The sequence below is a fragment of the Tachypleus tridentatus genome, chromosome 4 (genome assembly GCF_004210375.1).
Source record: "Tachypleus tridentatus isolate NWPU-2018 chromosome 4, ASM421037v1, whole genome shotgun sequence".
Classification (NCBI taxonomy): Eukaryota; Metazoa; Arthropoda; class Merostomata; order Xiphosura; family Limulidae; genus Tachypleus; species Tachypleus tridentatus.
Window position 1 is genome coordinate 103,344,500 of NC_134828.1, and position 104,824 is coordinate 103,449,323.

Below are 104,824 nucleotides of genomic sequence, written 5' to 3' on the forward strand. Positions count from 1 at the left end.
AAATCATTAGTTTCAATATCTTTTGAAACTAACTGCAAAAGTTCGGTGTTGAAGTTGAAACACGTGCACAAAGAAATATTAACTGAAAGATTTCATTATTGTAATGAAGAGAAAACATAAGGATGATAGCATAATGTCTGGTATAAGTGAACTTAGGTAAACCTGACTAAATAAATTTTTGTTTGTTTGTTTGTTTTGAATTTCGCACAAAGCTACTCGAGGGCTGTCTGTGCTAGCCGTCCCTAATTTAGCAGTGTAAGACTAGAGGGAAGGCAGCTAGTCATCACCAACTCTTAGGCTACTCTTTTACCAACGAATAGTGGGATTGACCGTCACATTATACACCCCACGGCTGGGAGGGCGAGCATGTTTAGCGCGACGCGGGCGCGAACACGCGACCCTCGGATTACGAGTCGCACGCCTTACGCGCTAGGCCATGCCGGGCCAACTAAATAAATACAGATATAATAATACATATATGTTATTTTAATACATAATAAAATTACTTCCGTTTTTCAAATATTTAAATATTAGCAAGAGTTGGTAGCTAGGTAAGAAATAAATATTTTTGCTAAGCATGCAACATATGAAAGGACGTTAGGTCTTATGGTACCTTTTTTAGAATTTCAATGAGAAACAGTAGAAAATACAGTCCATAAGCGAAACAAAGGAAATATGATATTCACTCACTGTGTTGTCTTCAGTAACACAGCAAGCTCACAACATAGAACAAAACTCAATAGAACAATTTAAGTTGCAGAATTATGCAAATAAAGGAGCTGATAATCCTTTAGACGTCAAACAAAATATTCAAATGTTTAATATTTGAATCTGAAATCAAAGCTACGTTAACTAAACGAGACAAAAACATTTTCCACAAGGAGGAAAACGAAACGTATGGTAAGATATCTTCGGTGTAAGTCTCCTATACGTGACTGATTTGTTGACTGTGTACGACAGAGTGCTGTAGTTACCAGTTTCCTCTTGCATCTAGCTGCGTAACTTTTCTCTAAAGTGGTTTTACCCACAATGCTCTTTATCCACTTAATTCATGTTGCTATCGGCTTTATGAGTATCAGTTCTCACTGTTACAAGAGATATTTTGTTTCATCGTTTGTTAGTTTATGAATAATATTTTATATGATTTATTCCTTATTTTTGTTTTCATTTAAATGTTTTGTTTCACTCTATTGGTTAATTAAATTATAAAGAATCAACTCGTTCTATAATCCCATCTAATCGTTTTGTTTCCATGTTTTCCAATATTTATTTTCTTATAATTGCTCTTCTGTTTAAAACTGAACTTTTTTCCGTGTATATTCTGCTTTGTGACAGTAGAATATCACACATTTGGTTAATAAAATTTCCACCCACAGCTTAGTCAATTTCGAACGTTGATGATTAAGAAAAAAAAAAAGATCAAATTATAGTTTATGACGTCGCCGCTATTGGTACTTTAATAAAACGTAACTTGTTAGCAGAACGTAACTGGTTGATTTATGGCCTCGGCTCGTGTATGACCAATGCTCTTTCGTTCGTCTTTGGCCCTTATTAGGATCTTGAAGTAATTGAAGTGGACGAATACGTCAAATTCCCTGAAATTTGCATCTTCCTTCATGCGAGTTAACATGTTTTTCTACTAGAACCAATATAACCTCGTTACGTACAACAAGACAGATGAGCTGATTGTTATACAACCCTTGGCGGTTACAGTGAAGGAATGCATTCTTGTTTCATTCTCTAAATATGAGACAAAACAAAATACAGTTTCTGGTAGAAGTTATGGCCTTTGTTGATTTGCGAAAGAAATTTAAGCAAACCTTTTGCACATTTATGTGTGTGTATGTTCTTCAAAGTTCTATTGTTATTTTATATTATTATCTATTTTGTCACCTGAGCAATCTCCAAGGAGTTATTTAATACTTTACTGTCAGTTTAATTTTGTACTTTTCATATGATGTGAAAGCATTTGTTTGTACAAAATCAGTGAAAAAATATGTGAATGTTAAAGAAACGAATTTTGGGTTAGCAGCTATCAATCACATCAAATAACTTGTGTAATTTAAAGTTGTATTTAAAGAGTTATGACTTTCAATGTTGGAAGTAAACGTGAAAGGCTTTCTTCTTACAGAACTTTTTCTTGTCCACCAATCTCTAAAAGGTACCACTTTTAAAATTGTCTTCAAGATGACATGTTTTCACGCGAAACACTTTTTTTTGTAACAAAATTTTGAACTGTTATTGAGTCATGAAACGAAACTTCTGAAGTAAATGTCGTGTACACATTTCTTTACGTGTTTAGTCTAGTGTGTGACCATTGTTCGAATTATTTATAGAAGATATTAAACCAATGTTCACTACAGCAATGATAAAACAAGAATGAAAGAAGATAAAGACAGTACAAGACTCATGAAAACACAAAATCCAGCCATTTCTGAGCACGCCATGTCAACTGGACACAGAATTAATTAGAATCATCGACACAGACAAATTCTGGAAGATAAGGAAAATCAAAGAGCCATTTTATATTAACACTATTAAATCTTCACTGAGATTTCGGATAAGAAGTGAGTAACCTGTGGCTACTATTGATTGAATGTACAGGAAATCTCTCCTCCAATCAGAAACTGCCATAATCCAACCAATAACAACACACTATCCACAATCCACCAGGACACTATAAGAGACCGACAACACCGTATACACACACTGGCCGTCTTCTCCACTTTTGTGAAATAAATAATATCCTTCCAGAATTCTAAAATGCCTCCAGGAAAAACAGGCAAACAACAGATCACCTCACACGACTCACCGAATCAGTCTAACTTTTAAAGTTAGCTTTTAACAACAACCAAGTAACTATTGGTGTATTCCTAGATGTTAAAAAAGCATTTGATAGCGTATGGCACAATGCCATCAAATACAAACTAACTCATCTAAAAATAAACCCTACTATAGTTAAATGGATATCAAACTTCCTAACAGATAGAACAGCACAAGTCAATAAACTATATCTAAATCATTCAATATACCTCGGGAGTGCTCCAAGGATCAGTTCTTTTTCCACTACTATATATTTATTTTCGTCAGTGACATACCTTTCCCCAATTTAACATACACGTATAATTCACAATACGCAGACGACATCGCTATGTGGAACACCTCCAGAAACCTAGTGATGGCCATGTCTCGCGTACAAAAATCACTCAACAACGTCTCGACCTGTAGGAACAAGTAGAGAGTAGTTTTAAATCCAATCAAAACACAAGCAATCACCTGCTACAGGAAACTAAAAAAACAAAGAAAAAATCTAGAAAAAATTATTACTTGGAAATACGCCCATAAACATGAGCAAAAACATCACATTCCTTAGCATCACTTTTGACACAAAACTAACATAGAAAAAAACATGTTAACAACATACACTCATCAATTAAAAAACGTATTTCACACTTAATGACTCTAACCAGCAAACACTCGAAATGCTCACCAAAAACCATTATCCAAATATACAAGGCTTACATCTGTCCACTAATTGAGTATGGATGTCAAGTCACATATAATATGTCAAATAACACACTCCAGAAAATCCAAGTTCAACAACACAAAATACTAAGATCTACATTCAGTCTACCATCATACACTCCAGTAAATTATATACATCAAATCAGCAACTTATCAACACTAAGAAATAGACTAACAGAAATATCACACAAATACTATTTAAAAGCAGAACACAGAAACAAACTAACAGCATCACTCTATAAATTAACTGGTGCACCAACCAAATATATTTCACCATACAACATATTTCAAGAATTACAAATCACACAACAAAATACTTAAAGGGCAAAATTCATGTATTTTCTTTTTCAGGTTTCGGGCACAGAACAGGTAAAAATTTCGGCGCCTGTCCTGTGAAACTGGGTTTTTCACGGGGCGCTCCCGTTTCCCACCACAACAAAAACTTAGGCATTGGATCTTTAGATCTCAGCCAAGGCAACTTTATTGCCATGCCCTGAATCGGGTCGTTTATGTTTATGTTCACATTTACTTTGACATCTGTCTTTCGGGACGGGATCTGGCCGTTTTCTCCGGTGCTACCTTTGCCTCATTCATGAATAATATTAATTATAAACAACTTCACTCCTTCACCCATAAAAAGAGTAAAAAAAAACAGCTAAATTCAATAACCTTCCACGAAAGGGGACGAAGAGGAACCAGAACGTTCCTGAACACCCCAGTTGGAGAGAGAATTCTTCTGATTTCTCTCTCTCTAAACTAAACCCCTGCCACGTTAGTTTGCGTTTGCGTTTATACACACACTTAATTAGAAGGAGGTTAATAAAGTAACAATGATTTTCACACTAACCTGAAGACGAAAGGCGGAAGACTTTTCAAACGTCGTCCTCTACACTTGTGTCTCCATAACAGGCAGTTGACGTCCATTCTACAATATTTCATCATGAATACTCTGCCTAAACAATCTATCAAAGAATAGTAAACCAACTTTAAACACTAATTTCTTCAATGTAAATATTACGTGCCACCTCCTATGATCCGTAAAAAATGGCACTCTTTTGAAGGATATATGTACTTCCTAAAAACATATTCATGATCAGGAATATTGTAAATATTCAATTAAATTACCATCGTACAGTTGTCAGAATTTTTACACGTATAAATCAGTGATAAAAAATTTAATAAGCCAGTAAGACGTACATTAGTAAAACTAGCATTACTTTCGTCCTCATAATTTGAGCAAGTCGTGGCCTTGTAGTTAGTAAGCTGATCTGCGAATCAAAGGGTCTTGGGTTTGAAATTCTGCACTTTTAGTTACAATCGCGTTATAAAAGTGACAGGTCAGGTTAGTTGGAAAAGTCAGACACAAACTTTGTGGCTGAAGGTAGTCCGTCAGCAGTATGTTGTCAATATTTCAAAATTATGGACTACTATTGCTGAATTCAAGAGGTTTCTCATGTTAAAAAATTCAGTTTTTTATACTTTATGTCAAAAGTATATCAGATTACGAGTTGAGCATCTTAACCACTTGGCCATGCCGGGCCTTATTCGATGATAAAAAGAGTAGTCCAAGAGTTGGCGGTGGGTGGTGATGACTAGCTGCCTTCCCTCTAGTCTTACACTGCTAAATTAGGGACGGCTAGCGCAGATAACTCTTGTGTAGTTTTGCGCGAAATTCAAAATAAAGCAAACCAATCAAATCCTTGGCGTTTAATGACGAGAAGTCTGAAAGACAGGAATCTAAACAAACAATTTACGGTATGTGTTAAATATTTATAACACCTGGAAAAGCATTTAAATCACACCGATAGCATCTTTTTTTATCGCTTTTGTTATTGGGATATACCATTTACGTCACTTAAGGGTACTTCATCTGGGAGTTCTGTTTTAAGTCTTAAGAAGTTATGATATTCCTTGAGTTTTTTCAACGGTTGTAACTGTAGTTTAAATGAAGATAAATCTCTGAAGAAGAGATTACTGTCGTGCTCAGACTTCTAAGTGGTATCATACATCATTGTAATCAGAAAATAGTTCATCTTCATTCTTTCTCTGCTGATATTGAAGAAATACTCGAACTAAAATGTAGACTTAATGCTGCTTGAATATGTTATAACTTTTAAATAACGTATAAATAAGTCTGAATTGGTTTAGAATATTTTTACTGTTCGTCAAGTAGTGTGAAATTGGTATCAATGTACCATAATAATAGTGAAACCAATTTTGGAATATTTTCTATCCTTTATACTGCTTTGTTTGAGCTGACAGTTAATAGTAGTAAACATATATATCAGCATTTCATCTGTTTTCTTTATTACTGTTATAAAGCATAATGTATTTTTACTGTAAGTGGAAAAGTGAGATAAGACAGCCACCTTAATTTTAAACGTATTTGTGCCAATTAAAATGTTTGCCTTTCTTTGGATTTCGCGCAAAGCTACACTAGGGATATTTGTGCTAATTGTCCCTAAGTTAGCAGTGACAGATCAGAGATTGGCCCGGCATGGCCAAGTGTGTTAAGGCGTGCGACTCGTAATCTGAGGGTCGCGGGTTCGCATCCCTGTCGCGCCAAACATGCTCGCCCTTTCAGCCACGGGGGCGTTATAATGTGACGGTCAATCCCACTATTCGTTGGTAAAAGAGTAGCCTAAGAGTTGGCGGTGGGTGGTGATGACTAGCTGCCTTCCCTCTAGTCTTACACTGCTAAATTAGGGACGGCTAGCACAGATAGCCCTCGAGTAGCTTTGTGCGAAATTCCAAAACAAAACAAACAAACAAACAAACAGACAGATCAGAGTGAAAGCAGCTAGTCATCACCACTTACCACCAACATTTAGGCTAATCTTTTACAAACGAATAGTGGAATTGACCGTTACTTTATAACACCTCCATGGCTGAAAGGGCGGGCACGTTTAGTGGAACAGGGATTGGAACCCTCGACTTTCAGACTGCTAGTCAAGAGCCCTAATTAACTTAGCCATGCCGTACCCAAATTAAGATGAATGTTGGGAAAAAGCAAAAAGGTTTTAAAATGAGCCCTTGTTTATTACAAATGTTATTTTCAGTTAATAGAACAAAAATTAGGCACATAAATTTATCATGCTGAAAAAAAAATGTAATTTTGCGATTGGAGTACTTTCATCTTTAAGAATATGAAAAACGTATCCTAAGATGGTGGAACATAGCTTCATATAACTTTTAACAAATGCAATTTTATACAAATGCTGCATTTAGTAATAGCAATTATATGTTTTAAATTATCACTGAAATACTATTGGCAGGAAGTGGGGAGAATTTGCGCTGTGCATAAATAGAACATTATGTTTGAAAATGGAGCAAAAATACGTGAGTACTAGTGTTGGGTGAAACCGTATCACGTTACTATGTTTTTTTTTATCTTGGGAAAAGTTCTTCAATTGTTCTGCGTCATAAATAATCTTTTTTTCTTCTTTTTTTCACTGGGCCCCCTCATTGGATGACTTGCAAGTATGAAAACTTATGACGCTAAAAACCGGGTTCCGATACCTGTGGTGGACAACAGCACAGATAGATCATTGTGTTGCTTTGTGCTTAACAAGAAACAAACTTTGTTACTAGTCCTTCGATGTGTCAACGTTATGTATACTAACCTACAATACTTAAATCAGGGATCATAGTCCTGTGGTATACATAGGAACGATAATCTATTTATTATTCTTTGATAGATTGTTTAGGCAGAGTATTCATGATGAACCTTTGTAACTTGGACGGCAACTGCCTGTTGTGGAGACACAAGTGTAGAGAATGACGTTTCGAAAGTCTTCCGTCTTTTGTCTTCAGGTGAGTGTGTGTGTGTAGGTGTTGTCGGTCTTTTATAGTGTCCTAGTGGATCGTTGGAAAAAGGGGAAGAAAACTCGAGACTAGAATAAAAGAACATAAAGAAAGTATAGGATTCATGCAAACACAAAATTCAGCCATTGCAGAACACGCCTCGTCAACTGGACACAAAATAAACTGAGAGAAAACTATAATAATAAACACAAACAAATTCTGAAAGATAAGAAAAATCAACAAATCATTTTATATTAACACTATTAAATCTTCACTAAACAGAAATTTTAGATAAGAGGTGAGTAACCTGTGGCTGCCATTGGTTGAATCTACAGGAAATCTCTCCTCCAATCAGAAACAGTAATAATCCAACCAATCATAACACGCTCTTCACTATCCACCAGGACACGATAAAAGATTGACAACACCGACACACACACACACTTGTGCACCTACAAAATATATTTTACCGTATAATATATTTCAACTTCAACATTCACTTAACAAAATACATAATCACGGATAAGTGAATACATGTTTATATTTACGTGCATTTTCTTTCAGATCTGGACACAAGACAGGTAAAATTTTCAGCGCCTGTCCTGTGAAAGTGGGTTTTCTCGGGACACTCCCGTTTCCCCCAACATCTAAATCTCAGGCATTGGATCTTTAGATCACAGCCAAGGCAATATTGAATCAGGTCGTTTTATTTTAATATCTCATCGGCTTTTCGGAATTCGGGCTCCGGCCTGGCTCACTTCTCTTATTCCCCTCTTTCTCACCCATCGTGCTTATAATGCCCCACCGCAGATAAATGCAAACGCAAACTAACGTGGCAGGGGTTTAGTTTAGAGAGAGAGAAATCGTAAGAATTCTCTCTCCAACTGGGGTGTTCAGGAACGTTGTGGTTCCTCTTCGTCCCCTTTCGTGAAAGGTTAATAGGTAACACCGCAGATAGCTCTCACCCATCATTTTTATAATGCCCCACCGCAGATAATTCTCACCCATCATTTTTATAATGCCCCACCGCAGATAATTCTCACCCATCATTTTTATAATGCCCCACCGCAGGTAGCTCTCATCCATCATTTTATAATGCCCCACCGCAGATAATTCTCACCCATCATTTTTATAATGCCCCACCGCAGGTAGCTCTCAGACATCATTTTTATAATGCCCCACCGCAGATAACTCTCACCCATCATTTTTATAATGCCCCACCGCAGGTAGCTCTCAGCCATCATTTTTATAATGCCCCACCGCAGATAACTCTCACCCATCATTTTTATAATGCCCCACCGCAGATAATTCTCACCCATCATTTTTATAATGCCCCACCGCAGGTAGCTCTCATCCATCATTTTTATAATGCCCCACCGCAGATAATTCTCACCCATCATTTTTATAATGCCCCACCGCAGGTAGCTCTCAGACATCATTTTTATAATGCCCCACCGCAGATAACTCTCACCCATCATTTTTATAATGCCCCACCGCAGGTAGCTCTCATCCATCATTTTTATAATGCCCCACCGCAGATAATTCTCACCCATCATTTTTATAATGCCCCACCGCAGGTAGCTCTCAGCCATCATTTTTATAATGCCCCACCGCAGATAACTCTCACCCATCATTTTTATAACGTCCCACCGCAGATAGCTCTCGAGTAGCTTTGTGTGATATGCAAACAAACTGTACCATTAATTAACTCTCCATAACTGCTAACTGGTTTCTCATCCATTTGTTTTGGATTTTGTTTCATACATGGAATATCTCCAACGATCTTGGGTGCTATTATCATAGTCAATATCTGTCATGGTTTTTGGATTACAAAGTGTAATGAATTTTATTAAAAAAATAATTTTTTCTCATGTACACACACACGACGTTACTATTATATATGTTTATACTTACACTTATATTTCACAGTCGTAGACTATCGGTAGCTTATAAGAATAAAAGTATGTATTTTTATACTTATATTAAGTGCAGCACATATAACCCATTCCGAAGGTTTACACTTAACAAGAACATAAAAACATAAGCAAAATCACAAGCTCAATAGACCCAGCATGACCAAGAAATTCAAGCAAACCAGCTTAAGAGCATCTTTTGTGAGATATAAGACCTGAATAGGTTTCAAAAATATTTTCACGTAAATCAGATTGACTTCATTATTTCTTTGTTTCAATGTTAACACCGTAACAAGGACAGTTGGTTTGAAATGCTTTCTCAGACTACCTGGTTTATGTTGTAAAGTGATTTATTTTGCATTTGAATCGTTAGCCACACGAAAGGGTCATTTGAAACTCGTCATGTCTTATATTAAAAACTGAATAACTGTACGAACGAGTCTTTCAGTATTATTCAATACTAAATTTTCTTAAACGAGTCGTTTATAGCTATTTCTAAACAAATTATTTTTCGCCTATGATTTTACTTACTATGAACTACCTTTGTTTCTGACTCATCCTAAACCATTCAAAAGTCTGAAATAAATTTGTATCGAAAATTAAACAAACGTTTTGAAATCAACCGTGGATCTATAAGAGATTAATTATACAAACAAACAATTTAATACGTTGTTTTAAGAGTTATATCATTTTGTTATGATTGTCCTAGTCTGGCGTGTATTTTGCATCTAGTGAGGTTTACGAAATCACAACTTTACGATCAACAGCCGCGTTTAGAATTCACTTTAAATTTGCTAAGTGGTTGTGACAGTCAGATCAGTCAAGAGCTTTCATGGTTCAGACATCCCAGGGAATGATTGGTACGTGGGTCACCCTTCTTTCATTCAGTTTCTTCTTCTCGGACAATGGAAACGTAATCCAGCGTGCACGGTACTACATCGATTTTATGGTGTACTCATCAGCTGACTGGGTAACAAACAGCATTATGGCATGTAGACATTATGATTACTTGACCATTAATATAGATGGTAGCTTCATTATGAAAGACTACAGATAAAATTCTGTAGTTACCGCAGGGCAGTGTACACAGTATTTATTGGCTGGAGATATACACCATCTTATAGTGCGTTTAAAATGGTGTAACCTATCAGTCCATTGTTTCAAAACTTAAACTGCTATTTAACATGTGTTCATATTTTAAGGTTTGTTTCTTTGTTTGGAGTTAAACACAAAGCTACACAATAAGCTATTTTTCTTCTGCTCACCACGAATATCGAAGGCTGCTTTCTATCGTTTTAAGTCCGCAGACATTCCGCTGTTCTACGGGAGAGGGGAAAGAATATTTTAAGGTTCTATAGCAATTATAACCCGCTGGAACTTTAGCCTAAAATATTATCACCTACAGGTACTTGTATTTCTACCTCTATAGAACTAAATGCAGCCAATAGCTGTTGGTGTGAATATCTCATTAATCTCTAACCAATAACAAGAAGAGATTAGTGAAGTCAGAGTCTTGCTGTTCATATGACTGTGATTACATTAAAATCCCTCAAATTTGTTTCAGGTATAAACTAAGTTGTATCATCAAAACATTTCAATAGAAACTCCCACGTAAAGTTAAATAATCTTTCACGAGAGGGTACGAAGAGGAACCACAACGTTCCTGACCACCCCTATTTGGGAGATAATTCTTCAGACTCCTTTCTCTCTGAACTAAACCACTGCTAAGTTCGTTTGCGTTTGGATACGCACTGATCTGAAGACGAAAGGCGGAAGCTTTTCGAAACGTCGTCCTCTACTCGTGTGTCTCCACAACAGGCAGTTGATTAGTTTGAGGTAAGTTAAATTCTTATGCTGTGAATTTTCTAGTAGGTAAATAAAGCATTAAGAGACTTCAGTCAGTTTAAACAGGCTTAATAACATTAAACATGTAAATATTTTTAACTGCTTTAACTTGTTGTTTTTTGTTTCATTTTAGAAAATAAAAATAATTTACTAAAATTAATGCGATTAAAATATAAATATTTTATGCCACTATGTGTCATGAAAAAACAATAACCTCTGAAAACAAGTAGCGGAATTAATATAATGTATACAGAATAGCAGATTCAACGCATTCGTAGGTGCAAGTCACAGAACAGGAACATTGTAAGTGGCGTCTAAAATATATTGAAGTAGAATTCCTACACATATATTAGCGTAACTTGGGATCTATGAGTCATTTCAACTTGAATACAAATATCAGAGATTTAAACAAAGAGGACTTGACTATACGTTTGATCCTGTTTCTTCTAATTCTAACTAAAAATGACCAAAATTATAAAAATAATACAAGCAATATTAAAAACACGTCCCCCATAGTACAGAGGTAAGTCTTCAGATTTACAACGCTAAAATCAGGGGCTCGATTCCCGTCCGCGGACTCAGCAGAGAGCCCGATGTGGCTTTGCTATAAGGAAACACATACATTAAAAACATCTTTACCCTAAGTAAATCTAGATTTACAAATTAGACAATGATAAGATATTATTGGAGGAAAAGATTTAGTTCCAATAGCATTGAAATGTGATTGGTGACATAACATAAAGTACTCCATTGGTGTGTTTTGGTGGTTCTGGGTTATCTTAAAGACTTGTAACATTAGAATTTGGAATTCAATCACCGTGAAGAAACTGCGCAATATCGAGTTTTACTTCAAAACAATAAAAAACTCAGTGACTTTCTTTGTTTGTTCTTGAATTTCGCACAAAGCTACACATTTAGTAGTGTAAGACTAGAGGGAAGGCAGCTAGTCATCACCAACCATCGCCAACTCTTGGGCTACTCCATTAGCAACAGATAATGGAATTGACTGAAACATTATGACGCCCCTACGCCTGAAAGGGCGAGCATGTTTAGTGGAACGGGGATTCGAACACGCGATCCTGAGATTGCGAGTCGAACGCTCTAACCACCTGGCCATGCTGGGCTAATTTAATGAGGACTCGTTCGCAATAATTATTGCAAAACTAAAATATTTGCAACCAAGAGTAAAATGAAACTTATTCCCAGAATTTCTGGAAACCGTGTTGCATACACTGCATAAAATGCAGGTCATAAAACAAAAGAGTTAAAATAAAAACCCGCGATTTGATCGAATTCTGCTTCCTAAAGTAAGGATCACGTGTTATCTCCTTTTGTAAAAGAACACATGCCTTCCAGAGCGTAAAAATCTACTTTGTCAATTGCTTAATGTTTTTCACATTAACCGACATACTAAAATAGCTTTTTAATCGATTTTGATAATCTAACTGCTTATAACTTTAATGGAAGGAAACCTTTGTTCGTGTTACCACAGTTTTGTTGAGTTCACTGCAACCAGAAAGTAGACTGTCTGTCGTGTGATACAAGTCACGTGCTTTGGAAGAAGTGGCACGTGAATTGTAAGCAAAGGATTTCTTTATGATTCACTGAAGACAAGTGTAAGAACGATATATGTTCCAAACGCAACACATCGTTGCTTTATAGGCTCTGCATGGCCGGGTTGGTTGAGGCGTTCGACTCGTAATCTGAGGGTCGCGGGTTCAAATCCCCATCACATCAAACATTCTCGCTCTTTCAGCCGTAGGAGCGTTATAATGTTATGTTCAATCCCACTGTTTTTTAGTAAAAACGTAGCTCAAGAGTTGGCGGTGGGTGGTGATGACTAGCTGCCTTCTCTCTTGTCTTGCGCTACTAAGATAGGGACGACTAGCGCAGATAGCCCTTGTGTAGCTATGTGCGAAATTCAAAACAAAACTAAAACAAAATCGTTGCTCAGTATAATAATAAATGTAAAATATGTAACAGGTATATAAACACCTATAAATATTAAAATCGAAACATTGACCCACTTTTAATTGTTTTTAGGTATTAAATATAAACTGAACACTTTTTCTTATTCAAACAGGAATATACTAATATACTTTATTGTTTACCTGATGTGTAAGTTAATTAGAAAAAGTTACGTCTTCGTGAGTTTGTTTGTCGACCGCATAAACACTTTTCAAATAATCTTAGTTTATCGACGTAATAACTAATGCCTGCAAGAAAGCGTAGCTTAAATAGCGTGCATGGAAATGATAGAATATGAAACATTCATCACAGAGGCATAAAAACTTCTCAAAGTTTTGCGGGTCACGACTAGTGTCCATATAAAAATTATTGACTTCTATCTACTAGTCCTAGTTATCTGTGTTGTTGTTTCTTTAAATATGAGAACTCAGTTAAATATAATTTTAGATAAATAGTTCGGATGTAACAAAAACTAAGGTTTTGGAATACTTACAATCCATAAATATTCACGTTTTGTTTTTTTCGAAAATGCTCCAGTACCTACAGACTCAAGAGTGGTGTCGAAAACATTATATTTTAACGTTGTGTGTAATTGAGCAGCAGTTTGTTTGTTTGTTTTTTGAATTTTGCGCAAAGCTACTGGTGGACTGTCTGCACCAGCCGTCCCTAATTTAGCAGCGTAAGACTAGAGGGAAGGCAGCTAGTCATCACCACCCACCGTCAACTCTTTGGCTACTTTTTTACCAACGAATAGTGGGATTGACCATTACGTTATAACGTCCCCACGACTGAAAGGGCAAGCATGTTTGGTGCGAAGAGGATGCGAACCCGCGACCCTCAGATTGGGAATCGCACGCTTTAACCCACCTGGCCATGCCGGCCCAGTTGGCTAAACCCTATAAACGAAAGAATAAATTATGTCCCTTGGATACTAACTCTTGACAATGGAATAAAGTTATCGTATACGTAGTAACTAATTTTTGGAATAAAGGTTATCATTTGTATAGCACAAATACTATAGCCCTAGTAACCTGGTCATGCCAGGCCAACCACTGAGAAGTAATAAATATAAAATTAAAGGCGAAGCCACTAGTAGGACAGCGAGTTTAATTAATATTGTACTAAACAAAACAAAAACGCGATTATTGTCAGAAACATTTGTGATTTCGAAAACCTTATTAGTTTCCTCAATTTGTTCCTCAGTGTCAGGCCTAATAATGTATAAAACTAAATATAGGGATTAGATACATGCTGTGGGAGAGTACGAATAACACTATGTTACACAAATTTTGTTCCTGAATAGTATGTGTTATTTTTTTAATTGCTCATGTTGTAAAAGTACAGAAAATGGTCACGATTTCTTTCAAACTTTGCTTTTGTGACCTGGATAATGAAATTTAGAAATTAACCTATTTTCTGTTTAAAAACGGTCAAATTTGCACATTTTCTTTTACATAAGGTCTGAATAAAACAACATATGAATCAAGACTTGCATGTATGTATACTAAAGTTATACAAAACTGTTTAGAAGTGAGTTGTTTTTCGAGATTTGCGACTGTAATGTAAATCACTTTCACGTATAAGCCTCCAAATAAAGTCTCCCATCATGTTTTCGTTATACGCTCCCAGCTCACAAAAGCAAAGTTTTAAGAGAAAAATAGGTCTTTTCCATTTACTTTAGGCATAAGCAATTGAGAAATAACACTTTCTGTCCAAGAACAAGAAAAAGTAAATATTTTGTTACATAGTGTAATCGAATGAGAAACTTTGAGCCTAACAAGAAACACCTGAATTATCGAATTTCTAGATGCATGACATTGATATCTGCCAATGTCTGAAACAGCTTGTGTTATAAGTGTAAAACTGTAAGTTTTAAGACAAATGGTGTAAAACAAATATTCGTTAACTTTGAAACGGAGAAAATGTAGAAAATATTCGAAAACTTAAAAGTGTCTTTCACTGTGAACACTTCTCGTTTTAAAAAACAAACAAACATTATAAGCTGAGAGTATGTATACATGACTGTAGAAACTTTATAATCTTGCCATAAAAATACATAACGTTGTAGAGGTACGCGCAACTTAATTTGTATATAGTAGGTATTTGTATCAGCACGTACAGGCTAAAAGCATTCACAGTAAGAAAACAGATTTGTTTGAAGACACTGGTGCCGAGAATTAGGTTAAACTTAAATATGAGGTAAAATTATGTTATTTTGTAGCAGTTTTCTAATTAAAGCAATCATGACTTCATCTTGTTTAATTCAAAAGTATGTTTTTAGTTGAACGACAAAAAATAATCCAATAAAACAATATTTTATGCAGGCTATTATGTTATATATATATATATATATATATATATATATATATATATATTTAATAAACTAATTTTTGTTTATTTTTGCGTATTGATACAGTATTTGACACGGTAAGTGTTATATTTGGAAAAACTATGTGCGATTTTACTGCTAATTATATACATAAAATATCGTATACTGATAGCCTTATTTAGTTTTGATAATCTTCAATTTGATAATAATATTATTGCACTTAGTTTGGTTTTGAATTTCGCGCGAAGCTACACGAGGGCTGTGTGCGCTAGCCGTTCCTAATTTAGCAGCGCAGGATTAGCTAGTCATCACCATTCACCGTCATCTCTTGGGCTACTCCTTTACCAACGAACAATGGAATTAATCGTAACATTATAACGCCCCCACGGCTGAAATGGTGAGCATATTTTGATGTAACGGGGGTTCGAACCCGTGACCCTCGGATTATGAGTAGAGTGCCTTAACCACCTGGCCATATCGGGCCCTATTATGCTTGAATGACATCTATAGTTGTAAATACTTTAAATATTGTGAGAGTAAGCCAACTTTCGTGGGCATGTACTTTCTTACATTTAAATTAATTATTACAAATTTGATCTGATAATGTGTAACGTGTATTGCGATTGTTTTTTTAAAATTCAGTTTGTGATGCATTGAAAGTAGGTCACGTTTAAAAAAAATCCATAAAGGCAACTGTTTTATCCGAATAAAAGATTATTACTTTAAGTTAACGTATCACCTACATTTACTTTTATTAATGAAAATTGTATATGTATACTTTTGAACTGTTCGTACCTGAACCAGGATGCTTTCATGAGCATTTATTTTTTTCAAACGAACGTTGCGTTTTAAACATTCTGACTGAACTTAATTAAAAAATTCTATTTAAAACATGACATTTCATTTTCATGTCGTATCAACGCACTTTTAGAAAAAGTGAAAAAAAATTATAATGGTCCAAAAAAAAAAGGGAACTTTGGGTAAAAAAAAAATTAAACGTGTGCCCACGCTTTGAAATTGTCAAGAGGTCTTTGACAATGCAACATTTGAAAAGACATTCATGGAGGCTTTCATATTTTACTGTTTTTCCTATGTTTTCGTCTAAGAAATTAAATTTCACCATGAAAAGTTGGTATCATAGCCTTAATAGAACAGTACTTCCTTATATAGTTTATTTTATTTTTATTTAAAACCGATAGGATTCGGCACCATTTCTGACCACAATGTTTGAATATAATACGTTATGTCAGTAGTGATTGGACACAACATTTTTATTGTGTAAAACATTTATAGATTATAACGATCATGTCATGCTGGTTTGCTGGGCAATAGATAAGTATATTATTTATTTTCTCAAGATAGAGTGGAGAAAACGTTCTGTTCAGTTGAAGAACTCTTGGTTTCTAAACGTTATTAGCTACTATTGACAGTTTACCTTTCTGGTACAGCTGTCACTTGAAACCGAAGTGTAAGTGTACCTGATGTTATTCTGTAAGCGCGAGGAGTCGGTTTATAACGAAAGCAGAAGTTGGTTTTATGATGAACAGAAAAAAACACTTGCAGTTTTGTAATGAAGGTGTTAGCTAAAGAGTGACGCACGTGCACTCAACAAAATAGTAAAAGCATAATCATTAATCGGATATTGAATCATTATGCATGTGTGGTAGAACAGAATTACTGCAAATAATTTATTCCAATCACGTTTGCTGTTCATTGTACGTTGATAAGGCTTTTGTTTGTGTTTATTAGTAAGCAAAAGCTACACAAAAGCTACTTGTGCTCTGCGTACGAGGGTATCGAAACCCGGTTCTTAGCCGACATACCGCTGTGCCACTGGGGGGGGGGCGATCTGAAAGCAAGTGATTGATCATTTTGTCAATGTTGTATGTAATAGTGTTACACGCAACCAAATGTCATTTTCAAGAAAGTTAAGCAGACTGAGAGTTTAAACATTCCAGGTTTCTCAGAAATCCTGATAGGATCTCAGGCAAGCAAAGATCTGTATGTTTTACTAATGATTGGAAACTGACCAATCACAATACGTTTTTTACAAATTGTTAGAAAACATAAATAGAATCTGGCTTTACACAAATATAGGGTATCTACTCTGAGGCAGAATTAAATGTTTTTAGCCCATAGTTTATAAATAGATATTTGTAAACATGCTGTTAATGTTTATTGATATCATACATCCTAGAGATCTCTCTTTGTGCTATCGTTTACTGGTGAAGTGGATTTTAGATTAAGTATAACGGATGACAACACTTTCTCTATCTTCATAAAATGGTAGACACAGTTGCCTTGAAGGACAGTTGTTTGCTCAGAAGTTGGAAACGCTTTGGAAACAAATTTTTCAGAGAAGAGGTAGAACATAATTCAGGGCTGTAACAGCAGTTTCGTTTCAATTTTGCAAGTCCAATGCAGTAAATGAGATAAATAGATACATAATGTGTTTATGTTTAGTAGAACAGATTTACATTGGTAGGTCTAAGGGAATACAAAATTCCAGGAGGGCAGAAGAATATACTGGGCTACGATTAGTTAAAGGCAAAGAAATGGAAGAAAGCATAAATAGATACAAGCAAGCATCTGAGATATTTGTAAGACATTGAAGAGACAGATAAATATATCAATAAACTTCAGCAGTTTGGTGGACACAAGGAAACAAGATACGTAAATAGACAGAGTCCTATTCGAGCAAACAGATATGTCAATATAACTATTATAATATAGCTAAATAGCTAGGCAAACATATGGTCTCACCGATATGAAAATATAGAACTTTGATACATTTTAAACACACAAAGTAAATACTCGACGTGAATGTTGGTTAATCTTTTGAAGATACAGATGTGTATCATTTCCCTAGGGAAATAAATGATTGTGCTGTTGAAATATAAGCATCAATAGCTGTGTGGGTTGGTGTGCATATATCTATATATGGTTATACACAAAAGTGTATCAAGTTGTTAAACTTTCACAGTACAGGACAGATTATTCATTGCAACATGTTGTAGATGAAAGATATGGCTAAATGATGGCTAAATTATTTGCACACGAGATACAAATATATTCAAATGATCTTCGTCAGAACCTGACTATCAAAACGTCTAGTAGTTTTATGTAGAAGGTGCCCTATGATTGATGGAACACTACGGATGAGCCGTGACAGATCAAGATAGTGTATCAGCAGGTGATAAGGGTTCTCACGGAGACTAAGGAACTAGCACGAGGACAAGAGGAAATAGACCAAAAAAAAAAAGAAAAGAATAGTAAATCAAGCAAATCACGTGATAAAACAAAATCTAAACAACGTATTTAAAGGGTAACTCGCAAGACTTAAATTGAAACCAAAGATAAAATAAAACCAACGTTTAGAGCCACGAGGTGTCGCACAAGTGTACGTGAAGTAGATGGTGTGCGACTATTACTCTAATCTTTCAAAAATTGTAAAGTTAATATCTGAAATATAAAGTCAGATAATTTAGTATCGAATACTAAGAATAGAACAGAAAATATTCAGTATACGTGTTTCTACCGTACATTATAAATAATATGGTTGAACTCAGCAATTTAGACGGCAAGTATTTTTGTGGAATTAAAAGACATTCATGTCTGTCTAAAGTGTAGAAGATGGTTAATTCTGAATTCCGTGCAAAGCTACTCGAGGGTTACCTGCGCTACTCGTAGCAATAGACTAGAGAGAGGCCAGATAGTCAACACTATCCACATACAAATCTTTGGGAACTCTTTTGCCAAGAACAGTTGGATTGACCGTAACATTATAACGCCTTTAGGGCTGAAAAGGTGAGCGGGTTCAGCGAGGAGGATTCAAATCCGTAACCGGCAGATTGCGAGACGAGCATCCTAGCCATGAGACCGCACCGGACCCAAGGCTATGTAACCAACACTTTAGTCAACTACAAACCTATAGATTCTCGAGGTTACCTGTACTATTCTGCAAACCGCTGAAATACTTAAACAAATATTTATACATTTCTTTCACAAACCAGTGTGTCCAGAAAATTTTAACTCGCAAAGCAAGTCGAACAGGAACTTTTTTTTAATTTCACGCAAAGCTACATGAGGGCTATCTGTGCTAGCCGTCCCTAACTTAGCCGTGTAAGACTAGAGGGAAGGCAGCTAGTCGTTATCACTCACCGTCAACTCTTGAGCTACTCTCTTACTAAATAATAGTGGGATTAACCGTCACATTATAACGCACCCACGGCGACCCTTGAATTACGGGCCAAATAAGAACATTGAGAACTGCTCACACACAACCATCTCTATTCACAAATTGTATAAAACTGAGAAAGACACTTTAGATATTAAAGATATTTTATAAAGCTTTACTTTGCCGTTATATATAAAAAAGACAACTTTATGACACTTTTGGACACTCATCCAAGAATTATTTTGATACTTTTTCTTAGTACAAATCATTTTCGCTTTCATAATACTGCAAAGAGTCACCAGGTGTCTTTATATGTCATGTGATACATTAGTGGTAGTTCAACTGGCCTTATATTCCATACTGGTATTTGGATATAAAGAACAACTGTAAGATATAACGGCTATCAACGTTGAATTACTCAAATCTTAACCTTTATTTTGTTTACATTTCAAATATTCAGATAAGATTTTTTCAGCTTATGAGCAGTGATATTGGAAATTTGAGAAAAAAAAAACTTCAATAACATATATCTGCCCGTTGAATGAAAGGAGGATGAACGTTTCGGCTGAGGTCTCAAAACGTTGTCTGATTTTCATTAAACAGTCATTATAGTCCGTTAAAGTTTTCAAACGTACAATCGTTTACTCTGGCTAAAAATCCACCGAAACAACAAGGGCAACACTAACAACAATAAACGAGTTTTTTTGTTTGATTTCTAGCTTTACAACGATTTTATTTCTATCTTTTCACACACACTTTTAACTGAATAACCTCTATTATTGTTGTCACTTCCATATCATCTCTCATCTTGTTTGGTTGTCTTTTGTGTTTACGTATTTTCTGACTTCTATCGATGCAACGTCAAACAGAAATTTCCAACGTGATACCGATACTTTTATCCTTTCTCACACTTTACCTTCTACCTTCATTGTATAACCCATTTTGACCACACTTCACCTTCATTGTATGCCTTAACCCGAACTATTATGTAGAAACACACCAACGATAAGATTTACGCAAATCTTACGTTTCCTAAATAAATAATCAATCACATAGATTACTTAAAAGACGAAATATACCATTTTAGGAAAGATATTACAAAAATGTACATGTGCAAACAAACTCTTCCATACCTACCCATCTACCATCCACAAAAACACACGTGCACATCATGCTACAATAGAACTCTTGCTTATATGATACAAGAAAAAAACTTTTTATGACGCGATGTGGAACCTGCAACTTCGCGAAATTTTTATTCTGTGTACATTTAGATTTGCCACAGGGGTCATTATTTTCCCGTTTTGCCTCCGTTTTCCGTGGAGGAGAACTTTATTTTTCTCCATTCTCAGAGTGCAGATATGATGTCATAAATACGTCACACGCATATCTAATGCAATGGCTCCACGGGTAATCGGTTAGTGTATATAAATAACGACACTATACTACGTGCGTATTTCTATGAAAAGGTAAATGCTTATAGAAAAACTATGCCACATCTTTATTTCTATAAATCATAGTTTTTTTTTGTATTAGAAATACGAGGTTAAACACCAGGCCATGCGAGATTTTTTTATACAATTTTTTCGTAATACCAAGGAAATCGTTCGTGTTTTGTCTGACACGCATCCTTGAAAATATGCAACTATTAAAGAACAAAAATAGGTTTTAAGTATGTGATGTCGGTCCATGTAACTACTTCACAGGGTGTGGATTGATCTTTACCAAAACTGGAGCTTCATCAAGTCCAGGGTAAGTATTTTAGTTCTGCGGTTTAGATGGACGTTTTTTCTTTTTCTAGCACTACGTCGTCTCTAGTAGATGAATCTGTACCAAGTTCAGCATGAATGTTTCTTGGCTTCTTGCAGAGACACGTGCAAAATTGCAGTTTCACATTGTGTTTTACAGTCTTCAGGGGCGTTTTTGCAATTGCGTATAAGGGAAGCAGCTTTCCATGTCTTAAGATAACCTTTCATTAATCCAAAATTCAATTGATTTTTATCCAGGGGACGGACACTCCAGCTGGTTTTTGATATTTTCCTGTTCCTAAGTCCACTGTATTTTTACCATGCTTTAGTATACCGAATTCAAATGTTTACTATATTTAAATTTTTATTATGTACAAGTCTACTACATCTAAGTTTTAAAATTTGCAGTACATACAATAGTGATTAACATATTTGGATGATAGTTATAAAGACTACCTTTAAATTCCATATATATATATATATATAAAGATAATTTACATATTAACTGATGTTTCACTTTTTCAGCTTCTTTGGGGCCAATACATTAAACTGTTTCACCTTATAATATTCGTTAAATTAAAAAAAAATTGCTCGTGATGTTTTATTTCACGAGTATGCAGTAACGTGCTTTTACCAATGTCTAAAATATTAGTATTTTTCTCACTATTGTTCTAATATTGTAGTGTAGTTATGGTACCAGCTATATAGCTATACTGACGTATGACATATATTACTTAGTAGAGTATATCCCGTGATAAAGGACAGGGCAAGTACTACCACCCCCACTCCTTAGTATAACATAATCTCACATTTCGTGGCTAACTTAAATAAATTAATATCGCAAAATTCAACTTTTCTAACAAAGAGGTAGAAAAATGTTGTCGAGGCAGTGTGTGTGTGTGTATGTGTGTATGTGTTATCTTAAAGCAAAGCTACATCGGGCCATCTGCTGTGCTCACAGAGGGGAATCGAACCACTGATTTTAGCGTCATAACTCCGTAGACTTACTGCTGTACCAGCGGGGGATGCGGGACAGTCAGTCATCAGTAAATTATTTTGTGAGTCAATTGAAATTAAAATCATTCATTAAGTGAAGTCGTGGCGTATTCACAGAATAATTATTGGTAAAATTATACATAGAAAAGCCAGTGTGCTATGGTAACGTTTCAACAATGGCTTTTAAGTATAACCTAATATTAATAATATTTAATAACAAAAAATAACTTAATTCAAAAACGATTAGTTTAAAATTGAGTCCATATTTTTCTTATATGATAAATGGTAAGTACTTGGCACTAGGCTAGGTGATTACACACGACGTTTTCAGTTTATTCTTATTATACCAACATTCACTACACTTATAAGGATTCACGGAATTTCCCTCACGACTCCCTTGCACTGTGTAACTAAAACCATAACGGGAAGACATTAATCAAACTATTCTATCAGGATAAATGCATTTTAGCTTTTATGGTTTTCCCTCTTTAGAGAAATCACTCGTGATGTAATGTGACGCACACTGTCTTTTATAGAGGTTAGATATGAAATATAAAAATATAGAATATAAAAAATGAAGAGAACCACAATATGTTTTATGATTAGGTACAAAACAAATAGATGGAAAATATAAGCTGTTAAAATAAAAAGATGAAAGGATATAAAATTTATTAGTAGTGTTAAAAGTAAGTTGTAAGACCATTTGGTTTGCCAATATACTTAAGTGTTAAACTAAAATTAATAATGTTAAATGCACTGATATGATGTGTACGTGTGTGTTTTGAGTAACGGTTTAGTTACGTGTAACGTTCATTGTTTCTGCTCATTTTTAATTTTTTTTAGTTAAATATAACTTCCATATATTTTCTCTCCTTATAGTGTTTTCTTTTGTATGGTAGAACCTTTACAACGGTCTCTGATTTCCTTTGTTTGGGGTTTCGTGTTTATTGGGGCGGTTTTGTGCTGGTCATACATATATAATGCATTGGTGTGTTCTGAAATGGGCGTGTGCAAATATTTTGTAGTTTAATTTCTCCTATATAAGCGGCTCCACATACATTACAAGTGATTTCACAGACCACCTTTTTTATGTGACACATTCGTCCTATTCCATTTTCTCTGGCGTAACTTTTTGACACATTTTGTTGGTGAAAATGAAAATCAAATTAATAATTATTTCAATGTTTTACGTGATCTTTACGTTATGTTGTTTGATGGCTTTACGAATCTTGGTTGTAATTTTGTTGTTTATGAAAGGAATGTTTGCTGTGGGCGTTTTCGCGTACGTTTTTTTTTTTCCTTTTGGGGGTTCTGTTACTGTTGTAAAGTTTTTTTTATTTTTGTGTTTGAAAATTTTATCGATGTGACATTCGAGTGTCAGTTTCGTAATAATAGTATTTTAAAGTCTTTCTGTGCTGTTTTAATTGTATTCTGTATGGAACAATTTCGATTTATTCTTTTTAGTTATCTTATTACTGTTCCTTTTGACTCGCTTTGGATAGTGTTATTTGTCATGGAGAAATATCAGTTTTTTGCAGTTTTTGCTGTCCATAGAACTCGGTATTTGTCTGTCTGTTTTGGAATCTTAGTGTTACGTCCTAGAATATTAAACTTCCTTTTACGTCTACTATTTGAAAACGTACTTCATTTATCAAAATGTTTGGAGTAGCTAATTCCACTGTATTTAAACCTGTAGTGCAGTTAAGTCTACTGAATCCATAATATCACCGTACCCAACTTTTACTGATCTGAGTTTGTGATATCCATGGTTTTGCTGTATTTATGTCTACTATATTCCATCTTTATTTGATATGTTTTGTTTATCCAACTTCATACGCCTTTATCGAAATCTACTGTTTCTTATTTTTTGTGTTAAAATCTACTACATCTATACCTTTATGGTATTTTCGTTTACCGTTTCTATCCTTTCATTACGTGCAGGTATCTTTCTTATATCCGAGCTTTTGCCATATGTAAAATAAATATATTTTCACCTTTTCGTTTACGTTTACTATTTCGAAATATTCGCTGCCCTTGAGTTTACTCTATACGAACTTATAATTATATTTAATCCAGTCAAATCGAAGCTTTTATTATATTTATTATTACTAACAAGTAATCAGAACTATAGACAATCTTATGTTTGAGCCACAACCTCAAAAGTTTAAATAAGAAAAGATTACATTGGTTCGAATCTTCTTGCATTTCTTTCAAAGACTAAATTCTTTACTTAAACTGGAAATCAGTTCTCGTAGATTTTCAGCTATTTTTATTTGAATTATTGAAGACTAAATTTTACAAGCTTTGAGTCTGATAGAATGTTAATAAAATGATAATTATATCTGGGGTTTACTGTGTAGCACTGTAGTAGTTGTAAAAAAAATATTTCTGTAATTCAGCTGGAGAGTTTCTAATAATTGTTAAGCAATGTAGTAATTTTATGAAGTTATTTCTGAATTTTTATGCACGGTGTATCTAATCATTAAGTGATGTTTTACGTCTATGAAGTGATTTCTGAACTTTAGACACACTGCAAACCAATATCTGACAAATAAGGACGACGTAAGCTTTCCAAATCATTTCAAACTGTGTATAGACCTGAAATAATGTTGGGAAATAAAACACCGCATAAATATTGGTTTCCGTGAATAATGTATTTATGGTATTACATGCTATTGGAGGAACCAACATAATTCTATAATAAGAAACATTTCATTTAGTAATTCACAAAGAAGTAATCGTTTGTTTGTTTGTTTTTGAATTTTGCGCAAAGCTATACAAGGGCTATCTGCGCCAGCCGTCTCTAATTTAGCATTGTAAAACTAGAGAAAGACAACTAGTCATCACCACCTACCGCCAACTCTTAGGTTACTCTCTTACCAACGAATAGTGGAATTGACCATCACATTAATACGCCCCCACGGCTGAAAGGGCGAACACGTTAGGTGCGACGGGGATTCAAACCCGCGACTCTCAGATTACGAGTCGAGCGCCTTAATCCACCTGGCCATGCCGGGCCAGGAAGTAATAAAGAAATTGTTGTTTGTAATTAGGCACAGAGCTACAGAATGGGCTATCTGTGCTCTGCCCACCACGGGTATCGAGAATCAGTTTCTAGCGTTCTCAGACAAACTGCCAAGCCACTGGGGGGCAAAGGAGAGGTAGAAAGACTAACTTCTGAAAGCTACAGGAAGAATTAAAGTTTATATTCAAGTTGAACAACCAGGTGCTAGAAATATTATTTTAGACAGTTAAAACAACAATGAAAAGCCTATGTTTGAAAACCTTATTTTATGATGAAGAACAAATATATATTCAGTTGCAGTTTTACATTTAACAGTTAAAACGTGATCGGTTTTATTGGTTGTTTCCGATTTTCAGGCAAAGTATGCTATCTGCGCATACTTGCCCATAATTTTAAACTAATATATTATAGGGAAGGTACCTAGTTTTGAGCATCCACTGCCATTTAGTGGGTTATGTTTGCCCGACTGAAAAGTGTGGTTTGACTTTAATTCTAAAACACATTTACGAATACAAGTTGCAGAGCGTGTTTTTGCAGAAATGACTACAGATCAAATTGTGAAACCTACGATTCACTGTATTTACACGTTATCCACTAGGACACGATAGGCACTATATCATCAATCCAATTTCTTAATATAGTATGAAAAAAATACGTGGTAAAGTGTTTAATGATGTTTACGTAAAGTTATGAGGTTACGGGCACACAGAAAGAGTGTGTTGCATGTGAATTGTTTGTTTTCACACATGTGTTTTCAACACATTCATATATTTTACTTATGTTCATCTCTTTCTGGCCCGGCATGGCCAGATGATTATAAGGCACTCGACTCGTAATCTGAGTGTCGCGGGTTCGAATCCCCTTCACATCTTTCAGCTGTGGAGGCGTTATAATGTGACGGTCAATCCTACTGTTCGTTGGTAAAAGAGTAGCCCAAGAGTTGGCGGTGGGTGGTGATGACTAGCTGCCTTCCCTCTAGTCTTACACTGCTAAATTAGGAACGGCTAGCACAGATAGCCTTCATGTAGATTTGCGCGAAATTCAAAACAAACCAATCCTCTCTTTCTGCTGAAGTTAAGTTACGTACGCACACATTAGTTAGAATTATCAGGATATAGATAAACCCTAAATGCATATTAAAATCATGCGAGACGAGAGATGGGGACCTGATAATTATCGATGGCTATTCTTAGATTCAGAAGAATAAATAATCCAAAACAAGAAATATCAACAGCTTTAGTAGAGATGAAGACGCAACGTTTTACATATTTTTGGTGTTGAAAGAGTTTATTTTATTTTGTGAGTTATAGAACTTAGAGTTTCAGGAGAAAAATACGACTAGTTTAACCTCTTGATGAAATTTCTATCCTTTTAATAATGTTTATACAACCTTAGTGAAATGATGCTCTTAAAACTGCTGTCTGATGAAATGAAAATCTTTGGTATTGTTAAGAAAACTAAGAAATAATTTAGTAGTTGTGTACTGGAAGTTTGTTCTTTATAAATTAGAGAATAATTTGTGTAAAGGTTTGTCTTACTTTATTTTGCAAATTAGTAATTGTTATTAGAATGGAATAATATAAGCTTCAACATAGCTGTCGCTAAATGAAACAAAAACGTGCAAAGCGATAACTATAATAATTAGTAGAAGCTGTTACTTAAATTGAAAATAAATTACTTTGTGCTGAAATTGTTTTCAAAATTATTTGACTTCAAGGTCTTCTATATATTATAAAGGGAGGAAAATTTAGCAACTGTTTAACTGTAGAAGAGAATTTGGAACAAAGTAGATGTGACAATGGTATTTAAATTAGCTGAAATAAATTATCCACAATAACTTTGAAAGACATTCAAAGCACTGTAATTACAATTAATTATATCTAATGAAATTCTTAAATAATTGCTTTTTTGGCAGGTTAAATTTTAAAGTTTTGGCGTTAATGAGTTCCTTCGAGCTTGCGTTGGACGCTCTAATCATGCACTTTGTTCACATATTTGTTTCAATAAATCTAGCTTGTGATTTGTTCGATCTAATGATGTATCTTGTTTATATTTGTTTCAATAGATCCTTCTTGTGATATGAACGATTTAATAATGTATGTTGTTTGCGTACACTACATGGCTAAAAGTATGTGGACACACAACCATCACACTTATATTTACTTGTTGATCATCTCGTTCCAAAGCCATAGGCATTAATATGGAGTTGGTCCCACCTTTGTTGTTATATCAGCCTTCACTTTTCTGAGAAGGCTTTTCACTAGATATTGGAACATCGCTGCGGGAATTCGCTTCTATTCAACCACAAGAGCATTAGTGAGGTCGGGCACTGATGTCGGGCGAGAAGGCCTGGCTAGCAGTCGATGTTCCAATTCGTCCCAAAGGTGTTCGATGGGGTTGAGGTCGGGGCTCCGTGCAGGCTAATCAAGTTATGCCACATCAATCTCGGCAAACCATGTCTTTATGGACCTCGCTTTGTGCACGGGGCCATTTGATGCTGAAACAAAAAATGCTTTCCCCAAACTGTTGCCACAAAGTTGGAAGCACACAATTCTTTAGAATGTCATTGTATGCTGTAGCATTCAGATTTCCCTTCACTGGAACTAAAGAGTCTAGCCCAAACCATGAAAAACAGCCCCAGACCATTATTCCTTTTCCACAAAGCTTTAAAGTTAGCATTATGCGTTTAGGTTGGTAGCCTTCTCTTGGCATTCGCCAAACCTATATTCGTTCGTCAGACTACTGGATAGTGAAGCGTGGTTCATCACTCCAGAGAATGCGTTTCCAGGACTCCATAGTCCAATAGCGATGTGTTTACACCACTTTAGCTGACGCTTGGCATTACATATGGTGATCTTAGGCTTGTGTGCTGCTGCTCGGCCATAGAAAGCAATTTTATGAAGTTCCAAACGAACAGTTCTTGTGATGACGTTGCTTCCAGAGACGGTTTGGAACTCGGTGGTGAGTGTTACATCTATAAGCAGACGATATTTCCACGCTTCACTACTCGGCGGTTCCGTTCTGTGAGCTTGTGTGGCCTACCGTTTTGTGGCGGAGCTGTTGTTGCTTCTAGACGCTATGATTTCACAATAACAGCATTTACAGTTGACTGGAGCAGCTCTAGCAAGGTAGAAATTTGACGAACTGACTTGTTCGAAAGGTGACATCCTACGACAATGCCACGTTGAAAGTCACTGAGCTCTTCAGTACAATCCATTCCACTGTCAATGTTTGCCTATGGAAATTACATGGCCGTATACTTGATTATGTGCACCTGTTAGCAATGGGTGTGGCTGAAATAGCCGAACCCATTAATTAGAAGGGATGTCCACATACCTTTGGCCATGTAGTGTGTTTGTTTCAATACATTTATCTCGTGATTTGTTCGATCTGATGATGCACGTTGTTGATATATTTCTTTCAATAAACCTATCCTATGCGTATTTAAATTTCCACTTTATAAACACAATAACAGTTTAACACCAGACAACACTGTGTAGTGTTAGTGTAACGATTAGTGAATTATTCGCGTCCTGCTAGTTTGGTGTACCATTTAGTATTAAAATAACATTTAATTATCATTGGTTACATTACAGTTTAGTTTTCATTTTTTTATATCGTAATCTGAGAAATTCTAATATCTACAATGACATTAACAACTTCACTACATTAGGAAGGACAAGACAGGCGTTGACAGAGATTTATAGTAACGTTTGGAATTGATGTTTAAGTAATAAAACATATCGACTCATAAAGAAATCTCATTTTTTATGATAACAAGGTACAAATTGGTAAACCTAGTTTGGTTTTAAAGTTTTCAAAATGTCAAATTATACACTAGAGCAGGGGTCACCAAATTTTTTCACAGGGGGTCAAATTACTTGGGGAATGAAAAGCGCGGTTCAGATGATCATTATGTTCAATATTCATTAGCTAGAACGAAAGCTCTCTGTAAAAGACTTAACACTAAGTACAGGATGCCACATTAGCCATGTGGGAGTAGCATACAATACACACACATAATAAAAAACAAACAGAAATACAATCAACATTTTTATTTACCAAAAGGTTATCAAAGAAGGTGACATTAGCAGAAACAATTGTCACATCGCATATAGTGAGTAGATATCTGAATTTCACTAAGCCTCAAAAACGTTAGTGAGATTTAGGAAATTGGCGTTTGGCTTTCAAAATATTTTCAATGTTTAGTTTTGAATTGCTGCATCCAATCATTAGAATTGCTTTCAAATGTTCACCAGTCAACCTTGATTGATGTACCGACTTCACATACTTCATTTTTGAAAATGCTTGTTCAGAGACATAAGTTGTTCCGAACACTGATGCCATACCAGATGCGAACTGCTTCAGCTGTGGAAAATCGTCTTCAGGCATGCAGCTGTAAAATTCAATAAGTTGCCCCTCTCTGTGTTATGCTTTCAACAAATCATTTTCTTGCAAATCGATTACCTCCAGCTGAAGTTCCACTGGCACGTCATCAATGGCACATTCAAAAGGATTCTGAAAAAGGAGAATGTCACTTTTGATTCTGTCGAGATCCGAAAATCTCTCTAAAAATGCTTATTTAAATCACCAATAATCTTTTACTGAAACTCCAGGTTGACATCTTCTGTGATTCCAGCATGAAACTCATTGAAACACTGAAAATGAGAGAGGGTTCCTCATTCCAAATGTGCTTCAAACAATGACAGACAACGTTCTCCTAAATCCTTTAATGATTCTATAGAGATCACAGACAAAGTTATTCTTCCCCTGAAGTTTCAAGTTCAATTCATCCATGTGGGATGTGATGTCAACCAAAAATGACAACTTTGACAACCAGGTTGGATCCGACAGAAGTGGATCGGCTCTATATTTTTCGATAAGAAATATATCTATTTCTCTTCTCAGCTTATAAAAACGAGACAAGACTTTACCGCAGCTGAGCCACCTCACCGCCGTGTGATAAGGCATGTCACAGAAATCCGAATCAATTTCTTCAAGAAACGCCTTGAACTGGCGATGATCAAGTGTATGACCCTGAATGAAGTTCACTGCAGAAATGACTGGTTTCAGTACGCAAGAAATATCTAAGTCTTTCCCACAGAGTGCTAGCTGATGTATGATGCAGTGTATGAACAGAGCACTTGGGAGTTGAAGATCTTCCAACTGTTTGCTGATCAGTCCCACCAGACCCTTCTTTACTCCAGCCATGTTTTTTCCTCCATCAACTGTTACACCTATAAGCTGATTCCACTGAAGGTTATAGTCTTGCAAAGTTTTATGCACTTCCATGAAAATGTCTTCTTCAGTTGTTCTTCCGTGCATGCTGCAAACTGATGCCAACTCTTCCGTGATCTGAAAGTCCAAATTAACTCCACGAATGAACACGAGAAGTTGTGACGTCTTCGAGAGATCAGTAGAATTATCCAGTGCCAGAGAATACCATAGGAAGTTTCTAGCTTTTTGGCTTATCTGTAATGCGATGTTCTCTCTAAGTTCTTCTGCTCTTTGTACAACTGAAGTTTCTAAAAGGCTGATACTTTCAAAGAAATTGGCTTTTCCAGGACACAGCTCATTTGCTGCTTCCATCATACACTCTTTGAAGTTGCCGTCAGTAATAGGTTTTCCTCGCTTTGCCATCCTGTGCACTATTTTGTAACTTGTACGAGTGACAGATTGATTTTCAGCAAACTTTCTCTTGAAGAAATTCTTTTGAGATTCAAAAACATGTTTCATGGATTCAAATTTCTCAGAACGGAACTTTCCTGAAAATTTCAAATATGTTGATAGGTGTTTTGTTTCATAGTGACGCCGAAGATTGTACTCTTTCAAAACGGCAACACTTTCGGTGCATATCACACAAGTAGTTTCCTGGTTTTTGTTTCCACAAAGAAGTACTTTTCTCCCCATTCTTCATTGAAAGCACGACACTCAGAGTCAACTTTTCTTCTTTTAAAAGCAGCCATAACGATGGGTGAAATAAAACAGGATATGAAAATGAAAAACACAGAACGCTGTGAGAAAAGTATTGTACTGGTCCAAGAACGCACAAACAAAATATATTGAAATTATGTTTGCCACGACACTTACCTAAGAACGAGTTACGAAAAGCGCATAATCCGACTACTAAGAGAAACGAGCTTGCTGAAGCGGTAACCCTAGGCCGCTGAACTTAAAATAAGTCGATAGGACGAGGGTTAAGTCTGTACTTGTTTTCGAAATCCTAATGCTTTCATAGATACATGCCTCGATATGAATAAACAGGCAGCAATGACAAAAGAAGAATTTTCCTATTGGTTAAAAATGTGCGTGACAGCGTTGTTTCTTTTTATCATAACGTCTTGTATTTGCCAGCTTAAAGCGACCATCGGTGTGATTTATTTTGTTATGACAATGGGACATTTGATGAAATGTCACTTTTTATTTCCAAGCGGCTAGCTGCTGGCGGGCCGGACAAAATGACCTCGAGGGCCGTAGTTTGGTGACACCTGCACTAGAGCCTCCAGATATTTTGAAGACTTGAAAAATGTTTGGTTTATTAAAAGTATTATTATTACTACGCGGAGCCTTGTCTAGAGTTACATCCAAAATATAATTTAAATTTCCATATCTAATACAAAAGATGATAACGATATCATGTTATGAGAATAAGTAAAATAATGAGTTCCTTTTGGACATTATGATTATGGACATCATTGACATCATGTTTATAACATTGTATCTAAACTATAACACATCCTAGTGCATATATGCCTAAGTTTTCTATATCTTAACTTCTGCCATTTTAGTTTTATTAAATCAAAACTTTTACTAGAACTAAATCTACTATTTTCAAGCATTTATTATATCTAAGTCTATTGTATTCCAACTGTATAATACCTTTAGAATCAGCGAATCATTGTATTAGCAACAGTGTGTAAGCCTATTAGTGTATAATAAAGATACTTTTGGGATCATGCTTAGAAAACCAGATTGGCTAGTCTATACAGAAAATTTTAAACGTATAATTGTGATGACATCTAGTACAGGTGCACGTAAATGATGTTTTATCTTCACATCATGATATAATGGAGCTCTTGCTTATATGATACTGTAAAAAACCTATTTATTACCCAGTATGCAATCCACAACTTCGCAAAATTTTTATTCTGTGTGCATGTAGACTTTCAATAGGTATCACGATTTTCCCCTTTCATCTCTGGTTCCTATTACGGCGAACTTTATTTTTCTCCATTCTCAGGGTGCAGATATGATGTCATGAATACATCACACGTTATAGTATACTGAAACTCTTGCGTATATGTATGATAATGGACAAAACCTTTTTTTTATTATGCGATGTTCCCGTTTCGCTTCAGTTTCCTGTCACGGAGAACTTTAATTTTTCACTATTCTCAGGGTGCAGATATGATGTCATGAATATGTCACACGCGGATCTAATGCACTGTTGGCACGAGTAATCGGCTAGTTACCTTAATTATATAGAAGATGTAAGTTTATTAACATACAGAAGTGATGACATATAGTACATTACTACAGAATCTTTGTCTATTCGGTATAACGCCAAACGCCAACACACCTAATCGAGAGGGTGGGGAAATTTTCTCGGAGCCTACGTTCCCAAAGGTGGGAAGGAAAAAGTGTATCTGATCAATCGATACAACATTAAAAGGAAAAGTCTGAATTATAACAGACACTCATTATAAACTTCATTTATAGCACAATCTCATCTACATGTTGCAGAAGGGAAGTAATCATGTAATGTGTTAAATATGATTTAAAATTGTTTATAATTCTATTGTTTGAGATCTGGAAACTAAAAATGATTGAATCCCTACAGTTAACTTTAATACTATAATTAATCATCTTGTCATGACGAAAGTCAGAAAGGTGACCTTTTAGCCGACACATTTAACTAATTAATTTAATGTGTACGTTATTGACCAAACACATGCGCAGTAAAACTAGCGAAGAAAAAACAAACAAACTAACTAACATACGGGTTCATTTAACGGTTAAAACGAGGTTTGTGCACACAGTAAAGTCTGACTTGGAAACAACACTGTATGGTAAGGATAAGGAATGGTTGTTTGTAAATAAAACGTTCATAAATGAGGGTAAGCACAGCTAATATGTATAGGTATTTTATCGTTGTAACATTCAGAAATTTTATGTAAAATAGGGTGTTAACTAAAGACACATTGGCTGTTCTTCCACGATTTTTTTTTATTTTTCATTCGTTTAAATCGACAACGACGACAACAAAAAACTTAAAATACAAACACGTTGTAGTGATAATTCGAAAAAGTAAATTTGTTTTATTAAATACACTTGAAACACATTACCAATGTTAACGACGTCGTTGTGTAGTAGATTGTCTAGCACTGTAGTACATACACGATGTAGTAAGCTACATTTCAGTATGCCATAGTATTTCAGCTTCCAACATTATAGTAACATTCTACTACATTTTTTATAATTTTTGAGCACAACACAAGAACATTAACGATGCTCTCTGTTCCAAAAACAACGTGGTGAGTGAAACGTTCAGAGCACGTTTTTTAAGTATAGGTTCTTCTCAATATTTATCTATTACATTTCTATGTAGAAACTTTATTAATTCGTTTCTGCAAATAGAAAGCTCTCCATTCTTATATTTCGTTAATTCTTTTAGAAATTACTGAATAAAATATTTTAACAATACGCTTTTCACTCTATGAGCCACGTCTGTTCTGCTTATCACGCTTATCGAAACCAGATTTTTAGCGTTATGAACACGAAGACTTACCGTTGAGCCACTGTTATTGCTTGTTTCTATTTGAGAACGCAAACAAACTTGTCAGGGGTTTAGTTTAGCGTGTTAAGGCGTTCGACTTGTAATCTGAGGGTCGCGGGTTCGAATCCTGGTCGCACCAAACATGCTTGCCCTTTCAGCCATGGGGTGTTATAATGTGACGGTCAATCCCACTATTCGTTGGTAAAAGAGTAGCCCAAGAGTCGGCGATGGGTGGTGATGACTAGCTGCCTTCCCTCTAGTCTTACACTGCTAAATTAGAAAGGGCTAGCGCAGATAGCCCTCGTGTAGCTTTGCGCGAAATTCTAAACAAACAAACAAAACAAACTAACTAACAGGGGTGGTCAAGAACGTTGTGGTTCCTCTTCGTACCCTCTCGTGAAAGATTATTTAACTTTACGTGGGAGTTTCTATTTAAGATGTTTTGATGATACAACTTAGTTTATACCTGAAACAAATTCGAGGGATTTTAATGTAATCACAGTCATATCAACAGCAAGACTCTGACTTCACTAATCTCTTCTTGTTATTGGTTAGAGATTAATGGGATATTCACACCAACAGCTATTGGCTGCATTTAGTTCTATAGAGGTAGAAATACAAGTACCTGTAGGTGATAATATTTAAGGCTAAAGTACCAGCGGGTTATAATTGCTTTAGAACCTTAAAATATTCTCCCCCCCACGTGGATAAGCGGAATGTTTGCGGACTTAAAACGCAAGAAACCAGGCTTCGATACTCGTGGTGGGCAGAGGAAAAATAGCTCATTGTGTAGCTTTGTGTTTAACTCCAAACAAAGAAACAAACCTCAAAATATGAACATATGTTAAATAGCAGTTTAATTTTTGAAACAATGGACTGATAGGTTACACCATTTTAAACGCACTATAAGATGGTGTATATCTCTAGCCAATAAATACTGTGTACACTGCCCTGCGGTAACTACAGAATTTTATCTGTAGTCTTTCATAATGAAGCTACCATCTATATTAATGGTCAAGTAATCATAATGTCTACATGCCATAATGCTGTTTGTTACCCAGTCAGCTGATGAGTACACCATAAAATCGATGTAGTACCGTGCACGCTGGATTACGTTTCCATTGTCCGAGAAGAAGAAACTGAATGAAAGAATGGTGACCCACGTACCAATCATTCCCTGGGATCTGTGAACTATGAAAGCTCTTGACTGATCTGACAGTCACAATCACTTAGCAAATTTAAAGTGAATTCTAAACGCGGCTGTTGATCGTAAAGTTATGATTTCGTAAATCTCGCTAGGTGCAAAATACACGCCACACTATAACAATCATAACAAAATGATATAAATCTTAAAACAACGTATTAACTTTTGTTTGTATCATTAATCTCTTATATATCAAAGGTTGATCTCAAGACGTTTTATTTAATTTTCGATACAAGTTTATTTCAGACTTTTGAATGGTTTAGGATGCGTCAGAAACAAAGGTAGTTCATAGGAGATTCGAATCTGCGTCCCTCAGATTACGAGTCGAGTGCCTTAACCACCTGGCCATACCGGGTCTATGGGTACTCACTTGAGTGTTTGTACACAGTTGAGACGTTGTAGGTGTTAACACTCAACTCCATAACCTTTTTATTATAAACACTCAACTTTAACCTTTGTATTACAAATGAAAAATGGGATAAAAACGTTTTGAAATTTGCATTATTGTCTTACAGTGTTGATTTTAATCGCTTATTGACAATTAATGTTAGTAATATAATAGTTCTGAAGCAATTATTTTATTAAGAGATTTAGGGAGGACGAAGTTTCTGCTGAAGATCATAAAAAATAACAATTATTTAAACATCATCACATTTTCCGCTGAACCCTTTTCAATAATCCAATATTACTTCTGGGGTAAAGAAACCCACACTATACACATATCAAATGAGGCCTAATTAGTGATTTGTGTACAATATTATTTATCTGTCTTGAATCTAATAGCTATGTCTTTGCATCCTATAATTCTGTCAGCTTTATAAATACAAGCAACAGATGGATGGATAATCTTGATGTTTTCAGTGACTCCCTCACAATGATCCTTCTTTAAGTCAGCTTATTGAGATGGTTCCCAGTTATACCATGCATTCTATAAATTATCATAATAACCGAAATGTGTTACATTGCGCTTGTTATCATTAAAAGTCATTTACCAAATGCCCCGTCAGCTTTTTAATCTTTGGTGATATAGCGGCAAGTCTGCGGACTTATAATGATAAAAATCGTGTTTCGATACACGCGATGGATACATCACACACAGCCCATTGTGTTAATTTGTGCTTAACAACAAACAGACAAACATTATAGTTGCCCACCTTTTGTCTTGGATGTTTTATTTGTTTTATAACACTATGTAACACAAATTTTGTTCCTGGATAGTATGTGTTATTTCTTAATTGCTTATGTTATAAAAGTACAGAAAATGGCCATTTTTCCCTTCAAACTTTGCTTTTGTGACCTGGATAGTGACATTTAGAAATTAACCTATTTTCTATGCAAAAACGGGCAAATTTGCACATTTTCATTTACATAAGGTGTGAATAAAACAACATATGAATCAAGATTTACATGTATTTATTCTAAAGTTATACGAAAATGAACAAAAATGTTTAGAAGTGAGTGGGTTTTCGAGATTTGCGACTGTAATTTAGATCACTTTCATGTATCATCCCCAAATATAGTCTCCCTTCATGTTTTCGTTATACGTTCCTTAGAAACGGCGTTCAAAGTCCAGTATATCTTGGTGGAAATGCTTGCCTTGCTCCTCTGAGTATACTCCCATGTCCTCCTTGAATTGATCAAGATGAGCATTAAGGATATGAACTTTTAGGGACATCCTGCAGCCCATTTTGCCGTAGTTCCTCACCAGAGCCTCAACCAGTTCCACATAATTTTCGGCCTTGTGATTGCCTAAGAGGCCCAGAACCACTGCGACAAAGCTGCCCAAGCTTTTTTCTCTTCCTACTGAGCTTCTTGGGGAATTCTGTGCACTCCAGGATCTTCTTTATTTGTAGTTCAACGAAGACAACAGCTTTGATCTTTGCCTCAGACAGCTTAGGGAAGAAGTTTTGAAGGCACTTGGAAGCTGCAGACTCCTTATCAAGAGCTGTGACAAATTGTTTCATAAGACCCAATTTTATGTGTAATAATGGGAACAACACCTTCTGTAGGTCCACTAGTGGTTCACACTTGACATTGTGCCTCCCCACAGAAAACTCGATCCGTTGTGGCCAGTGCTTGCTGTTGTAGTGCGCTGCTGTGTCCCTGCTGTCCCAAAGGCAAAGATAACAGGGAAACTTGGTAAAGCCTCCTTGGAGATCCATCAGGAATGCCAACATTTTGAAGTATCCGATAACTTCACATCAATACTTGTCTAGTTCAAGACTTCTGGCAAGGTCTTGATGCTGTTGTATTCCTATTTGAGGTGCACTGAAAGATATTTAAATTTTAAAAGGTCTAAAATTTCTGTGCTATAAAAGTTTACTATTCAAGCAAGCAGAAATTGTCCGTCTTACCTTTTTGAGTTTTTTTTGCAGTGCTCGCAGGTAAAACGAGATGACCAGGGTTTGTTTTGATTCCTGACAGACATGCTGAAATATACCTTGTAGTCTTCACACATTTCAGCAGATGCTGTCACAGAGTACTTTTCACTCTTGTCGTGATAAATTCACCACATACATAGCGGAATGCGTCTGGAGAATGCTTGTAGCTTCTTGATGCCATCTCTGATAAAATCAGATAGGTCTATGTGTTCACTTAGGCAGCTAGAACTAAACTGAAGTGATGAGTGGTGAGCCCCTGTATACGAGGTCTGTTCAAAATATACGCGGACTGTTTGAATTGCGCGGCTCCAGTTGGTTCCAGGGGAATCCGCTTGGTGTTGCTAGGTTTGCACAGATCAGCTGATTACGACGCCATTTCCCTATTGCAGATATCTTTATTTGTGTATTAGCTACGCGGTTTTAAGTGAAGTACGATTTTTTCGTTTGGCGGATTTCAGAATGAATGACCTGAAGGAGCAACGATTTGCTGTGAAATTTTGTATTAAACTTGGAAAATCTGCGACTGAAACTTTTGCTATGCTTAACACGGCTTACGGTGATGTTGCTATGAAGCGTACGGCATGTTTCAAGTGGCATGAACGTTTTAAGGATGGTCGACAGTCCATTGAAGTTGATGAGCGTCCTGGACGTCCTTCCACGTCAACTGACGACCAACATGTCGACAAAATCAACACCCTGGTGCGGGCAAATCGACGTCTGACTGTCAGGAGCTTGCTAAAGAGTGTGGGATATCAGTTGGATCTTGTTACGAGATTGTGACCGAAAAATTGAAGATGCACCGCGTTGCTGCGAAATTTGTGCCTCAGAACTCGTGAGTTTTGGCCAAACACTCGATTACTGTTCTTCCCCCACCCCCTTACTCACCTGACCTTGCTCCTTGTGACTTTTTCTTGTTCTCCAAACTCAATGACCCTTGAAAGGAAGATTTGAGACGATTCCCGAGATTAAGGCAAATGCGACGAAGGAGCTGGAGGACATTACAAAAGAAGCGTATCAGGACTGTTTCAACAAGTGGAAACACCGTTGGGATAAGTGTGTGCGTTGGGGAGGAGAGTACTTTGAAGGGGTTCCAGACCTGCAACTTCTAAATAAAGTACATTTTGTTTTATGACGTCAGTCCGCGTATTTTTTGAACAGCCCTCGTATATATATTACCAGGGAAAGTTCTCGAAAAAGTTATACAACATTATAGCAAGTTCTTGAAAATTATTGTAAGTTCGAGAAAATTCTCTATCAGTTACTCAGCACTGAATCTACCTGAAATGTTCTAAAAAATGGGTAAATTTGAAAATTTCATTACCCAGGTTAGAAAAGCAAAGTTTAAAGACAAAAATTAGATTTTTTCCATTTACTATAGGCACAAGCAATTGGGAAATAACACTTTCTGCTCAGAAACAAGAAAAAGTAAAAATTTTCTTACATAGGGTAATCTAGAGTTGAAAACTAGATTGATGCCAAACCCAGTAATAGAATTTCTGAGTTAAAAAAACTGAAACAAATTAACAGTTTTAGGACACTTTAATTTTGATTGTTTTTTAACTATTAAAAACTTGGTTCATACTCCTTTATTTGTTAGAGATATAACTGTGTTGTTGGTGGATGCCTGCGTAAAAATATATAGTGGCGACATCTTCCGGTGTATTGTACCTTCTGTTGCTTTACTGTTCGTGAATCAGTTGTATTAAACAGCTACACTTTCTGAGAGACGGCTTTTGTCTTGCTTTTATTTGAACGAAGTCCTTCGATTTCTCCTTCCTTTGAAAACAAAGTTTGATTCTCTACTGATTTTCACTTTATCTGTTGGAATAAAACTTTCTCTGATTGATAGAATCAATTCAGCTCCGTTTTCTGCCTCATTTCACTTGCTAACAAAAGAAGTAATTTCCGTTCACAATTAAGCTCAAAAACTTGCGACAGAGTGACAACGCACAGGTCATTAAGAACGTCCCAGCGGGAGGTCAAACTTCAGGTGTACGAAATTCTTTCATTCTTTGACCAACTGTAACAACACGGTTGTTGATTTACTAGCTGAGAAATCGAATTAAAAGTGAAAACAGCTAACACTTTAGCACTTTTATAATAAATCAACGAGAGAACAAAAACTTGTAAGCCTTTATATTTCAGGTACAAAGGATAGTACACTTGTCTACCTTAACTTAGAGAAATGTTTCTTGCAATAATAAAAGAATAATAAATAATAAATGAATTATACACCGTAAATACTATGCATAACACCTTTCAAGTTGTTATTTTAAACTTTCCTGTCAAGTGTGATTAATTAAATAAATATCTGAGGGTCGCGGATTCGAATCCCCGTCGCACCAAACATGCTCGCCCTTTCAACCGTGGGGACGTCATGTAACGGTCAATCCCACTATTCGTTGGTAAGAGTGGCCCAAGAGTTGGCGGTGGGTGGTGATAACTAGCTCCCTTCCTTCTAGTCTTACAATGCAAAATTATGGACGGCTAGCGCAGATAGCCTTCGAGTAGTTTGCGCGAATTTCAAAACAAACAAACCATAATGTTTATATAATTACAAGTCATTACTTGTTACTACCGAGGTTTAAAACTCATGAAACTTTCATATTGTTGGAAATTCAGTCTGCAGTTAAATATGAGTTATTATTTCACTTCCCTTAAACATTTGTTTTATATATTTTAAACATTTATTACAGTTTCACGCAAGCTAATTGTATTCAATAAGAGTCAGATAATGACGCTCGTATACAAAGTTATTTATGTGAAGAGTAAATTGAAATATTATTGAGATGTAAAGTTTTCCAGCATATTTATAGAATGATTAGCGAGCGTTGAAGTTTATTATGCTGATTTAAACTAAGTCTTAGTATTAGCTTAGCACTAATTTTGCAAACTTTTGTGTCAAATGCTGCACACAGTATAGGCCTCCTAGTGATACAGCAGTATGTCTACGGAGTTACGACGCTAGAATCCTGGTTTTGATACCATGGTAGGCAGAACAAGGATAGTTCATTTTGTAGCTTTGTGCTTAACATAAAAACAACAATAATTTACTCTACTCTCCCCCTCCAGAGGCGCAGCAGTGTGTTTACAGACTTACAACGCTAGAAACCAGGTTTCGACACCCGTGGTGGGCTGAGCACAGATAGTCCATAGTGTAGCTTTATGCTTAATTTGAAACAAAACTAACAGTATAAATTCAAAGATCCTTCGGCATAATTTATTATAACATTGAACTGTTGTTTGTTTGTTTGTTTGTTTGTTTTTGAATTTCGCGCAAAGTTACACAAGGACTATCTGCGCTAGCCGTCCTTAACTAAGCAGTGTAAGACTAGAGGGAAGGCAGCTACTCATCACTACCCATCGCAAACTCTTGGACTTCTCTTTTACTACTGAATAGTGGGATTGGCCGTCACATTATAACGCCCTCACGGCTGAAAGGGCGAGCATGTTTGGTGTGACGGGGATTCGAACCCGTGACCCTCAGATTAAGAGTCTAGCTCCTTAACCACCTGGCTATGTCGGACCAGCTAATTAGGTAAGTTAGGTGATAATCCTGACATATGTATAAATATATACAGCTAAACAGATGAACAGAATGAAGGCTGACATGTATACAAACAGATAGAACTGAAGATGAATATATTACTATTTATCAATTTTTATATATACAAAAGCTAAGTCCACAACACGTATCATACATATATCTATACAATTCTGATGAAAATAAAGTACGAAGGAGAAAAATATTTTAATTTCAAATTATTGAAAGTGCCATTAAGAAATGATAAATTCTACAGATACCCGATGGATTCTGTAGTCATCTAGACTTCATCTAATTATTTAACGTTTAACTATATTGCAAAGCACAAATCGCCTGTGAAAAATCGAATAAAATGGGTTCACTGAACATACGTACGTATCCTATCACTACATGTAATACATACTGAACATAACGTGAATGTTTATAACGTATAGACTTACTACAAGACGTTTCTCGCGTTAATAGATAGAGATAAATATGTGCGTTGGTAATATTGAAACAATAAAACATGCTTTTAATTTTCAGGGAAGTACATAAAGGTTTTTAAAAAACTATCTATTAAAAGTCCAAAGTAGCTTTAAAAAGTTTAGTTGGTTCAAAGAAACAGAAGATAGTAAAGAAGCGTATACAACTTTCGAGTCTTTTACAAGATGTATTGATCTATAAATACGATGTATATTTTGTGCCAAGGCTGACTACAGGACTGGTTTATTTGCGTTACGATTCTGTTATGTGGTGTCCTGGGTATTCAGCAGTGGGACAATCAACTGTCAGGGTTAAACCGTGACAACTACCTTCTAGCTACTGTTTTTCTGGGCCGGCTTTAAACGAGGGATTATCACCCACAGCCTCTCTTACTAGGGTTACAGCTGAAGCCGCTGAGGGCGCAGTGTGGTGGATCATCTCTTCTGGCGGAAGTTCGGTATAATTGAGACAACGATAGTGAAGCAATATAGTTGAACACTATAACCTGCAGTAAGGACTGGAAACCAACTGCTAAGCATGATCGATGGTATTTCATGAATCAAGAAAAAAACACAACGGTGTGAGGGGTCTCTGACAGAAATGGGGAGGACATCTCGCCCTCACCCCTCCCAAAGTAAGTCGTGTGTTGTAACTCCTAACTGTCAACATGCTATTGTTCATACAGAGAAGAGAGCTTGGTGTTTTGTTTGTCGTTTTCTGACACAAAGGAACAAGGTTATGTGCACTAGAAGAGAGCAATCAAAGTGATAACATGCAATGTGAGGACTTTACATCAGTGTCAAACATGAGAGACGACATGTTTTGAACCCAGAAGAGTGTAACATGTTCGAAACTGTAGAGGTGCTTACTATAACCCCAGTTTCCCTAACCAGTTTCTGTATGTCATTACGTATTGAACGAGGGTTCCTACTAACTTCTCTGAGAACCTTCCTCTTGGTTCTCTCTGGACATTTGGTGGGACGTCCGGAACGAGGGAGGTTTGCAGTTGATCCTGTAAGTTTAAACTTGACAATTATGCTTTAAACAGTAGATTTTGACACGTTAAGTTGTGTAGCAATACCGAAAAGAGACACACGAGACTTGTATTTTACAATAATTCGGTTTTTTTAAATCACTGGACAGTTGTTACCTGCTCGCCATGATGACCAAGCAGATAATGACTGAGACGGCGCTAAATTGCCGCAAGTAAATGTTTTGCTGGCTAAATTCCAATAATTATGATCCCAGTTTCTAGTTCCGGAATGGTATAATGTAGTTTATTCACCAAACTAAACAAACTTTTTACGGGAATATCAGTTTTTTAACACGTTCTGAACTGTACGAACACTTTCTGCTCCTCCTATTTTTGGTTATTTGCTTATAAACAGTTTATTTTTCGTTTAATTTACATACAAATGTATGTAGATGTGTGTTAGTATAATATTTATAAAACATTATACAGCTACTAGCATAATCGTTATACTTTTTACGTTATGAGCAAAAAACTACTCGGGACGCAGGGGTACGAACACTTTCTGTCGTAACTGTAAGTTACGAAGGCGGTGAAATACCTGAAGATCTTAGTTAGTTGGTCTTTATTGCACTCCGCAAAATACCTGAAGCCAATGAATGTGAACATCATCGAATCACCAGCTTAATGAGGCATGTGACAAAGATCTGTTTGAAGGTGTTGATGATGAGAGATAGAAGTAGAACAACATCAGATACTGCAATAGTTCAACGTGATTTTACTGAAGATCGTGGTACAAGAAATGCTACATTTATGGTAAGAACGCTTTTGGAGAGAGCAATAGAAATAAGGAGCACATTTTCTTGTATTTTAATATTATTGATTACATCAAAGCTTTTGATAAAATCAAGCACGTGGAATTAACGAAAATACCAGAAGATCTGGACATTGAAGGTAAAGACTTGAGAGTTTAAAAAAAAACCTCTATCAGGACCAAACTGTAGCAGTAAAGATAGATAATAAATTAATGGTTTCATCCAAATTAAGAGAAGCATGAAGCAAAGCTTTGTCTTGTTTAATTAAGACAGTGAAACAAATCCTGACGTAGATTGAGTATTTACCATGGCTGATCACTGTTTGACAGAGTTTGAACAACTCGTATTATCCTGATGGCACGGTTTTAATAATTGATCAGAATATAAGCTGGAAACTTTTTGGATACAGTTGTTGTAAGTGTGAGTAAAAGAGATTATGTGATAACTGCAGGGAAAAAAAAGAATGCTTTGTAATTACAAAGAAGAAGATAATTCCTGTATACATTGCCAAAATGCATATGGAACAGGCATTGCTTTAGCAAGAAATTTATTGAATGGTCAGGCTATTGCCATGGTTAAACAATATGACACACTTCCAACATGCAAAGCGTGACAAATCTAGGATATCTGGGATATGCTTCCCCTAGAACATTTTCATAAAGGTAATTATATTAAATTGAATCTTGAGCCATTTTAACTAGAAATATTGCACACACGTAATGTATTAAATTAAAAGAGGCAAATTTTAATATATAAGTTGTATCTATACATGCCATGGAAATATAGTTAGGTCTATCTGGCCTTAACACTTCCGACGTTTCTGACAGATAAGGCAAGTTAATAAATTCAAGTTCCTTGGAAGTTGAATAACGTCATGTGGTGAACGTGATTATGAAACGAAATGGAGAATAGGGAAGGAAAAAGACTCGGTTTTTGAAATGAAAAATATGCTGACAAATAATAAACTTTATGTAGGGACGAAGTCAATAGTTTTGGATTGCTATGTTATACCAGTTATCACATATGCATCAGAACGTTGGACAATATCTTCAACTATGGAAAGGAAAACTGATGCAATTGCGTTGAAGTTCTCAAGTCGTATCTTGAAGATATGTTGGACAAGTAATACCTCAAACGAAGTTATTATGTCACGAGCATGTTATAGGTGGAACTATTGATTAACTAGAAGAAGACAGATTTTCTTGGACATTTCATGAGGAAAAAAGAAATTTATAGTCTGGACGAAACTGGAAAGATTGAAGAAAGGAGAAAACATGAAAAAAAGAGGGTGACTTGTATCAAGAGTCTATCTCATGAATGTATCAACATTGAACATTCTTTGTGCTAAAGCACTTCTTTCTGAAAGACCATGGTAATCATCATTATGTTTGGATGTGGTGCATAGAGATAGAGTGTCTGTTATTTGAATAAAAAACAAGTTTCACAGAGTTAAGTGACCAAAGAAGCATGCGATTTTTAGTATAATGTGTAGTTATACACAGAGTATTTAGAGATGAATTTAAATAATGTATCTAATGGAATGGTTGTGAGCAAAAATTTATTCAAATTAGAATATCGTTCTCCATATAATTTGTAGGCGTGAATGTGTCCTGTCATACAGTTGCAATGTGAAGTAGTGACCGTATTACAGGTTTCTGAGACACACTTCTAACACATTCCCTGTATCTGGCAACTTTGGTGTGATTGGCAATGGTTCAATGTAATTTTATTCTTTGTCAAGATGGGTGTAATAGGAAATAAAATGGAATTTACATTGTTGATAAAGATACTGGTGAACGAACCAGCCAGTGTTAATAACGTATTGCTGTATTGTTTTTCCATATTTCATATAGTACTCTTTATATGCTATTGGCCCGATATGGCCAAGCGTGTTAAGGCGTGCGACTCGTAATCTGAGGGTCGCGGGTTCGCATCCCCGTCGCGCCAAACATGCTTGCTATTTCAGCCGTGGGGGCGTTATAATGTGACGGTCAATCCCACTATTCGTTGGTGAAAGAGTAACCCAAGAGCTGGCGTTGGGTGGTGATGACTAGCTGCCTTCCTTCTGGTCTTACACTGCTAAATTAGGGACGGCTAGCACAGATAGCCTTCGAGTAGCTTTGTGCAAAATTCAGAAACAAACAAAACAAACAGACTGTGTCCCCTTTGGCTTAACGTCATGGTTACCTAATAACGAAGGTCTAGTCTCTCTGGTGTTTGGATATATTTATGTGTATACCCAGGAGGGTCAGGTACACTCGACTTCTTCCTCCTTCCATGACTTTGTTGGAGTGGCCAGATTAATATATATTTCGATTTAAATACAAAATGGCTGGAGTGATATCATAAATTTAGTCTGGTCCTTTTCCGGACAATGTCCATTTATATTGTTCTTGATTTTTTTAAAAATATTATTTAATAAATCTAGAACGTAGGTGGCCTGTTTTATTTTGTCATTCTAATACTACTATTATTATTATTATTTTAAATGATTTTGTCTTAATGATCTAATGTATTGATTTAACGAGGAAAGGCGTTTAGGTCTCTCGTCATCATATATGCAATACCTGTCTAGTTTGCATAGCAACTCATTTTTTCGCCAATTTTTATCAAAATATTTTATTCTACTATGTATAAGTCTATCTGGTATTGTTTGTGTATTTGAGTAATAATGCATGAAATTTGAAGTGGTTTTAGGTACTCTGTATGCTGATGTAATTAGTGTATTCTGTAATGTTTGGAGTTTGGTTTGAATTTTTCTTACACTTGCATTGATCCGTGCAGGAGCTACATAGTCTATTACACGTCTAATGTATGTCTTGTATATTTTAATGATGTTTTCTGGTGTTGTGCTGTAGTTTTTACGAGTTAGACTCTTAGCATAGTTTATTCTTCGCCAAATATTAGTTTTTATGTTATTTACATGTTTTATCCATGTAAGTTTCGAATCGTATGTTAATCCTAAAAATTTTGCAGATGTAGCAGTCTGGAGGCGTTCCCTATTCATGTAGATTTGGGGTTGAACTTTTTGATATTTCGTAGATTTTGAAAATATTACTAGTTGCGTCTTCGCTGTATTTATTTTAATTCTATATTTTTCACAATATTCACATAATCTATTTAGTTTTGGTTGTAAGTTGGCGGCTGCTATTTCTGGTGTAGGGGCACTTTTCCAAATTGCTACATCATCAGCGAACTGAGACGCGTATCCATGAGTTGGGTCTTTTCGTGGAATATTACTTACATACATGATGAAGAGAATAGGGTTAACCACCCCTCCTTGAGGGACTACAGCTTCTGGAGGGAAGAACTCCGAGAAAGTTCCCTCTACGTTTACTCTACATTTTCTATTTTCCAAAAAGTTTGATAACCAGTGAATCATTCCACGCGGTAGTCCCATTTCATATATACGAAACCGAAGACCATCGTGCCATACAGTGTCGAATGCTTTCTCGATATCGAGGAAGCAGGCAACAGTACATTCTTTATTGTTAAAGCTGTTTATTATTGTTTCAGTTAACTTAATTAAGTGATCTGTTGTTTTTCTATATTTTTTTTAAATCCGTTTTGTTCTTCTGGTAATTTTGCATTATTCTCCAAAAATGTGGAGAGTCTATTGCTTATTATGCTTTCCAGAATTTTGCCTACACAACTGGTCAGGCTGATCGGTCGATAACTGTTTGGTTTATTTGCTGGTTTTCCTTCTTTGTGAAACATATAGATATTTGCTTGCTTCCAAGAAACTGTGATGCATCCAGAATGTAGAGATAGATTAAATATTGCTAATAGGTGGTCAAATAATTTTGGAGTGCCTTTTTTGAAAAGTATTGCTTGTATTCCATCGTTTCCTAGTGCTTTGTTTTTTGATTTTTGATTGCTTGTTCAAGTTCGTTTAGTTTGATTGTTTTGGTGAGTAGTTGGGTATTGTAGTCATATGTTTTGTTTGTGTTGCTGTTTTTGATGTTGACTGGAAAGTGTGGTTTATATAATTCTATGTTATTTGTTACGTGGTTGTTTATTTTATTGCAGTAGTCGCTGTTTATGTCCGTGTCATTCTGTGTTTTAAATGTGTTTTGTAATTGAGGTTTGAAGACTTTTGCTTTTTCTTTGTTGGTTTGTGCTAAGGTGTTGTTATATTCCAGTGTTTGGTATTTTCCTGTAGTGGGTTTATTTGTGAATCTTTTCAAGTGTAACCAGAACTTGCTAGGGTCGGTTTGTTCGTTTAGTTGAGAGCAGAAGTTGTCCCATTTTTCTTGTTTTAGCTGTTTAATTTCTGCTCTAATTTTATTTCTAATGTTGTTAATTTGTGATTTTATTTCTTGTTCTCTTGTTGCTATAAATAGTCTTCTTAATTGTCTTCGTTGTTTTATCATTGTTAATAGTTGTTTTGTTGATTTCCATGTATTGTTTGTGGTTGTATATTGTTGTTTAGGTATCGTGTCCGTAGCTGCTTTTTGAAGGCACTCCATGATTATTTGACTATAAGAGTCAACTTCTGATTCATTATATGCTGTATGTTTAGTTTTTTTGGTAGTATTCTGTTTAACATTTTCTTGAAATTTTTGCCAATTAGCCTTTTTGGAATCAAATTTGTCTGGTCTGCAGATTTTATTTTTATGGGGGGTGAGATCGAAGACACACCATATCGGGAGATGGTCGCTGTCAACATCTTTTCCCACATTAAAATTTATTAACTTTTGCCTCATATTGTAAGAAGTGAGACATATGTCCAGGATATCATTAGAATTTGTTGCATAGGAAGTATTGGTAGGTGTATTATCATTAATAAGGGATATGCTATCATGATCTATGAATTATAATAGGTGTCTGCCATTGGAGTTTGTAGAATTGCGTCCAAAGTTCTTGTGTTTTGAATTCAGATGACTTGTTACTATTGTATTTTGGTTGTGGGAAAAGATGTTGTATATTAGATTTATGTCTACACAATTAGTTGGAGAACAGTATAATCCTGCTATTGTTATTTTCGAGTGGTTTTCTCAGAATATCAACCATTATATTTTCATTGCTGCTGTTCATTGGGATTTCAGTAACTGAATGGTGTTTTTATATAATAACATAATTCCTCTGCTGTTGTCATGATTACTTCTTCTGTCTTTTCTAATTGATGTATAGTTACATATTTTAAATCTATTTTAGGATAAATTAATGTTTCACTTATGATAAAAATAACAGGGTTAATATCTGTTATTAAGTCTTCGATCTCGTGTTTCTTGGAAGCAAGTGCACCTTGGATGTTGATACTCAGAACTGTGAATTTTATGCTTTAAGCATGTATCCTGTAATTGTTGTTATTAGTTGTGGTATGTGTGGTGTTATGTGTTTTTTGGCTATGTTTATGAAGAGGTCAATACTATTATTTGATTGGTTCGGTTCAGTAAATTCCTTAATAAACTCTGTAAGAATGTTTTTAATTAACTTTACTATTATGTTTGTTTCTTCGTTTGTATTTTCTTTTATTGTGAGATTGTTGTTTTCTTGGTTGTTTGTTGTATCTGTGATTTTGTTCTTGTAAAGTGGTTACTGTTTTCGTTGTGTAATATTTTCTTTTAACTTTTGTGCATATGTAGTTGTTCCTGTAGTTGTGTGTGTTTATTGTGTTATTGTGTTTGATGTATTATCTTGTGATGGTATTGTTGTTTTTAACGAAGGTCTCAACATAGACAATCTTAATTTGGATCAATATAAGCCATTTTAATCTGGATGCCTGAAACCGTGTTGAAACTTTCCTGAAAGCCAACTAACTAGGAACACCATAAAATTAACAAACTTTTCTGGACCACGTGTGGCCGCCATGATAGAACAAACAGTATATAATTGAATATTTGGTTTAACTGTATATCACTTCTGAAGGTAGGAAGTCCACGGTATGTGTGCATATCATACGAAGACACGATACCTAGAATTAAAAACATTTCCCTCATATGACTGAACAGAGAATTCTATCGAAATATTGAAAATATTATTCCATTCGTGATTGGGTTTCATTTCTGTTTAAGAAGAAATGTAGTCTTGGCTTAATTTCTTCTTTGAACGTTTTTTTTTTTTGTTTGTTTGAAGTAGCATAAAACTACACAATGGGCTATCAGTGCTCAGCCTACGACGGGTATCAAAACATGGTTTCTAGCATTGTAAATCCGCAGATTTTTTCATGTTTTCATAAAGCGATGTTCTTATAGAAAAGGTCAAACTTAATATCGCTACAATGCTTGATCTGCCATTGTTTTTTTTTAAGTGACGCTGAAATTAATTTTATGGGGACAAAAATCTTTCACGTATATTATGTCTTCATATCCCAAATTTATATTTTCGTTCTAGGAAATGCCACCAAAAATTTGATGCGGTTAGTAAGAGCGAAATTCAGTACAGAAATTTCTCAATGAATTACGTTCAAACTTTCATGTTTTATAAGTGTACTTACGTTGGATGGATTCTTAAAGTGACAACTAATATGGCAGCCATAGATCAGCTCTCACTTCCGCATTGTTGTTTACAGTGCGTTATATAGTTCTGCCACGTTTAGTAATTACAGCAGGTTGTTGACCAAAACTGTTGAAGTAGTTTAGGTTCATATTTTCTGTTAATGCCTCTGTTTACTGACAGAATCGTTTTGAACCAATCTAATAACGAGGTGGCTCTAGGAAAATGGTGTCCTCTTTACTGTTAGATAATTAAATAAATGATTTCCCTTTCTGTTCAAGAAAGAGTTTTATATAAAAAAAGTCATTATTCATGCAGTCTAAATCACTATAACTACCTGATACGAAGTAAGGAGCTGAAATAGGAGCTGTTGTTAGTACTTACTGTTCTCATGTGATAGTAGCAGGATGATAAATGAGTGTAATAAGAGCACATGTCTCAGTGTACATAAACATATATTTACGACATGCATGTACAATGTACTACAAACATTTTATACAGATACTATGACAATATTACAAATTTAGCATATTCACGTGTGCCTATGATTAAAAACAGCGTGAGCAGTTTTAATAAAATATACATATCTACTCTACGGATGCACACACTGTAACTAAGAAAATGGCATATCTTAGAAGCGATATAAGTTATGCTAGACATGGCTATGATGTTTAAAATGCTTAAGATCTAGAGTATAGTGCTGGCAATAGAATATTTCGCTGTAAACCTGTCTACTGTAAGATGGTTATTAGTCTTTTCGAAAGATGGCTTGAAGTAAAATTGAGAGCTTGACTCGTTTGTAATTAGTTTATCAATCTCGTTAATGCACTTCTTGATATAAAGTTGTTGATTGACTACAATCTGATAGGAGAATATCTGATGTAGAGGTGTTGATTTACTGCTATATGATAGGAGAATAGCGAGGCGTAAATTGTTTATTGAGCACTATAAACAGGAGAAAAGCTGGTGTAGAGTTGTTAATTGACTGCTATCTGATAGGAGAATAGTTGATGTAGATTGTTGATTGACTGCTATATGATATAGAATAGGTGATGAAAATTGGTTATTGACCACTATCTGTTAAAAGAATAACTGAGTTAAATTCTTGATTGACTGCTATCTTATAGGAGAATAGCTGATGAATGTTGTTTATTGACTACTATCTGATAAGAGGATAGCTGATGTAAACTGTTTACTAACCACTATCTGATAGGAGAATGGCTGATAAAAATTGTTGATTGATTGCTATCTGATACAAAATAGCTGATGTAAATTGTTGATTGATTGCTATCTGATACAGAATAGCTGATGTAAATTGTTGATTGATTGCTATCTGATACAGAATAGCTGATGTAAATTGTTGATTGATTGCTATCTGATACAGAATAGCTGATGTAAATTGTTGATTGATTGCTATCTGATACAGAATAGCTGATGTAAGTTGTTGATTGATTGCTATCTGATACAGAATAGCTGATGTAAGTTGTTGATTGATTGCTATCTGATACAGAATAGCTGATGTAAATTGTTGATTGATTGCTATCTGATACAGAATAGCTGACGTAAATTGTTGATTGATTGCTATCTGATACAGAATAGCTGACGTAAATTGTTGATTGACTTACTATATGAAAGGAGAATAGCTGATGAATATTGCTTATTGACTTACTATATGAAAGGAGAATAGCTGATGAATATTGCTTATTGCCCACTACATGTTAGGAGAATAGCTGATGAATATTGCTTATTGCCCACTACATGTTAGGAGAATAACTGATGTAAATTGTCGATTGGCTGCCATCTCACAGGAGAATAGCTGCTGAATATTGTTTGACTACTATCTCATCGGAGAATAGCTACTGAATATTGTTTATTGACTACTATCTCACAGTAGAAAAGCTGCTGAATATTGTTTATTGACTGCTATCTGATAGGAGAATAGTTAATGAATATTGTTTATTAACTACTATCTCATAGGAGAATAGCTAATATAAATTGTTAATTGATTACTATTTCATAGGAGAATAGCTGATATAAATTGTTAATTGATTACTATGTGATAGAAAAGCAATATTTTCCTGGCCTAACCACAGGATACAAAATATTTTTTGTGTATATTTTAGAGGCTTCGGTGGCATTAACATTGGCTGTGTTTAACTATCTGATTAAAATTAGTTGACTTTGGTAGTGTTTCGTATAATATCAACTGATTCTTTGGTTTCGTTGAAATATCGCGTGATTTAAAGTGGTTGGACTGATTGGTGTGTAGCATAATGCTAACTAATCCTTTGGTTTAGTTGGACTATCGCATGATTTAAACTGGCTGGTGTGATTGGTATGTAGCATGACACTTACTAATTTTTTGATACATCAGAATTAAAATCATGAATTATTTTTTACAAACAAGTTGGTTGGTTTGAAGTATGAAAAAGTGTAAGTGTATTTTAAAATATGTTAAGAATACGATACTTTGTAAATATTAATCCAGTTCTCTATCGCACTGGGCAACCGTTTTTGTTTTTATCATTAGAATACCCTGTATCGAGATGAGGTGTTTATAATTATTGTTTGTTTGTTATTATGAACAAAGCTGCATAAAGGGCTATCTGTGCTTTGCCTACCACGGGTATCGAAACCCAGTTTCTAGCAGTACAAGTCCACAGACATACCACTGTGATACTGGGGAGCTTTTATAATCACACTTGATGACTTGCATGACGAGTACAGAGTGTTACTAGGCCTAAAGTGGCTTCCAATTCCGTATAATATTTGTGGTGCTATTCATTGTGAGATAGATTTTTCGTTCTTTTACTTCCAGTCAAAGTTGGTATAATATCAGTTAATGGATTTTGTTACGCTATGAGAAAGATCTTACGTTTTGGTAAACTTAACAGTTCTCTTATACCGTGTCAGATGTTTGGCAGATTGTTTCTCGTTTGAAGGTTTTAAATCACAAACAATTTAAACGATAATATTTGCTTTGAAAACTAAAATCTCCTCTCTGAAGAAGTTACTTTTGTCAGTTTAAACAATTAGGATAAGAACAAAAAATAAACTTCTACCGATTTATGTATCCAAGATTCAGTAATACTGACAAGAAACATCTTTAACGTTTTTTCAAGCAGTTTAATGAATGAATAGCTTTTCGGAGTGGATGTGTTGGCGCTAATTTTAATAGCTGAATCTGTAACGTTTGTTTTCCCGGAGTACTGTTCTTGACAGTTACATGTTAATCTAGCGAATTTAATCTCATAGTTTGATAACGTAAAATTAGACAAAGAAGAAATCAATATTGCGTTCTTTTCATAACTCGTCATCCACTGGTATGCATGTCACGTGCTTGTATTTTAACGGGTGTTTTCTCAGATCTACTGAGCAACTTTTGAAACAAGCGCCACCGTTTGCTTTTGTTATCTGTATCTTGAAAAGGCTAGAGCATTATTTGTAATGCACGTTAATTATTAATGACAGATTATATGTATTGTAACTCTACTCTTTAAATATTTAACGTGACAAAGTTAAACAAAACTTTGCAAAATTGACGAGCACGTTATTTTATAAGAAAACAAAATTAATTAATTAATTACTCTCATTGTATCGTCGAAGTCCCCAAAACTCGTGTTACAGTTATTCTATACTGTTCTAATAATGGCTTTTAATATTCACTATTACGCTTTAACAACGGTACACAATGCAAATACGCAGAACCGTCATGAACGAGGCTATGAAAGCTTTTTAAACATACACTACTGGCCAAAATCTTAAGGCCAATGAACATAAAGAAAAAAAATATGCATTTTGCGTTGTTAGACTCAACCACTTATTTGAGTAGAGCTTTGAAAGATGAAAATAAGAAAAGTGAAAATATGTGTTTGTGTGTTTTTCATATAGCAAAGCCACATCGGGCTATCTGCTCAGCCCACCGAGGGGAATCGAACCCCTGATTTTAGCGTTGTAAATCCGGAGACATACCGCTGTACTAGCGGGGGGCAAAGTGAAAATAAAAATAAAAACCTTTTTTAGCACTTAATAGGGAAAATATCAACACTATGAAATTAGCCTAAATACCAGCTGGTCAAAAGTTTAAGACCATACCAAAAAAAGTCCTAAACAGGGTGAGAAACGCCCAACAAGAGTTCTCAGTAGTGAGTTGCACTGCCATAATTGCGAATAACTGCAAATATTCGCTTTGGTATGGTGGATATAAGCGTTTGCAGAAGGCTGGCTGTAATGTTATTCCAAGTGGTAAAGATGGCTTCACGAAGATCATGCACTGTTTGGAATCGACGTCAATTTCTATGGTCTTCCCTTGCCATCTACCTCTAAACATTTTCAGTGGGGTTCAGTTTGGGCGAACACGCTGGATGGTTCAAAAGAATCACGTTATTCGCCATGGAAAAAGTCCTTTGTCCTGTGAGCATTGTGGATTGCAGCGTTGTCCTGCTGAAAGATTCAGTCATTTCCACAAGCGAGGGCCTTCAGTCAATAAGGATGCTCTCTCCAAGATGCCAATGTAGCCAACTGCTGTTTGACGCCCCTGTATAACCTGAAGCTCCATTGTTCCATGGAAGGAGAAAGTATCCCAGATCATGATGAAACCTCCTCCACTGTGTTGTGTAGAAAATGTCTCCGGTGGGATATCTTTATCGTACCAGTAACGTTGGATGCTATCTGGACCATTCAGGTTAATTTTTTTCTCATCAGGGAACAAAACATTCGTCCAATTTTTACGTCCCATGTTTGGTGCTTCTCAGCAAAGTTTAACCGAGCTGTTTCGTAATGTGGAAGGAGGCGTGACCTTTGAAGACGTTGACAGTTTTTAAAGCCTTTCTCTCGTAGATGCTGTCTTATTGTTCTTGAGCTACATTCTGCGTCCGTAAGGGCCTTAATCTGGTTTGAGGATCAGCTGGTGTGTTGCCGGACAACCCGTTGAATCCTCCTGCTCAACGCCGGCGAAATTTTCTTGGGCCGACCACTTGAGATTCTCGTTCCGTATCCCTCAGGGTCTTTTAAGAAATTTGCAACAGCAGTTTTACTACGCCCAATCTCACAAGCGATAGCACGTTGAGAGAGACCTTGCTTTTGCAGCTCGACAATTCTGCCACGTTCAAACTTTGTCAATTTTTTAGCCTTTGCCATGTTTTTACCCAAAGTAACACGAGATGTCAGTGGGAGATGTTGACAACGCTAATTCTTGAACACAAATGACTAAATTTCGTTACGTGTTTAACGATTAACGTTTCGTTTCGGTATGGTCTTAAACTTTTGACCAACTAGTATTTAGGCTAATTTCATAGTGTTCACATTTTCCCTATTAAATGCTAAAAAAGGTTTTTATTTTATTTTCATTTTTCGAAGCTCTACTCAAATAAGTGGTTGAGTCTAACAACGCAAAATGCATATTTTTTTTTCTTTATGTTTATTGGCCTTAAGATTTTAACCAGCAGTGTATATCTAGCAAACGAAAACACCAGCAAATACATATTTTAGTTCTTTAAAGTTAAATTTATAATTTTACGATATAAATAGAGAAGGAAGGAATCGTTTTCATTTAACACAAAGGTCAGAGACTTTATTTAGAATGTTTGTTTTCTATGAAACACGCACCACATGTGGAAAGAGATAAAACTATACTTTTAACTTTAATACCTATGAAGGCATGACTGATACACATGACCAATTATAGTTTTCTTACAATATGCAAACTGATGGAACCTGGGACGGGCCATATATTTCATCTTTTCGTTTATCCAAATCAAAAAAATATCATTCCCAGTATAACTAGAATCAACACCATTTTTTACAGTTATGTTGACATAACTTAAGTACTAAAGTAAATTAAAATCGCAATAACAACATAATTGCATCATGTATTGGGAGAACAGTAAAACTCACTATCAATATAAACGAATTTCATTTTTTGCTTTTGAAATGGCCCCACATGGCCAAGTGGGTTAAGGTGTTCGACTTGTAATCTGAGAGTCGCGGGTTCAAATCCCCGTCGCGCCAAACATGCTCGCCCTTTCAGCCGTGGGGGCGTTATAATGTAACGGTCAATCCCACTATCCGTTGGTAAAAGAGTAGCCCAAGAGTTAGCGGTGGGTGGTGATGACTAGCTGCCTTCCCTCTAGTCTTACACTGCTAAATTAGGGAAGGCTAGAGCAGATAGCCCTCGTGTAGCTTTGCGTGAAATTCAAAAACAAAAGAAATCCTATTTAGTATTATCGAAACTTAAAAATATTCAATAGACTAATATTTTAAAGGAATATAGGACTTAAGTGACTTTGTAAACTGGACAAATAAAGCGAGTTTACCAGTTTTATTAGGAGACCGCAGAGTGAATACTTACTTTCAAGGTTACCGTGTTTAGCTCGACGAAAGTTTATCTTGACAGATGGAAGTGTGTGAAACTAAGCACAGTTTATCAGATGCTCCTCGCCTTTTGTGTGTGGAAGTGTTTTTTGTGTGTGTCTGTCAGATATTAAGGATTTTTATTGCTATTATCAACTTTTTTAGTCTCATTTCAATAAGTTAAGTTATCTAGTATAGAATGTTTCCCCTATTTTCTGAACTATTCTGTTGTAATTGTGGGTTTATCTGTTTGATGTTTGTTGGATAAGGTGCTCAACTCACAATCTCTGAGTCGTGGGATCAAAATCTTATACAAAATGTGTTCGCTCTTCCAGCCATGGGAACGTCATAAACTCCTCTTCGACGCTACCGTTAGTTCGTAAAAGATTATCCCAAGTGTTGTCGGTATGTGTTAGGTGCTCTACCTAGCTAGCTGCTTTCCCTAAAATCAGTTCAAAAACAGGGTTTGATTGATTGATTGTTTTGAATTTCGCGCAAAGCTACTCGAGGGCTATGTGCGCTAGCCGTCCCTAATTTAGCAGTGTAAGACTAGAGGGAAGGCAGCTAGTCATCACCACCCACCGTCAAATCTTGGGCTACTCTTTTGCCAACGAATATCAAAAATAGGGACGGTGGTGGTTTGCTTATTATATCTGCTATACAGAAACATAAAGTCCAGTTAATGATAAAATAAAAGCTCTTTATTTTTTCAAGTTATTCATTTAGTGTAACCAACGTTGACTGATAAGGGTTAGTTCAGAAATAGACTGTGTTTAAATATTAATATTACTTAGCCCTAATTTTTGTAATTTTATTTCTTTGTAGAGAATGGTATTTACTATTGACAACACCGAATTATCTATTTGATTAACTGCTTGTCAGTAACATAAAAAAACTTTCTAAATCCTGCACTGTTTACGAATTAACCGATTAACAACCTCACAAGCTCAATAACTAGTCTAATTCGCTTTTTGTGTATGATTCAAATCATGTTTGATAAATCCAATATACCGCAACTTCATGTGAAATGAAAAAAGACAACGTTTCGGCTTCTATACTGAGGCTTTCATTATTTCATAGCTGTCATTGGGTGGATCTGTGCTTTAACAACTACCATGACGTGAACAAGCTTAACAGTCCTCATAGATTCAGTACTGTGGCAATGTACCTATAAGAAACATCACACTTTAGAACTGTTATAATGTGGTTGTGTATCAGTAAGAAAAAGTTTACTTTGTGAATGCTAAGTTGTGAGCATGTCCTAATTGTAGTTTCAGTACTGTGGCAATGTTGTTTTAATGCTGTGACATGTCTGTTTATAAAAAAAAAACACACTAAACTTTGTTGTTTTAATGCTGTGAAACCATGTCTGTCTGTGAAATACCACACTTTGTTGTTTCAAAGCTGTGACAACATGTCTATCTATAATAGATATCACACTTTGTTGTTTTACGGTTGTGACGATAGGTGTCTCCATAGAAAACACACTGCATTTTGTTGTAAAACAAAATGTTTGTTTTACAGTAATGCTGTGACAACATTTCTTTCTATAAGGAACACTCTTTTCAAAGATTTTCATATTATCTAAACTCCTATTTGAACAAATCGATACTTATCCAAACTGTTATATTTTTATCCTCGTTTACCGATGAATGATTTGATTTTCTTTCTCCGCCGTCTTTCAACAATCGGTATCAAACAAATAGACATGCTTTGTATTATTTGCAAGCTATTTTCACGCTAGTCATAGGTAATGTAAACATTATGGTCACTTGGTAACCACTCACTCGTACGAGACGTGACTTAGTGAATGTTTGACGTACTTAGAGATTGCATGCTTTGAAAACTGAAGAATAATTATTTACCTCAAAAATAACGGATCTAACTTTATCATATTTCATTTTGATCTGAAAAGTTCTGAAGCAACTTTAGAAATATCAATATATAATTAAAAATATATATTCTGTCTTTGATTATTATCATTTGTTTCTCAATAATTCTCACACTGCTAAACAAACCGTCACCAGCAATGAACAATAATCCCGAAGTGTATGAAAAGACCCATTAACAAAGGTGTCGTAGAAGGTTTTCTAATATCGAAAGGGAAAGCTGTTATTGTTGAACTTTAAAAGTGAATTGTAGAGAGTTACTATTAAGTTTCATTGCTGAAGTGTCAGAGTTACAATGTGTAGACGATGTATACTACAAGATTTCATAAAAGCAATGACCTGTGTTATTTGGCTATGGCTCTTATGTTCAAGAAATAAATGTATTGTTTTTAGTTTAAAATGAATAATCATAGTTTTCAATAAATAACTTGAAACTCATTTTTAGGCTGCTATTCTCCAATAAAATAACACACAGAGTTACGATTTTGTAACAAAATAAATGATTCATTTAAGTATTACATGATTTTTTAATCTACACATTCTTACACACTTTACAGGGTCTTTGTTTCATGTGCAATTAGATTTACAAAAACTTAATGCTCTATTGAAGTGAGACTTTCAAAAACTTTAGAATGCTACGAGTGCTCTTATTTCACTGTAAGACAGTGCAAGACATGTAAAGTTTGAGTTAAAATAACACGTCATAATAACAAGTGATTAAACAAACGTTTCACAATAAAATGTACTTATACCGACGTTTTAACATAATACGTAACGAAACCTATGTTTCAAAATGACTCATTGTTAAACCAACGCTGATTATAATAGATAATTAAATCGAAATTTCATTAGAACACCTAGTTATATCAGAGTTTCATCTTAACACGTAAATAATTTAAATGTTTATCACAATACGGAGTTAAATCGAAGTTTTGTCATAATGCATGGTTACACCAAAGTTTCATCAACGTCTTTTATCGTGACATAAACTTCAAGGAATTCGTGATGACGAAAAGTTGGCTTGTAAACAATTTACGTTTGCGAAAGTAGGTTTTGTAATTTATTTTTTAGATTAGCTAAAAAAATATTAGCGTTCTGAGTGTTACCATGAAGAGGTAATTGTACTTTCGATGCAAATAAAAATTCGTCAATATAAAACAATACATCCATTGTTAATCAAAATTTAGCCATTTTGACGTTCTGGGACGAGACGGATGTGAGTATTGGTATATATACATATCTAAAAAAGAACAAGTTTCGTCACATAGAGTGTGCACTGTTTCAGCTTTCTATCCATCTACTAAGTTAATGGAACAGAAAACTAATAATGTGAGGCCATAAAGACCGTAACGTCATGCGGCTTCTCTATAGGATCAAGCTAGGGAAGTTTTAACTTCCAACAGAGACGCCTAGTCTGCATGGAAAATTTAGAATATGAATTGTTTTCACACAGAAATTGCATAGTGACTACAGTTTCTGTTTAAATCATTTGAAGTAGCATGTATACTATTATTTATATGTTGAAGTCAGTCAGTTTATTAATGTTTATATGATGTTTATACTAGAAAAGGAATGACAACGCTCGTAATTTATAATATACATTTTGTATTATATATTCCAAGTAGCCAGAGAACCTAAAAAAATCATAACTTCAACGAACAGCGTAGGATTGAATATCGTTAGAAAAATACTGTTTCCAAGTGATTTCTAGAACCAGAATATTTTTGTCCTGATCACAATTATCAAGATACACAACATGACCAAAAGTATGTGGACACCCTTTCTAATTAGCGGGTTCGGCTATTTCAGCCACACCTATTGCTAACAGGTGCATAAAATCGAACATACAGCCATGGAATCTCTATATATAAACATTGGCAGTAGAATGGATCGTACTGAAGAGCTCAGTGACTTTCAATGTGTCACTGTCATAGGATACCACCTTTTCAACTTGTCAGTTTGTTGAATTTCCGCACTGCTAGAGCTGCCCCGGTCAACAGTAAATGCTGTTATTGTGAAGTCGAAGCGTCTAGGAGCAACAACAGCTCTACCACGAAACGGTAGGCCACTCAATCTCACAGAACGGAACCGCCGAGTGGTGAAGCGTGAAAACATCGTATGCCCATAGTTGTAACGCTCACCACCGCGTTCCAAACTGCCTCTAGAAGCAATGTCATCACAAGAACTGTTCGTTGGGAACTTCATGAAATGGGTTTCTATGGCTGAGCAGCAGCACACAAGCCTAAGATCACCATGAGCAATGCCAATCGTCGGCTAAAGTGGTGTAAACACATCGCAATTGGAATCTGGAGCACTGGAAACGCATTCTCTGGAGTGATGAACCACGCTTCACTAGCAGCTGGAAGACGAATCTGGGTTTGGCGGATGCCAGGAAAACAATACCAGCCTTAATGCATAGTGCCAACTGTATAGTTTTGTGGAGGAGGAATAATGGTATGGGGCTGTTTTTCATGGTTTGGGCTAGACTCTTTAGTTCCAGTGAAGGGAAATCTGAATGCTACAGCATACAATAACATTGAACAATTGTGTGCTTCCAACTTTGTGGCAACAGTGTGGAGAAATTCCCTTTTTTTCAGCATGACAATGCCCCCATGCACAAAGCGAGTTACATAAAGACATGGTTTGCCGAGGTTGGTGTGGAAGGACTTAACTGACGTGAACAGAGCCCTGACCTCAACACGCATCGAACACCGTGGAATGAATTGGAACGGCGGCGGCGAGCCAGGCCCTTTCACCCGACATCAGTGCCCAACCTCACTAATGCTCTTGTAGCTAAATAGGAGCGAATCCCTGCAGCCATGTTTCAAAATCTAGTGTTTACATACTTTTGGCCATGTAGTGTAAGACTGACTGACGATATTGTTTGGTATAATTGTTTTTGTTTTGTTTTGAATTTTGCTTAAAGCTACACAAGGGCTATCTGCACTATTCGTTCCTAATTTAGCAGTGTAAGACTAGATGGAGGGCAGCTAGTCATTACCACCCACCGTCAAATCTTGGACTATTCTTTTACCAGTGAATAGTGGTATAACTACCCACATCTGAATGTGAGAGAATGTTTGGTGTGACAGGGTTTCGAATCCGTGACCCTCAGATTGTGAGTCGAGCTTCTTAACCACCTGGCCATGCCGGGCCGATATTGTGTGAATAATCTGACTTCATGATAGCTGATAAGTTGCGAGAAAGAGCTAGCAAGGTTTGTACACTCGAGAAAATCAGTTAAAATCTTTGTTACTAGAGTGAAGAGTATCGAATAACACAAAATGTTCAGATACTCCACCCTCAGACACGTGTTCAAAACCAGTTTATTTTTAAAGCCAAGCGAAAGTCTGATATCTTCAGGATTTATTTTGATACAGAACTAAAATGACGAAAAAGTATATGCTTATGTACAATGAATGAACCAAACTATTTATCTTTCCTGGCTCCTAAGCCTTAAGTTACGAAGATGACTTTTACAACATGATAAACATTAAATCTCTTTCTCAGCAAGTAAACCCTTCTTCTCCCTCCAGCGGAAAGTCTGCAAACTTATAACATTATAATCAGGGTTCTGAGACCTGTGGTAGGCATACCACAGATAACTATTTGTGTAGCTTTGTATTCAACTACAAACAAACACATCTAGCTCCGCTTTGTTTAAATCAAACGACCAACAAATCTAATGGTAGATAACTGACACACATACAACGTTCCTATCATCAAGCTGAAGTATACCCTATACCCACTGAAATCGTAATATATAGATTAATAAGTCCCTACCCCGACTCACTTCCCCCATGGCTAGACGGTAAGTCCGAGATCTTAAAATAATAAAAATCAATTTTGATACTACCCCTGGTAGGTAAAGTAGAGATATCGTACAGTGTAGCTTTATGTTTAATAACACTGTGTAACACAAATTTTGTTCCTGGATAGTGTGTGTTATTTCTTAATTGCTTTTGTTGTAAAAGTACAGAAAATGGCCATTATTCACTTCAAACTTTGCTTTCGTGATCTGGATAGTAAAATTTAGACATTAACCTATTTTCTACGTGAAAACAGGCAAATTTGTACATTTTCATTTACATAAGGTCTGAATAAAACAACATATGAATCAAGATTTACATGTATGTACACTGAAGTTATATAAAAATGTTTAGAAGTGAGTGGGTTTTCGAGATTTGTGACTGTAATGTAAATCCCTTTCACGTATCAGCCCCCAAATATAGTCTCCCATCATGTTTTCGTTACATGTTCCTTGGTAGCAGGCGTTCAAAGTCCAGTATATCTTGGTGGAAGTGCTCGTCTCGCTCCTCTGAGTATGCTCCCATGTTTTTCTTGAATTGATCAAGATGAGCATTAAGGATATGGACTTTCAGGGATATCCTGCAGCCCATTTTACCGTAGTTCTTTACCAGAGCATTAACTAGTTCCACATAATATTCGGCCCTGTGATTGCCTAAGAGGCCCCGAACCACTGCGACAAAGCTGCCCCAAGCTATTTTTTCCTTCATACTGAGCTTCTTGGGGAATTTTGTGCACTCCAGGATCTTCTTTATTTGTGGTTTAACGAAGACCTCTGCCTCAGACAGCTTAGGGTAGAAGTTTAGAAGGTACTTAAAGGCTGCTGACTTCTTATCAATACCTGTGACAAATTGTTTCACAAGACACAATTTTATGTGCAATGGTAGGAACAACACCTTCTGGAGGTCCACTAATGACTCACACTTGACACTGTGCCTCCTCACAGAGAACTCGGTCCGTTGTAGCCAGTGCTTCCTGTTGTAGTGCGCTACGGTGTCCCTGCTGTTCCAAAGGCAAAGATAACAGGGAAACTTGGTAAAGCCTCCTTGGAGACCCTTCAGGAATGACACCATTTTGAAGTCTCCCATAACCTCCCAGCCATACTCATCATACTTCAAGACTTCTAACAAGGTCTTGACGCTGTTGTATTTTTCTTTGAAGTTCGCCGAATGAGCCAGGAGAAGAGACGGATACTTATTCTGAAAATTCTGGTAAATTCTACAATATTCTAGAAAGTTCTTGAAAATTCTTTATCAGCTATTCAGCACTGAATCTACCTGGAATGTTCTGGGAAATGGGTAAATTTGAAACTTTCATTATCCAGCTCAGAAAAGCAAAGTTTGAAGAGAAAAATAGGTCTTTTCCATTTACTTTAGGCATAAGCAATTGGGAAATAACACTTTCTGTCCAGGAACAAGAAAAAGTAAAAATTTTGTTACACTGTAATAAACGAACAAGTTAGCCTTTAGTTGTTTTAACATTCATCTGTGAAACTTTGGAAACACTGGTGAATAAAAAGTACAATTTGAAAGAAAAAATATTAATAGATAGCTGAATAACAAAGGAAGCTTACTATTTAATTTATTAAACAATATATTCATATGTATTTTTCATTAATAAACCGCATTATATATTATTGTTGAAATACAGCAATTGAAATAGCTATAGGCGAACACAAGCAACCAGTTATAGCTTCAGACGGTGAAATTATTTGGGTTACAAAATTAAACAGTGCAGAGTAATACACAATGATCTTCCAGTGGGACAGCAGTATGTTTAAGGACTTAGTGTTAAAATTCAGGCTCGATTCATTTCCTTGGGAACAACAAGATAGCTCAAACACACAAAACCACATTATTTTTTTATAGCGTCATACATTTTATCAACGTACAATTGTGGAATATCTTCCCAAATATCCTGTATTATTCCTCACAATTTAGCCAAGTTGTTTGGTTGCCTTTTCACCTTATATTTGCGTAAGTCCAGACAATCTCAACAATGTTCGCATCAGGACTTTGTCTAGGCTAAGTCATGAGAGTTCCGTCGGGGTCTTTGCTCTCATGGTTTCGTTTCACCATATTTGCTATGCTTGGTAAAATTGTCTTATGCGTTTTCGGTCGTGTTTCTCAGTTGAACCCAAATCTGCCTTTATTTGTCAGCAACCGACAAGATGACAACAAATTGCTACTGACTCTTATTGCTGCTAACATTGATTATGATACCACTGTTTTCTCTCTAGTTAAACAACTGCCCATATAGCTGTTGCTGTTGATATTAATTATGATGCCATTCCTCTCCTCCCAGCTAAACAACTGCCATTGATTGTTGTTGCTGCTGCATAATTATATTGTATTTATTTGTAAAAAAGACACTACAACACGTATTTACAGCTAAGCCTATCTCACTGTTTGTGGTTCGATATCCATTTCAAACTTTACGTTTGGTTATATCTTCTCAGAAGCTGATTACGAGCTGTTACTCGCCCATTGAAACCACTTTATGCTAATGTGTATTTCTTCTCGAGGTAATGCTAATACTTTTGTTTAAGGCAAGTTTGTTAGCAAGATCTGTACTCGAATGTCATCTATTACATAAAACAGAAACCTGTCGTGAGATACGTAATATCGCTTTTCAGAATTCTGGTCTTTAGTTTCGACTACTTTCATTAATAACTGTGCCAGTTTCACGTATACTGTTTGAATTTTTGTATACAGCTCCAACTGAAACACGGAGTCTTGCCACAAATTTAGGACGCAGTTACCATAAAGTATTTCACTTCTGAAAGCAATGAACAGGTTTACACTAGTACTAGTCACTCATCGCCATTGTGGAAGGTATTTGGGTTTCAAGACTGGAGTATATAAAAGTTAAAGAATTTCCCTTCAATTCAATCATGATTTAAAAGGTATACTTATAGCACTTCGCGACAAAAAGATGTCTGTCTGCACTTTCGTAAGTTGTATTACTGATGTGACACTTTCCGATTGGTTGGGTGAAGTCCAACCATAATTTAACTTATGAGCTTGCGACTACATTTCATTTTTACACAATAAAAGGAAGGATCCACATAGCAGATCTGCTTTTTGTATAATTTTTTCTCACTGTTTCCATGATTATCTCCAAATATGTATATGTATACATATATGTATGTGTATTACTTATATGGTTCCAATTTTGGTGTACAACTATCAAAAGTTTCCCAATCTCAGTTCATGTGTTCGTGCGTATTCAAAAATATTTTGAGCTTTTAATACCATAATGAATACATTTGCTGACGTGGTTTCTGTCAAAGGTAAAATATAGCAATTTTATTTTAACAGAAGTCTTTTGTTACCTGACTTTATACTCCGCATTAAAGTGAAATAAAATATGGTAATATTTTTCATGCTTGAGTTTAACAGTACTACGTAGGTCGCATGCATGCAATACTGCTTATATTTTACCTGCAGATTTCTTTTTATTTGCATAATGTAATTTTGTAGTATAGTTGAAGTTTACTAAATAGTCATAATTAAAGGTACTTAAAGGGAGGACATTAGTACGAAAGTACATTGATTCAAGCATGCCTGACTATGTTGCTCCAGATTTAGTTACCTCAAGTGTCACATCTGTACAGAGCAATGGTAAAAAATCACTTAAAGGGAAGACATTAGTACGAAAGTACATTGATTCAAGCATGCCTGACTATGTTGCTCCATATTTAGTTACCTCAAGTGTCACATTTGTACAGAGCAATGGTAAAAAATCACTTAAAGGGAAGACATTAGTACGAAAGTACATTGATTCAAGCATGCCTGACTATGTTGCTCCAGATTTAGTTACCTCAAGTGTCACATCTGTACAGAGCAATGGTAAAAAAATCACTTAAAGGGAAGACATTAGTACGAAAGTACATTGATTCAAGCATGCCTGACTATGTTGCTCCAGATTTAGTTACCTCAAGTGTCACATCTGTACAGAGCAATGGTAAAAAATCACTTAAAGGGAAGACATTAGTACGAAAGTACATTGATTCAAGCATGCCTGACTATGTTGCTCCAGATTTAGTTACCTCAAGTGTCACATCTGTACAGAGCAATGGTAAAAATCACTTAAAGGGAAGACATTAGTACGAAAGTACATTGATTCAAGCATGCCTGACTATGTTGCTCCATATTTAGTTACCTCAAGTGTAACATCTGTACCGAGCAATGCTAAAAAATCACTTAAAGGGAAGACATTAGTACGAAAGTACATTGATTCAAGCATGCCTGACTATGTTGCTCCAGATTTAGTTACCTCAAGTGTCACATCTGTACAGAGCAATGGTAAAAATCACTTAAAGGGAAGACATTAGTACGAAAGTACATTGATTCAAGCATGCCTGATTATGTTGCTCCATATTTAGTTACCTCAAGTGTAACATCTGTACCGAGCAATGCTAAAAAATACACATTTCTACATCATGGCTACCATGTGAGTAATAGTTCTGTAACAGTATAACTAAAAATGGACAAAACAGCCGATCATTTGAATACAATTGGAAAAAAAAGTTTATCTCAACAAACGAACTGTTATTACATTAAAGTTGATTGTGAAAGACGAACAGTTAATATCTACGAATGGTTGTGATATACTGAACAGCAACGTTTCTGATACTCCCACAGAAACCTTCAGAAAGGCACTGTACAAAGAATATTCTTCATTTTTACACTGTAGCTTTATACCATGAAAGCCTGCAGTTTTCTAAGACGTAGTTTCAATCTTGTTCTATTACGTTCACCTATTGGTATTAAGACATTAATAGGGCACAAAGGTCTACTGAAAAGCATTGTCATACTTTACAACAAGTTGCAGGGGAAAATGGCTAAGAAAGAACCAGTAATGTTTATTGTGCTTTTAACGCTACATGAATTGACCATAAAACAGTATTTTGAATGAGATAGAAATTTCTTTGCTATGTTGCTGTTGGTGTAAATATAGAAGGCAATACAACTTACGTTGCAGGTGGTGCACTGGTATTTATGGTTGTTTCTCTGAACATTAGGTATTAAAATTACAGCTGTGATAATTGCTTGTGATGGTTAAAAATGTAGAATTTGCCATGCTTGATATACGCTGCACACGAAAGTTAATTTGAAACACCACTACACATGTAAAAATGTTAACTAGTGGAAATGGCAAATATGTTTAATAGAAGGTTCTTATTGATTTGCACCAGTTGTAACAATAAGAAGTTTTACAACTGGGAAATAAATTACAGTAATATCAGATTCAATAGTAGAGTGTTACTTAGCGTTAATTCTGCAACACGAACTTAGGAAATAAATTACAGTAATTTCAGATTCAATGATAGAGTGTCACTTAGTGTTAATTCTGCAACACGAACTTTAAGTTCAAAATGTAATAAAATTTTGCAATACATATTTAAACTTGCACAAGTCTAAGGAAGTGAGCGTACATTTAAATCCACAAGAATGTTTGATAATATATTTGGCTTATTTAACTCCGGAAATCCATTTCTTAAGAACTACAAGACTCCAATGAAACATGTTGGAAACTTTTTCTAGTAAAAACAGAAAATTGTATATAGCCAGTCAACACACATCATTACAAATGGACGTAACTCAACATAAGACACCATTCAATGGGTTTATAACCACAACCGAATATAATAAGCAATTATAATTATAATTATAACCTTTAGGATTACCTATTCACCCTCTTTGAATTATCTTTTTGCATATAAAATTAAGTCAGAATCACTTGAACTCCCCCCGTTTTGTGTTTATGCAACTGAACATATTGTTTATCAATTAACTACTTGCTATTTGTAAGTTCACAGCTGCATATAAAAGACTGATTCTTCCACAGAAGCGTCAGTTTACCTTTACACAACAGTTGTTTCCCGCTGATACAGCCGTAAGTCTACGGATTTATAACGCTAAAATCAGGGGATCGATTTCCCTCGATAGACTCAGCAGATATCCCGATGTGGCTTTGCTAAAAGAAAACATACACAACGGTTTTACTCTAATAATTTTTTTCCATACTAGCAAATACAAATTTTATGTCATTTTTTACACACACCATATGTTAAAGCTCATTCAAAACACACAATGACCGTTACTTTCTTATGACAGCCAAATGTCTCGTCATCTAATTGATAATGCACGTGAATGTAATAACGAGATTTGAACTGTCTCTGTCCACTACTTGGTGAACCCAAAGCCAAAGGAAAGGGTTTGGAGAAATTCGTAAAAATCTCCATTGAAAGATACAAAAACCCTACTAGTATTGTTTTGTGACAGATAAAGCTGATTAGTTTATTTATTTATTTTGTTCGTATATGTTCTTTGTGTGGGGTAAATGTAAGTTAGTTGTATATAATTATCCTGGAGCAGTTGTTTGTACATGTATTTGAATTACAGTGTAGTGTATTTCAGAAGCCCTGAATTACAGCTAGACAAGTATACTCTGCATGTATCTGAAACACATCAGTAATTAGTTTAACAATCACTTTCAAGTTGTTTGCACTGACACGTCAATACATTCATCTAACAAGCAAAGTATGTTGCCATGAAGAGATAGTATATATCCATAAGGTCAGTTCAGTGACATAAATACAATTAACTACCTTCGTCATACACAATGAAATATTCCTCACTTCCTAAGTACTTGTATTCGCGGCATTTGCTGAATATTAATTTGGGCATTTTGACAACATAAATGCCACCTGCGCCTCAGTGGTGAGTCTGAGATTTTATAATGCTCAAAATCAGGATTTGATAAGCGCTGTGGGCAGATTACAGTTAGCCCATTTTATGGATTTATGCTTAAGAATAAACAAACATAACATAAAATGTTAACAGCGAAATTAATTAGAAAACGGCTTAACAATGATACAGAAATAATATTTGAATTATAAATGTTAAAAGTGTGATGCCAAAGCTAAAGTCTTTGGGCCTAACATTTGCTTGATAAATTGAATTAGAAACAGTGGCGGATTTAATAAACCACAAAAAAGACATAAATTATTTTTATGGTTGATTTTTTCGGTGATATTTTTCAAACCATATTTACTTTATCCAGTCCAGCTTGTATGAATGTAAGTTTCGTAGCCGTGCATACATATAAAAGTTAATTTATGACTACTATAAAGGCCCAGCATGGCCAGGTGGTTAGGACGCTTGACTCGCCATCTGAGGATCGCGAGTTTGAATTCCCGTCGCACCAAACATATTCGCCCTTTCAGCCGTGGGGCATTATAACGTAACGGTCAATCCCACTATTCGTTGGTAAAAGAGTAGTCCAAGAGTTGGCGGTGGGTGGTGATGACTAGCTGCCTTTTCTCTAGTCTTTCATTGCTAAATTAGGGATGGCTATCGCAGATAGCTCTGGTGTAGCTCTGCACGAATTCAAAACAAACAAACAAACAACACTGCTGTAAAGGGACATCCTTTGTAACGGTGGTTCACAAACTGGTGTTTCCCAGGCGGTCTCAAGATTTGTAAAAATATTATCTTTAAATACGTTTCTGAGCACGTAACAAATAAATAATTTTAGATATTTCAATAAATATAACTAAAATCATTGTTTATGCTTGAATCTTTAAAAAAAAAGAATAAAATTCAATGAAAGCATGGTACCAGACGATGCGTGTTATTTAGGTTTCCATTATATCATGAGGGAGGTCTTAAGCCAGTGTGAGACATGTCTTGGGAGGGGGCTTTCAAAACTAGTACATTTGAGGGTTACTCTAAAATATGTTTCTAAAACAAGTTTTTTTTTCAACTACATAACTTTCTGGAGCTTAACTCGTAAAAACATATCTGGATAATCGTAATAATCCGTGATAGAAAGCAAAGGAAACCGTGCTATGATATTTCATCCATACCACATCAGTTATATCTAGTGCTGTTGAGGCCTATCGCTCGGCCAGGCATGGCCAGGTCGCTAAGGAACTCGACTCGTAATTTGAGGGTCGCGGGTTCGAATCACTGTCACAGCAAACATGTTCGCTCTTTCAGCCGTGGAGGCTTTATAATGTGACGGTCAATACCACTATTCCTTGATAAAAGAGTAGCTTAAGAGTTGGCGGTGGGTGGTGATGACTAGCTGCCTTCCCTCTAGTTTTACACTTCTAAATTAGGGACGGTTAGCGCCGATAGCTCTTGAGTAGCTTTGCGCGAAATCGAAAAACAAACAAGCCTATCGCCCAATAATAGGGGTTGCTAGGCTGACTGAGATACTATACACAAAGTAGTGTTCAGGAAACTATACGTGTTATTTGTTTCCATGGTGTTGATCAGATTAAGAAATAAGCTGTAATTATTATAAATTTTAATATAGCTTTCAACATTAATTAGAAACATTTAAGCTATAGATCGAAAGGAAATGTATATAACGAGGTTCGATACCAAAGAAACTTGCACGTGAATATTTGAAACCAAGGCAACTGGGTTCAGGTATACAACAGTATTAAGTGTATCGAGTATCAAGTACTTATAAATACACGTATACGTTTCTTAAGAAAATTTGTAATAAAATCTTTAAGCCAATAAACAGATACCTTAAATGTAATCGCATACTATCAGTAGCACATTTTGAAATATTCATATTAAACTCTGTGTGTTTTTCTTACAGCAAAGCCACATCGGGCTGTCTGCTGAGTCTACCGACGGGAATCGAACCCCTGATTTTAACATTGTAAATGCGTGGACTTACTGCTGTACCAACGGGGTACATTAAACTATGTGGTCAACACTTTGCATTTAATTATTTATGTAACTAAAGTAATAAAACAAATAAATAACTCACGGACGTTTTGCCGCCATATTAAATAATGGTGAACCAATAATTCGCTTAAAAAATATTTTTTCAATAAATAAATAATAAGCAACGTGGTCGTAATTTTATTTTAACATTTATATACAATCTAATTAATATTTATTTCTCATTCATTTGGTGATTTTGAGATTAATCTGAAAGGACACTATTGTTATATTTGAATACAGGTCAGACATCGCCAGGTGGTTAGGGTGCTCGACTCGTAATATGAGCACAGATAACCCATTGTGTTTAATTTCAAGCAAAAGACAGCCAGTGTTACGTTGATGCCACAACGTGTTTTTAGTGTAAGAATAGTATTTTGTTCTTTCTTTTACATAAATATTTAAATCCATTATTTGTTGTCCATGCAAATTTCTTCTCTCGCCAACAAATCCCTTCGATTCTCTTGTTATTGAAAAAACTGGTTACTCAACTGCTGCCTTTTCAACTCGCATCACACAATAATTATTATATCTCTTGAAAAGTTATGCACGTTCTGGAAGTTTCACCTATCAAAATATAATATATAATATTTATTAATGAATTTATTTTATACCTCATTATTTACGCTGTCTTCAAGTCTTCTGAAGAATAGATAAGGTGTGTAGAAATTATCTTTTAGTAAAGGAAAAATAAATAGAACTATGTACAATGTCTTTATTCTTTGAATTCAAACACTGCCACTAAAGTAAACGCTTTCTGACTTGGACGTTTGTATGACCATTAATAAAGCAGCTTTAAATCCCATTTCTTTCTGTTTACATATTTCAACTAATGGAATGTGATATTTTAATTTCAAGTGGTCGTTTTTAACGCTCGGCAACCAATAAAACGCCATTTTCTTTGCATATTCTAGAATAAATTGTCAAAGAATACGAAGTAAGTTTCCTGTTTCTTCCTGACCCGGCTGCTTGGTGTTCTAGCTAAGTTATTTTTTTTCTAAGTGTTTAAAATGATCTCAGTACGAATCCAATTTCATGTACGATAAACGTCAACAACCTTTTGTTCTGTGCTTTGTCAGAAATTTCACTGGACACAAGGGGGCCTTCCTGATTGGAGTTCCTCTAACTTCCTTATTAACTGGAACTGTTTAGAAGGAAATAAAATCAGACTCCCATGGGATTGTAATCCTAATTCGCTTTCTGACGGACCCACGTTCCTATGGCGCCGTTCTTTAGGAGAGGTAAGTGAGTTTGTTGATTGTCACTTGCTGAAAACGTTTGAAATACGAACTTAAATGTATGATACCAGGCGCCATGTAATCAAGATACGCAATCGTTAAGATGAAGCATGGACATGCATGTAAACGAAACTCAGTGTTTTTGTGCTAAGATATTGTGTTTATACTATCATAGCATGTATTATAATTATGGTCATTTCGTCGATCGAAGAAATGAACATGTTTAATTATAATTTTAATTATAATTATGAAAATAAAATATTTCACAAATTATTGATTTTTTGTTTGTTTAGAATTAAGCACAAAATCTACACAATGGGCTATCTGTGCTCTGCCCACCACAGGGATCGAAACCCGATTTTTACCGTGAAAGTCCACAGACATACCACTGTGCCACTGTGGGCGTTAAAATATTGAATAATAAAAAAAGAAGGCAAGATATAAGACGAAATGTAACCGACGTGAACTTGGATTCAAGTTCTATATGAAATATTGCCCTAGTTTTGTCGCATATTATTAAGTGTTAAGATAAAAACATAAACAAAACGTTCGAAATATTCCATATCTCATAGTAATTTACGTACATAATTTGTATAACTCTCTAATACATCCATATATTCATATTCGACAGGTTATAGTGCAAACTGTATTTTAAATTGCTACCCGCTATTACCAGTGAAACTGAACAGATAAGCGTTAATTACATTTCGGGTAAATGTTCAGGAACCATTTGAACTTTATATAAATTTTGTAACGATTTGATTTTTTTCATGAAAGCTAAGAATCGGATATAAAAATGCTTCAAATCCAGGTACAAACGATAAAAGTATGATTAAGAAAGTGATTACTGTACATTTTATTATTAATTTGCAGTTAAAACTGTCTAAACTACATCTTTCGATTTAATGAGCAGTTAATAAGCAGTTAGTATACGACATGTTGTCACGATGATATGTTGAAAAAGTAGTGGCTACAACACTGTCCGGTACAAATATGCAGTTATGACACGGCGAAGTGGATATTATACCCTTTCTGACAAATACAATTACACGCCTTAGTGTTAAAATCCAGTACAGAAGAAGTCAATTTACTACAGAATCATAGGGTTCTAATATCCTGTTTGTCGCCTTTGTTTGTTTGTTTGTTAAGTTTACCAGGGACAAATTACAGGTTTGTAATTAAATAGTGTTTGTTTGTTTTGAATTTCGCACAAAGCTACACAAGGGCTATCTGCGCTAGTCGCCCCTAATTTAGCAATGTAAGACTAGAAGGAAAGCAGCTAGTCATTACCACTCACCACAAACTCTTGGGCTACTCTTTTACCAGCGAATAGTGGGATTGACCGTCACATTAGAACGTCCCCACGCCTGAAAGGGCGAGCATGTTTGGTGTGACGGGGATTCGAACCCACGACCCTCAGATTATGAGTCGAGTACCCTAACCACCTGACCATGCCGGGCCTGTATTTATCTCTCCTGAAAATTATTTACCTCATTATTGTCAGTTTAAGAGACGAAATAATCCCCAAGCGGATCAGTCATAAGTTTACGAACGTACAATACTAAAATTGTGGGCTCAATCCTCCGTGGTGGATACATCAGATAACGTAATGTGTAAGCTAATCAAATATACAACTAAATACGAAAAATAATATATCTGTGAAGTCCTTTGCAATTAAAGATTTTCTATACTATTTGGAAATTATTTTGTATACTATTTTGAAATAATCGAAGTTATTGTAAACTTAAACACGAATATTCAACAATTAATCGAGGAAAGGAAAGATAAATATTAATATATGTAACACTAAACTTTCAGCCCTATAGGTATGATCTTCTAACAGCCGTTATCTACTTGTCAAACAAGGTATATTTTGAGCTATTTTGAGCGCTATGTTACGGTGAGTAGTAGGAAAAAGCTTTGAGTTTTAATATCACTTATTAGCTGCTTCATAAATTGCAAGATTTGTTATACAAATTTCTTGTCATTTTTTGGCTATAAAGAAACGTATTGTAGCTTCAGTGGTCTTCACGTTCCTTAAATATACATAAGGGATCGTCAGGTGTTCTTGGTTATTCGAAGGCACTTAACTTCATATTTAGAGGAAGTCTTTGCAGTGAATTCATTAGTTATCAAACATGTATGATGGAAGAAAGGGCCACTAGCCATGAGTGGATGTTACTAAGTAAGATAAATTGGCCACTACTGTACACTTGTCTTCGATACGTCTGCATGACCTCAGAAAAGACAAGTGCAATTAGTATAAAAAAAAGGATGTATCTTTTAAGCTATTTTCCAACATTTTGTTGAAGGTGAAGAAGGGACCATTTTTATCTGGTCATTAGTGTGTTATATAAAACAGATAATAGAATTTATAGAAAAAAAATCCAAGAATTTTTGTCATAAAAATATCTGCCATTCATCCACAAAGAATCACAAACACTCAAAACAGAGACCATGTTTGTGTAACAAAGAGCTTTATAAAATACCACACTCTCTTTGAAAGGTCGACAATAACACTGCAGTAGATGTTAAGTTATTTGAGCCTTGACTAAACCACTGTTTTTGTCGTAAAAACAGATCCCAACTCTGACTAAATCGGGGTATTTGTCACAGAAAAGATCTGCCATGCATCTACAAAGATTCACAAATACTCGAAACAGAGACCAGGCTAGTGTAACAAAGAGCTGTGTAAAATAACATGGACTATCAGAAGGATTGTCAGTAACACTGCATTGGAAGCTACGTTATCTCAGTCCTGTCTAAACCCTTGTAACATCAGCAAAGTGTGAACAATATTTTAGAAATATGTAAGAACTCCACTCACTGAATCACTTAACTGTACAGACAGGTGTTCTTGACTGCACCTTGAAAAAGAACTAGCTCTGGGAAGGGAAGCACTGAGTGTATCTTGACGAGAAATAAATATGATGTATAAGAAAGTGGGAAGGGAAGCACTGAGTGTATCTTGACGAGAAATAAATATGATGTATAAGAAAGTGGGAAGGGAAGCACCGAGTGTATCTTGACAAGAAATAAATATGATGTATAAGAAAGTGGGAAGGGAAGCACCGAGTGTATCTTGACAAGAAATAAATATGATGTATAAGAAAGTGGGAAGGGAAGCACTGAGTGTATCTTGACAAGAAATAAATATGATGTATAAGAAAGTGGGAAGGGAAGCACTGAGTGTATCTTGACAAGAAATAAATATAAGAAAGTCTAGAGGAGAAGAAGTAAACTGTCTATTGGGATAATTTATAGATAAGACTTCCCAGAAGCTACATGTAAGGAGACATCAAAACCAGGCCTTAACAACAGAGATATTAATTATTAAATAGTAACATAGGGTATAGCTTTACTTCGGTAGCTTTAGTAACAACTGAAAGTCTATAAACTCAGTGCAGCCACTTCTAATACCTTGAGAGAGCTCATGTATTTCTTTAAAAATCAAAAACAAGATAGTTACACGCTACTCATTTAGGAGTTGTCAAAAGGACTTTCTTGAGTAAAATTACTCCATTAAAAGACAGAGCACGAGTCTTAATGATAATGTCCAACACACAGTTGATAGAGCAGTCTTGTGGCAGAACTCGACAAACAACGTATGCTGTTGTTTGACATTACACCCAACTGAAAGAAAACGATCTTATGAGAATAAGGTTGGAATATACAATCTACCATCTATAGCACTAGTGTTTGATTTGACAGCCAACAGAGGGCCACAAAGATTCTTTAGAAAACTATCAGCACCAAGCAACTAAGGAGTGAATGTATATAATTCTATATATGTTTAGATCGATTACATTCAAAACGGGTGATTAGAACTATCACTATTGGCCCACAGAAAATATTTGTGAACCATTTGTCTCATACGTTTGACTGTACAATCGAATAACATCATGAACGCGTCTTCAGGTAGCTGAAGAAGTTACCTGTCATCTTCTCTCGTATACTAACACTTTGTCGGTCTATAGATTTAGTACATGCCTCAAAAGTTAGCACTAGTTTTAATAAGTAGTCTCGCAACTTTGATTTAATAGAACGCACTGAAAAAAGTACGGTGCTTAGTAACTCCAATCTGGAGCCAAAGGATCATTAATGAAAAAACAACAAAAAACTTTGGCATAAATGTCAAGTAAAGTTATAAACGCCACCGCTATCTATTGGGAAAAGTTTATATATACATACTTTAAAATGTACCAGCTTTGTTTTCTTTCAAAACTAAGTCTGTTTCACGATCAACTATCCTTAGCTTGTTTCTTTTACAACGTCGTCGGTAATTACGCACAACTTCATATCCTCGATGTTTATAGAATGTCAATTCGAGCCCAGTATTTTTCTTTTGCGTATAATAACAAGCTTAACGTCTTATCTATATTATCAATATTTTCCAAGAACAAAAATCGTTTTTAAAAACTGACGTTTAAAATATTTCAAATTGTTATTATATTTTGTTTAGTTTCTGTTTTGTGCTGATATCTGGGGCTTATAAGACACGAAGTATTTCTTCCAGTTAAAAGATTGACTAAAAGTTTCAAGAAGGTGTCTAGTGCTCTTCTTTTTATTCGGTTGGGTGACAAACCAATCTCTGAGATTACATATAGTGCAAGACACACAAACGAGTGTATATACTGCTTTAAGACTTCATTTACACAGGGGTATACATAAACTACACCTGCTATGTTCTTAACGTAACTTCAAGCAAAAAGGTTTCCCTGGATGCATAGCTTAAGTAGAAACCCGAACATAAATCACAAACCACTCACTAAAATGAACCAATAACGTTAAAATATTTTGAAATTTCTTAATATATACCTATATGAAACTCAAACAGTCTTATATCTTCCGTTGTTAATACATGTTTATCGATTAGTTGGTTAACATTTTATGTGTTTGTCGTATTTACATTAAATCCATTGTTTGTTGATAACCATAAAGCTACACGATGGGCTATCCTTGGGTATCAAAACTTGGTTTGAAGCATTATAAGTCTTCAGACATTTCGCTGAGCCACTGGGCATATTAAATCCATTCAGACTGTATTTATTTGATAAGGAAATGTAATTCTCTAATTATAGATGTACCCGATATTCAGTTAGTGGGCAAACTTTAAGTTAAATAATCCAGTTATATTCGGTCCAAAGCTACACAGTGGACTATTTTTCCTGTACCCATCATAATGTACCCACTGATAATCAAGTATTTTAAGGCTTAAGACAACAATAAAACTATTCAAAGCAATAGTTGCTATCTTGTTTCTTGTGCCTACTTCTTCCTCTGATCTGTGTGTTATCTACATTTCGTTTAAAATTTTAATGTTTATGTTATGTCGTTTTTAAAACTGCACTTCATCCATCATTTACACTACTTTTCCCAACGACAATTAAACAAAAGAAATAAAAATAAAGTTGATATTATATCGAAATAGGACGAGTGCTTTACCCTGAAAATAATCATTTGATAATAGTTGCCAAATAGTTGGACACAAACAACACTTTTAATACAATTGGCACAAATAATAATTTTAATACAACTAATGATTTTAACGCAAGTCATATATTGACACTTATTTTAAGTATAATCATACGTAACTATACAAACAATATTAAACACAAAGAGATCCGGCATGGACAACTGGTTAAAGCACTTCACTCGTAATTTGCGGGTCACGAGTTCGAGTCTCCCGCTGCAACAGCATTAAGTCTTCAGATTTACAACGCTAAAATCAGGGGTTCGAAACCCCTCGGTGGATATAGCAGATAGCCCGATGTGGCTTTGCTATAAAAAATACACAAACAAACCCACATGAGTTTGAATACCATTACCAAAGTGTTTGCCCTTACATCGGTGGGGGCGGGCCCGGCATCGCCAAGCTTGTTAAGGCTTGGGACTCGTAATCTGACGGTCACGGGTTCGCATCCCCGTTGCGCCAAACATGCTCGCCCTTTCAGCCGTGGGGGCGTTATAATGTTACGGTCAATCTCACTATTCGTTGGTAAAAGAGTAGCCCAAGAGTTGGCGGTGGGTGGTGATGACTAGCTGCCTTCCCTCTAGTCTTACACTGCTAAATTAGGGACGGCTAGCACAGATTGCTCTCGAGTAGCTTTGTGCGAAATTCAATAACAAACAAACAAAATCATGGATGGCTAACGTAGATAACTCCTCGAATAATTTTTCGTGAATGTTAATAAACAATTAAACAGGAAACCCACCATTAAATAGTATTGTTAATACACTCACATATATATAAACCTTTTCTCTAGCTCGTGATATTTAAAAGCTGATAATAGTATAGCTCATATTATACAACAAAATCGTGTTAAGAACGGATTATTGTATTTACGTTAAAAAAGTTAAAACAAATCGATACATGAGACGCTGTCCAAGTAAATGAGTTTGTTTACAAGCGAGAAATGTTCCCCGCTAGTGAAGCGGTATGTCTACGGATTAACAACGCTACAATTAAGGGGTTCGATTCCCCTCGGTGGGCTGAGCAGATAGCCCGATGTGGCTTTGCTATAAGAAAACACACACAAGTGAGTAAAATTCATTTTCTTGAAGGACAGTTTCACATTTTGTCTGACAGAAACACTTGTTTTTTTTAGGCCTTACCTCTGATAAACCTCTCACCCACAGTGACAGAGCGGAATGTCTGAGAATTTGCAACGCTAGAAATCGGGTTTCAATACCCAGATAGCCCATTATGTATATTTGTGCTTACTTCCAAGCAAACAAAAAACCCATGATAATACAGCATTCTAAGGTTGAAGACAATAACAAAACCTATTCAAAACACCAGTAACTATCTTACTTCATGTGCCTAATTCGTATCTGATGATGTACTATCTGCATTTGGTACAACAACACATTTTCGCACGTGCTTTAAATTGAATTTCAATGATAAACATGAAACATTTTTCTTTATATGCTGTCGTCATTAGGGCTAACGTTTTTAAACTTTATAAAAACAATTAGAATTGGTGTACGTTTTGTTCACAAACCCTCACTTCTACACATTTATTGAAAAATAATAGAAAATCGTATACAAACAATTATATTACTTGTCGTTACATTTAGAACTTATATAAATAAATTTCTTCATTTCCTATCTCGTAGATTTGATAAGAAGTGAAATGGAAACGATGACTCCAAGTTATGGTAAGGGATTTATTACCCATTACGATCTAATACGTTTCATGTTACAGCCTATTCTAACAGACAACCTCTATTATATTTCAAAATTTGTAACACCTATTTAAGGATTTAGCTATGTAGAGTTGTGTTGTAACGTAAGTGAATATCTCGCACATTAAAAGCCGCATTAAACGAAAAAATGAATTTAACATATGTATATAACATTTACAATTTAAAAACTGTCTTGAATCGGTATATTCATGTGTTTAAATTTCATTGTTGCTCTTGTTAAACGACAAAACAGTACTTTGCTATATTGTTTTTTAAACCGTCCAAATATTTTTCAAGTTTCTTTGTACAACACAAATCACGTATCTCACAGGAGGTTAGACGATTTAAGAGTAAGGTTATTCTGATAGTTACACCTTCTGTTGATCTTGAACCATAGGATTCGTGTAAAAGATTTGAAAGAAAACACGTGTTTTCAGCACTCACGTGTAATTATTCTATATTGATTCGTTGCTTGATTAAAAACTGAAAAGCCCTTTTCATTTGTTCCAATCGATATTACTACACGTGCTCTTGCGCTCGATTTTTGTGTTATTGCAGTTCTCGGAATATTTTTCGCACCAAAGTGTATCGACATGGGGCTGAATTTTCAAAGCGTTCTACAGACGGAAAGAAAAACAAATTTAAATAAGTCATTAAAGCAGCTTTTACAGAAAACATTGCTATTAAGAGCATCTTAAGTAAATAAATAAAAACACAAGTTATACTAAAAGACATAACAGTCACTGAAGTTTCTATTGGTTCGGATGTTTTTGCATTAAAAGTTTCTGACGAAATTTTTAGATGCTAAAAAATTCACTGTGCAGACTTTGGATTTTTTATTTCTTTCGGAGAGTCATTTTTCCAGTCTATCGATAAGAGTCTACTTACTGTGAACCTCACACCCCAAATATTACAGTGAATTTGTTTTATAAAGCAAGAATTCTTTCCACATTTTTTTAAAATCACGTTTTTGTTATCTTTAGTTCACAGAATATCAAGTACGTAGGTTACACAGGCAGGCCTAGCTCTGAGGATGGGGATCTTTGATTGCTTTCTGACTCATGGTTACATTATACGAAAAATGTGACTTTGTACGCTTATCACGTGGCTGTATGATTCGAAAAGGAACAGCGCGAGAATTATTGCCAGAGAACTCATTTCTGCTTGATGAAACTGCATACGTTCTCTAGAAAACTTTTAACAAAGGAACTAAATTCTGTGACGAGAAGACAAATGAGAAACTACAAATTTAAAATGAACAATTGATTGTGTTGTCTTCACACTTTGTAAAACCGTTTATTGTAATTGTTTTTTTTTTTATTCCAAACAATAATGTTGTATTAATCTATGCGAGCAAGCGTCTGAATGGCGTTACTGAGGAAGTAGGTACGACAAACACGTGTTTGAAACTGACACGGTTTATCAGTTTTATAAGAAAACAAACATGCAACAATGTGTACAAGAAGAACGAGTCTGGACGGTTTAACTAGAGAAAAGATAAACAGAAAAAAAACACGATAAAAAGATAGATTGCACCCGGAAAGGGTTTATTTGTTCAGAAGTTTGCCCAAATTCTCAACAAAGCTTATCTGGCATAATTGTCCATAATTTTTGAACTGATAAAGTTCTGAAGAGACAGACAGTAAACAGTAACCGCTGTCAAATCTTGAGCAACAGTAGACTGATTAAACAGAGGAATTTAAACCGTTACTCTTATAACGTGCGCAACGCCTCAAAATGCGGATATTGTTGGTTTTTTTTTTTTTTTTGTAGCAACGGGTAGCGAACAATGGAACCGCGAATTCACATTCAGGCAAATTAACCATCAGATCACAACTTGCCTCAGAGAGGGGGAAAAAATGACCAAAAATTAAGCGATGTTCCATGTAGCTAGTTATTTTTGTCTTTTAGACATCAATGAATGATAATTGTTTCACTAAAGATGCTGTTAATATACAAAAGGACTAATAAGTAAAACATGGAGTATTTTGACCTGAACAAAAATAATAAAACAGAAGAACGTTTTAAGTTTTTAACTTCTGCTATGTTAGTTGTATTATGGATGAGCACGGCTGTACTGAGAAGACACCCAGTTTACTACATGTGAGTCTAGATTCACATAACAGATAAACGCATTACATTGTTATAGGTGTACTTTAAAAACTATCTCGTGTCGTAGCTAGATTGTTGCAGGTTCCATTGCAATTATGTTCGATCATACAACAGTATAGCACTGCAAAGAAGACTTAGCGAAGAGGAACCATCATGATTTCTGATTGTGTTACTTGGCACTGTAAGAAAGATTGAGTGAAGTAAAACTATTAGATATATGTATATATTCATTATCGCTGTGATACCTCATCTATATACTTACTAACATCAGTAAAAACAAACAAACAATATTATTATATATTTAACATGCAATTAATTCGCTAGACTTATTAAGTATTTATCTTTCAAAATGTTGCCTGAACAAATTAATGATTTATTTAACATACATTTTTGACTTTGCTGAAAGAATGTTTGTTTTTTTGTTGCTAAGAGCAAATCTGCACAACTGGATACCTTGTCTCTGTTTACTGCTGGTATCGAATTATTGACGTTGTAAGTTCTCAGACTTGCCGCTGTGTGAGGTAGATAGTGATGCACGATATTAAATGCCAATTATTACGCCTTATGTGCCACGAAAACATATATAAGAGCTAAGAGCAATACGTTATAGAGTTAAATATGAGCACAAACGTCGGTACTTGACCGGTGGAAATTGTCTACTGACATGACAGGCAGACGTCTTCCGACAGAGAACGCGTTGTTAAGGGAGAGGGTGACATCATAGTTTCAAGAACTGACACCAGATGGCGAGTTGCTAAAGAAGGAGGGGATGGAACAATATGACTATCCAAGATGAGCAAACAGATAGTTCGGAAGCAAACCATCAGAGGGTGATTTAGATCAATATATTTCAACATGTCGCAACATGACAGCAATTTTATAGTAATAATCAAAATTAAAAATAATTCATTTACTTTGGTGGCTCCATAATTACAGAACTAAGGAAAATAATACAACTTCACGTTTCACAAATACATAATTTATTCATGACCAGGGTTTTGCCAGTAAAAGCATCATTAGGTACAGACCGAAATGTTTTATAACAATTTATAAATGTTTAAACAAAGAACCGGAAGCGACCTTGAGATTCACCTTGAGACACGTGAGGAGGAACTTAAGTTGGTTTGATGGTTAGATAATTTTTTTCTGGATTTATTTTAAGACTTCTATTTATTTATAAACTTTCCATACTGTCTTGTTTTTACCTTTTTTTACAGATGTGTAAAATATCTCAGTTTTTGTCTGGATTAAACTGTTTAGTTTCCACAAGGTAGGATGCAATGTTCGAATTCATTTTCTTTAATTTCCAGCTTCTAGACTGTTCCTTAATTAAGGTTTCCATGAAACGTCCTGCTTGACCTATGTACACATTAGTTCAGTCTTAACACGTTAATTGGCAAACACCACTGTTGCTGTACTTTTATATTCTGCCTTTGGTGTTTTACAACTTTGCTATATTATTTTACAGTAGAAGGCCAGTCTGTAGATTTCAATGTGTTTTATATATTTTTTGTGAGATCTTTTTCCAAATGTAGCTTATCTTAAATCATTTTATTTTTCGTTGTCATGTGGTACAGTATGCGGATATATTTATTTAACGTTTTTTAAACAACAGTGTGTTAACTAATTATGTTGTTTATCTATTGTCAATAGCAGTATGTTGGATAGTTTTAAATTTAGTTTCATAAAGTTCAGATGACAAAGGTACAGTGATAAGTCTGTATAACAAACTGTTGAATACGGCAAGTTTGTGAGATATTGGAAGTCTAGAAAAAGGATTTTTTTTTCTTCAGCTTCCCAGTGGCACAGCAGTGTGTCTACGGACTTACAACTCTAGATATCGTGTTTTGATACCTATACTGGGCAGAGTAGAGGTAGCCCAAGTTGTGGCTTTGTGCTTAACTACAAACAAAAATAGCATTTTGCTACAATTTAGAGCTTTCATACTAGGTAAGATTAGTTTTTAGAGCAGATACGAATATTATCAAGTACTTGGTATTTAAAACTCAGTAACAATTGAATCTGTATATTCCATCACTTTACACAAACTTAAATGTACGTTCATGACATTCTCAACATTTGACGGTAGATTAGGTAGTTATTTTCGGTTTTAAAGTTACTACTTTATGTTTTTGATCTGAAACTCACTTACATGTGAGACATTAATATGTGGAACTTTCAGGAATAGTCCAACAGAAGTACAGCATTGGTATTAATGTGATTAAATTTCAGAGATGATACAACATAACTATGTGACACTAATACACTAAACTTTTAAGAATATTGCTACATTACTGTATAACACGAATACACTAAACTTTTAAGGATATTGCCACATTATTGTGTGACACTAATACACTAAACTTTTAAGGATATTGCTACATTATTGTGTGACACTAACACACTAAACATTTAAGGATATTGCCACATTATTGTGTGACACTAATACACTAAACTTTTAAGGATATTGCTACATTATTGTGTGACACTAACACACTAAACATTTAAGGATATTGCCACATTATTGTGTGACACTAATACACTAAACTTTTAAGGATATTGCAACATTATTGTGTGACACTAATACACTGAACTTAAAGATATTGCTACATTACTCTGCGACACTAATGCACTAAACCTAAAGATATTGCTACATTACTGTATGGCATGAATACACTAAACTTAAAGATATTGCTACATTACTCTGCGACACTAATATGATATATTGTTAGAGATAGTAGAATATTACTATATGATACCTATAGTATAAATTCCAGGAATGATACATTTTTAATATTAATAATATGAGCCCCCCGATCACAGCAAACTATCTATATAGATAACAGATGAATATAAAGTCAATATGATAATAAGTTTAGCTATGTTCTTACTTATAAAGGTGAGAACGAATTGTTTTGATAGTCTAATACTTTCGCTACTGACGACAAATCCAATATCGTTACACGCGGTTCGGCCATATTAGAAGATCTAGATTAGTCCCAAATCTGTATATAATATGATACAAAAATTGAGGAATAAGTCAATAATAGTGTGTAAAAAAATCCTTAATAAACTGTTGAAGTGGTTCGACCTAATTGTCTATGTGAATAGAATACATTTTTATTGGTGTTCTTACACCTTTTCAGCAATCTTAACTTAATACCTAAAGAATAATGAATCGACTGAGTGAGTTGCCTTTCAAGCGGAAATATAATTACTAACCGTAATTGTAATAACGTATTTTGTTTATTTCAAGTAAAACTCTCAGTAGATACAGAAAAATACATCCACTAAATCAGTTAAGAATGTACAATTCAAAAAAGTCATATAATTAAGAAACATTCTTGCAATAACAGTTATCTAAGCCTAGCTATTTTCATTAATAGTTTTTATTTACAGCTTTTATGGGAAATCAAAATTTGTGTTTCAAAGTATCAAAGGACAGAGAATCTTACCGTTACATATATCAAGAAAACAGACTTTAACCAAGAAACGTTCCTAGCTTGTAGTATTGTACATATTTCCAGTAAATACAAGGTTTAGGACCTGAATAAAAATAACCTACTACTTGTAAACACTAGAATTTCTTGTTTAAACGATTAAAATTCATAATCTCTCTCGTTCTTACAGTACTTGCCGGTTCATAGCTGTTTGTTAATGACTATATAACTAAAGTGAAAAACGCTTTGAAAAAACAGCTGTCCCAGAACTACGTATCATACAAAATGTTTGCCATTATACATTTGTTTGCCATATTACTTGTAAAACGAAAATAAAAATGTTCTAACAATTTGAACAAAAATTGTCTGTTTCAGAAACACGATTTTAGTTGTTGTTAATCACCAAGCTACGCAATGGACTATTTGTGCTCTACCCTTCGTGGATATCGAAACCCCAATTTTAGTTAAGCCTTCAGGGATGTTGCTAGGGACCATGAAGGAATCAGCATCATAAATACATACATATATAATTGAATCTGAGTATTAGAACTAACGAGAGTTTTTCGTTAAGGTCTATTAACTGATTATTTTGTGTTGCTATCTGACATAGAAATAGATTAAAACACATGTTTGAAACGTTTCTTTAAGAAGAGAGGCATTGCACTGAAGTTTTTTCGCATTTTAATGTATTAGTGTACATTAAGTTCAGTTAATTCTTTTATAACTGATCATTTTTGGTGTTTTTTTTTTTCAGTTGAAATCCTTAAGAGTGCCCAGTGTCAGCTGAGAGAACTGAAAACATGCACACTTCTGTTATACTCGCAAGTTGAAAATGGTCGTTGTGCGAGTATCATAATCAGAATATTTTTAATAAACACTTTTTGAGTATTTCTTTTTAATCTCGGGAAATGTCGTCTTAGTTTCATATATTTTCGTGTTTGCTTAAACCCGCAGGTTTGGGGGCTGTATTTAAATTGTACATTAAAAGTCAGGTGTACTTGAACCTATTTATATTTATTCATTGTCCATAGCAATGCTGAAAGCATTGTGAAATTTAAAATAATGTTGTTTGAAGAGTTTTATAACGACATTCTAATATGATCCTAAAACGACGTTTCATAGATATAGATGTGTGTCTGCATAATGACCTAATTTGTGCTTTGCCCACCAAGGGTATGGAAACCCGGTTTCTGGCATTCTTAAGTCTGCAAACATACCGCTGTGCAACTGGAGAGCATATGAAGGCGTGAGTTTCAACATTTCTAAAATGTTTTATTTCAATACAAATGAATGTATTGTTTGAAGAAAGAGATTTCCACAAGTGGTTTGATTTGTTGTGAATTTCGCTCAAAGCTAGCTGTCCCCAGTTTAGCAGTGTGAGACGAGAGGGAGGGCAGTTAGTCATAACTACCCATTGCCAACTCTTGGAATATTCTTTTACCAACGAACAGTGGGATTGACCGTCACTTCATAACGCGTCTACAGCTGAAAGGCCGAGCATGCTAGGAAGGAAGGGAATTCAAACCCGCGACCCTAAGATTGAACAAGAAGTTACGGAATGTTGTTGAAACATTACCATAATATTGTAGCGATACTAGTTGTTCATTGTGTTTTTTTTCAGTTTCATGTTCTGGAACAAATAACAAATAAAAGGGATGAGTAATAAAGACAATATTTTCAGAAAATGGAAATTCTGATACTGATTTAGGTCACCATAAACCTCGGAGACAGCAGTGTTTGTGTTTGAAATTAAAGCAGCAAAGTAGTTTCTTTAGGAATGTTAGGGAAGAAAAATACTGCCAAGGTTGGTGACAAGAATACCTCATAATTGTTGATAAAAAATAAAACTTCTTGACTAGATAGATGTACCAGTGTTGATGTCTGATGCGTCTTTGTTCTCAACAAACCATTTCGAAAAAAAACAAAAAAACTTTTGCGGAGCGGATAATTTCGTTATTAACTTGAAACGCACCATCATTAGAAAGATAGAAATATTGCAGTAACTAGACCAGTTTCACTCCAAACAAATGTGACCTACGCCGTAATGGAACCGTTTGCTTCTCTTGCAGTTCGTGTTTTCAAAGAAACAGAAAAAGGAATCGTTAGTTTCGCTGTGAAGGTCACTTAAAGCTTTCTTTGATAGTAATTGATAGAGCTCGACATTAATATGTTAGGTATATTGTGGTTCTTATATGGCTTCACACTGCAGCTAATTGTGTTATTGTTTCTATTTGGCTTCGTACTACAACTGTGTCATGGTATATGCCTGTCCACACACCACAGTTAAATGTGATGCTGGCCTGGACAAACATAACGATATTTCTGCTACTCCTGGCACGTGAGGCGTAACTATTCATAGGTTTTTCTGACGTCACATTTAAGTATGGGTTGTCATCTTACCACTGAAATAACCTGTGTGCTCTTGGTTATAAATTCATCAGGCTCTTGGGCCCTTGTCATTATCCTTCTTTAGAAGTTTACTATAGACATTTGTTTGAAGGCACGACGTTTGTAATTGAAACACAGCAGTGATGGTTAATTTTAATACGCACACATTCCAGACATCTAGGATTGAGCTCACACGTCCTTTACATTTCCAGTGAGCAGAGAGAGTTTAAATGCTTTTTTTAAAACTAGGAAGTGTGTTTCATGCCCTTTTACCTTTCAATATACATATATGACAAACACACATACATATGTGTTTATGTGTGAATGTATATATATCGACAGACAAACAGACATATACACACATATATATGTATTTGTGTGAATGTATACATATATACAGACAGACATACACACACACAAACACACACACATATATATATATATATATACAAATCGATATAGTAATTCCTCCTATAGAAGATACATTACGTCAATTAGAGCTAAGCCTTAAAATTTTATATGGAGCTCTTGTAGCTGAGGTGTGTTGGATTTTTATATGATCAAAATATTTAACACTACGAAATATTTGTTTAACTGCTGAAGTAAATATCTCCCGTAGTTACGTAATCTGACAGTACTTCTACCAACGATTACTCCTACGGTTTCTTTTATCTTACTGAGTAAAATGAAGTTCATTACTCTCATTGTAAAATATTTCTATTGAGTAAGTGATGAACAAAGTTTAATAGTTATCATGGCTAGTATCTTATACGATCATCAAAGTCTAATTCTACCGAATTATTTTAAGAGGTATTAATTCCTAACAAGCTTCTATCCGAGACGAGAAAACCCAGGATCGAATTCTAGCGACTACCACAAATACTGTTTTTCGATGAAAGTGAATACTCTCCGTGAACCGTAACATTCAGTCGTGATCCATATCCGTGTCTCACGAAACTGTTTCTTAGATATGACCCCTCATCGTAACTCTGTTTCTTGGTTGTGTACTACATCCGTGATTAATGATACTTCGTTACTTGGTTTGTGACTGGTCAAGGCCTTCCCTTTCTAAGACAATAGTATAATAAATGATCTATAATTTGAGGTGTAAGATACTGAAGAGAAACGTGCAAAGACACCCAAAAAATAACTGTGGCTCTTCGAAGCAAAATCTTCAATAATAGATGTAAAACAAAGTCAGCCTTAATTGAAAATACCTTCTCTATACTAAGCTAAGTTAAATGAACAATAACTGAAAATTTAAGTGAAGTTTCTCGTAAGAACATGGCTTGTTATATAAAAGCAAACTATTTTGATTGTTTGAAAACTTTCTGTGAAACAAATTACACACTATTTTCTAGAATGCTCTCTGTGTTTTTATACTTATTTTGAAACTTATTTCGTAAGTGAAATGAAAGATGACCTAGGAAGGTCGAAACGTTGTTCTCTGCTTTATTAGTAAAAGTGTTACTACCCTCACCAGCCGTTTTCAGATACATAAATGAAATGTATTATGGCTCTATTTTTGTTTAAATGTTAGCTTGAAAGTATTTTAAAGTTTCAGACAGGTACAGTTAGTTAAGTTTGCAACTGACTGATTTACCCAGTAGCAGATACTAAGAATTGTAGTCTGATAAATTAACGCATCTCTTTAAGCTTTCAATGCGTCAATGTGTTTAATATATTGTAGGAACTACTTCCTATTTAAGTTTAGATTTATGTGCCATAAATAAATGTACAATTATCAGTAGGCACTTCAACAAAGGATTTTAAAATGAGTTAATGACCATTTAATCACTCTTGCTTAACATGTACTTTCTGGTGTACTTAGGATGAATTTTGTAAAACAAAATATATCATTAGGTTCACTAGTTACTTTGTAATTTGTTGCTAGAATTTGAACATCTGTCTTACATTGTGGAACAAAAAACTAAGGACTAATTTGGATTTAACTTTCTTTTAAAATCTAAACATCTGTTTTACATTATGGAGCAAAAAATCTAAGGGCTAATTTGAATTTAAAAGACAGCTATAGTCGATGTGTGTACTTATTGATTTTCGAAAATTTTCGCTGAATGTTTCGTTTTAAACTCTGTCACAAAAATGAAAGCAAATTAAAACTAAAAATAATTCATCAAGAGGAGTTAATTTCACAGATCTTATAAATAGATTGATTGTAATTTTGTTGCGTTAAAACGAAAACAAAAAGTATTGCAAATTACGTCTTGCTAAGATATTTTACTGTGTGTGACAACACTGATGTATGGAAATAAGAAAGCTGGAAAAGAATACGTTCGATTGATTTTAGTTGTCAACTAAACACACGGAAATGAAATATTTAATATTACTACTGTAAAGTTACTGCTACCATAATGTAGTTTCTCTTGATGACATCAAAAGTCTTTAAGTTTAGATTCAGATACATTTTATTAAAATAAGCTGCTAAACGTGTGTGTCCACACCAGTGAAAAAACAGAAAGAAATATATAAATAACGTTATCTTAATTCTAAACGTATGAGATACAAATGTTAAACTTATATCAACAATGGAACTTTTAAACTTCATTATTGGCCAAATTATATCATAAACGAAATAAGCAGTTAACTCTGGATTTTCTATTGGAATATTTATTCTCCACACGTTCTTGTCCCAAAACGTTGCTTACATTTGTTTGGTTATCTGTACTTGACTTATTTTATATATTTCATTGTTTTCTTGTTATATCCTCACTTCATTTCCTTTAATTTCTTTCTCGGTGAAAGCCCTGAAATTCTTATCATACCAGGTTTTAAACGTTGTAGTTCCCTCGTCCTGCAGATTTATAATGCTAGAATTCGGATTTCGATACCCACGGTGGGCAAAGCACAGATTCAATAGTTTTTGCGTGACTACAAACAAACAAAATCTTTCGTCATCGGGCTTATCTTGGCTGTTTCACATGATCCATCAATAAACATCATTAACCCTTAAACAACGAGAGTGTTGTTGGTAGCAGCTTCCCCTGCGTAAAAAAAATTCTTAAACATGATTTTTAGCATTTATATTATGAATTTCGAATAAAATATGGAAGAAAATGAAAAAAAGGCATAATAAAGACTTATCACAAGTTCAAACGTTCCTTAGGGTATGAAAATCATGAAAACATTCTCCAATGCACACTTTAGATTCTTCACACCAGGTAGTCACCATCTTTCACTTCTCTTTTCTTGTTGTATGCATACATACGTGACATTGTCTTTTCCCACTTTTCCAGCTCATGAGGATGAAATGCTTCCCAAATGTATCGAGGAAATGTTTCTTTTCCAACAAGTCTATTAAGAATAGTAAGGCTATGTCTTCCTGAAAAGGTGTTGTTACCCTTCCAATTGGTAAATTACATTGTAACTAAACCGCCTTAATGATGGCTTCTTTACTAGATACGTGTTATAATAATTCAAAACTGAGATATCAGTTAGGTGAAAAAAAAAAACTTCTCCATACATTTACGAAGGCAATCAATATGTCCAATTTGCATGTCACTTTTGTAATCATTCTTTCCACTATATTTCATTTCACCTTTATGTACTGTACTAAACAAAGTAACAGGATGTTTGCCTTTCCAGTAAAGAACTAAAATATTCCCTAGCTTCTTGGCTTCAACATCTCATTTCATCAGAGGTGCATATTTAGACATGTTCTTCTGATTAGCTCTAATTGTTCTAGAAAAAAGTATTATTTTCAAAGAGAAAGTTGAATAATTCCTTACTTGTATAATAATTATCCGTACATAATAAATGACCTTTTCCAAGGTAGTCTTTTTTTCAACTGCTTGACAACTGATTTGAAAGTCCTAATCGGGAATCTTCGAGACATCTACATCACTTAAGAATAGGTAGTATATTTGTAACAATTTCTGCCTCACAATCACATAATACAAATAGCTTTATTCCAAATATACAGGGCCCGGTATGACAAGGTGGGTTAAGGCGTTCGACTTGTCATCTGAGGGTCGCGGGTTCGAATCCCCGTCATCCAACGATGCTCCCCTTTCAGCCGTGGGGGCGTTATAATGTTACGGTCAATTCCACTATTCGTTGGTAAGACAGTAGCCAAAGAGCTGGCGGTAGGTGGTGAAGCCTATCTGCCTTCCCTCTAATCTTATACTGCTAAATTAGGGACGGCTAGCGCAGATAGCACTCGTCTAGCATTGCGCGTAATTAAAAAAAAACAGACAAACAAGAGAAACCAAATATATGGTGCTTGTTTGGAATGTATTGCTTGAAAACAGTGCGACCCTTGGAAAGAATCAAAGATTCATCGATAACTACTTTTCAAAATGGAGAAAAAGATTCCTTAGCTTTATTCTTCACCATTGCAGACACTTTTCGAACTTTCCAAAATCGATCGTTTGCATTTAGTTCTTCGCTATTTGAAAGTGCAAATATCTAAAAATCTCTCTGAATGTCGAGTAATGTATATTGGAAAAATTGAAGTTCCTATAAGGGGATCATTCTTCCAGTAATTAGCCAAAACATGCTCTTACACGTGTGGCATAATCATCACCAAAGCAAAACGTGGTCATTTCCTCAATATTTGTACCTTACCATTTCATACTTCTTGAAGTAGAGGAGATGTTACTTTCAGTTTCTTTAGAATTCAAGGATTTACAAAACTCACGCCCGTCGCTAGTACAGCGGTAAGCCTACGGATTTACAACGCTAAAATGAAGGGTTCGATTCCCCTCGGTGGGTTCAGCAGATAACCCGATGTGGCTTTGCTATAATAAAACACACACCCACATACAAAACTCTTAATTTCTGTTTGTTTCTCACACAATATGACTCATTATACTTGAAATATAGCAGTAAAAAAAATTAGTATTTCTTATTTGTATCCGTGAGTCTAAATTTATCTGAGTCCAGCATTTCTACTATCAAAAATATGAATAAATCGACCAAAATCGTGAAAAATTACCAATTGGAAATCAGTGGATTCGAATCACCATCTAAATTACGTTCATAGCTTGAAACAATTGAATTTGATGATGATGATGAAAAATCTGAAAAGGTTTTTTCGTCATTGGAATATTTATCACGTGCTAATACTTTAATTTCGTCTTTTGAATGAAAACGTTTTCGCTTTATTTCCTTAGCTGACATATTCTTCTTTTTTGCTCCGTGACTTACACTGAGAAAATGAATCACGCAACACTTTGAGTGGGTACAGCCACTACTGTGTTTTTTTTTTGTTTCTGATTTTCGCGTTAAGCTAATTAAGGGCTATCTGCGCTAGCCGTCCCTAATTTAGCAGTGTAAGACTAGAGGGAAGGCAGCTATTCGTCACCACTCACCGCCAACTTTTGGGCTATTCTTTTACCAACGAATAGTGGGATTTACCGTCACATTATAACGCTCCCCACGGCTGGAAAGGCGAGCATTTTGGTGCGACGGGGATGCGAACCCGCGATCCTCAGATTACGAGTCGCTCGCCTTAACCCATCTGACCATGTCGGGCCAAAACATACGTCTCTACATCACAGATTATTCTTTCAATTTTACTTTGGTGCAATTGAAAAGAAATTTGTAACATATTCATCAATATACAACGTTAATAAGCCATTAAAACTTGTATATAACCAGTCTTTTGGAAAGTCGATTCATCTGCTTTACCTTTTATTCTTGATTGAAGACTAGAGTGTTATAAAAGTAACAAAAACAGTTTTATTTATATGAACATGCAGGCACATTTTGCTAATATAATAATAAGTTGGCAAACAAGAATTTATAGGTTTAAAGAAGATATTTCGTTTTGGGAGAACATACTACTTGTTTAAATAAAGCATTGGTCTGTTTTCTGTAGGTCTTGTGAAAAAGATAAACCAATGTCTCATAGAAATATGTTCCCCCAAAAAAAATCACTTCATTAAGCTTACTGTTTTATCTATTTAAACCCAAGTTTTATAAAAAAAAATATATTTCCTAAGCAATAAGAACGTGTTTACAATTTAAACAGACGTAGTAATTACTGAAAAGTGGTTTCCAAAGAGTAAAATTTGTAGTAATATAATTAATTTATTAAAGTTATTTAGTGTTCGTCAGTATAGAAGAAACTGTTATTCAAAGTCTCCGATATTTCTATGCAGGGTTTATCTAGCTCGAGCCAATAAACTTAATTTGCTGTGCCCCTCAGGAGCTGCTAGATTAAACCTCTTGATTTTATAAGTTTTATTTACATACCGTACTGTAAAGTTCGACTTATTTATCTTATAGAAAATCGACGGAACAAAATGGTTTTGTTTTGATACCTCCTGGTGACTAAATTATGGACTTTTCAGGTCAATAATTTTTAACTTTCTTAAATTATTCATCAGAACTAAATTTAGTTTTCTACATGCTGAGATAGATAATGTTTAGCTATAAGGGATATAACCGATCAATGTTTGGTGCATCTTGGTGTCTAAGTTACATTTTTTTTTCTGTATGTTTTGTATCTTATAATTACATAAATTATGTTCTTTTTAATATAGTCAGTTTAACACTGTATGATTCTATAAAATTCAGTTTGGCATTTTTGTTTTGTTTTAAGGACTGTAACATTGAAAAGAAATATAAAAGTGCATAATATTTTGTAGGCTGGAACATTATGAACTTTAAGAAATAAATTATTTTAAAGGCTGGAACATTATGAATTTTACCAAATAGATTATTTTAAGAGCTGGAACACTATAAAAGTAAGGAATATGCTTTCTAGTATAGTTAATTATTAGTTATAGAATTTTAAACTTTTAAGTTTGGTATTTTTAAGGCATGGAACTGAAACTAGTGTCTTTTAATTGCGAGGGCAGTAATATTCCATGATAAATATTTTTGAGTAGCACATTCGTGTTATTTTGTGAAGTCCAATGAACTTTATTTTTACTCAATTTTCAACGATTTTTCAACATGTTTTACGTTTTGCGACTTCTAGAAATAATCACATTGACTTATAAGTTTATTGAAAATTGAACCGTAAGCAAAATTTTATCTCTTATATTCAGAAAATGCAGTGACTGTGGTTTGGTTTGTTCTGAATTTCGCGCAAAACTACACGAGGAATATCTGCGCTACGTCCTTAAATTAGAAGTGTAAGACAAGAGAGAAGACAACGAGTCATCACTACCCATCGCCAACTCTTGGGCTACTCTTTTACCAACGAGTAATGGGATTGACCGTAACTTATAACGCCCCCACGACTGAAAGGTCAGGCATGTTTGGCACGACGAGGATTCGAACCCGTGACCATCCGATTGAGAATTGAGTGCCTTAACCACGTGGCCATGCGGAGCCTGTGACTGTAGTATAGCTTTTGTTTTTGCAACTAGTTTTAATGATTCTTGTCAGCGTTTCGCTTTCTGTTACATAAAGCTGTATCTGTTCGTAAATTTCGTAGTTTCTAATTAGGTTTAATGTTTCTTTTTGCTTGCTACGTCTTTATCCTTTTTAGTGAAATTTATAGTTTTATTTTTATAATTTGTATTCTAAATATTTTTGCCCCAAGTAGAGTAATGTTACCTATCAACAAAACCTCTGCAGGCATGTTATAGTAGATTATTTAGCTGTATTATCTGATAGAAGGTTACATTTACATCCCTATGTATCGATTTAAAATGTGAAAGTAAACGATCTTATCAGGTTAAAGAAGGACGTTAGACTATGTGATCTCACTGGTAAAATATCCCAATTCTATCTTCAATAAATAAAAAAAGAAAAATAATTATTGATAAATTGATTAAATAATTTCTTAAGGTAGTTTATCAGGACGTGAGAACTTTCTAATATGACTCTAAACAAAAACGAACGTTAAGCATTTTAACAAAAACCTGAATCTGGATTTGAAAAACTTAAACAATTCACCCCTGACGTTGTTATTGGGACTGAGTCGACTCAGTTCAAGTCTTATGCAGCTTTCTTTTGAGCACTTTGTCTAAATTCGTAACTATCATGGAAACCTAAATCATATTCAGTTTTTACAAAAGCTAGAATATTAGTTTGTCAATAATTTTTTAAAAATTTCCCTGTCAAAAATTCTATTTACTTCCTTTTGCAGAAATAGATGTATAAAATTATGTTTGTTTTCTGAATTTCGCGCAAAGCTACACGAGGGCTATCTGCGCTAGCCGTCCCTAATTTAGTAGTGTAAGACTAGAGGGAAGGCAGCTAGTCATCACCACCCATCACTAACTCTTGGACTACTCTTTTAATAACGAATAGTGGGATTGACCGTCACATTATAACGTTCCCACGGCTGAAAGGGCGAGCATGTTTGGTGTGACGGGGATTTGAACCCGCGACCTTCAGATTACGATTTGAACGCCTTTACCCACCTTGCCATGCCTGGCCATAAAATTATGTGTCAGGTCATTGCTTGAGTCAAATAAACAGGGACATGTAATATCATATCATGAATAAACTATAACACAGTAGGTAAGAGCAATAATTTCTTCGACTTTCAAAGGGACATAATAGAAGGTTTATATCTGCAAAATAGTGTTTGATGAAGACTGTTTCCTCGACTGGCTGTCCAATCCCATCTATATCTGAGTGTAACAACAATGACAATCATAAGGAAAAATATTTTCCTTCAGTGATTAGACAAGATTTTAAGGTGTATTAGATGTATAATTGTGCCTCGCTTAACAAATTTTTCAGCAATGATTTTAATTCAACGATCTACAGCTGTATCATACAAACGAACACAATACTGTCATACTTGGAAGCCACTAAACAGACCAAAAGCACTTATTTCAAATGTAAATAAAAAAACAAAACTTCACTGGTGCTTGCAGTCCAAACATGGACAGTTGCGTATTGAAACCAACTGATGCTTGCCGAGAAATCGCGTTTCACCTTTTCTTTGTTATAGAAATAGTAAAGTAAAAATATTGATAAACCTATAAGAAGCATTTTATCCTGTTGGCGTTAGTCTGCCAGTTTAAGCTGTTGGAGGTAATACGCTAGTTGCATCTTTGGGTACTTGCATCTTTGCAGTAGGACAAATAGGTTTTATAATACGTCTGAGCGTATTTGGTTTTGTTTGGTTTGTTTTGAATTTCGCGCAAAGCTACACGAGGCCGATTGGTTAAGGTCCATTCACACACTGTGAAGTAGTCTTATGGAGAAATAACAGGCAAAAACAGTACTAATATATTTATATAGAAGCTTTAATAGTGGATGTTTCAATTTATATAGAAGCTTTAACAGTGGATGTTTCAATTTATATAGAAGCTTTAACAGTGGATGTTTCAATTTATATAGAAGCTTTAACAGTGGATGTTTCAATTTATATAGAAGCTTTAACAATGGATGTTTCAATTTATATAGAAGCTTTAACAGTGGATGTTTCAATTTATATAGAAGCTTTAACAGTGGATGTTTCAATTTATATAGAAGCTTTAACAGTGGATGTTTCAATTTATATAGAAGCTTTAACAATGGATGTTTCAATTTATATAGAAGCTTTAACAGTGGATGTTTCAATATATTTATATAGAAGCTTTAATAGTGGATGTTTCAATTTATATAGAAGCAATGGATGTTTCAATTTATATAGAAGCTTTAACAGTGGATGTTTCAATTTATATAGAAGCTTTAACAATGGATGTTTCAATTTATATAGAAGCTTTAACAGTGGATGTTTCAATTTATATAGAAGCTTTAACAGTGGATGTTTCAATTTATATAGAAGCTTTAATAGTGGATGTTTCAATTTTTAACAGTGGATGTTTCAATTTATATAGAAGCTTTAACAGTGGATGTTTCAATTTATATAGAAGCTTTAATAGTGGATATTTCCTAGTGACAGAGAATAGCCAGAGATTTTGGAGAACATTGTCCACATATTGAAACAAAAATATATTTTCTATCGTGTCAGCACTTTAATTGCATCTCAAAGTGGAGTTGATGAGACTGCAAATAGAAACTGTTAGAGAAAGTTAAATAAGAATGGACTACAAAATGTCTCCTTGTTTCAAATAATGTTAGTTACACTCATTGGACATTTTAGTTCGGTTCTGACGTGACACTGAATTCACGAGATGGCGGAAGATTTTTTGTTTACTTGTAAGTGCACGTGCATGTGTCTATTTGAAAAGAAAGTCACATTAGTTTACCTGCTGTTTCTACCTCTAGAAATCGATATTCGGATTTTAGCATTGTCATTTTATAGAATTACTGCTGCCCCGTTTACTTGTAATTTATAGGCTATTCATAAATGTAAACAAAACGGGATGTTAAAATATATTACAGAAATAAGCAACCCAAAGGGACCCAATAATCGTGTTTATTAAAAGGCTAAAACAGATGGTTCTTTGTCATGCAACTTAAACTAGAGTGAGTTAATTTTACACATAAATTGTTTAATTGCAGTCTTGAAGGAGTCTTTGCTCATCAGGGAAAAAAGTAGAATTATGGGAAGAATACGTTCAACAAGAATGTTCCGTCCCTGGCCCGGCCAGATGGTTAAGGCACTCAACTCGTAATCTGAAAGTCGCAGGTTTAAATCCCCATCACACCAAAGATGCTCGCCATTTCAGCCGTGTGAGTGTTGTAAAGTAACGATCAATCCCACTATTTGTTGATAAAAGAGTAGCCCAAGAGTTGACGGTGGGTGGTGATGACTAGCTGCCTTCCCTCTAGTCTCACACTGCTATATTAGGGACGGCTAGCGCAGATAGCCCTCGAGTAGTTTTGCGTGAAATTCAAAATAAACAAACATAACTTCCTTCCACAGGAAGGATATCCCAGCTGGATATTAATATACTTTTTAATGATTTCTTCACTGTTTATTTTTCTAAATTATAGTAGTTTCCCCAAAGAATTCTGATTCTATCATACGCATAAGCTAATTGAGTGATATCCAAAATTTCCGACATAAAAAATAAAACTCGTAGAATTACTTTTGAATATATATTATTTATCATTTAGATATTAGAAGATTCCTGCGTACGAGGCTTTACAGTGACTAATGGAAGTAATATATCACTGACCAAGATTACTTGTTACTTAGTACAATAAGCATATTGTTTAGTTAAAAAAAGTTTACAATTAATAAACATTTTGAAACAAAGCCATTTTTTTTTAAATATTTAAACAGTGTGTTTCATGTGGTGGCTGACTATATAAAATACCATTATTCATAAGTTATAAAGAATACATGAAGGTAATTTTCGGTGATTGCTTGAATAAACCTTTTCTCTAGAGTCAAAATTAATGAAATATTATCTGCGATGAAAAAATACAATATTTTCTGAGAGGTTTGTTGTGTATGTACATACATCTAAAAATCAAATTAATAAATTAAACCAACTTACATATGCAAGTAAGTCATTGAAGATTTATGTTTTTAATTTCGTGGAAAGCTACACTAGGGTTATCTGCGCTAGCCGTCTTTAATTTAGCAGTGTAAGACTAGAAGAAAGGCAGCTATTCATCACCACCCATCGCCAACTCTTGGGCTGCTCTTTTACCAGCGAATAGTGGGATTGACCGTCACGTTATAACGCTCCCACGACTGAAAGGGCGAGCATATTTGGTGCGACGGGGATTCGAACTCACGACATTCAGATTACGAGTCGAGCGCCTTAACCACCTGGTCATTTCGGGCAGGTCGTTGAAAAAGAAATGCAATGCAGACATTCATTGCGCGAAATTCAAAACAAACCAAATTCTCCCAGTTTTATTATGTATTGGAATACGAAATTCTACAGAAGAATTTTCTAAGCAATTTATGTTTGCGGGTTTAATAAAATTTTAAATTCAGTATATCTTCATGATTAAATTCTCAAACACTCTTCATTTTTTACATTGACAACTAACTTTCTGGAATTTTTTAAACTTTCTCTATTAAACACAAGGTGGCAGCAGAGTATCCCCAAAATATTTACTTTTTGTTCTGTTTGAAGACAATTTCTGCAAGTGTTTTCCAATATACATATATACGTAATAGATAATTTGCATTTGTATATATCATCACTAACACAAGTTAAGTCTTGGCCTGGCATGGCCTAGCGCGTTAAGGTTTGTTTGACTCTCTTAACTATGACTCTCTTAAGGTAGCCAAATGCCTCGTCATCTAATTGGTGACGCGCATGAATGGATTAACGAGATTCCCACTGTTCCTATCTACTATCTAGCGAAACCACAGCCAAGGGAAGGGCTTGGAGAAATCAATTTAAAACAAACAAAGAAAAACACAAGTTGAAAATGAAATACACAAACAAGTCATCGGTTTTCAGCGCTCTTTAAAGACAGATTTATGATCATGTTACACTAAAACACATCTGTCGTGTAAATATTTAATATTGCTGATAACCTTGTCGAACAATAATTAAATTACGATAACCTGAGATTAAACTAAGAAAGTATTGAAAATTGAGTCACTCTATTCTAATCTTCATGCAACAATATATATATATAAAGCATTCCTATTATTATATTCTTGTGATAATTAATTCTAAAATAACAAATATTTCTGAAGCTTCATATTTCAAAAATAAGATATTCATGTAAAAATGTATAAAAGAGATAAGTATCATACCGCCCAGTTACACGATATAAACCATGAAAGTTTGGTTATGTGGTCACGACACTGTTCGATCAAGGAACTTCAGCCATAAGTGACTTTATTGTGGGGAACTTATGTGGTAGTTTTTATGAGTAGTATTGTTAGCCCCTCATTCACCCCAGCTTTAATAAAATCCAGTAAAATATGCCCCTCCCCCCAGTGGCACAGTTGTATTTCTGCGGACTCTCACCACTAGAAACAGGGTTTCGATACTCTTGGTGCAGTTTTGTGTTTAATTCCAAACAACCAATCAGTGAAATACAATCGTCGCAATTATAATTCATAACATCATATACATTTAATATTGCAAGAATATTCTTATATCGTTTAAGTTTCGTCTGACAAACGCTGAAATCTCACAAACGTTAAGAAACATAATTTTTAACACAGTAGATATAAGGTCTAGTATACCTTCAACATACGGATTAAGCGAACCGTTAGTTTTGTGATAGTCAGAGAGAATCACGGGAATTATGTTTACCGGTTTATTACAGAGATTCGCAAGGTTTAAGTATACAGTTTTATTACAAAGATTCTCAAGAATCAGGCATACAGCGTTATCACACAGAATCGCAGGAATTAGGCTTACAGGTTTATTACAGAGATTCGCAAGATCAAGGTATAAATTTTATTACAGAGAATCGCAGGAGGGCCCATCTAGTACAGCGGCATGTCTTCGGATTTACAAAGCTAAAATCAGGGGCTCGATTCCCCGTGGTGGGCTCAGCAGCTAGCCCGCTGTGGCTTTGCTATAAGAAAACACAAGCAGAATCGCATGGATTAGGTATACATATTTTTTACAGATATTCGCAGGAATTAGGTATACATATTTTTTACAGAGATTCGCAGGAATTAGGTATACATATTTTTTACAGATATTCGCAGGAATTAGGTATACATATTTTTTACAGAGATTCGCAGGAATTAGGTATACAGATTTTTTACAGATATTCGCAGGAATTAGGTATACATATTTTTTACAGAGACTCGCAGGAATTAGGTATACAGATTTTTTACAGAGACTCGCAGGAATTAGGTATACAGATTTTTTTACAGATATTCGCAGGAATTAGGTATACAGATTTTTTACAGATATTCGCAGGAATTAGGTATATGGCTATATATCTGATTAGTTTATGATCTGCTCCAGTTTTCATATACGTGTTAACCCTTGTTTCTCTTCACCCTCAGACCTGTTAACGCAACTACTCTTACAGATTAGGTATAATTTTCTTTTCAATAACTTTATGATTTCTCACATTTTTTTTTTACTTTCAATAAGATATCAAAATTTGAAATTCAAAATAAAACAGAGATGCGAATTATAATGGTTTGTTACTTTGACTTAATTGTAGTAGAAACTCCGATTTTTTTTTTCTCCACTCTTATAAGTTTACCGGTAGAAAATGAATCCACCTATGATTATTTTTCTCCTTTCTTTGTACACTGTATCCTTAGAAATCAGAGTAAGCTGGGTAGTTTCTACGTATTCAGCATGCTTCAGATTGCTTTCAATCAACGTAACGGTAATCATCAAAGAAAGCTGGAACTACATGTGTGTAAATAAATGAAAAGACGGACATATCATGTTCATTGATAACGGGTGGATGCTTTTGTTCAACTTCCTCTCATAAGTTGAAAAAGAACACCTCAAATTACATTTGTATCCCGTGACCATAACGTGGTGGACGACGTCGGTCTGAGATTGTTGTAATTATTTCTCAGCTTACGATTTTCTATATTTGTTCTCTCCTTCCTTAATCTCCTGTGAATTAAATACATACTGATCCGTGTGTTGAGCCTTTTAATCCTATGATATTTCTATGATATCTCAAGCGCTCTATAAACTATTACATTCGCAATTATTGCACACCATTTGTATATTTTCTTTCGCCAAACTGTTTCATCTTGTGTGTATTTTCTTTTCAAGTGCATGTTTTTTAAATCTATGTCATATTCCATATGATTTCCTATTTCTATAAGTGTAATATGTTTTTATTAATTTGCTTGAATTGTCTCTATATCTGTTTCTTTTGACATTTCTTTAATACGCTCAGGGTTTTCCTCTAATAAATTACACTTTCGAGTAAATATAAGCCACGCAGCTTTCGCTGGACTTTTCTCGTGAATGTCTGGAAACATAAAATAAAGACATTTTGTTTTGTTTTTCAAGTAGTAACGGATTTTCGAGAGAAATATTAAACGTTTGTATGATTAGATATATCTGCCACATATAACATAGAATGGTATGTGTCTACTTAGTAGAATAAAATAATCTGTTATAGTGTGAAATACTTATGATATGAAAGAAATTAAACTGAATACTTCGTTTTGAGAGGTGAAATCATTTGTTGATATAATGACAAACAATACGACCACAGAAAATGTTAAACTACTTTTACTCCTACAGTAAAAGGCCCGGCATGACCAGGTGGGTTAAGGCGTTCGACTCGTAATCAGAAAGTCGCGGGTTCGAATCTGCGTCGCACCAAACATACTCGCCCTTTCAGCCGTGGGTGCGTATAATGTGACGGTCAATCTCACTATTCATTAGTAAAAGAGTAGCCCAAGAGTTGGCGGTGGGTGGTAATGACTAGCTGTTTTCCCTCTAGTCTTGCACTGCTAAATTAGGGACGGCTAACGCAAATAGCCCTTGAGTAGCTTTGTGCGAAATTCAAAAAACAAACCTACAGGGAACAATATCTTTAAGTAGTACCAACTGGTCCGTGCGTCAAGCTTTTGACTGTGATGTAAGAATAGTAAGTCTGCTTTAGTCCGTGTGAACTTTATATAGTATATTGAGAACTCTGATATCTATTATGGTTGATATCTGTTACAACTTTATTTTCTTAATTGTTTTTGTTAAATTTCGCACAGTGCTTCTTGAGGCCTATCTGCACTAGCTGTCCCTAATTTTGAAATTATATACTAGATGGAAGGCATCTAGTCGACGTGACCCAGAGATAACGTTTGGAATACACTTTACAAAAGAGAAGTGGGGTTGAGCGTCACATTACAACGCTCCCACAGCTGAATGGCCAATCATGTTCTATGACGGAATCCGAACTCTCCATCTGCATCTAAGTTTTAAAACGATTAAAAAAGATAGAACTTGACATGAAATGCTTATACAATATTCACGATGAAGGAAGAATCCCAGAAATAACAACATCACTTCTTGAATGCAACAACGTCTTTCATTTTGTATTATATCAAACTTTATTAACAAGACTTTGGCGCTAAGAAACTAACGTTTTAAATAAAAATATTGCACGATATTTCATGCCGGTTGCTTAACATTCCTTTACGATATAAAACTTTATTATCTATTTATTTTTACGATCATTTGGATATTACCCAAAGAGTGTAATAGATAGATTATGATATCACAAAGTGAAATACGGTTTGTCTGTATGCTACCATTTTTCCTCATGAATTAAATCGACTGTCGATAACTCGTCATCATGGATCAGCTGTCAATAACTAGCTAACTTGTCCAGAAGAAACAGTACCATGTCTCATCCTCTCTGGGAGGACGGCTTTCAGTGATGTCAGTTTTTTACGAGTAACTAGAACGTTCTACCTCATTTCCCAAGTGATCACAAGTATACCATTTGCTACATTTTTTGTTCTTTACTTCCGTGCGTCTCAAATCAGTCACTTAACAGTGTCATATTTTATGTCATCAGTACAATGACACTAGCCTTTACAGTAACTAAAAGTTGTCACAACTGTTTCTTGCACTTTATCCTTTTATATGAGGTTCTTATCAGATGGCTAATTCCAAATGACTTTTGATGGAATCACAAATTCATCTTCAGAACATTTAAGAAACTTTATATTACAATTTTCTTGTGTTGTTATTCTTATATTTCCTTTCGCAGAATTTCCCGAATTGTGGAACAACAGATATGTAAAATTATAGGATACAAAATAAGGTCATAATAAACTTCTTAACCATCCCAAGATGTTAACGTTTTTAAACATCAAGATTAATATGCTCGTTTCTTGAATATCTGTTAGAAATATTAAAGCTTAGTTTCAGATAAGTCTATACCGGTGTTTTTGTTGTGGTTATTTCTTTGCTTTTCCTGGTATTTCTAACATTAATAAACTGTGATAAAACAGATCTCGAGTTTTTGTAGAAAACATACTAGAGTAAAATTTATTTTTATAGAACTTTTATTCCAGAAAGAATAACGATGATGTAATGTTTTTATAAAGCAGAGAAACAAGGGCTAATGGTCAGTAAGTGTCTGAAGAAGTTAGTAAGAAGGAAATGCTAAAACGTAATAAAATTGTTCAACAAAAGAAAAGGAAAATTTAAAACAAGGCAAAATTTTAAAACGATTTAAAGAAATTATAAAATGAAAGCTAAATTAAAAATAACTTAACAATTGCCATCTGTAAAGGGAGCACAAAATTTAATTGTGTGTTTTTTCTTATAGCAAAGCCACATCGGGCTATTTGCTGAGTTCACCGAGGGGAATCGAACATGTGATCTTAGCGTTGTCAATCCGAAGACAAACCGCTGTACTAGCGGGGGGCAAAATTTAAGTAAAATTTAGATTATTCTAAGAAATGAGAAGAAAAAAACTAACTCTGAGTACACTTTTAACCTATTTGAACAAAACAGGAGGTTAGGCCTAAACCTAAATGTAAGTCTTAACTAGTTCACAATAAACTTAAACGGAGAAAAAATATTGTAAGGTATAAACCTGTGCATACTTCTAATTTATCCGAATGAAAAAACAAAAGGAGGAACTAAACGTAAGTAGACAAATGAAACTGGCCTGGCGTGACCAGGTGGGTTAAGGCGTTCGACTCGTAATCTGAGGGTCGCGGGTCCGAATCCCGGTCACACCAAACATGCTCGTCTTTTAAGCCGTGGGGTGTTATAATGTGACGGTCAATCCCACTATTCGTTGGTAAAAAAGTATACCAAGAGTTGGCGGTGGGTGGTGATGATTAGCTGCCTTCCCTCTAGTCTTATACCGCTAAATTAGGTACGACTATCGCAGATAGCCCTCGTATAGCTTTGCGCGAAATTCAAACCAAACCAAAACTAGTGAAACTATCGAAGGGAAAATGATGGACGAATTTAAATATGTGTAATATTCTAACATTATATGAAAGGAATATAGTGGTGTAGGAA

General features: G+C 35.0%; 1 long non-coding RNA gene across 1 annotated transcript; it reads left to right on the plus strand.

Moving 5' to 3' along the window:
• The first annotated feature begins 10,983 nt into the window (after positions 1–10,983).
• LOC143248392 (uncharacterized) lies at positions 10,984–86,240 on the plus strand. The gene is made up of 4 exons (XR_013026962.1): positions 10,984–11,078; positions 71,803–71,964; positions 79,081–79,122; positions 85,456–86,240. It is a non-coding gene; the product is annotated as an uncharacterized LOC143248392 (long non-coding RNA).
• Positions 86,241–104,824: the final 18,584 nt, after the last annotated feature.